The following is a 144,179-nucleotide window of genomic DNA, read 5'->3' on the forward strand; positions in this document are numbered from 1 at the left end:
CACACACACATTTAAAACTTAAATCTGACTCTAAATAATACTTCCACTTCTTTGTATAAATTTATGCAACTAAGATCAAAGGTCTCTTATGCTCTGCATACAGTAAAGTATTTACAAATCTGTGCCAAGCCAAGCCATTGGGTCATTGTGTTTTGGTTACTGCAATGTGGATTTTTATATCTATTGTCTTTTCTTTGGTATTTCATCCACCTTATGTAAAGCAGCAAGTACAGTTATATCAATATTCAAACACCACGTTCACTTATTCACTTAAATGCAATATTGTTTGAAAAATTAAACAATAAATAAGAGTTTATGACACCCTGTCGCACACTTAGCGCTGCTAATGTCACTGCCCCAGCATCACCCTTAGGCATGTAAATCCTGGCACTTTCCTAGGCTTCCAGCTGATTTTAGAAATGGTTACCATAAACAGTTTGAAACTAGTATTTGACAATAATTGCAGGCCCTTAAAACAGAAATGTCACCAAAAGTTAGATATAGTTAGCTATCAAGGTGTGTGTTATCTTTCACTCCCTTCGGTGTCAGCAAATAATACCAAGGAATTTCCAGCTTGAAGTAGTTTTTCCTGACTTAGAGAAGGTCTGTAATTAGGTACCTCACTTGGATTGGGATGTATCACATAGGAGCCTACATTCCTCTTCACTATGAAGAGCTCAACCTTAATTCTTCTTTAATTCCTTTAAGTTAACTTCACTGCTCCCATATGTTTCCTTGGCCCGAAATGTGATGAAATCAGTATTTTTCATCAATTAGTATCTGACTCTAGAGACTGCTTCTTTTTCTCTCTTGAGGAGAAAGTGCATGGATCTTTCTACAAAGAAAATATAAGTGCAGCTACCACAACCATGCAGCTACAGCTGTTAATGATGCACACCATAGTGAACGTAATTCATACAGTCATCTGGAATTTATTATCTACTGTGAAGGAGATTTGGACTTTTTTGGGTAAACAGAAAGAGAATATAAATTCCTTTGAAAAGAATTTTTTCCTGAAATGAAAAGCCTAATTTATCTTCCTATTATTATTCAAATTGAGTAAAGTTGTTTAAAGAACACCACAAAAGCTATTAAAACTTTGAGAGATGTTCTGGTGAAATGTGAAACTGTTTTTCTTACCTTCAGGAATAACACTATTTCATAATTGTGATAATTCTATGATCAGAAAAATTGAAAAATTAACTTTGATGGATTTTTTTTTCCCTAGAATGTTTCTTCCATAAGAAAACAGCACAAGACATCTGGCAGAATCAAGATTTGTCAAGAAATTAAATCATTCAGAAAGTGGAATTTTAATCCTTATAGGAGCTCTACTTAAAGTGTCATCTCACAGATGTGTTTTCATTTTGGGAATGGTCATGTTGGCTGTCTGCTCCCATGACAATAAAAATGTACATCTGTTCTCACAGTTTTCATAAAATAGAGGATAGTATAAATCACTCCAGATTATATAATTACTGCATAGTAAAAATACTGGGTTTATAGATATTATATCGTTTTCTATGTATTTTAATATGTATATTGTTCATGTGCTACATAAGCGGCTTTGTTTTCTCAAAATTTAATAAAGATCAGAAATCCTTAACATGTTCCTTATAATTTTCCTCGTTTTCATCATAAGAATACGTTTTGTTACAGAGAACTAAAAAAACATATGCACATGAAAGTCAAAGTTTGAAAAGTATATATATATATATACACATATATATATATATATATATATATATATGTGTAATTTTCCTGCTACACTATAAGCAGGATGGAAAAAGGTGAGTTTTCTGGCTCTCTTTGCTTTTCTGGGTCCTGGTAAAAGTATCTAGGTTTTTCAGGCTCCTTCCCTGTCTCAGCAAACTTGTTTAGAAACATGGAACTTGTTTTCTTATGATTGAGACAGTAAAGTCTCTGCTACTCAGTGGTGAGTGTAATTTTCCATTACAATATTTCACCTATAGATTCAGCAGATCCTTTTTCTCTCAAGATCTAAATTAATTTCAGGCTTTTATCCTGTTTAAAATTTCCTTTGTGATATGTTTTGCATGCTAGAGAGGAGGTTACAGGAGATGACTGCAGCCTGATCTGGCTGCAAGAACCCCTGAAAAGTTCAGAGCTGTTATCAGGGACAATCCTGTTCATGGGGGAATTGTAGGTGAAGTCATTTGACCCCAATGACCCTGAAGCTTGTGGTCCCATCTGCCTCAGGCTGTGGAGCCCTGAAGAATCTGGGTGACTTGTGCCTGGTGCCTTTCTCCACGAGGATGAAGCCCCAGCAGCACAAGAGCACCGCTACTGCTTTGAGGAGCACTTGTCCAAAGGACACTTGGGTTGCTCCTGCATCAGTGGGGTTAGTAGCTTTTTGGGGATTTAAAGCTTGTTTTTGTAAAGGAACAAACGAGAATGGATATGTGAAAGCTCTCCTGTTAGGCAGAATATTATAGACTCTGTGTTCAAAATGTATTTTAATTAAGGGTATCAAGAATAGAGTGTCATACAGACTGAATGCTAGGAATGATTTAACAAATACAAAGAATGACAAGTGAGAGCTCAGCAAACTAATACAGGCTTGGAAAACAAGATTTGATGACCTTTTAATCACTGACTTTCTCAGTATGTAGAGGAAGATCATTTATTTTCCCAATGCTTGTTTTTTTTCTGTATGGTGGGGATAATAAAACTTCTTGAAATAAACCTAGGGAGAAATAGGGAGAAATGTTAAATATTGGCAATTGCTTATAGCTTTGATCAAAGAATCATACTGGTTATTTACTCTGGGCAAGTAAATCTATGCATAGATACAGAATTTCAAAGTATAATAGGTCATGAAATCATGATATGGTAAGGCATTCCTCTCAGACTTGTGAACTAAAAAAGCCAACTGAACATGAAAGAGCCTTGGACAATCTTCAGAGGAAAGAACAAGTTAGCACCTTTAAATCTGAAATAACCGATAAATACATTTTCTTTCCTTAAACCCCCTGTAGTTCCAATTAGGGATTCTACTTCTCCCTTCCCTCCCCAAGCATGGCACAATGCTGTTATGCATTATTGAATATGCTGCTGTGCCTTACTTGACCCCAGAGGTGACTGCTTCTTGGCACTGGATGAAACGAGTCACACAGATTTCTTTGAGTACTTCACTGAGAGATTGTGACTAGTTTAATTAGAGAATGCTCAAGAAGTATTGTGAGATATTTGGATTTCACGCATTATGTAAGGCCAAATTAATTATGAGCATTAATACAAATTGATCTAAAGAGTAATTTGAATAAGGGATGAAATAATAACAAGATCCTTTTGAGTCCCATACAGCAAGCTTTGTGTGGGAATATAAAATATTTCCCACACAATTTAAAATATTTCTGTGGAGCAGAGCAGGACAGTGCCACTCAGAAGTGCCAGGCAAATGCACTGCCAGATGTGAACTCCACAAGTGCTGAACTGCAGCACTTGTTTGTTTGTTCACCTTTCAGGCACAAGACAACTCATTCCCTACACCAGAGTTGCCTGCTGGTGCCTTGATGGAACATGCTATGGGGAGCCTGCTAGATAAGGAAGGTTTGTTTGATTTTTTAGTTTTTCTGAACTTTGAGGAATAATCTTCATTTCCTGTGAACACCTAGGGTAACATGGGGCAACCATCCTTATCCTTGAGTGAAATCCTGGCATTTCTGAAGTCAAAGAAATCAAAGAAATCTTCCATTTTCTCATTCAGTGGAACCAGGATTTCCACCACATACATATTTCAGTGCCATGTTTTTTCAGGTAAGGAAACACTGCAGTGCTAGAAATTACATGAATTTATGTAGCCATGTAGTCAATTTCCCTACAAAAGTGGAATAATCAGACTGAGTGTAACTGACTGATGGCCAAATCTGTCTTGAAAGTTAGATGGTTAGCATGAATTTCCACTGCAGCTTTTTGCGTGGTAAGATTTATACATTTTGTGGATACCTACAAAGTTTGGTAGCAGGTTTACTTTGATGAAATCTGAACACAAGGAAATCAGATTTCTAAGTCTAAACTTTGCATATTTCTAGGCTACATTATTTTGATTAAATACACATATCCACAGTATATTTATGGCATCTCTTCTAGGATGAATTGAGTTACTCTCTAAATCTGCATTGACTCTTAGGAGTAACTGACTACAGTTAGCCACATGAATTTCATACTTTTATACTTATTCTTTGTAAGTGCTCTAGGGTTTTAATGAAATGGGTCTGGAATACTAAATTATTTAGTGTAACTGAGCTAGTCACCACAGAAACGTGAGCAGAGAATTATATTTTAACTTTAGAAGCAGTGTATCTGCAAAATTTTCACTTTGATTACTACCAAATGAAATATTTCAGTTGAATAACCATTTTCTTTTCAGGTATTGGACAAATATCTCTAACAACTACTTTTCACAGAAGCTCTACTTACAAGGCCAGCATTCCACATGCAGATTTCCTTTGAATGTAAAACTTGGGGGGACTGTCTAAAGCCAAGCATATAAATGGCATTCTGAACATTTAGTTCTAGTCCATTTATTTTTGTTTACTTCTGTGTTTCATTATAATGAGATACACGTTTTTGTGTATTGAGGACTATAATTACTCGTGTCCGTAGAGCAGCTCACCAGAGAGAATAATTATTGCTCACATGTCAGCTCAAGGCAAGAATTAGACTCAAAAGTCTGGCACGGTCATTACTCCTACATTTTAATTTGTTCACCTCATGGTAGCACCTAACAGATCACCTATGCCTGTCCTAATTTTTCAACACAAAGAGACTAAACTCCTGCCTCTCTATCATTTTTTTTTTTTTGTGAGGGAGATAGCCGTACCTGAGAATAAAGCTGGCCATACTCACAAGGACTTAGAGATGGTTCAGGGACAGGGCCACAGGGCAGCACAGGGCAGCTTGGCACGTGTGCAGCACTGCCAACATCACAGACATGTCTGAGGCTGCAGAGACATGACAGATGGTCCTGGGTGCACAGGAATGGAGGGTGTTCTCTTTCTTTGGAAAAATCAAACAAGGTCTTGGGGCAAGCTATGCATCTGCCACAGCTGGAGAGATTTATTCAGGCTGGAAATGACATTGCCATTGCTCACGAGCTATGTGTAGACCAAAAACTGTTTTGATGTGCCTACCAAAGACCCTTCAAGAGAGGGGCTACAGCAGGGATGACCAGAGAGCCTGCACTGTATGGTCTCTGTAGGTGCCACTCATGCCCATCTACCTCTGAGTGCAGCTTGCTCCAGAATTCAAAAGCACTTTTAGCACAGCAAGACACTAGACTGCCCCTTACTCACATGAGGAATTGGACAAAAAACTTCAAACATCCCTCCTTTGTCTATTACCAGTGAATCTGGGGTCTCTAAATAATTTAAAAATATCAGGCTTTTTTTGGTTGGCTTTCTCTGAGTTTGTTTGAAGACTTTCCTCCACAGCAGGGAGCCTCGACCATCTCAGTGCTATGTTGCAGGGCACATATGCATACACTGCATTATTTTGGGAATTACAGACAGAGCTACAATGCTACAGTTGGCCAAGATTCCTCCATAAGGCCCTGGTAAGGTATATGAGCCTACATAAAGATGACTACCCTGCTCTCCACCCTATGACTGAATGAATAAAGGAACCAGTTTTTCCTCTATAGTCTTACAACTAATTACATAACAATAAATTTTTTTTCAGAAAATTGTCTCCATTACAGAAATGTTGGAAGTGGTAGAGTGAGGGTGAATCAGTTGTGAACATTAAAAATTCTGTTTTAATATCTTTTCGTAATAAGTGTTCACAAACAAGCACAAGTTTTCTCTATATATTTTAAAATAATTTTTCCTCTTCAGTTTATAAGAGTCATGTCTCACTATATGATTTTAAGTGGTTTCACCATATTGCTTCAAAAGGAATGATTCTGTAGAGTTTGCATGTACTTGATATATATCTTTGAAATTATTTGTTCTTGTACATGTTTTTAGTTACAGAATGAAGACTGCTTAAGCTTTTATTGAGACAATTCAAGTAATTTCCTTATAACTAAATGAAAAGCACATCATTAAATGAAGATTTAATGGCAAGAAAAAAGCCTTTTATGACAGCACAACTCTTGAATAATTACTTCAGCTCTGGCAGTGAATTCTTCGTTATTTAATGAAATCTCAGTATGCAGTACTTTATCCCAAATGTGTCACGAGTTTTCAGTGAGAGAAAATGAACTTTGGTCCTAATGTGTACTCTGGGAATGAGAGGCACATGGCAAATATTATAGCAGGTCATTTTAAATGTTATTTGCTCAGGTATCTTAAAGGTATCTTGGGTGCTAATAACAGCAATTTCGAGTTCTCTCTCAGGCTGTGAAGGAAAAAATGCGTCACTGTCCCTTCCTCCCTCACCCACCAGTTATGGATCTCTCCTGCTGATACACAATCCGTGTCCCCAGCATCCCTCACTGACTCAGCTGCAGCTCCTCACCCACCTGTGGTGCTCACCCCGTGCCCGTTCCGTGCTCTGCGGTGCCGCCACGCCGCTGGCCGCACCTGCGCCCCAGAGTGCCGCAACGCGTCTGCACTGAGGCTGCAATTCCTCTCACCTGGCCTCAGCTTTCTGAAGGTTAGAAATAGAGATGCTACTCTATTTCCTTTCCAGCTGATGGAAGGAGACAGGAACAGCTGGCCAAGATTTCTCCGGGTGGACCTCACCACTCTCCAAAGGTGTCTGTCCTGCACCTACAGGGACATCAGCTGGCCAACACTAACTGCATGTGGCATTGCCAGGTCTCAGGAGCTTGCAGAGACAGTGCTTGACCTTAATGTGCACCAAAATGATTTTAGCATTAACAGAACCTTTTTTTGGCAATCGCGTTGCTCTACATAAGGAAAGATCTGCACATGGTCCTCGCAGTACTTGGACCTAATATTTTAAATGCTGCAGGTTTTAAGATGCAAGAGCAATACAGACAAAAAAGTTTTCCCAGTGACGAGGAAACATCATTACAAGCTATTGAAATAATTTCCTAAGCCATTTAAAACTATTTTGCCAATAGCTCAAGTGCAAGCTAACTCAAAAGGAAAACAAATACTGATTTTTGAAAATTAATAAAATAAATAAAACAAAACATTACCTAAGCAAAATTAAAGGTGGAACCAAGAAAAATAGGAGTATGCATATTTCTCAAAGACAATTGCTGGAAGTATATTTATGTCTCTAAATACAAAAGGGAAATTAAAAATCATATTATTTATACCTCAGCACATTTAAAGTAATATTACATAAGTAATTCCAATGAGTACAAGTTCAATTAAAAGCCATATAGCATAGAAGAACTGTGCTCTCATTATGAGAAATGCTTCCTAATAAATAAGTGAACCACTGAGCAAATTCTTGTTCATAACCTGCAGAAGAAGACAAGGGTAATCAGTGGGACAAAAAAATCTGTCAGTGTCCAATATGAAATTCTTGTTTAGTGCCAAATTAAACTTTCTCAGTTTTTGTCTGTCAGTATTCTTTGATTTTTTTATGCTAAATATATATTTGAATAGAAAGCCATTTCCAAATATGAAATAATCTAAAATTTGATTAAATACATTTATCAGGATGTGATTTTGAAGATCTTACAGTTTATTGAATGGATTTTAAGTTCTTTGGAGAAAAAAAGGTACTTGCTTTCTTTTTAGCACTACTTTTTTAGCATTACTTTTTTACAATAATGTACCTTATTTTTTCATGATGGAGCTGTTTTGACTGATGTCACAGTTTTAAAAGTCAGTGAAAAATCTGTTTCACTGAAGTGGAAGCCCTGATCAGGCATTGTTCTTTCTTCTTAAACCTGAAACAAGTATAAAAGTATGTCTCTTAGAAAATTTAGATCAACCTTTTTTTCCTGCTCATGAACAAAGAATTCAGGAGTGTAGGAAAAAGACAAAGGCTTCCTCTATCACAGGAGACAAAGGCAGGGGAAAAAACTAAGACAAAACAGTTAAAAAGCCCCATAATTTCTCCTTAAAATCCTTAGGAGACCAACTCTCCCTCTCACTTGGTGTTTTGTGGATGGAGAGCTTTGAGCCAATTGGTGACGGAGTTGGATTAGCACAGGGACCATTTATTGAAGTGAGGAAAGGCAGTTCTTCAGTCAAATACTTCCATATCTTTTGCTTTATCCAGTGGCTCCTTTGTACTGTTTTCTGAAACAACATGACTATGTTGATTACTGCTGCAAGAAGATTATTACTGTAAAAATGTTCAGCTGACAAAGGTTGCAGAGTGTATATTATCAATTTGTATGAGTCAGACCTCTGTTTGCAAAATCTCAATGGAATTGCAAAATACAGTTTTCCAGCTCGGCAGACTTGAACCAGACATGTACAGCTCTAAGCAGAATGCCAGTTCCATGCATCACAGTAAAGGTTTTCTACATGTTGCAAAACAAACAAACAAAACAAACAAAATTTGTGTTCATGTCAGAAGATGCAAAGCAACTGTCTGAATGTGAATGTGTATACACACACACACACACACTTATCCACACATGTGCTCTAACACATACATGCAACATCAGCCAGGCTCCTAGTATCTATACCCAAATTTACAAAGAGGGGCTGTTTGACACAAGACCATACAAATGCCCATGCTGAACTGACAAGGTGGGAATACATCTTTTAAACTGATCCTCTCACTGTCACCGCCGATATAACTGACAAAGCTCTCCTGTCTATCAGCAATTAATTTTTAATTGCTGTAGGTGAAAGCTGGATTTAAACAAAAGCCTTGGAGGCATGAAGCTTCATATAATACTTCAGTAAACAGCCAGCTACATCAGTTTAGATTTCATTTACTTGTGAGAAAAGTATCAAAGAATCTAGAGATTTTATTTGAGCTGTCTACAAAAATTTAGAGAACAATGGTAAAAATCAAGTTATAATAGTATTACTGATAGATTAAAAAAAATCAGAATTAATGAAAAAATTTAAATTAAAATATCCAAAACTTCCAAAATTTTTAGAAGACTGGTTTTCTTCTAAAAGCCTTTTCCCCCCCTCAATTTAGCAATGCTCAATAAAACTGAAAAACTATTAAGCTAAGTGAATAAACTATCAGAAGTGATCCACTTTTTTTTGGTCAATCAGCATATCTAGCTGTAACAGTCCTGGTGTCAGATTAGGAAAACTTGTCGGTCTAGATAAGATCTTAGAGGAGAAATCTCAATGTCAAAATAACAAATGGTTTCCATGTAGCTTTTAATTTTTATTTTACTTCCTTAAATTATATAAGGAGATGAAATTTTATTCTCTCATATACCGAGGAGAAACTAGGCAAATTTAGAAACAATATTCTGGATAGATGGTTACACAAAACATACTGAGTATTATGTGCAACAGGATGTGACAGGCATGCTGCACATGGCAAATGACATACATCATTAAATGTTTTAATGTTAAAGGCCCTTTAGTGATTTATGCAATTTACTGGTTGGTCCACATGTCAGTGTTTCAAGATTAATCTTGTACTGCTATGGGTTGTTGAACAATGTCAGTGGCCAGTTCCCTTCTTTTCCCACTGCCTTATTTTGTGGTTGTCATTAGTGATAATTGCTTAACGCTTTATTGAACCTCCATTTGCCTGTTTTCTCACTCTGTAGATATACTTCTGTTCTCTGTAGCCAAGTACCCACAGAACAATATAAATACTATTATCTTTAAAAAGCAGTGTCATTATGAATATTTGCTTAAGCACACAAAAATTGCTTGGGTTCAGAGGCCAGTAAATAAGTCAAGCCAATCTCTGGTGCTATTGTCAAAATCTTCTTATTTTACTATGTGGGTTTATACATACATGGAATCATATGATTGCATTGTTCAAAAGAATACTGGGATCACATTCATAATATCTGTTGGTTTTGTAACAGTATACACTCCACTTTATCCTCTTAGAAAATTAAGAAAGGAAAAGAGAATTGTGGGTTTTGTTCATCACTGTTCAGCATACAAAGTGTTACTCCAATCTATTTCAAGTTCAACCTGAAAATTTTAGCACTGAGTGATTACTGAAATACAAACAGAACAGAAAAGAGAATTCTGTGAACTCAATTAAAATGGAAACACAAATGTCAAACACAAAAATCCCACAAATTTTCAATTATTCCTTTAACATCATCCTGTTCTATAAGGCAGCTATGAAAGTAAATTACCTCCTTGTTGGAGGAAATACCAAACCAAATGCTATTACTGTACCCTCCAATTTTAAAAGAAAATGCACAATGTCAAAATGCTTTATTCCCAAAATGTATCTGACATTTTATTTTTCATCATTCCTGTTTGTGTTACATTTATTTTGATGAAATGAACCAAAAAAGAGGACAGTAGAAATTAAAAATTGAAATAAATTGAAATAAATTAAATAAATTATTTAAATCTAAAATTTAAATTTATTTAAATAAATAAAAAATAAAAATTGAAAAAAATTAGAAATAAAATAGTTTATTAAAAATAAACTATCTATAGGTCATAGTTATTATAGTATATCAGCATCTCTCTGTCAAAATACCAAATATCCCTGGCACTGGGATAGTCAGCTGCTTTGTGTGACAAAGGATATATGGGAGGCACTACCTCACCACAAACTGTATGGGCTTTTATTGGTGGTATCCAGTCTTCTCAGGTCCATGCAGCCCAAAGTCCACATGAAGAGAAGCTCCAGTTCCAGCTGCAGGTCCACACGTCTGTGTGCCCTGGCCTGGGCACTGTTGTCACATGAAATCTTCAAGGTTAGCATGAAGTAATTTTAATTTGTGCTTCTTTGGAGAGGCAGGACAGGAACAGCACTTCCTGCCTGGGGCTGGTGCCAAGCAGTGTTTGTCTCATTTTTTTATATCATTATTTCCTTTGGTCACCCACTGATTCAAAGAATGTAATTAGATAAATACTAAATTAGAAAGCACTTCATATTACATCTATGAGCAGTGTTATTGTAATGTAAATTTCTGCCAGTGAACAGAGGATGGATAAATAGAGATATTTTTCTCCTGTGTATTTGTCTTATTAATAATATCAATGAGCAATTTCAGTTGTCTTCTTAGGCAAGTTGGGGAACACAAGCAACTGTGGCTGTTCATTATCTCATTTACCCAGATAGTCTTTGTTAAATAGGCACATATTCTTGTATCCTCACTGCACAGACAAGATGGGTGGAGATTTAAAAAAAAAAAAACAAAAAAAACCAAAGACAAACCCAGTGGGGCCACAGGTATTTATTTAATCAAAAGACCATTTACCTGATTTTAAAAACGTATTTGCTCACTTGAATTCAAACCATTCATAATAAGGAATAAGGAATTCACTGAAATTTCAGAATTAAACATAAAAATAAGTCTTTTTTATCTGCTGAAGTAAACTGAAAAGAAAATTCCACAGTGTCTGGCACAGTCAAAGGTAGAAATCCTTCCTCCGTTACCCTCCCCCAGACAAGACACCTTGTCTCCAGGAATACATCACGTGAGAAAGAAACTTGTCAATTATCAAAACTTTTAACTCTAAGACTGTGATTAGAGAGAAAATAGAAATATACTTCAAAATTAATGCAGTAAAGAACTATGGCAGTAATAAAAGAAGCCTTATGCTTCATTTTAATATTTCCTCATTTAAGTTATTGGTTTGCAATATCAGCATCCCATTAGAGTCTAAGCTACAAAGACTTCAGGATAATAGATCTGCCTTTAGGCACCAGCATTTGAAGGGAAAAGGACAATTTAATATTCTAAAATCAGTGGAACTGTGGGCAGTAAGGAAGAGGGACTTATCTGTAGATTTACTGTGAAACAATTATGCTCCTGCAAGCTCTAAATCCCTCTCCTACTCACAATTAAAGGCATATAACTTCCTAATGTACAGCAGCTGACAGATCAGATGATGGAAAGCCAATATCTATCACTCTCTGTTTACTTTTTACTTTGTATGGAGAAAATCAGCCATATGCAGAATCCATTTGGGATAAAGAGCTTGGGTAGCAGTGCATAGTATGGAATGGTTACATCCATCAACTCTCTCCAGAAAGACAGGACTGGATGTTTCATTTGCAGGGCAAATGAGGAGATACCAAAGCAGGAAACAATCAGTTCAATAACAAAGGGAAAACTCAAGCAGAATTTCAAGCTGGTAAATGACTTCCTGAAAGGCTCTTGCACAGCTCCTTATTGGTTCTTTTGTTTGTCCTCAGAAAGGCAATTGCCAGAAACTTGATTTCAATTTGAAAGCTTTCATTTATAAAGAATGCAGTACCAAAGGAACTGGTGTGGGATATTAACCGGTACAGTGAATCAAATCTTGAAGACTGAAGACTCTCTTCAGAGTTTTTGTGTTTTATAGCCTATAAAAAACTCTAAGCCAGACCTGGCAGAATCTACAGCACTTCAGGAACCCCAGAATTTGGCCTAGTGAGTTTATCTGTGAAGCTCTTATCTCCAACTTTTAAACAGTTTGTACATCTAAATTCAGCTTATATCACTAGTAAAATTAATCCAATCCACCAACAAAGCTTATATTTAAGGCACATTACTGTTCTCTTTTGTCAGAGAAAGCTATGAAAGTGATCCTGCTGAAACCAAAGTGTCCCATGACTCTCCTAAAGCTCTTTGGAGGTAGAAAGGCTTGCCCACTGCAGGAGGAGGGATTTACTGCCTGAGAACTCAACATCTGTGATACTTGGATTGTCAGCTCAAGTATTTTAAAACTTTCTTCTGTGTCCTTATTTTTCCTATTAATCTCTTATCTTATGCAATATAAAAAGAAGAATGGTAAAACAAATTGTACAAGTAGGAATCCAAATGAGTAGTTTGGCTTGCCTCTGAAATATCAGTAAATATATCCCCACTGTCACATTACTTTTCCAATTTCTGTATTTTTCCTTCTCCTCTTCTCTTAATTTCACAGGAGATTCCTGGCTGATCCTTACTTGTCATAAATATTTTTCAAGGAATTTTTTAAGGGGAATTTTGTTAAGATGGCTAGTAGTAGCTCACTTTTGTTAACTCAAGCACAGCATCACAGCCAGGCAAGGGAGGGGATTGTCCTGCTCTGCTCTGAGCTGGGGCAGCCTCACCTCCAGTGCTGGGGGTAGTTTTGGGCACCGCAATGTAAGAAAGACATTAAACTATTAGAGAGTGTCCAAAGGAGAGCACAAAGATGGGGAAGGGCCTTGAGGGGAAGCCGTGTGAGGAGCAGCTGAGGGCACTTGGTCTGTTCAGCCTGGAGGAGACTGAGGGGAGACCTCACTGCAGGGACAACTTCATTGTGAGGGGAAGAGGAGGGGCAGGCACTGATCTCTGCTCTGGGGTGACAGCCACAGGACCCGAGGGAATGGCCTGAAGCTGTGTCAGGGGAGGGTTAGGCTGGATATCAGGAAAAAGTTCTTCTCCCAGAGGGTGTTTGGGCACTGGAACAGCTCCCCAGGGCAGTGGTCACAGCACCAGCCTGGCAGAGCTCAAGAAGTGTTTGCAGAATGCTCTCAGGCACAGGGTGTGACTCCTGGGGATGGCTCTGTGCAGAACATTGGAGGACTTGATCCTGGTGAGTCCTTTCCAACTGAGCATACTCTGTGATTCTGTCACTGAGGAGACCTACACCTTCCTCCATCTGCCAACACTTCTGGGTCAAAACCCTGATGTTTGAGATTTGGTGTATGTACAAATCTGCATTAAACAACTTGCACACAGTGTGCACTTCTCTGTCTTCTTGCCTGGCCCACCAACTACACAGAAGCCTGACAGATCCCAGCTAAGAGCTGGAAAGCATCAGGTCCTCTGTTGACCTCAGAAGGGAACATGCCAGTTTCCTGGGTGCTAACCCAAAGGCCCACTGCTCTCAGGGATATGTGAAAGGGCCTGAACCAAACCAATGAGAAATCTTTCTTGAAAAAAAGAGTCTATTCTGCTCAAATCCTGACAACATGATCAACACCATGACCTCCAAACCATTATCTAAGGGGACACATTATCTCAGAAAATTATTCAGAAAATGTAGGTACCTTTCACAGTGTTATATCTCAATGACTGAAATAAAGTCAAAACCACTGTGTCAATTACGCTTCTTCAGTATTACATTTCGGTCTCAGTGAGACTGATGTAAACAAGTAAAGATATCAACACCTTACCATGGCAGAAACAGTCAACAAGTTACTTCCTTTTTATTCACTGACCCATAGCTGAAGTGACTGGAAATCACCTTTCCAGAAAATGTTATCAAAACAGCAGGTTCAGCAGTTTTTCATCCAACTGTTTCTGTTTAAATCTTTGCAACAGTGTTTTTATTATTTGAAAGAAAGGATGCTTCCTTTGATCTTACAAATGTGTAATTTTTTTTTTCATCAGTTCAGCTATACCGAGTAGCATGTTTTTGTGCTTAAACATATTGTGTGGAAACTTGCATAAAAGAAAACAATAAAAGGAACTATAATAATTGTAACTATACTCATTTCCAGTTTCTATAGAAGCTGTTTCTACAGTTACTTCTATCTAGCTTCAGAGTCTTGGTACTAGTTTTGGTTGTTATTATTAGTGACAATTAAACAAGAAGACACTTCTTTATGAGGCTTTGGGGGTTTATTTTATTGTTAGACATCAGAAGACAATGACCTGTTTAAATACACTAGAAAACATACTTTACAATGAGATGCTACTGTATTGGGTGTGTCAGAGACAGGGTTAGTTTTCCCCATTGCAGCCCTCATAGTGCTGTGCATTGTAGGGGATCAAGAATGGTGTTGATAACACAGCATCAGTGCTGTCCCTCCAAGACTCCCCTACTGCACCCAGTAGACTGGGGGTGGGCAAGGTCCTGGGAGGGGACATATCAAGGGCAGCTGACCCAAAGTAACCAAAGTATGGATATCCATTCCATAGGACATCTGCTCAGCAATTAAGGCCAAGACAAGGGTTGAGGGGAGTTCATTAGTACAGCATTTGCCTTCTAAAGCAACTGCTACTCATACTAAAGCCCTATTTGTGAAGTAGTTGGATATCACCTGCTGATGGGACGTACAGAAGAAATCTTTTGGTTTTCCTTTGCTTCCATGTTGAACCTTTGTTTTTGCTTTATTAAAAGAGCCTTCACCTTGAATCATGAGCTTTTCTGCTTCTTGTTTTCTCCACCTGCATCCTGCCAAGGAGGGGAAAAAATAGGGTGTCTTGGAAGGCACCTAGCACCCAGGCCAGGTCAACCGTCAAAGCTATCAAATATTTTTAGCATCTTCCAGAATCAAAAATGCATTTACCCTTATAATTTTTGTCACATGTTTTTTTGGTATTTATAACTAGGACATTAAAGAACTCACTACCAAGACTGCTTACATTTTATTTCTCTTTGAAATAGTTAGCAGATTATTCAATGCGCTCGTCATCATGCGAGAAACTTTAGCTTCGAAGTGATGTCAGAAATTTAAAATGAAGCTAGAGGAAAATAATGAACAGGATGGGAAGATTTCCAATGCACAGATCTACCCTGTATGTTTTGTGTAGGCTCAAAATTATTTTATGGTCTTATTATTTATTTGTTTTATATTGAAAATACAAATCTGTGCTTTATCATTTTTTTCATTTTAGTTTGAACTGTTTTAGTCACCTAGCAGTACAATATTCATGATTTTCTGACATTAATAACTCAGTTTTTCTTTTAAATTTTCTTTCCTTTGAAATCTCATTGTCTAAGCCCTTATAAAAGTCCAATTTGAGTGGCACTTATGATTTTATAGTGAAGGACTTGTCAGTTGTTTAAATACAAAGTTTTATTTTCATTTATTTGCATAATCTTTTAATTTGTTCAGAGAAAACAGAATTATTTTTTTGAAGTTTCCTATATTTGACAGGATTTTGCAAGGTTTCTGTGAGCTACTTAGATATTTCAGAGGGGCTTTCTTAGCCTTGTGGTGCAAGCTAACTGCATTTAAGTAATGCAACTGTAATTTAAGCATAGAAAATCTTTATGGGATGACATTTGACGCAGTACTCAATAGCAACTCTTTCAGTTACAAATGGTGTAATATCCTGTGAGTTCTGTTAGAAAAATACAAATCTCCTGGAAACGTGCAAAGAATTTAGATTTGAGGAATAGTGGTCTGGACATATGTAAAAACCTACTCTATTTAATTTATTACTGATTTATCTAAGCACCCAGTTTTTCAAACCTGAATTAACATCTCAAAGCATATATATATATATATATGTATATATTTGGAAAATATAAATAGTTATGCTGTATATGGCTGCAGCCTGATTTACAGCTGTCATTTCACCAAAGAAGGAGGGAAAAAAATTGCATAATTTCAATCCATCAAAATAAGTCCTCTAGTAGAACAGTGAAGTAAGGCTCTGTAAAATTTAGTTGATGAGCTTTGAGGGTAATATAAATGGAAAGCAGGCACTTTGGAGAAAGGCAAATTAATGGAAACCAACTTCTCTTTGATGTCTCCAAATTCTTTGTTGCTTCAAGTTCTCTGTCAGCTTTATTGAAATCCTCCCTTTTGCTTTATTGAAGACAGTTTCATCTTGCTATCTTTCTTATTCTTACTATCTAAATTTAAAAGGGTTGGGTATTTTCTGCTAATGGAATGTCCATCGGCTATCAGGTGACTTATCTCCTGTGGATAATTAGCTGGAATCATCTTGACTATGATCAATGACACTTGGAAGGAGATACAGTTAAAAACCATTATATTAGTAAAGACTATATCTATAAATTGTATTTTGTCTTTGAACATAACAGACAATAAAACCTAGTGGATGATCTTGAAAACAAATAATACCACACTGAAGAAGGCTAAATAAATGAACATCAATGAAAGCAACTAGGTTAAAAAAAGTTGGCAAAATTGAAGTCCAAGTCAGTTGTTAATCAGTATTTTTCTTAATCACATGAGTCAAATAGGATAACTGATCCCATTAGATAGGATGCTAGTAGAGAAGCCAGAGACAAAATTTTAGTTCCCTCACTCTGTGGCTGATCTCCTGTCTCACTCTCTCCAGTAAAATTTAAGCAATGGCACATTCTTACCAAAAAGATATAAGCAAAACAGAAGGATCGTAGAATCACAAGATTATAGAATAGTTTGGGTTGGAAGGGACCTTAAAGATCATCTAGTTCCAATCCCCCTGCCGTGTACTGGGACACATGTCACTGGACCAGGTTGCTCAGAGCCCAATCCAACTTGACTTTTATGGGGCATCTTTAACTTCCCTGGGCCACTTGTTCCAGTGGCTCACCACCCTCACAGTAAAGAACTTCCTCCTGATATCTAATCTAAACCTACTCTGTCTGAGTTTGAATCCATTCCCCTTTGTCCAATTAACACAAGTGCATATAAAAAGTCCCTCTCTGTCTTTCTTGCAGGCTCCCTTTGGGTGCTGGTAGGCTGCAATTTGGTCACCTCAAAGTGTTCTCTTTTCCAGGCTTAATAAACCAAATTCTTTCAGCCTTTCCTCATAGAAGAGGTGCTCCATCCCTCTAATCATCTTTAGAGGTGGCGTCCTCTGCGCTTGCTTCTATAGGTCCATGTCTTTCTTATGCTGAGGACCCCAGAGCTGGATGCAGTACAGGAAAAAAATACTGGCTAGGAATGAAGGATGATCATTTACAGCAGTAATGAAGACCTCAACAGTGTCTACAAGCTGAAACAGCACACAGTGGAGAAAATATATGCCAGCAAGTAAACTCTAACAAACATTCTAACAGCCTTTCCCATTGCACTATGTGAGAGACAAAACTGGGCTAGTTAGACCCTTGGTCTCACTTACTGAGGTGTTCATTATGTTTCCAATGTGTGCTTCCCTCTTTAGTGTTACTTGCTACTCAACTTAGTAGTTAGAGAGACCCAGGTGAAACGTATTGATTGACAGTCTACGGAATGATCTGTGGGACACTGGGACCATCTCTTTGGCTCAGTATTGACTTTAAACTGAACTAACTCCCAGAGCATTCAGGCAATCTATTTGATCCGTTTTCCACAAATAACATGTAAGTAGCAAGGACAAGCTCATCTTCATGAATATTGGCAGAAAAACTTTTACGCCTGAAAACAAGGGCAGAAGTAATTCCTTATGAGGAACAGAGGGTTTCTTAGCATATGAAGAAATGTCAGTGGCAGCATAGGTTTCTTTAAATTTTGAGAGTATTTCAAAAACTTTGGACAATCTGAAGCATTTAAAAGCTAAAGCATTTTAAATGTCTGAAGACATTTAATAGCAAGGAATAGTGTTCTGAGGGCTATACAGATTAATATTTCAAATGAGGGAAAAAAATGGGAAAACATTTTTTTAATAGAACCTTGCAATGGCCACAATTCTGGTTGAAAAGGAATTCAGTTTCTAGTATGACATTTAGATGTTTAGGAACATGATCTGTTATGCTAATATTGTTCAAGTTTGTTCATTGTTTCTTCATTACGCAATTATAAATTATCAAAGTGTAGTAAAAATCCAGTCTATCTAGTTCTGAGGTATGGAATATAAGCAAACGTGTTTCTGAATACCTTGAAAAACATTTAGGTTGCCCTTTTACACTCCAAGTCATGTAGCTTTTATCTTGACATATACCTGCATTTGGCATGTTTGAAGAAATCTGGTTTTGAAATAATCAAGTCACGCATCTTAGTCACAAATGTGACTAAGTCCTGGTCACAAATGTGCCACTGTGCGTATTGACTGGCAGCCACATATTCTCTTGAGAGAATTATATTCATATGTGCATGGGCCTCAATGTATTCATGCACGTATCTGTGTGTCAGATATGGGAATAAAGCATAAATAAAATATTCGAGTTGAAGAAATGAAAATTATGAAAGCTACTGAAAAAAACTCCTCTCCAAATGCAAGATGCATGGGAATACAAAAGGATCATCTCCACAAACACATTTCTTCATCCAATTTCACCTTAGGTTCTCACCTAAGATCAGTGCAGAGCAAAACTTCTGATTAAACTTCAATGTATTTTTCCTACAAACCTTAAGGAAATTATATATAAAGCATATATATATAGAGTATCACATGTATTCAACAGAATTCATATTTCTTTATTCTCAGATATGAATTATCCAAGTAACCTACATAAGAATTTCACTCTGCTGAGTTGCTGCTTTCATTGTTTCCTAAATCCTTGAGACAAGCTACATAGTCAATCAAGCTTACAGTAGAGAGCAAATTAATGTCACAGTTGAAATGAAGAATTGTGAATTTATTTTACATAATGTAACAGAAAGATCAAACAGTGAATTATTTTTAAAAAAGTCTAGAATTTAGTCAGAACTAAACAGAACTTAGAAATTCTATGAACTATATTTACACAGTAGTTCCCACAGATTTAAATGAAGTGTCCTTCCCTTTAACAGGGGTTTTACGTTGTTGTAAGTCATGACAACTATGTCTAGAACAAAATTACACACGTAATAAAATTTAGGTTCACTTTTACTACAGCCAATTCCTTTTAATCACTTGTTTTCTTCATAATTACAGTGTTTGGCAATCTTGGTTTCATTTTGGTTTTTTTGGGGGAGGGGGGTGTTGTTTTGGGGTTTTTTTTACAGGACTTTTCTGATGTTTTCTACTCATTCAGCAGAAATATGATTAAAGACAACAAAGATATTTTGGCAGATGGGTGATTATCTCTTTAAACCTCCTATGGAATGGCTATTTGTAGCAACTTATGGGCACATGCAATTTTCTCCCCTTAAAATATACACAGCTGAATCTTTCTAGTTCTAATGTGCAACCTGAGTCCCACATATGGACTTTCAGATTTCTGGACAGCTGCATGAGGACATAACTTGTACAGACTGATTTGAATTTTAAATTCTATCACTTGAGTCACATCATGCAACTTTTAAATGGCATCTTCATTTGCACCTACTGGTGCTCACATTTGTGCATCACCACCATTTCATATCAGGCATGGGAACCATGGTAATGTGACCCTCTCATGCTGCAAGCAGATGCTCTTCTTGTCTGAAGCAACAGCCCAGCTGGTGGGAGAAAAGATTTGTATCAGTCCATGGCCCTTCCATGATGAGCACCTGGAGCCACAAGAAGCACAGGTTAGGAGTTTCGAAAGAGATACAATACTGATTACACCTACCTCAATCTGTTTGAAATATCTACAGCCCTTCAGCTGTAAAACTGAGTAACCACTGACCCAGGATATGTGAAGGGATTTTTCTGAGGGAAGGAAAGTTTCATATAAAGGAAATCTTAGGAAGCCAGTTGTTATAGTTGAAACATATTCATCAGAAAAATAAAAATACTTTCTCTGCCTCTTTACCACAACCTGGCCACTTTGTCACTTGTGTACCTATCTATCCATCTGTCTAAAAGCATGCATGTTTATATATATTTACATATGGAAACCTCTATAAATTACCTATTCATACAGCATTTGCAATAGAAAATTTCTTTTACTAGTCTAAAATATTTAAGTTCTTCTGAGGAGTGTTTTTTTTCTTCTCCAATCTTCTTTACACAGTTGCCAGGTACAAGGAATTCCGGGCTTCAAGAATCTGCATTTTTAGTATTCACCTGAAGCCTATATTTTGCACTAGGAAAAATGGATGAATTAATGGTTTAAGCTTGTTAAATTCAGTTGGACATATTTACAATTGGAGCAAAGTGACAAAACTTGCTTTAAGTGAATGAAATGGTGACAATTACATGGCTGAGCAGATGGCACTCCCTCTCCTCGCCTACAAGACCAGTACAGTATGGTCCTTTTGAGGAAAGGCATTAGCATAACTTTAAAGACAAAACTGGACTGCACAGTTTATAAGAACAGATTTATTATGCACTACTTATGTCTGCAACTAGCCTGACATGCCAGCACATGACCATGATAGTGCCACAATATAGCATAGGTCCACAAAACAGCTTCCATGTTGCTATGAAGTGCAAAGATTGTAGATTTTTTTATCACTACATTTCTTAGCACTACCACCAAGGATCCTGGGAGGGATGAAATTGGCAAAGGCAGGTGCCATGGGGGAGATTCTTACATTAACCAAAACTCTTACCTGTTTGTAAGACTGTCAGACCACATGCTATTTCCTCCAGTGTATATCAGAACACATATCTCCACATATAGCTTAACAACCTTCAAAACTCTCCTGTGATTTTGTGTGGAATACTAAAATTATCACAAAATATAGATAATGGCTATGCTAACCAGCTTCTGTCCAATAACTCAGTAGTCAGGGCTGGCACATACCAACTCTCATTCACTTGCGTGCCAGTGTTAAAGCCCACTTCTTTCACCTTGTAGGCTTCAACCAAATTACACCAGGTTACAGTCAATCTTCAGGTGGTGTGTGAGAATGTCAGAGCAGAATACTGAGTTTGGTTTGGTTTGGTTTGGTTTGGTTTGGTTTGGTTTGGTTTGGTTTGAAAGAACTTCTAAAAGGTGTTCAGTCAGTCTTATGTCCCACTTCAAGTAAGACTATCACCACAACAACACTGCTATTACAGCTCTTCCATCAAAGGAATGACTCTTTGGATGAGATAGCACAGGATCATAGAATCATTAGGAATCATTGCAAAAGACTTATAAGATTATTGAGTTCAACCATTCACCCAACACTGCCAAGTTCAACACTAAACCATATCTCAAAGAACCACATTTGCATGCCATGGGGTATCATACATAACCCCTCACATGAAAGCAATTTGATTTCTTATCTGAAAACAGGGCAAATTTCAGTTGTCTCAAAGAAAAATACATGGACCAGGGAATCAAAACTGGAACCCTCATCTTCCTGCCTGGTAATTAACTCTTTCACCATATTAAAGCTCCCTGTAGCCTAAAGACTATGTAATTTCACCCAAAGCACAGCATTTTTGGCAAAAGGTATTGAGACAGATCTCTTTCAGAACACCACTGTGATTGCTGGGTGCAATGCTCCTTTGGGAAACAAGGTGCAAGCTACCTCAAGAAAAAAAACTTACTCTGTCTCCTTTAAGTTCTGAGCTGGTTAGACCAGCAAGGTTCTAGAAGCAATAGCACAACCAGTGTGTCTCAAGTGGGCACCTGCCTTTCTAGTGTGTGAAGAGTGATTAAGTCAGTATGTTCCAAGAAATGACATTAATTTCATTGAAACTTATGCCTGACCCAGCTGAGTCAACAGAAAGAAATGGACATTGTAACCCATGATTCAGCTGATACCTCATGCTTGCACAGAGGAATGATAATCAAAATGTCTCAGGATTCAATCACAATAATGTGGATATTTTAATGCACTCAATTTTCTATATTTTGAGGCAGTTAGCAAGAACTGCTTTCGTGTTGCTTGGTTAAAGTCCTGTGTCTAGAAGTGTAACCTTTATTTTTTATATCCTAGGATAGCTGTATCATAGCAATTACCTGTTTACCTCTTAGCTTTTTTATGAACTTCATGAAGAAAACCTTGTGGAACTACAATAAGAAGCACTAAATTAAATGAAAACCCTTTATATGCTCTTACTCTAATTCTTCCTTCTTCTCAGATGTCTGTTGCTGTATACGAGGAAAGTCTCGCAGTATCAGTTTTGTTACTCATAGATAAATGATGAAATCTAAATGCAGAAAATTATCTGCTATATTGTCACATTATTTTCTAAGTATCATTCTGATTACTTGCTAACATGCTTTGATCATTTTTCTTATCTAGTGGAATGAGAATCTTTCAATACTGATTTCCTGACAATGAAATTCTCTGAAGGAAATATTTTATCTTTTCTTAGGACATACTGTATAGAAAGGAATGGAATAGGTTGTCATTAATTTTATGTAAGTGATGACAAAGCGCTATAAAGAATCCATTCGTAAGTGACGGTATGATGCCTATAAACGGTAGCAAGTTTTTTAGTTTCCTTCTTCTCCTCATATCATGTCTTTTTATATTGCTTTTATAGAACAAGGTTTTCATTGCATCAGCTACTGAAATGTGATCCTTTTTTTCCTGATGACAATGCTTTGTTTCTGAACAGAAAAAACAATGTCATTGCATAACTCACTAAACATCCTGGATCAGATGATTTGTTTAGAATTGCAGATTATGCTCAAAGGGACTGCTTGAGCCATATTGGTTCCAACAGAATCACATAGAAAATAGAGCCATCACAAACACATTATAATCAGTTTTGAAAACAGCTTGATGCTGAGTACTGAAAAATTACAATGCCATTTTTTAAAAATTAAATATAGCATTGAAACACATGAAAAAAAAGGCTCAAATGAGAAGATTTTGATGCTTCTGCTCATGATTTTCACATGCTTTTTAAAAAGAGTGTATCTCTTGCCCCACCTCAGCTAAACAAAATTGCATATGATAGCTGAGACGGCATGTTTCATGTGTTTTCAGACACTTCCAGTTCTCAGGTAAATATACATGCATTAAAATATAAAGATGTCTTTTAAATTCTGACAGACTGTAGTTCTCCAAATGAAAATATATTCTTCCATGCTCAAATCATAGCTGATACTGCAACATCCAGTAAGAGCAGGCTATGCCTGTTTGACAGTAATGTCATCCATTTACTTCGAATTACTTTGATTGAAGCCTGTGTTTTTTGGGTTTGTTCTTAGTTGACCACTCAGTTTGAAAGCATTCAGCATGTGGATTGGTTAAACACTGAGAACTCGTGTGATTAAACACCTCACTGCTTTTATGTTTAATTAATAGCAAAAGCAGCTAATTATTTTCTATGACCTTTTGCCAGAACGATATCCTTTGACTGTTCCTGAGATCAAAAGACATATTAATAAAAAGATCAAAAGAATCTATGTGCAGCTAGTAGAATCAGCTTCTTTCACAAATTACAAACTGCTTATTTCAAACTGAAGCTTCATTTCACTGTTGTCTCACTTGAGATTACATGCAGTGCTAATCACACTATGTTTGGATAACTTTTTTTAATCATCAGATATAACATGAATTTGCACCACACACCAATACATGTGGCACATACACATTGTTCCCTTATGAAAAAGTAATGTTAGATTATGCTGCTTGGACGTCACAAAGAAACCCTTCACTGAAAGGACGGTCAGGCATTGTAATGGGCTGCCTAGGGAGGTGGTGGAATCACCATCCCTGGAGGCGATCAAGAAATTAACTGCATGCAGCACTCAGTGCAATGGTCTAATTAAACAGGGTGCTGATCGGTCAAAGATTGGATTTGATGATCTTGGAGGTCTTTTCCAACCTTAATGATTCTATGTAATCACTGGGAATACTCACTGAATAAAGTTAATGTTAAGTTCTATACATTATTTTTGAAAAGTGGTCTTCAATACACACATCTCAGTGATTCTGCAGTTGATTGTGATCTGAGGTGATTTCAGATGAATAAAAAGGTTGTTAGAGATGCTCTGTTAATGGTGGGGGTGCACCAGCTTTTTTGCACCTTGAAAATATTTGGATGCTTCAACTTATTTCAAAAGAAAAACCAAAAACAGTAATAAGTTGTACTTTGGTTGGTCTTCTGAAAGTTGTGCACAGTAACTTTGCAAGTTTAAGAAACATTCCTTCTAACTACTGCTAGCTCCAAATTAAAAAAAAAAAAAAAAAGGAGAAGTGTGGATTTTTTAAAAACTTATATAAGTAGTTTAAGTCCAAAACAATAAAGTGAAAAACATCCCTCCAAGCAGCTGCTTAATAGTAGAAGGCCTCTCAGGGGTTTTAGGTGCATCTCAATAAACCTACAATTGCAAGCAGAATTGGTACTCTCAGAAAAGGCAAAGCCACTTTCTTTTCTAGAAGTAATAATGTTGCCCCTGTCTAATTCTACTTTTTAGATTCGGCTCTCTGTATACAGGTGACAAGTTTGTAGGTAAAATCACTGAATCTTTTATTTCAGTCTCAGCTGAAAAGATTATATTAAAACATTGATGTTCCAATCTACATAAATGAGTGTCCAGTTTGTAAAGCATCTGCATCACTTATATGTACAAAAGATGCACAGAAAATGATAGTGTAGCTGCTGATATGTAACTGCAACAGAAGACTAGAGAATGTGCTGTTATTTTTTTCCCTTGAGTTTCACTGCGAAATAAGTAGTGCTGTCAGAATAAAAATGCTCTCTAACTTATTCCCTCTAATTTATTTTTATCATTTGAAGTCTAAAATGAAAGTTCTAATGTGTTAACAGTTTTCTGTAGTTCGGAAGGTAAATCTTCCAAAATAGAAAGAAGAAAAGAAAATGCATACTAACTCGGAATTTTTCCACTATTCATAATCATAAAAAATACATTTTTTTGAGGAAAAGAACATCATAAAAATAATGCTCCTTAGATTATCCAAAAAATGGGCATGAGGGTTTTAGAAGTGTGTATTGTCACATCTGAATACTTCTGTGTTCAGAAAGTGACCTTCTCTACTTAAAAACTTGATATATTGTGATAAGCCTAACTGCACCTAATGCATCTGACTTCGTTACTCATTTCTTATCTCTTCTGTCCTCCCTCCTCAGCCTCCTCAACCAAATATAAGTAAGAATCTCTTTGGGCTGTCAAGCATTAGAACAGGCTCCCAGGGAAGTGGTGGAGTCACCATGCCAGAAAGTATTTAAAAGACATGGAGATGTGGCACTGAGGGACATGATTGAGTGGTGGACTTGGAAGTGCTGAGTTAATCGTTGGAACTGATGATCTTAAAGGTCTTATCCAGCCAAAACGATTCTGTGATTCTATGTCTCTGTAGACTCCATTTCTGGCAAAGAGCCTTATCACAGCCTTTTCAGCACAGTTTGTGTAGAGAACGTAATTTTTCATACAAAGGTAATTTTCTTTACTGGTGAGCTTGGCTCACAGCATTTCCACTAAAAGGCAGCTTCTATTTCCAATGCAGTGTTAAAGAAATACTGTTCAGAAACGTCATGATCCCATTTTCTCTTAAGATATTGTGTTGGGTTTTGGCTGGTATAGTTAATTTTCTGCACAGTGGCTAGCACGGGGCTGTGTTTTCGGTAAGCAAAGTTTGAACAGGCTAAGGTTGATCAGTAAACACTTTGGAAGACCTTAATGCGATTCATAGCTAAAATAAAGTGTAAAAACATGGGGGGTGGTTTCGGTGACCCGGGTGACTGGGAGCTCTGCCACCTGGACCACGAGCCAGAGAGCCCGGACTCCAGGGCTGGGACAGGCAGGCCACGCTCGCTAAATCCTGCCCACAGCTCCGCTCCCTTCCTTCCCTGGCGGAAGCGCCAGGGGCCTCCCGATGTCCCTGCGGGGTTCCGTGCCTTTCCCATTCCTGCACCTTCCCGACTGAGGCGGGCCCGTGCAGCCAGCCGGCCTCCGCGCTTCCCTCTCATCCCAGCCCCGGCAGCGGGAAGCGAGGCCCGCGGGCTCGGCCGACTCCCGCAGGGAACAGCCGCGTTCGGCCCGGATAAACACGAGCAGGAGCGAAGGGCCGGCACCCAGCAGCCGCTCCCACCGCGCCGCGGGGCAGGGGCTCTGCCTGACCCCAGCGGGGCCGGAGAGGTCGCGTTCCGGCCCCGGGCCATGGAGCTGGGGCACGGGCCCTGCGGAGCGGCCGCCGCTGCTGCGGGTGGGTCGGAGCGAGGCTGTCAGGGCTTCCGGGAGGGAGGGAGGCCGGCGGGGGGCTCCGACGGGGGAGCACCGGCCCGGGACGTGCCCCCACCCCTCATGGCAAGCCCCGTGTCCCGGGGTGCGGGTCTGGGACCGCCCTCTGGTTCTCCTGCTTCCCCTGGAACAACCACCTGCTTCCCCTGGGACACCTGCCCCGTCTCCGTGCGGGAGTCCTTAACGTGGGCAGCCTCCGGTGATCAAAGAGTGGTTTCCTGAGGAAAGGTTGAGTTTATTAGGGCGGAAGCGGGAATCTTCTCATCAAAGTTGCTCTGTTTTGGTTATTAATAATGAAGGATATCAGCTATTAATTGTTTGTATCTATTTTTATAAGTCACAGTTCTGAAGTTTTCTCCTGTCCATTTCAACTAAGTCACAAGAAAAAAAACATTTGTGAAGTTTTGTTGGATGGATGCTGGGTTTCAATTGCTGTTCAATTCAAATGTTGTTAGTGCTCCTGTTAGAAAAAAAAGTTGTGTGAACATGCAGATACTAGAATATCAAAGAATTATCAAAGTTAGCAATATTTTTACCTGATTATTTCTGATGTCAGTGAATTGAAATTATAATTTTTCATCACTCTGACCTTAGGAATTCACATATTTTAGGGCTTAGTCATTTGCATTTCTCTCATTGACTGATGGAAGAAAGTAATGATTAATTTTGTATTATCACAGAATGGCCTGGAGTTCTAGGTCCTTAAAGATCATCCAGTTCCAACCCTCCTGCCATGGGCAGGGACACCTTCCACTGGACCAGGTTGCTCAAAATCCCATCTGTCCTGGTCTTACACAGTTTCAGGGATGGAGTTTAACCCCAGCTGACACCTAAATACCACACAGCCTTTTGTTCAGTCCCCCCACCCCAGTGGGGATAGTTGTAAAGAAAAGGTAAACCTAATGGGTTGAGATAAGAATAATGTAATAATTGAAATAAAATAATAGTGATAGTAAGTATGCTAATAATATGATTAATAAGAAGAATTATAGTAAGGAAAGGAAGAGAGAGTAACAGAACCCAAGAGAAACAAGTGATGAACATGGTTGCCTGATTACCAATGCCCAGCCCGTTTCTGAACAGAGATCCCAATATTCCTTTGGCCAGTTTGTGTCACCTGTCCTGGCCCTGCTCACCTCCCAGCTTTCAGTGCAGCTCCTCAGTAGCAGAGCATGTAGACATTATAAAGTCCTTTACTCAGGGTAAACACTACATAGCATCAGCAAAAACATCAGGATGTTACCAACATCATTCTCAGGCTAAATCCAAAACCCACAGCTTTGTAACAGCTACTGAGGAAATGTCCCAGCTAAAATCAAGACTTGCACCCACAACTTCTCCAGGAAATCTGTTCCAATCTGTGCATGTTTCATCACCCACACAGTAAAGAATTTTTTCCTAATATCTAATGTAAATCTGCCCTCTTTCAGTTTAAAATAATTCCTTCTTGTCTTGCTCTTGTAAAAGTCCCCCTCCAGCTTTCTTGTTATACCTTCACATGCTGAAAGCCACCCTGGAGCACTCTGTTCTCCAGAGTTAGCAACCTCAACTCTCTCAACCTGTGTTCAGAGGAGATGTGCTCCAACCTTCTGATCATCTTAATGACTTAGATGTTGTCTTAACTTGAAGAAATGAGTAATTGAGCCAAATTAAAGTGTAGGAAAGTACTTATCTATGGACTTGGCTGTGAAACCTTGCAAAGTCTCTTCAGTGGTTTGCCGTCTTTTACAATTTTCAGTGCTTCATTAATATTTAAACACTACATATGTAAATATGGTTATAGTTATGTTAGTATGTATTGTATATGTAAGGACTCATTTTTTATTGCATGCTGTAAGCTTTTTATGAATACTGGATTTCTGGCAGTATTCCCTCTTTTCCTTATCCTCTATAACAAACATTTCCTTTCTTCTGAACAATCTCGTCTTTCTTTCTGTCTATTAAATTTCTGTAAGAAGCCCAAAATCAAGGTTTTTAAAATGCAGTTGATGCATTCTGGAAGGTTACCTGAATGAATCAGTATCACTGAAAGATACTGATCTTGTAGATTAAAAAACTTGTGGAAACTGAACTGTTCAGGTAAAAGCTGAAAGTGTGAAACTGAAAAGGAAATTATGGTGATATTTTAGTCACTGTATTTTAACATGGGAAGAGGAGATATGCAAAATAGTCTTCATATAATCCTCCAGACTCTTGATTGCCTTTTTTTTTTGAACTCTGGTTTAAAATTCTGCATTCAGAAGGTCGTTTCAGTAGGTAAAACTGGGGAGATGAAGGGTGTTTTCTTCTTTTAACTTGGCTGTGTATAAAGGCTGTGATCGTTTTCCACAGTCCCTAATACCAACGGTAAATTTACTCTTCACGTAATTATTATTAGCATGTATGAAACTTTGTAAAAGAATTAGGGTCTGAATTTCATGGTTTCATAAATTTCTCACAAAGCTATAATGAAAAGTATATCCTCAGTTCCCAAACCAAACGGATTTATACCCAGCTGATTAAGTGGGCACAGTTCTGTTTTGGTAGTGGAAGAAATCTGCACTAACCTAAGAATAGATAAATTTACACCACAGACTTATACTTTAATTTCTGAACAGCAGGTTTTTGAGAATAAATTCCCTACTCTGGAAACACATTCGTGTCTTTAGTAGTCAGTAGTAAAGAGAAACATGATAATGGTACTGTCTGCCAGATTCATTATATAGTATTGTGAGTGACACATAAAAGAGGCCTGTTGGAGGAGAAAAAGGAGTGCAAAAGGAAGAACTCTCAGCTTGTAGGGAGAATATATACACAGTCTTAAACTACCATAAAACTCAGGCTCAAATTATTATTTTCAAAATATCATGTTGAAGAGTGAGGCAAAGAAAGTTTGAGAAGCCAAACTGATTTTTTATGCTCATATGATTCTGAGCGTACTTGATGTTCTCATGTCTTTAATTTGCACCTGTCTGCTGTCTTGTGCACTGTAATATGCTCACAAGGTTGTTCTCAAAAACTTTTTTCCATAACTTTTTGGGTGGATTTTTTTTGTTGTTATTTTGTTTTGTTGTGTTTTGTTTTGTTTTTTCCCCCAGAGATACTGAAAAGATCAGAGTTACAAACTTCTTTTAAGGGGTGCTGTCGTCAGCCTTGCAAAATATCTCTTGTTAGCTAGGTACCTTAAATAGGTCTCTGAAGGTCTCAGCTTTAGCTGCCTGTGGTGCACCAGCTCATCTCAGTGCAGTTGGCTGTCCACAGTACATGTGTGTGTATCTGGTGTAGTCATCTTAACACTCTTTGTAGTCCATGGGGGGAAACAAATGTTTCTGGGTCATGACTTCACTACAAAATGTACAAATGACTTGGCTTATTTTTAACATTAGAAATCTCTGTTTCTGCCCATTGATAATAAAAGAAGTCTAGGCAGCTAGCTCAGCTGTAGCCATCTAAACTGTAGGTTTCTGTAGTTAAGAGGAGATAAATCCTACGTCATAAATGTTACTGAAACCCCAAAGGATTATGCTTGTTTCTGTTCTTAAATTCTCTGAAATGGTTATAATTGAAGAACATCAGTAAGTTCTAAAATGTTTTTTTTTCAACTCCTTCATGTTACTTGGATTTGGAAAATTTATAAGATTTGATTTTAGAAGCTAAAATTATTTAAAAGTTAGAGATTGAAGAAACAAATCATGCTACATTTAAGTTTCCTTGTGCTTTTGACATATAGTATTTTAAATATTTATTGTTTTCAGTATTGTTTTACCATTTTGAGTCAGTTTGAAAAAAATATGCTGGAGTTAGTGTTAGGTTTGTTGTAGGAGAAGCAAGTTCTTCCCTCCCTGACTATGTCCACATTACATATCTTTGTTTATTATGAGTGTAGGTTGTTTAAAGATGACACTGTGGAGTAGCCTTGGTTTAATATACATTTTTACAATAAAAGCTGTTTAATTGGAGCACAAGGCATACTTCAGTTCATCTTGATTATGTAGCTGTCCCATTATTATTGTTTATTTTGTACACAATAACATTTTGCTAGGCATACCAATTAAATCAAGTTTATTTTATTGTTGCTTAATGTTGTGGCCGTGTGTGTCTGAGCTCAGCCCAGTTTTGCTAGAGCAATTGCAGCATTTTGTGCTACATCATAATGAGTCAATATCTTGGTTTCTATTGTATAAAGCAGATGAGGTTACAAAGATGTGGGTAATTTTTTCACCTTTATTTGCACTGTGTAATTGACAGACTAGTTAAAGAAAAAATCATGGCAACAAACAGTTTTTCCTTGAATGTTTCTACCTTTAAGGTACTCTTAAATTTGGAAGGAAAAGCTTTTTTTATATATATTTAGGGCTGTCTGAAGATTCTTAGCTCTGTAGTAGTGGTGAATAGCAATTTGTTTCTGTTGTGACAAATCCAGTTATTTTCAAATTAAAATGTCTCATTTGGAGAAAACCAAGCCCTGGAATGGCCTGGAAGTTGTATGAATTATGGTCTATTCTGTATCTTATGCTATTAATTTTTAAAATTATTTTTAAAATTCATATGATAGTGGTCTGAATAACAAATTAGTGTCCTGATGTATTCAATAAGGTTTTGTCTATGACATTTGCAGCAGTTTCCTCCATTATTAGCCATAAATTTTGTGGGCAAACTTGGAAATTACACCTAAGGTCTGTAATTCTTTGACATTAATGAATGTTGTGTTGAATTATTCCAAGTGAGTTTAGTTTTGGGTTTTGTTTGAGGTATCCTATAATTTTAAATCATAGCATAACTTTGCTACTTTCTCCCCATTTCTCTGTAACTTACCTGCTTCCAAGGTCAGTGAGAAAACTGTATGCACCATCAGAAGAGTAAATTATGTAAAATTTGCCCGTGAACATCCCTGAAAGACTTCTTAAAATCTCTAGAGCTGAGGATTCACCTTCTGCAAATGGCCAATTCTTTGAGTCATTAACCCCTTAGCATTTCAATCTTTCCATATGAGCTGCTGCATCAAATGCAGCTGCAAAACAGGGCTGGTAGGTTGGTGGATTACAGTAGTGCTTATGAATCAGATTTATCCTGGTTCTTTCTGTTATCCTGTTTCCTGCTTATATCAAAGGTCTTCAATGGATCTTGCACCACATCTCAGTTCCCCTTGTTTATGTTACACAAAGCTGTATGGGACACTTCATCACTTCTTTTGTAATTATTTCAGCAGGTGGATAATTGCTCAGCAGTCTTCCATGGCTAGCATCTCAGCAGGTCGGTGTGTTCTCAGTACCTTTTCTCTGCGTGGGAGCTGGAAACATGGAGTGTCATTCTTGTGTTGGAAATCTGTAGATTTAGCCCTGTTCAACAGTGTTGTTAACCCATGGTGTCCTCTGAGTGCTCTTCCAGTATCAGTTTGTGGATTGAAGGGTTTGCACAGGGAACCAGTCACCAGCTGGTATCTGTTGTTAGGGTGCTGAGCCCTGCTTCCAGCAGAGTTTACAAGAGACTGCTGGTTCTTTCCTTAAAACTGAGCAATCACAGGAATGGAGCTTTGGATAAATGTTGAACATTGCTCTTTATGTCAGACATATTTTGGCATTAGTAGCTAAAATTAGACTGGTGACTCCTTTCTGCTCTTGGTCGGGTACTATTCTCAATCAAGGAAAGTTTTTGGTTTGGTTCTAAAACTTTTTTCTGCTCAACCAGTGGTGTAATTTCTGTGCTGATAGGAGCAAAAAAAAAAAATTATTGATAAAACTCTGTAGCTGCCAATATGCTTTCAGTGGAATATATTTGGTGGTTCAGCACTTCCTGAGAGCAACAGATTGCTGTTCAATTTTTGCTAATGCATAGTTGGCCAGCATCCCCATATTTCTAATAGCGTCATCCGGTGTGTTATTTTCTAGAAGACTTACATACTAGTTTCTGAGAGACCAGTTCCTTTAGGGGAATGGTGAAAAACCTCAATCAACTCTTAGAACTTCTGATTTTCATAAACATAAACTTCTCTTTTTCTAATCAGAAAAAGAAATTAAGAGAGATGGTGACAGTGTCAGTAACAGAAAGCAAGTGAAAGAGCTGTATATTCTCCATGAAGTCTTTGAGAAATCCATTCTTTCTGGAAATGCTTGCAGGAATATTGCAATTTGTATTTAATTATCTGTTTTTAAACAAGAGATTTTGTTATTCAAACAGAATGATTTCTCCAAAAACTGCACTGTGTCTTGTTGCTAATAAGAACCAGCTATATTCTGTGATCTCTCCTGCTGTTGGGGTGTTTTCTAACAGCATGTTTACAAGTATTTTTTTCCAGAAAAGGAGTGATTTTATTTCATCCAGAGTAAGAATATCTCCTTAAACTCATGTTCATCCCTACTGTAGAAGTGAGCCTGTGTAAGATGTTGAGGGGGAAAAGGCCTCCCTCAAACTCCAGATTGCATTAATTCATTAATTAACTCTATGTCTAAGTGTTAAGGTGGAATGCTATTTAAGGTTCTCAAAGCAGAATTAGGTGATGGTTTACATTGTTTATGTAACTTACTAGGGATACATCTACTTTAGAAAATAGCATTTTGGAATGTTGTGGTTTAAAGAGCCTTTTAGTTATCTCCATTGTACTGTTACCTTGTGCACTAAAGTTTTTGTTATGCTTAAAACACAGTAGTCACTTTGCAAACAAAATGAAAAAGTGAGTCTCTTTATTTTGGCAATGGGTGGTCGAAAAATGCTACCAAAGTAGCATTTCACACTAGTAGCATAGTGGTAATGTGTCAGTGGTCAGACAGTAAAGTTTGTATTTTCTTTGTATGTCCTGTAAGGAGGAATAGAATACGATGAATAAGGTTTTGGTGGTGACTCTGATGATAAAAGGTACCTGTGCATTCATGAAATGCTGGAATAAATACCATTCCCTGGCCCATACTGGAATGTTGGTCATTTTGCAACTTCTGTGAATGCAATTTAAAGGAAAATACTGATATTGAAAAAGCATTAAAGTAAAAGCATGAAAGTAAAAAAAAAAAAAGCAGAAAGTTAGTATGTGTTTGTCCTTAAAAGGAAGATGAATCAGAAAACTTTGGCAGAGTAGTCTCTGGAGGTACCAAAATGTTAAACAAGCAGTGTAAGGCATTTTTGTGCCTGTCCTAATTTATTGTTCTGCTCTGCACAGGGACTTAGAAGAATGGAGCTTGACAGACACTGTTTGAGTAATATCTGGATGAAATTTCTATTGATGAGATAGTCTGGGAAGCACCTTTCAGATTCAAAGCCACATATTTTGGATACCTTACTGTTAACTGTTTAATCTTCTTTCAGTGTAGTTCTACATATTTAATTTTATTCACAGCTTTGAAGGAAGTTCAATTACTTGTGTGCTTTTTGTATTTGCAAACATTTCCTTTGATGTATAAGTCTTACACCAGTTAGCTGTCCCACAGAGGAGCTAATTCTTTAAGACTGAATCAACTTCTGCTTTTCACTGAAATTCTAGATATGAATTGAAAAGTTGTGTGAAATAGGTTTGCGTTATCAGAATTTTGCAAAAGTACCCTTTAATGCATAACTGCTTTAAGTAAGGGATATATATAGTATAGTTCATTTTCTAAAGGTTACTATTTAATTAGCTTTAAGAATGCACTGGTGGCTTAGATTAGGTGATTTTGCCCTGACACATGACAAGAATGGAGTGGAGAAAAGTAGCTGAAATTATAGTTGTAGGTAAATAGATACCAAAGAATTTTTGCACTCTTGTCCTTTATGTTCTGTACTATGTAAACTGCCTGCTGTGTCTGTATGGGCAGTGTGCAAGGAGTGCACAGGGAGTGTTTGTGCATTTCAGAACTATTTGAAACATGACATAAATACTTAAAGTGGTGCCTTCTGTAAGTGTCCCTGATGGATAAATGAATATATTTTGATTTATGACTTACTATCCAAAGTCTAGTAGAACCAGAGGAAAAAATCAGGTTATTGATAGCAGATGGTCTGGTGAAAGGATGAATAAAATACTAAATACGGAAATATCTTTTTCAAACTTGTGCTGTGACTATTTCAGAGCTGCTCAACACAATTTATTAGTGCTTAACCTGCAGTTTTGACGTATAACAAGAAAAAAAACAGCATTGTGAAAAAATCATAGATGACAAGGTCAGAGCAAAATTGTAGGAAGTGATTTTGTTTTTCTTAAATTATTATTTTGGGAATGATATTTTTTCAGTGAAAGAATACAACAGACAATGGAATGAAAATGATGTGGAATTAGGAAAAAAGTAATCTTGCTAATTAAATAGGCTAGTTAATATTAGTTGGTTTTAATTTTATTTTTTCCTTCTCTGCTTCTAGGCCCTCTGCTGTTGCACATGATGTAATAATCTATTTAAATATTTTGTTCCTCTGACTCTTATAGTTCCTTTTGCCCTATCCTCACTGTTTTTATCAAAGCTTATAAAACTGTCTTCTGCACTTACCTTACTAACCACTTGCATCACTTTGAAGCTGTCTGCTTAGCTTTCTACTGGCTTGAGGCTTCATGTAGACTTAAAACTTCAAGCACATCAAAACCAGGTGTCCAAAACTAGAGACAACCTCAAAGTTTTATCTTTTGAGCATTGTGACCTTTTGGTACACTTTCAAGAAATTATATGTATTATATTTAAGTTTAAATAATCCCAAATGAATTCCTCTGTCATGGGTTTAGAATTCTTTTTGGGGGGAGGAGGCATCCGGGTGGTTTTTGTGAGGTTAGTATTTTTACTTTTTTCATCCTTGTTTTAGTGGAGATAACATTTGCAATGAAAATTTTGCTAGGATAATCCTATTTGCAGTGCTTACTATTTCTACAGTTATTCTCAAACACTGGCTGCATTTTATTTTTATAGCTGAGTGGAACTCATGCATTATCTGTTCCCACGTTGCACACAGATTCTTGTATTTCTGTTCTCCTTGATGATTTAGGAATGCACTAGAAATTAAAGAATTGGTCTCACTGTTGAACAGTTTTCAAAGCCAAGAAAATATTGTGCATAATTTCCTTAAAGGAGTCATAGTGAAGTAACCTTTTTGTTCTCTGTTTTTTTTAATGCAATAGAAATCAAAGGTGGAAGAGAAAATCACATTTGGTATTTGAAAATATCAAAACTAGCATTGGCTTTTGCAATTATCCACTCAAAACCACCAGGGAAGAGTTCCAAAGAATACACAGAGTACCTTGCCAAAACTGTATCCAAACAAGATTTTGGATGTAAATGGAAGGTGGAAGTGCTGGAAGCTGAAGTTCTTCGATTACGCCAGGAACTTCTTTTGAACAGGATCTCTCCAAGATTCTGCTTGGTAAATAGTAAGTTACTCAAATAATTTCTGGCTATGTTGCAATAGCAAGGAACCAAACAACTTTCATATTGCCTGTACCATCTTGTACCTATGTGAGAGTCTTCAGTGGACAGTTTTTTCTTTTTTCCTAAGTTCTGAGGTAGGGGAACACTTAATTAATTTGTAATGGGTTTGTGCTTGAGAATTTGATGCTTATGCAGAATTTATATGTTTAACCTTCAGAATCAATATGTATTATACAAAATTGCAGACAAAAATTGTTCAATATACAGTGTTACTGTCTAACCTTGAAAATACTGTTTTGTAAGAACTAGTTTGTTTTTGCATTTGGATCATGTCTTAAATTCATATTGCATATTTTTTAACCACCCTACAGATTTTAAAATCAGAATTTAAGCCTAAAGTGTTGGAAGCACTAGTCCCTAATATGTGTAACAGGAAGATAGGACAGACAAGGGACTGTATATCTGCTGTTTCTGAGAGTGTATTGAGACTGTGGACACTGTAAATGTTTTTACAGCATATGATAAATATATTGTGAGTCTGATATTATTAGATTCAAGAAAGCTTTTAGTCAAAGATTTTTTTAAAAAATGGTCTCAGACAGGACTGTTTATCTGACTTGTGCATGTGTAGTAAGTCATGCTCAGTTCAAGATACTTGGTGGCACTGTGTGAGCTTGGAAATCAGGCAGTGGAGGATTTCTGCAGGCTCTGGAGAGATACTTTGCTGGGAGATGAAGGTCAAAACACTCTGGGCTGACAGAGAGAGAAAGTTCTCTGTTGAGGGGATCTTCAAAATCAAGATGTATAGCTAATTGCTTTATGACTTGAGATTTTTAGAAGGTTCCCTGGTGGAAAACTTGATGAGGCTTTACCATGCTGCTTTTGTACTGAAACAGTAGCATCTTTATTGCTGTGCCTAAAGATTTCTTATTTGTAGCGTTGACTGATAGAGGGGTCATTAGACTTCAGCTAGAAGCTCTAATAGTTTATGTATTTAATTAGTATAATAGACCTGTCTCTCCAGAGAAGTGATTTAATGACTATTCTTACTTTGTTATTGTCTGTGTGTCTACTTTCTGCAACCTATTGCAAACATGACATTTAAAACTAAAAGTAACTTTTAAGATGTAATTTCCAGCAGGTGTCTTATGTTCTGAAGAACTGGCCGCATCTTATCAGGAGAAATTTATAAACATCTAATGTCTGGAGAGGATATTCTAATTGTGGGTTAAGCAGAATACAAAAAACACTACCAATTAGCAAAACATAGCAAACAAAATCAATTCACTTGCAACTTCTGTGTTCTAAGACTAATTTTTGAAAGATTCTCTAAACTTTAAATTTATTTGTGAGATAGGCAGAGAAAACTGTCCCTGGCAGATAACACCACTTGCAAAGGATGCTAATTTTTATTACCCTAGTCACACTGAAGTTTGTTTACAGTCTTAAAATGTGATAAATGTTTTCTAATTTTAGGTGTCTTACACCTACATTGTTTCTGCTGAGTGTGCATTCATGATTACGGTTCCATTGGAGACAAATGGGTCACTTGCTTTTGTTTAAAGAAAGATTGTGTCTGGTCCCTGATGGAGTATCTGTTGGTGAGATGTACACACTCCTTGGGATATCAAGTTGGTGATGTATATTAATAGTAGAACATCTGTGGCTGACATGTATGGGAAGATGTTTGTAGAAGCAAGGCCTACCTGAAACAGGGGCCACTACACCACTGACATGTTCTGCCCCAAGACAAAAAAACACCTTTCTTGTGTGTTGTGCCACTTTTGAGGTTTTTCAAGCCCGTGGAGAATAGAAGCTAAAGGGTGGCTCCTGATGAGATACAAAGGCACAAGGAGGTTGAATCTAAGTTAGGAGAAAAAGAGGTAATAAGTGGTGTTTCATCCTTTCAAGTGAAACTACTATAGATCGATCAAGCCATGTCATGGTTTCCCAGGTTTACCACCTAATATCACACCAGAGCTATGCCACTTAGGGCTGAGAATGATAACTAGGATTGCTCTTAGCACCAAGTAATCTGTAGGTATTATGGATCCATTTCCTCTTCCACTCATTTCTCCAGCCTCATTTCTGGAGTTGGTGTTCTGCTTAAAATAATGCAGCCTCTTAAACATATTTCAAACCCCTAGCATTTCTGTGGCTTTCTGCTGTTTTAATTAACAACTCTTTAGATACAGGAATATCCAGGTTTCACAAAATCCGCCACCAGAAAATCTCACGCAGTAAGGATAAAATCACGTTTGTTCCTGCTGGTGCATCTTGAGAACTGAAGAGTTTGATTCCTTCAGCCAAGCTTCACTTTGCAGCTGTATCTTCTCTGCTTTGCATCCTGAATGTGAGAGCTTTCTTCTCCTACCTGCTGTTTGCAATAATAGTAGTAGGTCTTTCAGAGACTTCAGGAATTATTTGAAAGTGCCCATGGAGTTTTATTTCTCTGATGTGAGAAATTTGTGAATTCTTTGAAGCTGTGGTACCTGTTTTCCCCCCTCTACATACAGTTGAACACAGTACAGATGTACAAATACATGAAGGATAAAGAACAGAGAATCCATTTTTAAAAGAAGTGGTACCTAAATTTCTTTGTCCCATCTGAATAGTTCTTTGTCCTCGGAGACACTAAAAAAGTTGTGGGTTCTTTGTTAGGGGGAGAAGCATGCTTTGCTGGAGGCAAACTGCTTGGTGCTATGAGTTCTTAGAGATTTATGTGTTTTTTATGAAAGTGCAGGGGTGAGTATTCACTGACTGTGCTGTGTCTGGAAGTTCCTTACTTGACTTACTGTTCAGTTGGCTTTCTGAATACAAGGACTCTATTCCTTGGTGATGCTTTTGGCTGTATGTCAATCACATGTGGAGGAGGAGAAGCAAATCTTTTTGCAATTATCTGTTGTTTTTCACCTTGACAGTATTGTCCTGACAACTAAGCCCATGGGTAGGAAAAAAGTCAAATTTCATGTTAAATCAAAGTTTCATGCCTTTCTTTGATTCAGATTAAAATTTCACAGAAAGGAGGTTAGAAACTTCTTGGTGTTATTCTAAGAATAAGATTTTATAGTATTTGAGCATTCTGTTGTCACTTGGCTTTGGAGCAACAAGAAAAGAGAAAGGGTCTTAACAAAGCATTGATGAATTGATAAGTTCATGGATTGAAGCACCTATCCTCTAAGACAAATTCCTTCATTCTTATCAGTTCATAAAATCAATGATCATATTGTTTCTTGGCAGGCTGTGTTAAAGAGCTCTGAAAAGCCTGCAGCTGTTACTCCAGCCCAAGAAGGCATAAATGCAGTATTCTATGCTTTTTTTGCCAAGCATGTATTTTAGGAATGACAATTTAGAGGATAGATGTTTATTACCTTGGTTGCTTCCAGCTGATACTCTTGAAGGTTCCAAATCGATTATCCAGGGTATATGTTTAGCAAAACTTGTTTCGAGTATGTGTTCCCTCTTCCTTAGCTTCTCCTTCAAACTTGGTTCAAGTTATTCCATTCTTTATGCAGTGTAGGAATTTACTGAACTGCTTGCTCCTCTAATTAAAATAAAAACCAGATTCTCTCCACCCTGTAGCTTCTTAGAATTAGGTTACTCTTCCTTTTGTAGATAATTTACAGTAGAACTTCTTCTGCCATGATGTGGAGGTCCCTTCTGTTTTTAGCCTCCACAGTAGCACATGTGGAGGCTACAGCATGTAGCCACCCTACCACAGTGTGTCTGTGTGTGTAGGGGAATGCTGACCTCTGAGTCACAATGTGATTAACCTGAATGTCTGATTTTTAACTGTATCCTGGAGCTGTGTTTCAACTTTCATGATACTGTCTCTTAAATTCTGTTCCCTTTGTCAAAGAAGCAACTTGTATCTCTTTTGGGAGTAACACCCAGAGAAAAAAAATTTTTTTTTTAATCTCCTGCTTCACTCCTTGACTTGGTGTGTTTCTTGAGGCATTTAGTTGTACAAATGGAAAAAGGGAACAACTTCATTTGTAGATTAATATGAGTGAAGACACTTCAGTCTCATTTCTTCTTACTGGAACCTTATAGAACTGGAACCAGCCATTTCAACAGCGAAAGTAAAACTGATAATAAGTATTACTTAGCTACAGTTTACCAGCAACTTTGCTTTAGGCCACAGAATTCAGCCTTCTCTTCCCTTTCCACTTCCCTCTAAGTCATGGCTTGGGAATTTCTTGTTCAGAAGGGAGAGGCAGAAACTCTGGGTGCTCATCTTATACCCCAGGATTTCCTTAGTAGGCAAAGACAGGATCAGATAAGTCCTGCTTTGATGATGGCAGATGGTCACTCAAAATATTTTCTGAATAATTGGATTTCTAACTTCTGAAAGGGCAAAGCTCTCCATCATGACTTAAATAATATAGCTTGTGATGTTTCCTCTGTCTCTTTACATTAAAAGGAGTGGTGAGAGAACATAATTGATAATAGATTTTTTTAAGCTCATTTTCAAAGAAAAAACAATCAGATTAATTCAGAAACGTCAGACCAAAACCTGAAAATTTCCTCAGTGGGTATGTTATCTGCAGCCTCATAAAGGAGTCTTCCTTGCTGGTGAGGATAACAGCAGTCCACATCTTACTGAATAATAATGATACAAACACATTCATCTATTAGGGGAAATTATCTCTCTCCCCAGAAGCTAGATGAAATAGTGTGAAATGTTTACATGTTGTAAACAGCACTTAGCAACAATTTTAGTTCCTATGACATGGTAGTAAGGTAGAGGACTACAGACCAAAATTTCCAAGTTATCATGGTATGTTTAAGGAAAAGCTGTTTTTTCAGGTTGGTGTGTTTAAATGAGCTGCTGTTACAGATTGCTGTGTCCTGTCATCACTTCCCCCCCACTTGTATTTGGAAGGAGTACAAAGGCACAACAACTGCAGAGGAACTGTCAGCCTCTGAGGGCCATCTTTTATTTCTTTCTTTTTCTATCTTCTTTTTTCTAAGGTCAGAGAATTCTCCACTGGGCAGCAGTCAACTCTTAATTTGATGTTGCCATGGAAAACAGTTCTGATTTTTTTCAGGTGCTTAGGGATGTGATGTTTCTGCATAAAGACATTCTACCTCCTTACCTCCTGCCTCCCTATCCTCCCAAATAAAAATAGGTGTCTTTCTCTCCATACAGATCCATAAGGGCAACCCAGTGTGTCATCTCAGCATTTTTTTCTCTAAGGCATAGGGGTGCCAGACAAACAGTAATTTGGAAATGTCATTTGACATCTTAAGTGTACTGGTGTACTCCCATGCATCTACCAGTGGTAATAATGCAAGTAGACAGCATGGCAAGGAATGTCTCACAACCTAAGAAGTATTTTATGTTTTTATGAGGACAACAGAGAAATGAGAGCAGATCTGTGAGATGGCAAAAATGAAGTTAAATTGTGTTTAGCACAGATTTACAGGAATATGGCTCTTGGAATATGATGATGAGATAAATCTGTTCTGCATAATTGTATTGACACAATGGGGAACTTTATGAAAGCTGAGGCCTTTTCAGGATAATTAAATAAGTTAATTTGCAATCTGTAAAAAGCACCAGCTGGAGTGTAATGATTTATTGAAATCTCAGAATACTGCTCCTTCCATGGATAACAGGTCTGTTTTGGTTGTGGAAACTTTCTCCCTTTGAAAGCAGGTGCAGCCAGTCTTATCCGATGGCATTGCTACAGCTGTTCTGTGCACATGCTTGGGGCAAAGGACCCAAGAAGTATCCTTTTCTTTCCAGATTTCTGTGTGAAGAACCCATTCAGAGAGAAAACCATCCCAAATTTCCCAGCAAGAGAAAGGGCTTATTATTTTATTGATTTGTTTTAAGATGTATAGTGATTATTAGGAATAAGGTTTATAAAAGCAAGTGGGATTCATAATTTAGTGTAGAGTAATTTCTTTTCTTCTGACTAACAGAATGATAGTTTTGGGGAAAACTGAATGTATATGGTAAACACAGGTTACCAAGCATGGCCATGGCAATTAGGATCCTCTTGCCTGTAAGTCTGCTGTGGGAAGCTAAGGATCAGTCAGTTTTTTCCCTGGAAATATAGAATCACAGAATGGTTGAGGTTGTTATACCTGGAAGGGCTGATCTGGAACAGAGACTAGACAGATCCAAAGGAATAAAGTAGGTATTTAGTAAAAGGATACACTTTGGGCAGTGCAAGAGCCCAGCTGGGGCTACACCCAAATCAAATCCAAGATGGATCCAGTTATGAGTCTTTACACTTTTATAAGTTTTGGTTCATCTACATGTTGGGGTCAATTATCCAACCACAGCCCCAGGCTATGAAGTCTCAGCCGCCCTGGTTTGCCCCCTTTCCCTCAGCATTGTTTAAGCCTTTTGGATACCAGTTGTCCTTGATTCTCTAGCTAGAAAGGAATCATTTTGTCTAAAGAGAACTCGCTGTGAAGAGAACTCACTAACACCTAATACGAAGTTTCAGAGTTACACACTAAGCAGCAGAGATTCTTAGAAATACAAAAGCTAAAATGCAAGGCAACTGGAAACAAATGTGACCATGGGAATTAGGATCCTTTTAAGTCAGGCTGTAAGTGTGCTGTGGGAAGCTAATAATCAGTCAGTATTTCCCTGGAAATACAGAATCACAGAATGGTGAAGGTTGGAAGGGAGTACTGAAGATATCTTGTCCAAGCCTCTAAGTCGAGCATGGTCATTTAGACCAGTTGTGCAGGACCATGTCCAGACATTTTTTTAAGTATGTCTGATGATGGAGATCTCACAACCCTTTTGGGCAACATTAATCCAACACAAACTTAGAATCTTGTTCCTCAAGCAGATCTTTCTTTGCATGCTTCTGGATATATAAAGACAGAAAAGCCAAGCATTTATATCATGTTGTATTCAAGAAAAGTGATGTTTTTAGGAAGGCATACTTTAACCAACTTCTTAAGGAGTCCCCCTTGTTCTAGCCTTCATCTCACTAAGTTGCATCCAGATCATTGCAAGTCTTCATTTGCTAGTATTTCCTGTCTCTTGGCAAAGCTCAGCTCGTTTCACAATGCAGAGCATTTTTAATAAGACATAATGCTTACAGTTTTGTACTACCAGTTAAGTCAGGTCGTCTTTAGAGATAACATTGATCCATTTAGTATTTTGAGATATCTCCTGTCTGGCTTAGAATTCAAATTTCAGTCATGTCATTGAGATGGTCAGTATTGCAAAGCTTGTCAGATCTTTTGTTGTCAGAGCTGCTTGATGAGCATTAACTGACCCAAATCTGTATGTTTGTCACCTGATTATTTATCCTTTCATATCTCTACGGCAAGTTTGCTTTATTTGACTCAAGCTACAGAAGATTTGTGCTGTTATCTACAGAGATCCCTTAAAAATGAATGTTTATATCCTCAAAATCCTTCTCAGTTCTTACTGAATTCTAAACATTTAGGTGCTTTAAGCAAAATCCCTAACAAATTGAAGTATATGCTTCTAAGCTTTTAGAGAATTTAAATCCTAACATTGAACGACTTGAGAATTTGACATACTCAGTCCTATATTAATTTCTGTGAAATTATCCCTAAATGGGATAAAATGTCAGAATGCACCTTTAGCATTAAAAAGCATGAAAAAGCACCTTGCATTTAAACAAAGGACCTTTCTTTTCCAAGCCAGTTATGAAAAATCCCCCATGGAGATGCAGAAGCAAAGTGTGGGATACAAGGCTTCTAAGACTTCTTATTTAGAGAATTCTAATAATATTCTATAATACTATTTTGGACTTATTATTATGGAATAATGAAAATAGAAGTTTGGCTTAGTTCCAGGTCAGGATAATAATGGGGTGCTAAACACATAAGAATTCATGAAGAGGGAAGAGTTGTTTTTTCCTCAACCAGTCGGCTTGGTTAGTAGTGAAAATAGCAGAATAGACACAGAGTTATGCATTAAAAAAAAAGGCAAAGAAAATGTATGGGTTTTTAAATAAGAGAATAAAGTTGATTCATTGTTCATGGGAAGTGCACTTCAAACAAACTGATCAATGAAAATTAAATGAAGAATAACAGAGCCCTGAAAAATGTAGATGTGGACATAATTTCATTTATGTTTTCATTTCCTTTTAGAGGTTATTGACTGAACAACTGCTTGGAAAGCAGAATGCCATATCATCAAAGAGGTTTCTATGAATGTCTCATTTTTGGTTGTCTCTTGTTTTTTCTATTAGAAGTAGAACTGAGAGTATCAGTTGGTACTGAGTTTTAAGAGAACTTTGCATGTCTGATGTCAGTGGTTTTGATTTTCAAGTGATAATCTGTGTCTACTCATGAAATGAGAGAATATAAGCAATGTCTAATCCTTGAAACAGAAGTCATTTTTTCTTTGCAGAATTCAGATAATGTCTTCACTTTGCTTCTCACCTCTGCCACCTTAAAGTCTGTTTTCTGTTCTGCAGTCCCTGTTGGTGGTGGAACTGCAGAACTTCAGGTTAAGTTTTTTAAAAGACTTGAAAATCATTTTACCATTTCACAGTAATTTCATCAGTTGAGGACCCTTCTTCCAGTGTTTAAATTTAGAACTACATGTAGCATTTGGCGTTTCTCATTCAAATGTTCTCAGGTCTAAGACAGCCACCAGCAGAAGAAAGCATCTTCCACAACCCCAGCTCCTACTACATGCATGTCATACAAGCTGTCTCTTTTACCCTGCATTGGGTAGTGAGAGAATGAATGTGGGAGATGGGATTGACTTTGATGGTTTTTAGAGCTCTGTTTCCTTAGGACTAGATGAAGACTCCCTATTCTCTAATCATGGGGCTGGTTGGCATCTCACTGCCCTGATGAAAGCCTCTCATTTTTCTTTACTGGCTACAGCAGTATGCACATCTGAGTTCTAGTGCCTGCACACCTTGCTGACACACTGTTCAGTTTGTAAGTCACTCCCTCATCCCTTGAGTGACTTCTGAGTTTTAGGCCATACTCTTTCTGCAATACTGGATGTGAGTAGAGTGATGTGAGTTCTTCAGCCTTTGCTCCCCAAGGCTCTTTGTGGGACCACATCTTGCTTTGTCTGGGGCTCAGGATCTTGCATTGGTTTTCAGCTCAGGATCTAAATTTAGTAAGGAGCTAAAGTCCTAAATAGGAATGAAGAATTTAAATATTTCCTAAATTTGATGTGAAAAATTTAAGGAGACTGTAAAATTGTTCATGACCAGATATTTCATTACTTATGGTGTTGTAAAATTTATCATAACTTTATCACACACACTAAATTTTCGTATTTCTTGTTCCAATACACTTGTAGTCAAATATTCTCAAAATTAGTATTTAAAGTTTTTTGTTAGTATGAGGCAGGCTTGATGCCATTGCTTTTATTTTTCTTTTTTTTTTTGTACTTGATAACTACATGGTGTGAACATCAAGGCTGTTTTCTCATTTGAATAGTAGGTAAGTACAAAGTGCTGAGTTTAGCTTCTTTCAACAAATAAATTATAAGCTATTTCTAGACATTTAGAGGGAAATAATGAGTATTCCTGGTGCATTGCTATTTTTTTTTTTTTTACCACATAACTGTGACCTACTCCTCAAATTACTGGAACATGTAAACGGCTTAACAGTTTTAAGCATTTTGTATTACTCATTTAGCTGGAAATACATTTATATTGGGCACTTACTGTAACAGGGTTTTCTAGAAGCTCATCAAGGAGCCGGTGTTTGATATTGCAGTGGATAGGAACCTAACCATAAATGCAACACTGTCTCCTAGTAGAAGGAGTGTTTCATTGAATACCCTACCTGTTTCATTTGGGAACATCTTAAGTTTGGTTTCTGTGGATATTATACTGCGGTACTATTCTTCCCTTTTTCTTCTCTTTTCTTCTTTATTTCCCTTTTTTTTTTTTTTTTTACTTTCAGAAGAGAGTGAGCAAACGTATATATGGGTTTTTTGCACATAGTTCTTGCTTTTCTTCTTCTTCTGACTTCTGAAACATGAAGTCCTCATGAGCAATTTTCATGTTGTCCCATGGGATTAAGAATAGGAACAAAATAACCACATAGTGGAACTCACAGTAGATTGATTCCCTGGGAGGGCTTACTTTCCTTAAATGCCACCAAAAACAGCTTTCAATTTTTTTCTTCTGAAATGTGTTTTGCTCAAAACCCTAGGGAGAGAAGTCATGAAAGATGGATGCCTGTTCTTGTTTGTCAGACCATGAGAAGTGTGCTTTGTTTCTTTGCTTGCTTTCTACGTGTGGGTATGCAGGGCATTTGGAAACTGTTAATCTATAAAATGCTAGGCTCACCTTAAATGTCCAGCTTTTCCTACCTCCTGGAAATGGCAGTTGATTTCCTCACAGTTAGCCCTTTCATTTTGAATCCATTGGTACCAGTACTGTGAAATTTTAAATGTGTCTGGATGTTAAAGACGTGAAACTCAACAATTAATAAATAAACTATGCTTCCAGTTTTGATCTCAGTAATAGTTCTTTCATTGGTACTGGTATGTTTTCAGAGACTGAATTAATGGTCAGAATTTAGTTTGAAATGGTGAATTTAATGAAGTCCTTATTAAAATTTTTGAGTAGTGTTTTATTAACGTACAGAATACTTACTGTAGGTTGCTGCTCAGGGATAGTTTCTGTGTCAAAAATGCTTTTTTAAACTTGCTATGAAATCTAACATTTATTTCCTGTGATGCCAAACCATCTATAATTTGTTTTAATTAATTTAGGAATACAAAGGCAGAGGAGTATGGTACTTCATTGGATCCCTGTGGAAAAAATGAGAGGTATAGGCAGATTTTCCAAGAGTGAGAGCAGAAGCAGTTTGTGACTCTGCCCCAGTAAGCTGGGCTGAGCCAGGTGTTGGTTAGATGGGGTTCCAGCCTTGCCTCATGGCACTGAGATGTTTATGTGTGTTGGTCTTCCACTTCACTTCTCTGGCTTGTTTTGACTCTGATCTTTCAGCATAGGTAGCATGTAGAACAGGTGTCTTTTGTCACCTAGAGCTGAGTTTATGTCGAGAGGCATTGCCTTAAATGTGTGAAATGGGGTGAAAGAGATTCTACAGTAGCACATGAAAGTAATTTATTGGTGTGAATGTACTGCATACCTCTTGTAATGTAGTTTGTGTGTCTTTGAAGGATATGGTATGAGATAGGTGATGACTGAAGAAGCTTTTGATTTTTAATGTTTCTCTTTGTTAAATAATGAAAAAATCAAACCTAATGTTCTGTTCAACTTTGACTGCTGTTAGAATTTCTTACCTGACTGGGGAGAGAGAGAGTGCACATAAAGAAGAATATTTTATTTGATGCAGTTATAGTAACAGACTTTCACTGCCTTTTAAAATTCGTCTGAGATTTTGAGAATAAAAGCAGTGAAAATGTTTGGAGGAACAGAAATTTCCATGCATTTTCTTCCCTGGAAATTAATGGGAATATAGATATTCATATAAATTATTTGTTTTATATCTACTTATATATGGGAAAACTTAAAATTTCTGACAGTTAAACTCAAAATTACTGTTCATGTTGCTGTGAGCATAAAACATCTTGTTTACAAGACATTAACTTCTGAAATTGTTGACTTTAAATGCATCTTCTTCCACAGCTAAATTCTAGTAATGGGAAGTTCTTGGGAGCCAACATGTATTACATGGTTTTTGCATGGAAGCAGAAAGGAGAAAGTATATATGGCACAACAAGTATGTATTTAAGCATTGCACAAATACAATTTTCATGTTTGCATTTCAGGAAAACAGGATGCCTCTGCTGAAACTCTTCTGGGTCAGGAATCTGTAAACCCTACAAATTACTCAAGCCAGCTAGAAGATTCTGGATATGATGTCTGTAATGACTCTGCATTTGATTCTTTAGGCATAGCTTCAGATTTTCACCAATCTGAGCATAATGTCAACACTTCTAAACATTGGTTAGAAAGAGTTCCCCCACTGAATCTTTTCCATACTAGCAAGGAGCAATCTCTGACTGCTCCAGTGCATTTTTTGCAATGTTTGCTTGAAATAAGAAAACTGTCAGAAGGAGGAATTCTTCAAGCAGACTTCTCAGAGCTTGACAATGATTCTTTCACCATATGCAATTCAGTGTCTCAGTTGCTTGATGGACTGACTGTTTTTTACAACAGTCCTGAATTTCCATATCCAAGTTTCCTCACTGAAGGAGTTTGTGTTTTGATCAGTTTAATAACTGACACTAAATTATCTGATTATGTTTTGAAGAAGTGTTTCAAGAAGATGGAAGAATTTAAGAAAAATCTAATTCAAATTGTTTTAAGAAATAGGAGTGTCAATAGGGTAAGTTTAAAGCATTTTTCTTTTTTCATATCCCACTTCCATATACTGTAATACTCTCCTGACTTTATGTGCTTTTAAAATACCAGTATGTCATATATTTTGAAGAGTACTACTCAAGAGATTTTTCTGGTTGTTCTTTTCTGCAATATGGATAATAAATGCTCTGAAGCACTTGAAAAAATTCTTGCTCATGCATGCAAGAAGTTCTAGCCTATTCCCAGGTACAGGAGTTTTAAATAACTGATAAAATGCAGTTTAAAGCAACTTGATAGAAAATATGAGGGAAAAACACATTATTTTACTTGCTATATGGAGATATACTCTAGATATTCATTCATATTTAATGAATTTTTATTCTTTCTTGAGCATCTAAATAAAATGTTTTGTTTCAGATATCCATAATTCTCTAGCTACCTGCAAATTTGTATTTTAAAAATACATAATCAAATGAGTGAAGAGTTTAAAAATTATGTCCCCATCACAAACAACAAATAGGACTGAATTGCATTTTGTATTCATCAGTGTGTCTTGTACCATGTATCATCTTGTAAATTTCCTCATTTAACTGAAATATCCCTCGTCTGTCTTCACAAGATGCCCTAAAGGGAATTAATTTTATGGCCTGTCTTAGGATTTTTGGTTTTCATTCTGGCCTTTAGAGTTTAGAGACAGGATGGTGGTATTTTTTGACACTTAGATGTACCAATTTAGTGTCCCCATGTAGGGTAACTATGCTACTATTGGAGCAAATGAAATGAAATTGTTATTCCTGTAATCCTTGGAGCCTAAAGAATGCTTACTGGGTAACTACATCCCTATTTTAGAATAAATTCTAAAGTTGCCTCACTCAAAATGAGAGCCTGGACATCTGGTATGCCTGTGGATGGATGTACCTATTTGTCTTAATTTAAAATTAATCCAACTCACTGTGTATTGAGTGTTTACCCCAGAACATGAACATCAAACAAGTATTATTACCAAATTAATAGGGCATTGGGTAAAAAGGATGTGCCTGTATTTTTTTTTTTGGTTTGGAAGCATTCAGACTGAAGTCACTCCAGGACTAGAATCTTGTGTTTCTAATACCAGAAACATTTACACTTTAGCATGGTGCAAGACTTGGTTTTTAATTAGAGGTGTCTCTTGGTTTTGAAAGGATGTGACCATACCTTCCATTTGTATGGCATCAGGAATGGAGTTGTACAGGTGTGACTCCTTTTATGTGTACGTGTGTGATCACTGCATACAAAGAAGTATGAACATTCCTTCATTAAGGACTCCTTTATAATTGATGATGTCTAGTGTTTCCACTGTTTCCCATCCTCTTCCTGAATGGGAATTCAGTAAATAATTGAAGTGTGGAAGAGCAATCCAGAGATTATCTGGAGATGGGTTTTCTGTTGACTGGAGGAATCTCGCAAAAGAGGTGTCACATCTTAAGTGGGAGAAAGTACTCCAATGGGTCTGGGATGTTTCAGGTCTGCAAAGTATTTTTATGAATCATTCAGGAGAGGTGGAGTACATCCACATAATTTGAAAGTGGCATATTTTGTCTAAATAACTTCACTAAAACAGATGGCTTTTTATGAGATGTGTTGCATCTTGCTTCCACTAAAATATTGACTTAAGAGTCATTACTACTGGCAGCCATTACTTCAATTGAACAAATTAGAAAAGTTTAAAAATTGTATAAATTACTAAGGGATAATCTTGGAGGTTTCCAGATTACAGATTTGGTTTTCTTTAAGCTAAATTGAAAATAGAAATAAACATGTAGCATTCAGAATTAGTAGTGTAAATAGTATAACTAATTCTTCATGTGTTGTGTACCACACATAAAGTGCTCCCAGTGTATAAAGCGTTGTCAGGAACACTTTATACAGGTGGTGATTCAAATATCAAGATAAAGTTTTAAATAAAAATTACCATTACTTACAAGGCTATCTTCTGGAAAGAGTCACAAACTGTATGAATTTCAGTTGCAGGAAAATGCTTAAATCCCTCCAGCATAAAAATATTAAGAATTTTGTTGTATCTAACCTTATTGTGAAAAAGCATTTGTATGGACAGCCATGCAGCAATGTAGTATTTGACAAAGGTTTTCCCTTTACCATCCTCATAGTTAAAACTGTCAGGAATTTTCAAGAAGGACAAAGAGCTGTGAGAAACACCTTCAAAAAGCTCACAGAGAGATGTGGCTGTGGATTACACTTAATTAACTAATTACATCTTCAAAAGTAATCTCAGTGTTTTTCAGAGAAAGTTAAATAACTTTAAATAATCTTTGAGAATTGGAGAAAGAATCATTATCTCTAGCTTAGATGTAAAGAAAGAAAAACAGCAGCAGAATTACTTGCTGTAATTGTAGAGTCCTATTGTTTGAAATGTTTCTAATTATAAAGCATTGGAAGTGGTAAGAACTAGCAAAGTTGTGTACTCAGAATTTTTTTCCTGGATTCAGCTGCCTAAAGTTGTTTGCTTTGGATACAGTCTGACCTGAAGCTCCAAATTGACATAGGTTTCAAAAGGAAAAAAAAAATAAGTCTGTCAATGTGACAGAAAATAAAAGGTAATTTTTAATAAAAAATTATTTATCAAAAAGATAAAAATAGCCTCTTGAATTTTCCTTTTTAAAATTTTCTCCTTTCCCTTCATGTTTGGAGAGCAGCTCAGAAATATGCACATAGTTGTTAGGCACACAATCTTTTGGAATAAACCTTCTGGAAAGTCACATCTGCTTAGGGTGAAGTGTGAATGTTCAGAGGTTCAACCATGTGTGCAAGGCCTGACTTTGCGCCTTCTGCTGGAATGGTTTTGCATCTCTCTATGGCTGCCACAGAAAAGCTTGTGTGGATCCTGTGTCTAACTGCGATAGATGAGTTGTTGCTTTCATGCAGCAAAATCTGTGACAGTCACTGCTGATCTGTGGAGCAAGCACTTTGTTCATCACCAATTTTTGAGTCCTCAGCACTGAGACCTTTGGTTTGTAGGGGTGTGTATTGCCTTTCAGTTTGCAAATTACTCATTTGTGTTGAGTCACTCCACTGACGTACTCTGCTATGTCAGCAGAACCACTGTATTTATGTAGGTTCCTTGCAAGTTCTGCTTTCAAGCAGACCAACGTATACTATAAAACTCTGTGAGATTATATTCAGTTGGCAAAGCCACTGGCTCTGGCTTTCAAATGGACTCTACTACCTGACAAAACATGGGGAAACATTTCACATGGAAAACTCTGGTAGGAGTTATGGTTTGTAATTACAGCCCCGGTGGAGTAGAAACTTCGTAAAGGAAGCACTGGAACACTGCTTTTTGCTTAATCTACCTGTTTGATTTGACAAGGTCTGTCTTCATCCACCTCCACAGAGACACAGCAAATGTACGTTTCTACTGCTCCTAGTTGCCTCAGTCAGTGGCACTGGGATGTGCCTATTCTTTGACATTTGTGTCTATTGTCCAGAATGTATTTGAACAGGGGGTCATTTCTCCTATATCAGAAAAATACAACAGTTGGAGGCACTGGCGATTCCCAACGCCCTGTGCTGTTCAGGGTAGTGTATGTGTTTTGCATTTCTGGTGAATGTTTTGGACAGCTCATGGGCTCATGTCAGTAGAGCACTTCAGAGAAGACATACTGGAGCTTGCCTGGAAGCCTCCTGTGGTGAATCTGGCTGGCTCTAGGTTCATAATATATGGAGTTAGCTTTAAAAGTCAAATCTGTCTAACAGAAATTAAGATGCTTTATATGTGTCATATTTGTATCTCTTGTCTATACAGCTGTGTGAAACTGTGTGAAAAGCGTTACTGTGAGGGAGTCCAGAGTCTCATTTATTACTTTGGAGACAGAAGAAAAATAGGTTTATCCTTAGCCTCTTTCAGTGCCGTTCAGTTGTGTTCAAAGCTGTCATGGCCAAGGACATCACAGGGTGCTGCATTACATGGGATTTCTGTGGTGTGATCCTTAGTGGTGTCACACCAGTTTGTTAGCACTGTGGACAGTTCAGTTCACTGGCTGTACTTCTTTTAGGTGTTGTTGATACTGTAATTCAGAGTCTGGCTAACATATCCATAGCGGGCCAAAAGATCCTGGACTTCACCCTGGCTGTTTTAGAGATTTGTTGCTGTTTCTTGGACCTCATGTTTTAAAGAGTTAACCAAAACACAAAGACACTACTTTTGGAATTCAAACACTGAGCTGTGTTGGACTCCTGTTCAACAAATACCTCATGTCTCTGGCCCCTCTTGCTCATAGTCTCTTTCAAACAAGACCTAGAAAGAAGAGAGATATATTTCAGTGGTCTGTTGTTGTTTGCTTCTTCTCATGCTGTGTTTAAAACATCAATACTGACTTTGAAGATGGTGATAAGTTATGAATTACCACTCCAGTCAAACCACAAGCACACACACAAAAAAAAAAGTTATGTGATTACTTCATTTTTGTTAACCTTTCTCTTTTTCTGAAATTGGCTACCTTTAGGGTATGTTGTTTTGATGTTACTAGCATTAACAGCATCTGGAGGGACACTGAGACATTAACATAGTTTTAGGAACTTCTCTTGCCTGTTTGGGAGTCTACTGCCCATTTTAATTTTCCTCTCGTGTTTAATCTGAAAGCCCTTATGTAAAATTTTTGCCAGAGCTCAAACTACTTCCATTGATAATATTTAAGAGAAAAGCAAATGCAGGAATTCTGAGTATTAGTTTAATGCCTTTACTGGGTATTTATGTGAGAAAGAATTCACAATTCTTCATGAAAATACCAAGTTGAAAAATAATATATTGAAAAGCAGAAAGTGAAATGCTTAAATCTCAGTGGCAATTGTATAATGAGATGTATATGTGTGCTTGTGCAGTTAAAACAGCACACATTCATGAGAATCGTGGTTTTGGAACTTTTCTTCTCTAGGATACAATTTGTATGATTCATTAATAACTGAATTTTCCTGGAAGGGAGTAATCATAAACTTACTCTGATACTTGAATACATGCTACAGTATGCATTTAATACATACTGCAGCTAGTTGTGGGTGACAATAAATTTCCCCAAGTGTGTATAGGTTTGCAGTATCTTTTGTCAGCCACAGCCAAGACAGGACTTAACTCATCAGTTTGCAAGAGTCTTTCCTGCTTAGGGACAAATAAGATTTAAAAATAGTTATTCATGTGGTTTTCAAGTGAAAAACAACCAGGCTTCAGTTTTCCTAATTAATTGAGTCCTAAGGGAAGTACTATGGGTACATTTTCATCAGCCAAAAGATTTTGCTTTTATAGGAGAAGAACACTTCATTTGTATGAATATTAAAACATGTTGCCTGGATTTTGAGGTCTAGTAGGAGTCAATGTTTGAATCTCTTGATTATTGAATTAAATTTTCTTAGCAATCTGTTGTCCTTATGTAGAGAGTTAAGTCAAATGGTAATCAAAATCCGTTGTCTTGAAAATTACTACTGGCTAAAGCAATCACCAAACTGACTGACCTTCATTTACTTCAGTAAAGTGGATCATAGAAGTAACTAGACAAGAATGAATAAAAGAAAATGTTGTTCATCTTCCCCTCTCAGCCAGCCTCAGCTAATGCAGATCATACACTAAAGCTACAATTATGGAAGAACTACAGAATAAAGTTAGCTTGTCCAGCAGATGCTGGGTGAGCTGAAGCTCCCCATCAGGACAAGAGTCTGTGAGCTCAATGCCTCAGGCAAAAAGACTTAGTCAATAGGCTCCTCTTGATCAGGGCCTGTAGTAGACCTCAGTCCCAAGTTGCCTCAGTCTCTGATTCCTCCCTACAGGCTTTCACGCTTCTCATGGTTGTTCTTCCAAGACGACTCTCCACACTCAATCCAGCTCTTGATGCAGAGGGCAACCCCTCCACTTCTTCCTCCCCTGTCTACTCTGAACACTCTTTAGCCTTCAATAATCATTCTCTAGTCATGGGATTTGTCCCACTGAGCTTCAGTAATGGCAACAAGGTTGTAGCTTTCTAGCATCAGAGTGGCTCCCAGCTCGTCCAGCTTTTGCCCATGCTGTGCACATTGGTGTAAAGGAACCTCAGCTGAGTTGTCAGCCATGTCACCTTCCTGGAGGAACACCTGTTCATTCCTTTGAGACATTTTCCTCCCCAGAGTTTCCCTGTTGGCTTCTGTTACCTCAGGATTCCCTGGCTCATGTCCCTAAGACTGCAAGCGTGCTTCAGTATGGCTAGCACATTTCATAATCAGCAGCAGAGGATCCTCACTAGCACCCTAGGCTCTAATCTTTGCATATGACCCCGTACCTTTCCAGGGACAAGCCTGACACTGACAGCCTGTAGCAGTGAAGCCAGCTGATGGTTCTAGTGGAGAACATTAGGTTAAGAGTAGAGAAAAGCATGAACAGGATGATTAAAGAGGGGAAATTTAGCCCAGGTATTAAGAAATTCTCTAGTGTGAGGCCAGTAAATACTGGAACAGGTTGCCCTGAGAAGTTATGGGTGTGCCATGCTTGGCAGCGTTCAAGGTCAGGCTGGATGAAGCCTTGAGCAACCTGGTCTAATGGAGATCTTTCTGCCCATGGCAGAGAGGGTTGGGAGTAAATGCTCTTTAAAGTCCCTTCCAACCTTTTCACTCCATGATTGTATGATTCTGTGAAGGGGTAAGGGCAGAGTGAGGGCTTCAGATGTGGCCTACAGAGTTGAAATAATACGTATCAATTCTTGAGACTGATAGAAGAAATATTGGCATGTAAACAGGAAGAAAGAGATACATGAGAACCATCAATTAACAAAGGAAGCAATGTGAAGATAAGAAAAGGGATCCTAATGTTCTCTGTATGAAAGCGAGCTTTTCGACTGGCATTGATGATTGGGAGTGGAAGTCAGGTTGGACTAAATGGGCAAGGGTAATGTGAAATCAAAGATGAAAATAGTTGTTTGTAGCACCTCACAATTTAAGGACACCTGCAATAATTATTTGCCAAATATGTCAGTTTATTGGGAAAGAGAGCTGTTACTTGGGACAAAAACCATAAATTAACAAAACAGAAAGTAAGGTACAGTTATCATAGTTGCATGGTGTAGTGAATCATGCAACTTCATGAAGGAATTAAACTCATAAATTTTAGATATCCACTATTAAATAAAAACTAACATGCTGATAAATGAGTTCTAAAAACTAATTTGTAATTTTTTTATGGTGTTTCCTGGGAAACAGGGCTTACAAGAGTGTGCCGTCTGCTTTAGTTATCAGTCATTTCCTCTGCGAGTAACTTTTGATAGCTAGCTTGAAATCACTTGGAAAGAAGTGAAAGGTCATTAATACCATCAAGTAGGCTTTAAAATCTGTAGCTGGGTGAAGGAGAGACCAAGTTAGTATGCCTGAGATAAGTTGAACATTGACATTATATATTCATTTTGGCAACAGCCAGGTCGACAATCCACACATCCTTCCCAGCTGCTGTCACAGCATTGCCCTCTCTTGCTCCGCATCCTGAATAACATGGGAAGGCAGAACCTGGGGTGTGGGAGGAGGACTAGGGAGAGGTGATGCAGGACCTGAACAGTGAACCAGGCTCCATTATTTCCTGTTTCTAATGGTATATTTTTTTTACAATCTAATTTTCTGACAGCTTTTACCTGAGGATTCGAGAAATGCATTGGTTTAATTTCATCTACAACATTAAACAAACCCAAGGGATTAAAAGATTTCTATTTCTTTTTAACATTGGATAGATTTGAGAGTTGAACATAAGCTTTTATCTTCAACAAAACTATGTACTATTAGATTTATTTTTTTTTTAGTTTGAATATTTCCAGAGTATAATTAGCAATACATGAGCATTGCTATACAAAAAAGTCTTGCTTTAATTTGCTATTTGCAGATGTATTGGTTATATGCTATAAATTTGTTCTGCTTGCATTTAATGCATACAACCTATGAGCATTATTTTAACCTTCTTTGTTGTCTCTTATTTTCTTAAAATATTCTTATAGGAATGTAAGAGATCCACCAAGATACAATGTAAAACAAATGTTTTTAATAAATCATCATGACTTTAAAAATCAGGATTAATATTTATTAAATATAATTATAATACATTTTCTATAATATGTTACTGTGAAATATTTTAATTATTAGGATATGTTTAATAAGAATATTTATTAGATATTAATAAATTCACTAGTGGGATTTTTTGATGCCATCAATACCCATATCTCAAGTACCATAAGTGGCAACATGACAAAATAGAAAATACCTGTTTTCTTCTCTTAGTAGAGGCTGAGGCTTTAAATTTCAAGGTCCCCTCTTATCTGGTCCTCTAAAATTCCACATAGAAAATGACAACTCTTGCCAAACCATAAAAGGTTCAGAAATTTTGTGAAAGAACCTCTTTTAGTTAAATCTCAGCTTCTAGCATTAATAATTGCACAAAAAATTTCATTGCTTCATAACCTGTCAAAAAAATTTATAAGCAAATAGAAGAGAGATTAAACAATAAAACAACAATAGTCATGTTTTACTGTGATCTTTGGAAAGGTTACCCTGAAAAACTGCTCTGGATTGCCTAGTTTGCCTGCTCACCAAAGGCAAATTAGCAAGTGTAGTCAATGTTATGCTCTGAAAATATAGAACTGTAAAATTTTTATCCCTCCTTAATTTATTAAAAGAAATAAAATACAACTCTACTGAAAAATGTGGTATTTTTAAACCCTTTTTTAAACCTTGAGTTGAAGCAGTTGTACCCTTGGGAACACTTGTACTGTCAAGTCAGAACTATCCAGGTGTTACAAGCTTGTTTCTTGTAGATACTGTGGAAGACATTTTAAAAATTGTAATTCCTAATTTATTTTAGAAAGAGGAATCATTGTTTTGTTTGAAAGAGTATGTATTTGCTGCATATGGAAAGTCTCATTTTAATTCATACAGCCTCAAAGCACAGGTAGGTGCATGCATTACATTATCCCTTCATACAATTTTAATTGTTCAGAAAACTATTTTTATCACATTTTCATTCACTTTCATATTTATTGACTCTTAGGTGTATATGTTGATGAATTATTTTAATTACACAGGTTTGCAAAGCTGTATGTGTACAATTTATTAGTTCTTTTTAATAGAATGAGTTTACTTTTTATCTCTGTCTGCATGCAGATTTGATTCTGAACTTGAGACTTGTGTGTTTTTTGTAGATGTCTTTTGATACTTGTTTTGGGATTGCATGCAGTAATGAGATGATTGAGGACAAAGTTTTATTGACGTTGGCTTGTTCTGACTGTCCATCGAGGTCTCATGTTGGGCAGATGATAACCAAGCTGATCCAGCTCTTCAGCTGGAAGAGGCTGGTAAATAGGCATTGCATCATCTACTGATCAGGCAGTCAAGCAAGAACTGTAAATGCAAAGCTACCTAATTAATGGGTTTTACAGCACAAGATTTCAGTCCACCTTGCTGTCCACTTACCTAACCCAAAATTTGGTCAGTGATAATTTTACAAGAGACAGTGTTAAATACTGTGGTAAAGTTGAGGTGAATGTTTCTCCTAAATAAAATCATACTGAGTGCTCCTGGAACACCATCCTGCCTTTTGTGTGTTTGGAAAAGTTTTCCAGCAGGGTTCATCCAGTGCAAACTTGTAAATGGCAGACAGCTATTTTTATTCAAATTTGTGTGTGTGTGTGTTTGTGTATATATATATACATATATATATATGTATATGTCTGTATGTGTATAAACGTGAGTTGGCTGGAGGTATAATCTAGATTGTTAATAGCATGCGGTGATCTGTTTTGAGTGGTTAAGACATCATACTTATTCTTAGGCATGCAAATTTGTATAAGAATATCCCTTTATCAGTCAAAAATATTCATTTACAAATAGTTACTGAATACTAATGTTATAGGCTATATGCATTTATATAAAAATACAAGTTATTGTAATTGTATTTAATGTCTTACTTCTTTTTCCTTTGAAATAAGTCCAGTATATTTATATGTAGAAAAATCTTGTGTACTTTGTAGAGCAGTATGCTTCATTACATAATAGTTATTTATTTCAATTTCAGAGAACAAAGAAAACAGTTTATTTTTTTTTTAGTAGAAGAAACTGTGGCAAAAAAATTACTAGCATAATTCTCATGTAAGTCTACATCACTCCTCTTGTGGTTCAGGAGAAATGCTTTGTTAAAGAACAATATGAAAGTGAGTTGTTTGAATTTGAAAGTACATATAGATACGTAGTGCATCTCCTAGCAGTTAGCATTTAATCAAGTTTTTTTCCTGGTAACTATATTGATAGAGCACCCTAGTACAGCTCTCAGCTTACCTGTTTGAATTTCAAAGAAATTGTTCATTCATTTGTCTAGCTGTGAAAGCAGAAGAACTGTGTGTGCAGGGTAGTCACCAATTTGCTATGTGAGGAGATGGGTATGATGACATGCTGAAAAGCTGTGTCCTGGGGAATTCACACTTTTGAAGGAGTTTGTTCATGTGACAGTTTCTTGTAGTTTTAATCTTGTGAGGATGGATGTCAATTCCTCATAGATCTGTAATGTCTGTAATCAATAGAATTTAAAACTGTAAAATTTTGAATTGGTCTTTCTTTAACATTTTATTATGTAAATCCTGTTTCTGCTTAAAGTAATGGTTTGGGATAAAAAAGATTGAGATTAATTTTGAAAGACTAAACTTACTGTTATTTCTCTTTAGTTTCAGGCACTGAATTCTGTATCAGAAATGCTGGGTTTGCTAGGAAGGAACAACATACTAAGAAATTCTTTAATATTGCTTCTCCTAGCAGAAGTCCGTCAGTTTGCTGAGCAGTTATTGCAGGCTTATCAGGTATTGTCATCTTTTCTTTTTGAGAAAGACCAAAGAGTAGTGTTGGGGAGTGTTTTGGCTGTATTTATTTGTTCCTTAAAATGTAAAAAAGAAAAATTTTAAAAAAATCATTCTATAGAATATTCAGATTTAAGGACCCAGAAAATGCTAGGAGCTACCTTAAACAGCAAATTCAAAAAGAGAGACATAAATAAGAGAAAATTCCATATGGGAAGGTAAAATTATGGGACTGGATAATAAGTAGACTGTATAGGTTTTTAGATCATACTATATAATTTGCAAAATACTTGAAATAAAGAGTTAGAAGAGTTAGTGTAATGTATAAATTGTTGACTGTGCAGGCAATACATCTTTTGGTATTCAGATAAACACACAATACAACTTTGGTATTCTCTCTCTAGCTTATGTAAAACTGGAAAGTCAACTGCTTTATTTTATTTCAGAAATAGATTTCATGTTTCACATTATTATTATTTCAAATTATTAATTTTCATGATGCAAAAGTTATCCAGCACGCACTATTGTATTTAGTTTGTTACAATGAGTAGGAGTAAAGAGCAAAATAGAACTTTTTGGTAAAATTTATTATTAATTTTTTTCAGTAAACTGTAGAGGAAAGAGAGAGAGAGAGAGAGAGAGAGAATGGATGTTCCTTTAACATTTGAGAAACATATATGGAATTAATATGGGTTTCATAGATTTTACATTTATTTGTATGTGTTGGTATGTATTTTATGCTAAATGTTCAGCTTAATTTGGGATTACAGCTTGACTTTACACTATCCTAAAAACTGTTTATTTGCTGGAAAATAAATTTATTGATACATATCAAAAACGTTCACCATAGATTTATTTTGCAATGATCTAATTTAACAGAAGGGTTAAATATTGCTCAAGCAACACTTAACTTTCTTCTTTTTCTCTCTAGGATATGATGTATTTATAGGCTTGAACTGTTGGAGAGGGAGTATGTAATTGCCAACCCACATTTCTAGTATGTTTGAATCATATTCTGAAAATGACAGTTTTAAAAGAATTAGACAGTGAGCTGTGTTTTATTTTAGGTCACTGTTAGCATATAAGATTTATTGATGGCTACCAGAAGTCAACAGACCTTTAACAATTGTTAGGATAGGGAAGTGTGTAATTAAAAACATTTTTTTTTTTTTAAAGTTTAGAGCAGTTGTTCATTTTTAACATTATTAAATCTCACCTGTTTAACAGAATTAGTCATCTTTCTTTTCAGCGTTTTGCCAGTGGCAACACAGACGTGCTCACAGGGATGTTAAGCTCATACTGAGCATTGTGCTTTGCAGAGTTAGTTACTATGGAACTGCTTGACCTTGCCATACTGTAATTATTTTTATTGCTTTCATATTTGGTGAAGCCTCAGGAGCTGGGCATCTGTCAATCTGTAGCTGATACTCTGTAGGACTTTGAAAAGCTGCAGTACATGTAGGGAAAGTAACTAAAATACTGGTTTGCTTAGCTTGTGGTGAAGTCAGTGTTTTTAAAGTTCATGCATTCTTGCATTTAGTCCAAATAGATGTACTGTGTACATTTACAAAACTTCATATATTCCATATGTGATACTATTCTGGAAATATATCACAATAGGACTCTAATTCTGATTTACAGACCTGCTTCCAAATGTTTCTGAATTTGGGTAGCATGACTTCTGGTAGGTACAATTCTAAAAAGGGTAAAATATTTTTTCTTGTTTTATAATCAAATCTAATGGTACAATATCAGTTTGAAATGAACAGAACAGCAGCTTTAAAAAGAACTCTTCATAAATACTTAAATTAGAGTTTGAAGAAAGATAATACTTCATATAATCAAACTTCATTAGCTGACAAGCATCCTAATTGTGTTTTGTTACTTATGCAAAACAACTGTTAATTGCGAAGAATATCTCCCACTTAAAACAATCAAATTAGAGATTCTGAATTATGAATAGAGGTGTGGAAATATGTGAGGTTTGTTTTGCTCCGTATTTTGTTAGTTTTATTATTGCTGGCAGATGGGAGAAATAAATAATTATCTAGGGCACATATCCAGGTTAGTTTGCAATTAACTTTTGAACATTTGATGGAAAACAGAAATTGAAAATAATAGCTTATTCATCCAAGCAAATTTCTCTTTTATTTTTTATAGTAATATTTTTTTAATTGAAGATGTTTTTCAACACTGACTTGGATTGAAAACAACATTCCTTTTAATTTTTCTAAATGAATCATCTAGATAGCTCAACATTTCTGTTTTAACTTCCTCATTAAGACTTGAGCTAAGTTCCAAATAGTTTGTCAAATGCATGAATTCAAGAATATGCATCTCTGTATTCCATCATGTCTTCAGTAGGAAATGTGCTCAGCTCAACTCTGTGCAGGTATACATCTTTGATAAATATTGAAAATATTTTACTTTATAATTCTGACTGATTTTTTAGAGAGTTAGTAAGTTTGTCTTCTTGGAAGAAGCTTATCAGTCTATGACCCAAAGTTCTAAAGCATTGGAGAGTATTTCTAATAAACTACAACAGAAAAGTAGAGAGATTACTCTGAATATTGTTCTATTGTTGTCTAATTGGTTAAATCCTTTAATCTTACAATATGGCAAATAAATATCAAATACATGAATCATGTATATTATATACATATATATATATTGTATACAGTATTTCCAAATATGAATATGGAAATTAATTAAAAACTATTAAGGAGCATGTAAAACAGTATAGTTATCCTGATTTTCCACACAGTTGAGTTTTATGTTACTAAACTCTCAAGTAAGTTGGTAGTTTGCTTTAATTCATTTAAGTACTTCATCATGGGCTCAAAGTAAAGCTCCTACTTATGTGCTTTCCTGCCACTAGCATGCTGAATTCTAGGCAAAAGCATATTAATATAAACTCAATTGGATCTCTTTATTTTTACAGATGTTGTATATGGGCTTTTGAGTTTTATCTATAATAGGAACCTTTCATGCTTCATAAATACGATTTATAAGAATACTGTAATTGAACCTTAACTTACTATGAAATAGAAATTCTCTGATCCACAATTGGATTCCTACTGCAGAACAGATAGAAACAGTAAGATACTAAGATTTCAGAATGGAAGATTTCAGATACTGTGGAAGATAGATTATTTTTCAAATGTTGAGCTCTTCTCATGATAGCAGATCTTCCTTTATGACAACTTTCAAAGGCAGAGGGCCAGAAATGAAAAGCACTTAGTGGTTTACTGTGTTTACTGCTCATTTTCAATGCCCCTGGTATTAATTCCAAGAATTCTGAAAAAGTAAATTAGAAACCAGAAAACAGATTTTGAAATAGGAAAGAAAGACATACTGTGAGGTTTTGGAAATCTCTGTTATTCAGTAATTGCTGATGCATAGCTTGGGTAGCGTTACCCAAATTTTATATCACATTATTTTCTATATAGCATTTTTACTTTTTAAAAATAGTTTTATCACAAAATCTGTACACTGAATAGCTGTTTGTTTGGGGTTTTGTAATAAAAACACCAAGTTATATGTAATTCTCAGTGTTATACGTAAGCATTATGTCCAAATTCAGACATGTGGGTGCTGACTCACTTGAAGTGAATGACACAGGATATAAAGGGTGAGATTTATCCTTTTTAGTTTAGGTGTGTGTAGTAGACTTTGCTGTGTGCTTCTTTTAAGTCAACCAAGCCGCTAAGGATAAGTAAAAATGTGCCAACATGAAGATAGATAGTCAGGCTAAGATTTGCTGAATGTTACATAAATTCTTGAGAATCGGGGTCATTACAGCAAAACAGCTTTGACTCAAAAGAGTCAAAGGAGTTAGACATAAGGTGGTATTTGTCTCACTTGAATTCATATTTCTATTATGTTTCTGTCTCACTTTCCTACTTTAACTTTCCATTGTAGTCAAGGGAAGGGAAAGTAATTTCTTGTCCAACCTATGTTTTTGTGCATAATTATGATAATTGGCGCTAGAGTTGTTTGCTTTTTTCTTTGGGCTATGACAATGGACATTTAAATTGATAACATGAAATGCAGATATTTATGTTGTAAAATTCCAAAGTTAAGGGATGAAAATCCCATGTGTCTACAAAAATGTCTTTTTGGATGATCTGGGCAAGAGATGTTATTTGAGGGAAGACCTGATGCTGCAGAACATTGTAATAGGTAGACCTGCAATGCATACTTCTATCTTTACACTGACTAACTTAGGTAAGTAACATTATCAGCTGTTTGGAACAAGTTAGATTTTAGTTACTGTAATTAACAAGTTAACTTAGTTACCAGGTACTCAAATTCTGTTAGTGTCCACAAGAGGCTGGTGATGGATGATGATGGATTGTACAGGCTGTGTGGATTGGAGCCTCTTGTAAGATGCATTCAGCTACAGTGTGTCTGATGCACGTGCCTCTAAACAGGAAGACCCCTAAAACCTGTGGTCTATGCAGACAGTGTATTGACGCAGGAAAAGAGCAAAGATGAGCATGGAAGTGCTATGATTTTGAGTATTGGCTGAGATTTTCATTGCTATTCAGCACTGTGTAACTAACAGTCGTGTCAATGGAATGTCAAACTGCATAAGAACAGCTCTATATGGAAACAAATGAAGGGCTGAAATGTTCCTGTGGCTGGAGAGCCGTTTTTCCTTTCTAGCTGGCCTGCAAATTAGAGATACTGTGAGTGTCAAGTTGGACTAGCTCAGTTGGTAATCAGTTCATCAGGGAAAACGGAGTTTTCCTGTAGCTGGGTTCAGCTAGATGATCAAAAGGTTTAAAGTGCTGAGAGCTGAGCTATTAATGTCAGATCTTGTCTTCATAAGCCTTTCTCCATGTATTCATTCTGTGTCCAATGGTTGCTGTGGGCATGTGTGGTACAAACCACGTGCTTTATTCCAAAGGCAAGTGTGTCTGATGTGATGTAGAGAATTCTTCAGAAAAGCTCCTCTTTCCAAGAAGTTTACTTCATTTATGCAGTATGTCTTATCTCTTCAAACATACGTTTATATACATTGTAATAAAGGTTTCTTTTGTTTTTTAAAAAATGGTTATACTATTTTTTTCCCAACTATGGTAAGAAAATGGCTAAAATAGTTCAGAAGAAAAAAACCACTGAAAATATTATGCAGTACTAAAATGGCTATAAAGTATATTTGGCTTTTTGTAATTTCTGCTGTTGACTTTTGGTCATGCAAAAGATCAGATTAATAATACTTCACTGAGGTAAGAAAAAAGACATTGGTGTTATGTAGACCTTATGAGTATAATTTAACTTGCATCTGGACATCTGTTCATCCTTTTTAAGATGTCATTCCTGTCCGTGATACGCTTGTAAGCAGAGATTATAGCGTATTTCAAATTGTGAATTGTTGAAGATGCTACAAAATAGTGCTCTGAGTAAATGTAATGTAATTTTTATTCCATGCAACTGCTGATGCTGCTGATAACAAAGGAAATAATGGGTGGATAGAATAATTAGTGGATCTGCATTTTTTCCTTCTATACCTCGTGTGGAGTTATGGATTTGGGAATACGTAAATCTCTTCCCTGAAAGGCGGGAATGAAAGAATCAGTCAAGACTTGGTATATGCTAAAAGGGTGCTATACACCTTTGAAGTGTATACCTGCTTTTGCTGCATACATCATCCCCTATTACAGATTAGGTTTTAAGATGCTTACGTGTCAGACAGATCTGGAAAATGACAAATGGTTCATGCGGTTTTCTCTTCCCTCTCATAATATCTTGAAATGATAGCATAAAGGAGAAAGGAGTTCAGAAGTGTTCCTAAAGAACTAAAAGGTAGAAGGGCTTTGACTACACTTTGGTGCTTGGCAAAATTGAGGGTGACATGTAATCAGAAAACCTCAGGTGTGTTTGGGAACAGAAGCAGTAAATATTGATTACATGAGGAGAACTCTGTTGGCTAGAGTATTATTACTCAATATTGGTGAATCATGTCATTCATGGAAACATAATACTGGAAAATGAAAGTGCTTAATTAAAGATACCAAAATACATTATATCTCAAAAAGTTACTAAGTAATATTTCTGGTAATCTTATTGTTTCAAACTGTGCACAAAATTCAGGCTTAAAAAAAAAAAAAAGAAGCCAAAAACCCCAAAAATAACGTAACTATAAATTAAATGAAATTACCTATTTGAATTTCTGATGCAGTTAAGCTTTCATTGCACCTTCTTTTTAAAATGTTGGTTGATGCTGCTTTTGCTTCCTTATTCTCAGTGTTAATACTATTCTTTTTCTATTGCTTTCTTAACAGGTCGTTTAGTTCTGTTGCATGCCTGAAAGCATAACATGAATAAGGGCAAAGCATCAGATTCTTGTGCCATGTGTGGTATACTTCCTAGTCTGGAAGACCATTTGATTTTTACTTAAACCTGTGTCTTCAAATAGATAGTTTTAATGTTTCTGTTAAGTTCCCTTCCTCATTGAGCATTCCTGCTTACAGACAATGATTGGCAAAATGCAATGATGTTACAGAAAATTGAGCCTGCTTCCTTAATGCTTTTTGGGTATTGCAGCTGTCTATGTGAATAGCATATATACCATATATTCTCTTAAAAGTTCAATTTCCAGGAAAGGTAACAGATTTTGTTACAGATTTACCTTTGGCTTTTGATTTTGGAGAATTGTTTAACGTCTTCGTTATGCATGCTTTTAACACAGTTTTACTAAATGCTTTTTTGGAATACATTATAAATGCACAGTTCCTGTTTCAGTGGCTTTTGCAGTCTATTTGCTGCTTTAGTATTCCACATCTTCATAAAATGGAAAAGCAAAGAGTTGTAGTCCTAGAATTTCTAATTGAGAATTGCTGGTAAAATGATGTTTTTGTTTAAAGAGTAACTACAGCTTATAATTAAAACTCTCTTCAAGACCTTAGATAAATATAGTAAAATGTAAATGGAAATTATGGAATTATAGAGGATACATCTTTATTTCAAAACATTCTTTTCATTTTACAGAACACATCAATATCTTGGATTTGTCAGCTTTGCACACACTTGAATCTCTAAATATGTGTGGCAGATCTAAACATAGTGACTTAGGACATCAGCTTGCCCCGTTGGAACCTCCTTTGTTGGTTTCATTTGGTTTTGCTAAAAATACAAGTAAAGCTGTGTTTATCTACCTATAGAGCTTATGCATAACCATCAGTATTTTAAAGACCAGGAAGATTAACTAATGTTTGTTTGGTACTTTCTAAAATGTTCAGTTGCTGCTGCCACAGTCAGAAGGAGCTGCAGTCCCAAGTTTGGCTCTGAAACAAGCAGAATTTGTCTCTCATGGATTTAACTAATGCAGAAGTTATTAACAGAGTGGGTTTATATCTGGGATGAAAGGTATTAGCTGCAGAGAGTTTGCTTTGTAGCTAAGATTGGAATAATGGTTTGCATGGCTGAGACATGGAAGATGAAATCTGTTTCCATAGCATATTTTAAACTTAGTATATATTTTGGGTGACAGCACTCTCCCTGGCTGGTTAAGGCTTGATCTGTCAGGACAGCAAACCACTATTAATTCTGTGCCCAGAGAGAAAAGTGGGTTTTACAACTGGTGTCAGCAGCAACTCCTATTCATTGCTACACTGACAGCATTTCTGGTGTAGATTTAATTTAGGGAGATAGGCTGGGATGAGCTAAAGCAGAACATCTTTATAGACAGTATCAGAGATAAATTTAAAATTGTTGTGCTGAGGACTTAGGGATCTGGGGTTCAGTTTTAGGTAGGCACTGATGATACAGCCTCAGTGCACACCTGATTCGGTGTGGCTGATGTACTGGTGGGCCTGAGTAAGTGTCAGAGTGAGTTTAGTGGGACTCATAGGGGCTTTGGAGATATGGGAGTGGGATACTGGACTAGGTTTGTGGTGGGGCAGAAAGAGACCAGCACCTAAGTGTGTTAATCTGTGTGTTAATTATATGAGTTGCTGGATTGGTGTAAGGTTGGATGTCCAGGATTTGCACAGCAGAGTAATGTTTTGCTGAAGCTGGAGATGTTTCTGAAAGAAGCTGAAGTATTCTCAGGCAGGATATATTATTTCTATGGCTTAATTAGATTAAGGATTAAGACATTGCTGGTTGCAGTCTTGAACTTTTATGAAATGCAGGTAACCAGATACCTCTGCTGAGTTGAACCACAATTGTCAATGAACATTTGCACACATACACTATACAGAAGAATTCATGGCAACACGATTTGTACTGCCTATCTTGTAGAAATATTTATTTTCTGCTGACGTATACATTTGAAATACATGTAGCATCAACATTACAGAATTAAAAGCAATTTTAAAAAATAACCTTATTGAATCCACTCCAGTTTAGCTTCCTGGTATATAAGAATGGGGATTATTTTCACTTGATTCCAATAGCAATTCACATTGGGAGAAGTCAAATGCATAGAGCAGAAAAATGAGAAAAGTAGAAGATAAGTATATGTTTGTTTCTCCTTTCTCATAGACAATGACATCCCAGGTTGCATGATTATAGTGAAGACTTTGAAGATGTAGCTTGTAAATTTTGAATTTCTTGGCATCTGTCATTCCTGGAATTGAGTTGGCAAAGCCCAATTAAACCTCTGGGTGTATTGTCTTGAAACAAGATCGTTTGGGCTCTGTTTCATCTTTATAATTAATTCTTTCATTAAAGGTTAGTACTAGCGCCTCTTGAGTTTTCAGATTATTAAACTTCTAGCTGAACTTGCAGTTTTCAAGAAGTCTTTGTGGAGTCTTATCATTTAATCAAAACTCTTCTACTAAGCCTATCTACAGTTTTAATACAGAATACTATAGCAGATTGTGTACGATAAATATGAGACAGTGGAATAATAGAGTTAAAAATTTAACTTTTTAACTATTGGAATAAGTTATAAAAAAACTTAGAGTAACTGAATGAGTTAACCATTTTGAGTTCTCCCTACACAATTTGATTATTTTAACTGTAATTCTGTCCTGTTGATTAACTTAAACAAGTGAATTCACTGAATGATCATCAAAGTATAGAATGGAAAAGGTTAGAAATAACATTTGGAAATTATCAAAACCTGCTGAAAGCATTTTTTGCACTTCCATTTGCAGCAACTCAGGTTTCCTTTTGGCCAGTTTCTCCGGCCTTTTGAGATCATTCAGAATGGTAGCACAACCCTCTGGTGTGTCCATTGCTTCTGCTGTTGTATTATCTCTAAACCTGCTGCATTTGATAAATTTTCTAGAAGTGAGGTTATAGTTGCAAATTAGTTGATTTCCTAAAAGAAAAGAAGATGTTAAGTCATACAGAGACAGGCATTTTTTCCTACCTATAAAGGAGTAATACTGTTCAGGAAAGCTTATAGGAGCTTCAGTAACACTCTAGGAGTTACAAACTAGTGAAGATAATAATTACCAGTTTATGGAAACATAAGGTGAATATTGAGACATGCTCTGAAATGCCTTATTTTTCTTGAAGATCCTGTAGAAAATCTTTCAGATATTTAAGAAACCTGGAGGATAGCACATAACCCACTAAATTAGCCCTTAGCTTTTCAGGGCTGAAAGATATTTCAGAGGGACCTTGAATAACAGCTAGAAATAATTATATTTAAGTATGTTCCATATCTTTTCACTTGTTATTCTTAAATTATTTTTAATGAGGGCAGCAGTTTCAAGTAAAGCAACACATTAGCTTCTTTATCTGTTTAATTTAGAGCTTGCCTGATTTCAAGAAGGGTCTTGAATAACTTCAGTAAGTTAGCAAAATTATTTATCTAGAAACTGTAGTACTTGGATATTTTAGGAGTTGTTTTGTTTTTCATCTGGATGTTTAGTTTAGTTGGGAAGCATGCAGCTTCTATGATAAGCTTGATGAACCTTTCCTTGTGACCTGTCATGTAAAAGAACATACATTATTTTGCTTCTGGGGGAGGTAAAGTGCTGCTGTTTAGGCCATGCAGAGGGAACAGGTAAATGACCAAGGATTACTGAGAACTCAAATTACATCTAGAGCAGTGCTTGCCAGGAGCAGGAGTCATCAACATGGTGATCCTTACTGTGATTAACCTCCCTTCTGTATCCATCTCAATATTTTCACTGTCTGCTACTACTGTGTTACTGCTAGGTCCTTGATGTTATCACACCTCCCTTTCAGCCACCTAAGCCCCAGCACAATTACCTTCCTTTTACTTCTCCGACCCGATTACATACCAAACCTTTGTACATCTTTCAGACTCTTAGCTTCAGAGTAGCCAGGAGAAGTAACACCAGAAGTCTGGGGCTGAAGAGGGCAAGCCACTTTTAAGCTTGAAAACTCTTTCTTGCTGAAAATAAGAAGTAATTCTAGATAATTGGTATGTTTTTCTCAAAAGTAAATGGTGTATAATTCCAGTTGATATTTCCAGTATTGATAGCAAAATTAGGCTAGTGGGTTGTGCTTCTGTCAGATAAATGCTGTATTGTTGAAAGACATTATTGTACCATCTGCTGAAAACAGAATAAATTTTCAGGTGTAATGTGAAAAGAATGCTTTTCTCTCTCAGAAGCAAGGCAAAAGAATCAATTCTCACACAATAAAATTCGCCCACACTGTAGATCAGGTAAATGATAGTGTTTTCTATCATAAGAGCCTTTTTTCGGTTTGTAAATTTTGGAAGATGTTTACCATTCAGACTGAAACTTTTTTTTCCTGTAGATTTCTTTCTCAGGCCATTTTTGTATGTGGAGAGGAAGACATAATTGTACACAGTTTTCACAGAGGCCAGCCTGGGCTTTGCTTTGAATTTTTGCATTTCTATGTAATAGCAGGCATTGTAAAATCATGTCCTAGAGAGCCAAGAATGGATAAGCAGCTACATTGAAAAGATTCTTTCTTAAAAGTAGGAAAGCATTACCTCACTCTAAAAAAATTTATGAAGTTAAAATAATATTTGTGGTGTGTGTGGGATTATAGCAATGATTGTCATAAAGAAAAGTATTAATTCTGTGCTCAGAGCAGAGTCTGAATACGACACATTTCATGCCCATGCATATAACAAGAACAGAAAAAATACTGAATAATATTTCTTCTAATTGAGTATCATCCATTCTCTATAGTAACGGAAGCAAGAGCCCTGACAAACCAAAAAAAACCCAAATCACAGCCAAACACCTGTAGGCATAAAAGAAACAAATTAGTCTTGTAGTGTCATTATATGGATTTAAAATTGCCATTCCCAATAAAAGCAGAGAGTTTTTAGTACATTAAGAAACTATATAAAATAAAAAAGATCACTGTTTGCCATATTAAAGAACATAGTCTGAATCATAGATCTTAATGTCTTCAATGTTTCATGATTCTGCTAGTGAATGCTCTGGCCAACCTTTGGAATGTGTCACACTAGTTTATTTGCATGGTGGTTGCTCAAGAACTGCTCAACTCTACTTAGCGTGGAAGAAGAATCTACTTAAATTCAAGTGTCTGAATTTAATTAATTAAAAGTTTGTACCTATGTAAGGTACAAAAGTAGGAGCTGATTCCAGTCTGTGGGTTATTTAATATTCAGTTTTCCATGGTCATGGGTTCTTAAGAATTAATTATCATGCAAAAGACAGCTCTCTCTAAACTGTACCCATCTGTTTCTCTAGAGTGGAGGTACCACTGTAGAAAAAGTAGAGGAAATTAACTTTCAGGGAAATAAGCTGCTGAAATTCTCCTTATACATGACTTTGAGAGTCACATGGGAATTAAACTGCTCACAGAATTATCTTTTTTATGGAATAATATTTTGGTATTTGCTGTACAGCATTACTAATCACCTTTAAAGTGTAACTTTTGAAATAATGGAAGAAATATTAATATATTTCTCAAAATACATCTGTGTTGTATAGATAGTGTTGGTAAATAGGCCAAGCAGTAACAGGTGCTTTGTGGTGAGGACTGTGAAGTCTTGCCCAATATTCATTATAACTGTAATGTAATGTTCATTACAATTGTGCTAATATATAACTAGGCAACATACAATATTTGAGAAAGAGTTGATCAAAGTGTCAAAAATAAATTATGATTACTAAAAAAATATTGGTTAGATTGTGGTTTGGGTTTGTTTTTAAAGTTTGCATCTATTTAAAAATATGATAAATCATAGATTAGGGCATTTCCATCTTTTATAAGTAATCTTCATGAGATTCTTTGTGTGCATGCTTGATGCGTTTAGAGATATTGACAAAATATCAGTTTCCATAAGACAATCTGGAAAAATAGGGTACTGAGGGGGAAGAGAAGTTGCAATTGTCTTCCAGAACATGAAAAGTTGTTATTCAGGAGTAATCATTTTGTGTACTGGAGTACACAAGAAGAAACACACTTGGTGATTATGGTTAGCTGTCAAACTTACTGAAATACTGAAATACATTCATGATGAGCATCTTTTGAAGGTGACATAAGTATATTTGAACCTATCTCAGGGTCAGGGGTGGGATTACACATTTCAGCCCCCTTTCACCCATATATCTGAACTCTTAAACTCCTATTTATGTATTATATTAACATTAATAATTATGGTCAAAATTTTCACAAAGGGGGACAGGAGGCAAAGCTACACTGCAGATTTCCCATGCTTCTGGGTTCTAGAAGAAATTGAAATTGAATTATTCCAACTAAGAGTGTGACTGCTAGTTTTGGGGAGATTGGTATAATAAGGGTACAATAATTAATGCTAGTAGGTGAGGAAATTTACAAAATTTGACTCATTATAAAAAACTACTAACACATCCTACACTCAGGATTTCAAATTGCAGGAGGTTAAAACTCTTTTCTTCAGGCAGTAATAAAAATTCAGGATGTAGATTAGATGTGTCCTGGCAGGCATGTTAAACAGGTAATTTCTGTGCAGAAGTGACTGGTTTGCATCACACAAAGCCTTTTGGAGATTTCATATTTGGAGTCCTGTGAATTCTTTGTTTCTCAGACAGATTACTTTGGATGTCCCTGCTTATATTCAGTATTCACTGTAACACCTGTGTATAATATAATTTATCTCTAAAGATGGAGGAAATGGTAAACTTAAGAGAGAGCTTGGAAACCGAGGGGAAAAGTAGCTGAAGACTGCACGACTGATTGAGACTTTGGAGAGTTGTGCACAGTTACACTTAAGGATCTGAGTATATGAGTAGATTACAGCTGTGTTCACTTGAATAGCATTTCAAAAGAATTAACTGTTCTGGGTTGTTTTTTGCTAATGACAAAATTAATAATACTCAAGAGCCTTTTTTCTCATTTTTTAATATGTCTATTTATTATAAGAGCTGTTATTCAAAATGTATATTAGCATACATTTCAATATCAGAACCTACTTTTTAACTTCCTTGCAAAATATTTGAAATTCATTTGAAAGTTAAATTTTATTTTTGATTAATGGATTCTGAGGTCAGAGGGAGTCATTTAGTACAAACACCTTTCTACACAGGCCATAGATTTTTCCAGATGCTGAATTTAAGAATGTGTTATTAATACATCAAATCTGAAAGCTGTTATTGATTTTGTTCATTGTTTACAATTATTATTCTTATTATTGATAAGATCTTGTGAGTTTTGGCTTTTTCTATCTAATTTTATTGCCAAAAATTAAGTAACCGTTAATAAAAAAACAAAACAAAGCAAAACCCAACAAAAATCCATGATCAAGATTGATAGAATATGTTGAAATAGTATAGACAGCTGCTATATATATATATAAAAAAATTAATATAGTAAGTTAGAGGAATTATTAAGGAAGTGTAGGCAATTGTTCAACCAGATTTATGTTGAATTAACACAAATCATTAATATTGACTAAATACTGTCCTGTTTTGTTGTGTATTATCTATTTGTTAAAATATTTATTTGAGGAAGAAATCCATCTGTGGAAAACTAAATTTTTCCTAGAGCTCATGGTCTAATAGTAATTCTGAATACTACTAAATTCAAAATTTAAAGACTAGATCCAGAGCCTCTTGCAATCACTAGAGGACTCCTTTTTTTTGGTCAAATTATATTAAATGTTTGGATTTATACTATGATAGCATTATATAGTTGCTGAGTTTGGGTACTCTTGAAATAACAGAATTAAGAATTAATTATAATTAATAGAATTAATTATAATACTTAGAATTAGTAATATTTAAGACAAGAATTAAGAATTTGTTCATGTAAGTACAATTGAGTTTCCTTTTCTTCTATTTAGAATCTATATGGAATCCTTCTATATAGAAGGATTCTATAAATCCTTCCTAGTGATTTATAATTCTTGCTGCTTTTTCTTTTTCTTTTTCTTCTTCTTTTTCTTTTTCTTTTTCTTTTTCTTTTTCTTTTTCTTTTTCTTTTTCTTTTTCTTTTTCTTTTTCTTTTTCTTTTTCTTTTTCTTTTTTTTTCTTCTCCTCCTTCTCCTCCTTCTCCTTCTTTCCTCTTCTTTCTTTTTCTTCTTATAGCCCTTTATTTTTATCACTAATTTTTATCATGGGTCTATGTAAGTCATGCTTTCATAATTTTTTTGTTTATGAAACAAACTCTTACCTAATGCTACCTGTACTTATCAGTGATGTCTGGCCTGGTTGTCTCTTCTACCTGATGCTCTAAACCATGATTCTCTCCTTTGTCTCCTCATTCATGAACTGTACCACATTTAGCAAACCTGAAGTATTCTGTTTGCATTTTCAAACTTTGTATAATCCACTTCTGTTATGATTCCTGTAAGAAAGCATCAGTTACTGTAATATGTATTCAGTATCAAACACAAATGTCTGGTTTAAAGAGAAAATAAATCTTAATAGTGTAAGATATCTATACTACTTTATGATTGTTTTCATGCCATCCACATTTTTCTTGTCTTACTGCTCTTGTTTGAACAGTTTTAAACTGCAGTGTAATATATTCAAAGAAGAAATTAAGTAGAGATTTTGAGGGCTTATCAGACACAAAGAAAAGGGTATTTGAGATTGCTCCAGGAATTCAGTCTTATTGATTCTTAACACTGTTGGAATGGGGAAGAAGTTTTTTTTTGTTTTAACCCAATCCCCAGAAAGCTATATTCAAAATAAGATGTACTAAACATAGAAGATGTCATAGCACAGTTGCCATGGCAAAGCTATTCTTTCTGTGTCGGGGAAGTAAATGGGAGGCCTCCTGCTTTTCCATGTGATGCTGGTAACCCATCAGTCTCCAGTGCTGAGGGACAGCACCCCGGAGAGCTGCTGCCCAGCCAGAGAGCAGCAGTTCTCCCTTTCAGGCCAAAGGATCATTTGCTGACTTGGCACCCTGGCACATGTTTCATCATCCTGAGCTGCTTCCTTATTGATTCTCCTGCCTGAAGAGTGAAGGCAGAGGAACCAGTGCAGGGCATTTTAAATATCTTTGCTAGCAGCTTTAAAGACTCTTTACTGTGATCGTTGCAGGTATGAGAAATTCTGTCAGAATAGCAGCATGCAACAGTTCTTTTAACTCTGCATACAGTACCACAACCTCTCTAGCCAAAAGATCTCAAATTTTTTCTGGTTGTCTTTAAAGATGCATTTCTCATGACCACTTATTCTTCAAGTAAGAAGTTCAGTGTTAGGAAAGAGTGTGCCTTTATTCTTCCACAATAATTAGTATCTATTTGCTGATTTCAATTCTGTGTGAGCAACTGAGTGCAGTTAATGTGTGCAGAAGTGATTGCTCCCAATGAATTTCTGCACATACAGGAACTGGAATAAAATAAACACAGCAAATTTTGTTGTAATCTGTGCACAAGGTGCTGTTTTGGGGTTTTTTTGTTGTTTTTTTTTAATTGCAATTGACTCAGCAGGAGACAGACTTCAGAAATTTCACTGACAAAGATAACATGCCTGTAGCCATTGGATCAGTAATATCTTACTTGTAAATTTCCTCCCTCTGCAAAGTTCCAAATTCCAAAGAAAACTTTGAAAAAGTAATAAAAGTATCTAAAGCCAAGTCTAAAATACCAACTTATTCCTAAGGTTGCTCCAATGGGAATTTAAAAGACACCGGATTTTCAGTCAAATGCATCATATGAAATACAAAGACTTTCAGAAATCTTGTAGCTATCAGTATAGTTATGAAACTAAGTTGACAGTGCAGCCTGTGGATTTTTTATGGATTTAATTATGTAGAAATTGAGGCATATTGATTTAATTGCCCTTATGGTATACTGAGGGTCTGGTGGAGCAGTAATGGACAATTCTTTTATCCAATCATAATTGTTTCTGTCATTGACAAAAGATTTTTTTCTCCCAAGGTCTGAATAGTTAAATGTAAAAGCATTAGCATGTAAAAAACAAACTCAGAAGCAGAACTCCAGTTTCAGTTGACATATTTCTAACAAGACCTTCAGGGCTTTGTTTCTATAGGGAAATATTAGCAATTAATGTGAAATTCAGTAAGTGCACATCTGTCTGCTAAGCTAATAAATAAAACATAGATGGGTTATATTAGTTGCCAGTTGTATCCAGGAGCATAAGCAGTGAACTGTGATACTTGATACTTAAAATAAATTTGCATCTTACAAATACTGTTTGAGAAATAATTATGGTCCCTGAAATGATTGACCATAATAATAATATTAAATTTTATTTTCCCATTTCTTCATGATATTTTAAAATTAATTAACTATGTAGAAGTAAAATAAAATATCTGTTAGTGTCAAGAACTTTCTGGGTGGAAAAAAGGTCTGCTTCTTTTGATATGCTTTATTTGCAGTCCAAGACATTAAATACTATGTTTGTATTGAACATAACACTTTCTACACTGGAAAATTTGTATTTTCATAACATTCAGTGTGAACATGGGAGCCAGAATTGTGTTCTAATCAATTCATAACTGCACTACAGTATAGGAAATTCCCTAGCAGATAGGCCATTTTACCTTTCTGGCAAATGCATTATTCTGTTGAAATAGATCTTCCAAGCAGTGATCTAGGATTAATATACAAGTTTGATGTTCTAATATGGGTTTTGACATATATTCATTGTGAGAAGTACTGCAAAGGTGCTCTGGGAGGAATCTGAAAGCATCTCTTAATGAAGTCTTGGGTTGTTGCAGATGATTTTTCATATCTCCAGTTTTTAGTTCCATTCACACTATCATATAGAATAGAAATATCCTTTTCTTCCACTTCAGGATGGGAGCAGAAACCATTCTGGACTACTTCTGGTTTGGGTTTTATTCATAACTACTTATTTTCTTACTTACGTTTAGTAGGGTATCTTTCTTTTTATCTGTGGCTTTACTTTTATTCTTAACATCTTTTAAATTTCTTTCTTTTGGTTTGGTTTTCCTGGTTTGTGGTTGTTTTGTTTGGTTGTTCATATGGGCAGGGTTTTTTTACTTTGGCACTTAATGATATCCTAATGTCCTTTTAGCTTCTTTCAATAATTACTGGCATGACAATATTTACCTTCCCTTCACTGCCACATGTTCTATTTCCTACATATATATTATTTAGCATTTTACTGGTGCTTTCACATTTTATTTTAATAGATTCACTTGAGCATACTTTTCCACTTCAGTGTTCGTACTTGGAAAATTCAGCTGTTGTACCAGCAACTTACACGGAAAAACAGCAACTTCTGTAGTTTGTCATCTTTAAGATAAAGTTATTTATATTTCTGAAAGACAATTATATTCACTTTCTGGGAACTATCAGATCAAGCAGTATGGTCTTTGTGGTCCTTTCTTGACTTAAAAGTCAGACTATGTAAGAACGTTGTAATATATTATTTAATATTTTCAGACACTTTCAGATTCTTTCTTTCATTACGAACCTGGAATTATTTTTTTATTGAGGCAGAATTACTTTTCTGGTTTGTTTTTGTGTTTCTTTGCTATAAGAACTTTACAATATTTGTTCAGAAAAACCTGAATTTGTTAATTTACCTCCTCTTTCCAGCCCTTCAAAGGCAGTTTTGCTGTAGAAACACCAATGAATGGGTATTAATTTCAAACTAAGAAGGTTATGTCTTATAAGATATGAGTACAGCAAAAAGAAAGCCTTTGAGAACTGATTTCTAAGTAATCAAGGATTTTTTTATTTACCTTTTTCTTATCCATGGATTGTGTAAAATTTCAGCCTTCTGCAGTCTTGATACACACAAAAATAGAAACAATAATGCAAGTCACAAACATAAGGAAATGCTACACATAATACACAACCAAGTTCTGTCTGCTGTAAATTCTAAAAGTAACTGATTTCTTACCACCTTACTGTTTCTGGTGCTTGATTTGTGTGCCTGCTTGTACACAATACTGGAGACTGAGCAGTAGATGTGTTTTCCTAGTTAGGGTGCACTGCTCAAAGCGGGCTTGTGAGTCGCCGTTATTGTTTGCTTTTTTGCTGTCATTTTCAATTTTTTTTTGCAACTCTGTCACCTTTGGATTATTAATAATGTTACCTTACTATTTCACTATACAGTTTGTTTTAGGACTGTTGATTTTTCTAGTTTTAGGACTTCATACTCTTGTTTGACTACTTTTGGAAGGTAAACTCCTATTCATCTATTTTTTAGCAAGTATTCATATTTGTGTCTTGATTAAAAAAACCCAACAGGTATTCTTTGTACTGTTAATTAAAGAAAAGGGTGCATCTTAGATTTTGTTCTTCTGTGCATCTCACCTGCAGTAAAACCCTAAATGGTTTCCATAGTAAAACACCTAAACCATTTATTTCAAGTTGGAAATGGGAAGGAGGCTTGTATATGTCCTTTTAAATGAAGTCAGTACATAAAAGTGCTCCTTATGTCTCATTTTCTTACAAAGAATTACTTTTTTTGCCAAGAGATAGATTTGTACAGCCTGCTTGCTGACTTAGACTAACAGATTGTTCTTCACAGCTTACTGTATTCTTTACCATACCACTTAACATACCACTTACATAGTACACAGATTTGATAAATATGAAAAGTCAAACCAGTCTGGGAATAAACAGAAAAACACTCATGTCATCTTCCATAGCACTTGGACAACAAGAAAAGGTTAGCAGCACAGGATATCTCCTGTTAGACACATTACATTTTCTCAGTGTCCTGATCCCAGCCACAACAGGATTAATTTTTGCAGTAGCCAGGAGGGGACATGGACAGGAGCAGGAGGTTATTCTATACCACCTCATGTCATTGCCAGGGGCAAGAGGAATACATCTCCTCCTTCTTCTGAGGAGAAAGGGGTTCCTTCCATATCACCATGGTGTGAGGATGGAGCAGTCAGGTGTTGGTGTTTCTGTGTGAATCATTCCCCTCTTTCTTGTACACTCTCCTTAGTATTGTTGCTGTTCATTTCTTATCTCCTTCCTATTTCCAGTAAATTGTTCTTATCTCAATCTATGATCTTTAGCTTTTGTGCTTCCAGTTCTCCTCTCCAGCTCTCCAAAGGAGAGGGGTAGAGGGGAGCAAGCAAGTGGCAGCATGGTTTCAGTGGGAGCACTGCATTGGAGAAACCATTCCTAAACCTGGACACCCAATCTTGCTATCTCATGGTTTCTCACCAAAACTATCCTTAAGTCTTATGTTATGTTAATTTTATTATAGATAATTTGTATTTAATTTCCTCCTCTTTCATTTGTCTTCAAACCATGTAAAGTTCATTCTTAAAAGAGATTATAAATTTGCATTAGTCTCTTAATCATCTGTATCGGTATGCTCTAATCATGTTACTATCGTGCTGTATCTTTCTAAAACAATTTTGAGCTTGATTGTCTCTGCAGTGAATACTGCAGTTACTGGAGTAATCCCTGTATATGAATTAGTTAACTTTTTTTAAAAAACAAATACCAAGACATGCATAAAGTCAAAATAAATCTAAAAAATGTTCCTGTGTTCCTGCAAAATTATTCCCACCACTCAATGACTGTCTTCTCAAATGCTTTTAATATAAATGCAAGGAGAGCATTTCAAAACATGAGTATTATAAAAGCAGTAGAATGGCAATTACAGTCTGTGGAGAATACTAATGTGCTACTTAGTGTGAAGTAGGCCTGTGTTACAAGTTCAATTTATAGGTGAGCCAATGTAGATTGTTTTCAATATGAAATATGACAGACAGTGATATTAATAAAATCTTGTTGCACATATTGCCATCACTTAATATGCAATTAAGCGCAGTTTTAATTCTAAGATAAATCATAGTGCATGTAAGAGCAGCAAATTAAAAACCATTCCAAGTATTTTATCATTATTCTTTCATCAATTAAGGTAGCAAGGTGGTGCTAGCTATTGTAAATTTAAATTTTGAAGATTGTGGTTATTGTAATTTTTATTCATTAATGTAATGAATGATTATTTTGTTTAAGCCTCAAGAGTTAGTTCTATAATGTCATTAACCACATACAGAAAATAGGGTTTTAGTTATTGTTTTCATGAAGAGCAACTGTTCTAAAATATTTATTATGATGGTAAGAGAAACAAGAAAAGATATAAATGATGAGTGGCAGAATCCTTGATTTTGAGAGAACAAAAGATTATGACTTAAAGAACAAACAAACAAGAGTTACAGCAGAAGTATATAAATCAGTGTATGATATAAAGAGGAGAAACTGAGTATTTTTTCCTGCCTTTTATCATTGTGCAAGAACCAAATTGAAATTTGAAGGTAAGAAAAATCCTTCCATCTGAGAGACACCTTTGTTCAATGATAATATCTAGTATATTTTCTTTCCTGATCTTCAGATCCTGCACAAGAATATTCTAGCTACATTCTCTGTGTGAATATTCCATAAAAATTCTTGTCATATGAGCTAATTCTCTGTAATGTTCCTTCCTTCTCTGATTCACCTTTTATCTTTGGGCTGTTGATATCACTGCAGATAAGCTTCTCTCTAAGGCAGAATTTTCAGCCAATACTTTGTGTTTCTCTGAGGATCCACATCTAATCAATCCTAAAGGGTGAGTAAGAAGAGTAAATTCTGGAAGTACTGAGATTCTAACGTATATCTTGTTCTCAGAAACTGTCAGAGGATGCTGCAGTTTAAAAAAGGAGTCCTAAATGTACTAAAGAATTAAAAAAACTGGATTTTTTTTTTTAACCCTCACTTGGTGTTTCTGAATGTTTCCAAAATTGTTTTGGTTTTTCAGGAGAATGGGGTACCCATTGGCAAGGATGGGATGATCAGATAATTTCCATCATCACAATAGTCTCCCACCTTTGGATGTTGATTGCTTTTAAAAGCAATGCATGTGGATTGCCCACCTGATCTGTTAAGCCTTTTTTCTCTGGTACAAATGTGGTGAGAAAACATTGGTTTAAGAAGAATATTCTACTGATTGTCTGATCTCCCAATTTTTACAGTCCTGCTAATCACCAAATATAGTTTACCTTTTTTGCTGTTAGGCACTTTTGCTTGACAAAAAGGCAGTGTCTTAAGTCAGGCAGTATGAACGTAATGTTTAAACCAAGCTGTGAAAGAAATGATGTTTGTCCCAAACAGTGATGATTTCCAACTGATGAGTGAAGGCAGAAAGCTGACTTTTCAGGCTCTACTACCTTTTTTCAGTGTTAAGGGAAAAAAAAACCCAAAGCTTTGCATGATTTTGCTGTTAGTAGCAACTTTGTTATTCACCTCCAATGAAGCCAAAGAAAGGCAGCAAAAGGCATTGACTTTATCTAGAAGAAAGTCTTCAGTCTCATTAACACCAGCAGCAGATGCATACACTGTGTCTGACATCACTTTCATTATTACTGTTTAAAGATTGTGGTATATCAGAACTACCTTTGGAATTGCCTGAACTCTTTCAGACAACCTCAGGCTAGACCAGCTGGCTTGGGGATTTCAAAGCTACTACCTCTTCAGACTTGTTATGCTCTTTGTGGTGACACAACTGACTTGCTTTTGTGAGTTCTGACTTTCCACAAGCATGGGATTCTGCCTCCTTCCTTTTTCAGTTGTTTACTAAGTGGGAGTATAGGAGAAGCAATACAAATCCTTCTGGAAAACTAGTTTTCATCCTCATGAAAGTCATGAGGTGGTATTGTACTGTTCAGACCATGTATACTCTGTATGCTTCTGGGATGAACCTACATGTTTTTTCCCAGGTTGATCCCTGAGGTCTTTCAGCTTGCCGTTTGTTATGGTTTGATCAAACCATCAACAGATCACTTTACGTCCATGTCTAGAATGCTTCCTTTGTCACCAGATGTTGGCCAAAATATCTCTCTGTTAACAAGACTAATTTGAAATATGGCAAAGTCATTAAAATGAGTTCACAGTTTCAACCTGTGTAATTAATAGATAAATTAAACTAAAACAAAGCCAAACCAACAAAAAAACCAACAAAAAATACCAAAGCAACAGCCAAAACAAAAAAAAATCAACATAGGTTGATTTACTTTTCATTTCATTTGGGTGAAGGAGGTTTGTTGACACTTCTGTGGCTGCATGGGAACAAGTGGAATATAGATGTGAATAAAAGCTAAGTTCTAGGCATAAGAACACAAGCGTGACATTGGAATTGGGAAGAAGTTGCACTGATTTGCATCATCAGTTTCTCTAGCTAGTTATTAAGGTATTTATGCAAATTTAAAGTTCTGCCTAAGTGTTTTTGTTAAGTCTTCAAGAGTTTTTCTTCCAAGGTTTATTCATTCATCATATGGATATTATAGGCAGCAGTGGTTGTGTTGATATTCCCTGTCAAGAAAGGTGCTGAACAGTTTTCATAAGGAGTACCTTCAAGTTTGAGTCTCTGTGCTTACCTAGAATAATGCCTTTCCCCATGGTCATCTACTTGGAGGTAACTTCTTTCTTTCAAATGATGGAGTAGATGAGATGTTTCTTTTCACTGAAGACCTTAGAACTATATTAAGATCCTAAAAATATATTAAGATCCCTTGCCAGTTCTGTGGATCATACTTAGTGGGGCTATACTTCTTCATTATTCCACACATGCAGCCAGAGTTGAGTCCACTGAAATAATGGTGTTAGCATCACCCACACAATAGCCTAATCTGAGAAAAAATTTATAAGATACATACTCTCACATTGTTGGAGACTCAACTGGCCTAAGATATTCCTCTTACTATTTATTACTTTTTCCAATTTTGACTATAATCCCTTATTTTAAGAACTGTGTTTACTCTGTATCTTTGTGTGTACATTTGTATTATCACAGCCAGAAGTGGTTCCATTTAGTTTTCCATATTGTCACCTAGAACTGCTGTTAACTTTGCCCCGTTCAAGGAATGATGCTCATGAAGATCTTTCACAACAGGTGAAAGTTTTCTTCTGATCCTAAAACAAGTGCAAGTTCCTATAAATGGAAAGAAGGTTTTTCAGCTAAGATTTTTGCCTTTTTTTTTTTTTCTAAAAGACAGTGGAATTAAAATTAAGATACTAAGTTCCTTCATCTGCACGTGAGTATTTGAGTTGATAACTCTGGTACAATCTCAAACATTCAAAAATTGGGTTGGGAAAAAAAAACCCAAAATGGGTTTCCTTCTTGTTGCTAAATCCCATGTCACTTGAGGACAGAAGTATTTGGAACAAATGAGAGGTCATATTTTATTCTGGAAAGAGATTTTAGTGGTCAAGAAAGTTTCATGGGAAAGTAAAGTAGCAGACAGAGTAGTAATGATTCAATGTTGACCTTGCTGAACACTAGACTAAGATACCAATGAGGGATCAGTAGGTGGAAGGAGCCCAATTAACCCTTTAGGTTGAAGAAAGTCAAAGTCCTTAAATTCCTATTGTTTGGAAGATTGAGAACCAAAAAGAACATTTAATGAGCCATAGTTCTGTCTGGTGATAATCCTATCTCCTTCCTCTCCAGTAGGGAATATAAAATACAGAGTATTAAGGAAGAGAGATGGAACTGGAACAAAACCAAATGCGAATTTTTTGCATTTCGTATTGGAAGGCTTAAAAGCTTTACTAAATAAATGACCATGTGCCCATATGGCATAGAAGAACCTAAATTCAATTTAAATGAGTTAAAGTCAGTAGCAGAAACAGTCAGAGCATAAGTTCCCTACTGGCTAATTCGCTGTCATTGGGAAATCTTGAAGGAATGTATTGCATGGCTACCTTAGAGCCACAAAAATGTAGCAATATTCTCTTTCTTATTTGTTCACTCTGCAAATTGCTGTATTATCCCAGAAGTTTTCCCTGTGCATACATATTCTCCACAAAAGCATAAGCATAAGAATTGTGACTTTTTTAATAAAACAAGGTTGAGCATTAAAATAGGAGGATTTCTTTATCCTGCAGCTTATGTCTTTCAGTCATTTGTAATGTTACAATTGCTATGCCAGATATTCCAGACCTTGTAAAAACTAGAAATTTTCTAGGAGTCAGTTACAGCATGCCAAAGATGATCTATGTACCTCAATTCCAATAGGATTTGATTTTGTTTCTTCTCTTCTCTTTCAATGAGTCAGTCTCTAGTGATTTTCTGTCTTGTTTTTGTTAATGTATTCCTGTAGTCATATGAAATAATTTTGAAGAACTAGGTTGCCTGTGCATTTAGTATGATTTGGTAATATGATCTTTTAATATCTTTCACAGTGATTTAAATCTTGCTTGATAAATTAAGCAATTATGTTAAATTGCATTAAATTTACTGCAAAGAGGAAAGAATTGTGTTCCTAAAGGCACTTAAAAAGCTGTGCTAAATTCTTGTATGTATTGCCTACGGGTAATTATTACCTGATTGTAAATAATGTGATACATAAAATAACTTGGAGGTATTTTGAATTCTTACATGTGGTCCACAGTTAGGAACACACTTCATTTCTTGTTCTAGCTCATTTATTAAAAAAAAAAAAAACAACAACCAAAAAAACAAACAAACAACAAAAAAAAAACCACAAAAAAAAACCTGTCCCAAACTGAAGCTTAGCTGGTCATCCTCTGAAGTGTGAATTTTTCCCTAAACTTTTCAGGCCAATTTTTTAATAAATACCATGCCATATACTCTGCTATATATCATGCTATATACTGCTATGTAGGTTTTCTTAATTGTGGTAGGATGATGCTATTTGTTGTTTTACACAAAAAGTCATGTGCTGTCTTAATGGTGGTGAGGATTTGGGACTGTTTTCTGTAACTTTCTTGAAACTCAATTATGCCTTGAAACTATTCAGGTAAATACCATATCCTAATTGCATTTTTAAACTCTGTTTTCCATAGAAGCAGCTTGCAGAGTAACATAGTGCTAGTTATTCTGCTAGTACACTCCCCTTCAAAACATCCCTGTTTTTTTAATGAATATAAAGAGATTTCTATCATTTTTTTCAGTTTGAAGATTTGTTCATTTTTCACTCCTCTATTTTTTCCACCAGTACCAAGCTTTTGTGGGAAGTTCACATTTTTAAAAGACTGTATTTTGTCCAGATTTCAAAATCAGAGACATGGGCCAGGCTCATGGTCATGCCAGTGGGATATTTGTCTTCTATTTTCTAGAGATGGGAGAAGGGAAAAACAGAGAAATGCCAAAAGGGTGGTGATGAGAGTACAGCATGGAAAGGAGTGGCAGAGCAGTTTGTAACTAAGGAAGACAGGAGAGGTTTTCAAATCCAGTTCATGTAATATTATCATTGGTTCAGGCTATCGGAGGAAATCACAGCCTTAGTTGAAAGGTGGATTTAAACTCATTTTTTTACAAAAAAAAAAGAACTAGATTATCTTTAAGGTCCCTTCCAACCTTAGCCATTCTAAAATTCAGTTCCAACAAGTGCAAGTATGTCCTTGACTTCCTGCGGCATTCCTGACATGCCACTTTCTTTTGCTGCCATTGTTTATGTTATTCGCTGGTGTTACTCTGTTTTTTTTTTCACTGCTATGACATTTCTTTTATGCAGCTGTCATACCACATTCACATGAATGACAGTGTGTTTCTGGGAATTTTAGCTTACCAACTGTTATCAGGGTCCTATATGGGCCACTACTGGTACATTTATGCCAGCTTTCTGTAACAGATCCACCAGGCACCTCAGTCATTTAAAAACACTATCTTCTAGATTTCTCGAGTGTTGTTTCACTGGGCTTAGTTCAGATCATTTTGACTTTGAATGTACTTTGATCTTCAATTGGGTTGATTTTTTTTCTCTGGTTGTGATTTTTTTTTCAGAATTAATGCTTCTGATACAAATTTAATTGCTTTAAACTTCTATAGTGTCTCTCTTGTTTGGTTGTAATAGCCTCTTTTGGGTGATTCAGTCCAAAAGAGTGCACTTCTGCTCATTTTTAGCTTTTTTTCCCCTAAATATTTGTCTTAGCAAAGCCATTTGATAAGATCATCTGTATTTTTGCTAGGGTATTCAGCTCTAATGTATCCAATTCTATCTCAGAACATTATCCTTCAAACAGGTTCTGTGAAGAATAAAAAAGTCTGTAATTCCCCACTACTTTTCAGTTTCAAAAAGTAGTTTTAGTGAGCTGTGTTGAAGCTTTGGAATAAAAAAATTATACCAGAGCGAAAAACTGCATGCTTCTCTTGCCATATGTAAATGTTCCTGAATTTTCTTTAGGTTTCCTCTAGGTCATTTCAAACCCTTGCACTCCCAGATTCTTTTCTTGATAGCATCCTTCTAGCACAAGGAATGAGGTCTGCTATAAACAACTCTGTGCTCACTGAAAATAATGGTGTTGAAGATCCACATTGTGGCTTGTCTCTGCTCTCTTGAAGACATTTTACTTCAGTTAAGGCCAGTTGTAACCTTGTCAGCTTACATGTTTGAGATTTGCAGAATCACCCAGGTTCCATGTAGAAACTGATGTGCATAGCAGACAACTTTCCCCAAACTACTTCAAATGGGAGTTAGACTATTCTGGCTTTATGAGAAGGAAGCCCTTGGACATGGTATGACCTAGTAATTTCACTATAAAGTAGTACTCAGATCACAGAACTTTCTTCAATATTTTTTTCATTATTGGTTTCACCTGATATAATAAATTTTAGAATTATAAGCATTTTCCTGTACATAATCTCTCCTGTATATTTCTTATATTTTCTCTTTCAAAGCTAGTAAAACTAGTTGGCTTCCAACGGTCAATTTAGAATTTAATCCCTTTCAAATTTACTCTGCTTTTTTTGTGTTCTGTCAGGATGCTGCAATTTTTCACTCAAGTTACAGATTTTCATTTTCAAAAGGGTCTTCCTAAGTGTAACTATCTTTAGGGTTACTGCTGGCATGCTGAACTTTAGAGGGCCAATCTTGAAATGCATATCACTGCTTTCCAGCACCATGACACTCACACATTCTGAACTGCTGCTCTGGAGCTCTTAAAAGTCTTTTTACTCTACTGTGCTGCTGAAGCAGTTGAAACAAACAAACAAAAAAACAAACACACAAACAAACTTTAAAAAGTGACGTTTTCTGGACAACTTCTTGTTTGGGGTCTTTCCAGAAGAGTCTACCAGATAATGAATGGAAAAGTGAAATTTATAAGCAAAACCGTATTTGCTTATAGTCATACCCATCTGGTTTCTGTAAAGCCTAGAAGGATTGTAGGTAGCAATCTGTTCCATTTTCTGCTTTATGTTTTTAGTCAAAAGGTCTAATTCCTTCCAAAATTAAGTTTTGATACATGTATGCGAACTTCTAGATACATTGTGGTGTTCTCATGATTTCATGACATTTTTAATCTGAATAAGCAATATTTTCATGCTGTTAAATTTGATTAACCCACTCAAGATTAATTCTACATACATATTCCACATAGCTTTAAATGTAATAAATGAGAAAAATAGCACTGCTTGTCAAATTTTTATGAAATTTTATCTTTTGTGTCTTCCATGTCTCCCATGTCTCCCATGCCTCTTGAGTTTTACAGTTAAAGTTTGGAAGACTCTCATGGTGTTCTTTGAAACTTGAGAGGTTGTTATGGGATTTGGTTACATAATTGTAGTGGAAAGTGGGTGTTTAAGACAGTTGATAGAATCACTGAAAAAGCATTGTTGTCTTGTTTCAGTTATATCTAAGGGAAGCATTAATCCATTTTAGGGAACTAGTTTGGGAAAACATTATGTATATATGTGAAATATGAATACTTTCCAAAAGACTTTTTATCTATACAATAAATACAAGGTTCTTTTTTAACAAGAGGAAAGCTAAATAGATAGCAAAACATAGCAAAACATTTTTCCTAAATCAAAAGTTGGTTTAATATTGTTAAATATTGTCTTGAACAGTTATAGAATATTAAGCCTCTAATTATGGTAGAAGAAAAATAACTTCATAATTGGAAGGAAACCTGTCTTCTTTAGCAGTATCATTTTTTTCTCTATTAGTAAAGTATACAGGGACTTTGATTCCTTGGATGAAACGGATTCAGAAAGCAGATGTCCACTTCTTTTTCTTACAAACATTACGCTTGTGTTCCAAGCAGACTTGTCCTTTTCCTCACACAGGGCACTGCCTAGAATCACTCCTCTGGCTCCTTCTTAAGTGTTTTGTTTTGTCTTGTTTTTTTCCTGGATTTTCTGTTTTCTTTTGTAGCAGATAAATGCAAGCATCAAGCACACATTTGTTCTCAGTTAGTCCAAAACCACCTAGGTTTGCTTATGTTTGGGCTGTTTTTCTTTGTGATTTTGAACCTGGAGTGGTGGATTCTGTCTCTGGCATTGGAGCAAGGACTGATATCATTGAAAATGAAGGGGTATGCATGTAGAGCCACTCTGGCTGTAAGCTACCAGAACTGCAAACTAAAAAAGGGAAGATTTTCTTCTCTGAAATAATTTACCATTGGTAGAGGGGTGGGGCAGTAAATTAAATTGGGAGATAGAAAAATGTGGAAATGGCTATTCTGCCTCTGACAGTGCTTACAGTAAACGTTCAGAAGAGGTTGGAGATGTTTTCAAGAACAGACTCCCAGTATCCATCTATTTGTGCTATTCGAGGTGAAGAGTGATTGTTTCTTTTTACATGTGTATCCATGGATTTCACTGTCATACCACTGTATACTTTTCTTTCACCCTGTACAAGCTTCCAGCTTTCACAATGTCCTGTGGCAAGCAGCTTAAGGGCATGTTCTGTGACAGCTCTCTGCTTTGGTTTGTTCTTGGACCAGACATCTGCCACTTGCTAGGTTCAGTTAATTCTTTCCATCCCTAGCATTGGAAGAGATAATTTTAGCAGGTCAAGCTCTATGGAAGGCAAAGTTATCGTGCATTTAGGGGGAAAAAACCGACCATGTGAGATGAAAAGCATGTTGAAAAGCTTCTTTTCAAAAATTAATTAATTATGATTCAGTACAAATAAACATGTACCTTGCAGTACTATCAGGAATGCCTGCCCAGTGCTAGAGTCACTAAAGCAAAGTGATTGCTATTTATTTTCAGAGCTTCTTGTGCATTTTCTAAAATGGGTAAACTATCAAATCCCTTGAAACAAATGCAGCTGTATTTTTCAGCAATCCATTGTTTTCCGATAATATTTAAATTAATGGAGGAATTTGTGTTATTACTATTATTCAAAACTTAATCTTATTACCTTAGTATCCATTTACCTATAAAAATGTTAGATATGTGATGTTTATTTTCAATACTTGCTTAGATCACTAGCCTTGCTGTACTTATGATACTTCTCGCAGGACCAGAACTTAATTTCTTATGTCAACAAACAGCATCTATTATTTTAATTATATGCTAATTACATGTAGTATTAGACTTGTAAGTAGGCAGGTCCTCCAAAAACACAAACCAAAAAAGAGCCCTTTCTCTAATCCTGAAATATTCATAACTGAGAAATTTTATTAGATTGTTTTGTTGATTGCTTTCTCCTGATAGAGACTTTGCATGGGATTGTCTGATCTATGACTTCATCTTCAAGTTAGATATATTCTTAAGTAGCTCATTTGATTTGGAAGGACCCACACTATAATAGATATATTTACAATCTTTATTTCAGGTTCTTTTCTGACAAAAAAAATAAAAAAACAAAATCAAACCAACATATTTCACATGCTTCAACTTGTAAAGAAATAATTTTTATCATTTTAGAATAAATTTCCATAATAACATAGATGTGAGAAGTCAGATTTGAAGTATATGCATTGTAGATTGGAATAAAATGTGATTATAAATTCCCATTATCCTAAGAAGATTTGCAGATTGATACTTTTTGGCTGTTGTCTCCAAATGACATAGCTTTGTGACTTATATTTTAGCTTTTCTTAATAGGATAAAAGGGATTAGAATTTGGGTATTAAAGCTTTCTGTATCTTTGTTATGTTACTTGCAAGGCAATTGTTATGATTCTTACTCCAAAATGGAAATGTCAGTGCTCTGCTGCTGATATATTTAATTTTTCAAAATATATTGTGGAAATTGTGTTACTAGATAAGAATAGTATTGCTTAAGATGTCTTGGGAATTTCTTGTAATTCAGCATGTCACACTAAGGACTAGTAACAAGTGACCCTGCTAAGTGATATGTGGAGGAAGCACAATGCATAAATGCCTCAGGGATAAGTATCTTCCTCTTGGGAGATAGCAAAGAGAACAAACACTTTAAATTATATCAAAAGTATTTTCCAGGGTATGCCAAATAATTACATTTGGACAGATAATATTTTTGCAAAATTCTTACTGGTGCTTCTGAAATCTCTCTAGCATGAGGCTGTCTGGGACTACTAAAGTGTTGCTGGCACTGTCTTACTCAGGACTAGTCACTGCACATGCTGTACATTAAATTATTCCAAGAGTTTAGCTGGTGGTCTCTTCTCTGGAATTTAACTGTTAAAAATGTTGGTAGTTCCTTGACCCTTTCTGCAGTCACATTTGATCTTGATCTGCAAGAAAAATGGTTGAAACTTGGGGATCTACTTCAGTATAAAGTTATACTCTACATGAATAAAGAAAAAAAATCAGCATTTTAGAACCCATTGAATAAATGATGGAAATATTTTGAAAATTTGGGCTATGAGAGTATAAATTTAAATGAGGAATTGTACATTATGTGAATTTTGCTTGAGATACTGAAAGAGTTCATATATCAGTTTGAACTTACTTGGCAGGTGAATAATTGACCAGGTTATGAGGATTATTATTATTATTGGAGGGTTGTTCAGGAAAGAGGCGTTTCAAATCACAAAACAAAAAGCTGCTAAAGAGACATGCTAATCAGCTAAAAACTGAACCCTGCATCAACAACATTAGAAACAGAACAAAAAGATTTCTAGTAAAGGCTTTCATTCATGCCTGCCTTAAATATTTTGGTGATGCATATCTGCATGTTATTTAAACACTAAACAACAATTATAGATAATCTTTCATCCTACTGTGATTTCATATACTGGGGATATTGTTGGTTTTGTAACTTTTAATGATCTAACAGAGGTTATTTATATATCTGCAGCATATCTACTTAAGAAGACTTCTGTCTTGTTTGGAAATAAAAAGCATACTATCCAAATGCTCTTAACTGCACCCTGAAAAATGTTTCTTACAAAATGTTGTATTTAGCACTTGAACACAGCAATAAGTGATTTGGATCGGGATTTCTCAAATGAAAATGGAAGGGTCAAGAGCAGAATTCCCTGTGAGAATTAATCTTCATTATTCGTAGAATGAGAATGTATTGACTTGAGGAAACAATTCAGCGATTATTGAAACTTATTTCCATTAACCTCTGACCTAGACTGGATGAGTAGAGTAAGACAGTGTTGATTCTACTGAAAACTTAGGTTTTAAGCATTTCCTTTGTAAACATGAAATTTACCAAATGTTGACTGTTGATAGACTTTCCAGTCCAGTCAGTTTTTTCTTGTTTTTCATGATGCTGATTTAGAACCATTTTTCTTAAAAGGTGATGCTGTCAAATATTGCTCCATTTAGGAACTTGTAGTTATAATTACATACTCATTAGAAATGGAGTGTTAAAATGCAGAAAACCATTTCAGTCTCTCTCCTATATGCAGGCACAATGAGCACAGAATTTTTTTTTTCATTTATGTGAGCATCAGTAACTACATTTAGTACGTCACTTCATTTTTTTAGTCTCAGTCACCGTCTTCTTAGATCTAGATGGAGCATGCCCTCTTGCCACCAGAAAGCCAAGGCAGCAAATAAAATGAACAAACAAACAAAAAAAAATTGGGGGTAATTGTCTATTAAACAGCCCACCCAGGATTGTGTGTTTCGTAAAACAAGCTCAGACATTTTCTAACAGGCTTGCTCCTCTTCAGACATTATCCAGTAGTTTGGGTAAGTCCTGTGTTCCTGTGGAGCATCAGCTTCCATTTGCTCTGTGGCATCCTGGCCCATGAATTTTAATTTTCTTGCCCAGTATTCAAGTCTGCATGTGTACTTGCCTGTAGTAGCTACCTGCAAGGGGGCACTGGGATTGTTTGCTGAGATGGTGTTTGTTAGTATAGCCCATGTCGAGAGAAATGTATGCTCTTTGGTTTTTACCCTCTCTGGAAAATTTCTGAGGGCTTTGGCTGCATTTTCTTGCCAGAGGAGGGGAAAAAGAAGCCATGGGGAATTTTTCCTGGAAATAGCTACGTGGCAGATTTGGTTCTGATCTCTCCTTCAAGTTCCTTAACTAAGTAGTCGCAGCACAGCAGCTGATGCTGCTGAAATTCCTGCTGCTTGTGCTTCCATTGGAAGGCAAAACTAGCCAAGCTGTAACAGTTCTTGTTGTTGTTCTTATTTTGGTCTACCCTTTATGCTTCTCTGAAAAATAGGCATGTAAAAGAGGAGAAGCACTACCTTTTAACACTTAATATGTCAGTGAAATTCAACTTAGAATTTATTGAAACATAGAAAAGACACTTTGCTAGCATGAAAACCTATGTCCCTGCTGAATAGTAAAGATTTGCCAAGAAATAGAAGAGGCAAAACTTGCAAGAAAAAAAGTACAACAAGCAAAGCTGTAAGGACATGATGGATTGGGGAGCTCTGGGCAGAATACTTTTCTGCTAAAATAACTATCTAGAAGTGTCAATTTTATGACTTTCTGAATAAACACTCATCTTTCCAGTTTGATAAAAGTTTGTATTGGTATGTCAGTGCTTTATGTAGCATTTTGTTTTGTAGAATTACTTGTTAAAACAAGATATTTAAATTTGGTATTGCCATGGGACTTAAAAAGCCTAAACAGATGTTAGCTAAATTATAGATAGAAAAGGACGGAAGCTTTTTGTCTCTAATCAAACATAATGGTGCCGAGAAATTAATTCTAATTGTTTTCATTTTGTCAGAAGTTTCAGCTTTTAAATCTTCTATTCTAAATCCAAAAAAAAACCGTTTTCCCAAGTGAGTGCCATTCTTCTAATATTTCAGAGAATATACACGTGTTGCTGACACTTCTACATAAGCATCTGAGCTGCATGGAAGTAGCTGCCATGAACATACTCTCTTTCATCTTATTTGTGTTTGCACTGGTGAAGTATTGTCTCTGTTCTGTACATCCTTTGAGATGTAAAAGGAATAAAACTTAACTTTCCTCTACTCAGGAAGTGTCATCAGCCTTCTGCATGTGAAAATTCCAGGCCCAACAGACTGAAAATATGACTTGTGGCTTATGACATGGCTTAAGAATTGTAGAGAATGCCTTCAATTTCTTTTCTTGTTTTATATTGCTGTTACTCATGGCATTTGAATAAATTATATAAATGCACATAAACCATTAGGACAAAAAAACCAAAAATATTCTAAGTACAATTAGGAATCTGTTTCCTAACCTGTTTGCCAAGACTCCTAATCTGTCCAGTAAAACAGCAGCAGCTTGGAATTTGATCTGGGGCCACCTCATCTGTTGTTTTGTAAAGAGGAAGTATAATAAGGGGCCAGGGACCTGGAACACAGCAGTCTCTTTTAACATACTAGTATTGACTCCGATAGCATTATATTGAAGACAATTAAGAGAACTTCTTCCCTGCTTTCAAATTATGTAGTAAATATGTGTCCATTTCTAGGTGGTCACCATGTAACACAGAAGAAGCTTAAAGAATTAGTTTCAACCAAACATTTTGACACTTCCTGCATTCTGGTGATGTAAATACAACTAATTCTGATTAGCAGATCATCAGATCTAGCTAGGAGATCCATGCAACCCTTGTTTCCATCTGACCTAAAGCTCAATTTTATATAAATAATTTTTAAATTATTAAACTCAAAAATGTTTATTTGTATTGAGAAATCATAATAAGAAAATAGTTTCAGAAGTTAAAAAATTAATAATTAAGGTACATGAAAAGTGCCTATTACTGCTACAAAACACATTTCCAAGTATTTGGTGAGGCAAAACTTTTGAGGACTGATCTCATAAAGTACAGTATCCAAAATTCATATTGCTTGCCTGTCTGATTTGTAAGAGTGATTATCTTAAAATTGATTCTGAAAAACAGAGTTATTGTTAAAGTTACTTAAAGTTGGTAGTAATGTGTTCTGCAATAGCAGCATGCATATATATATATATATATATATTTATATGAGGCTTGCTTTATAGACAAACCCTCTGACCTTTCTGGTGTGTATACATACATGCACAGCTACCCCACTCACACACACTGGGGGGCAAGATGAATAGTCCTATTATCTGATTCTGCATCATTAGGGAACAATAAAGGCACCCCTTTACCAATTACGCACATAAATTTGTATTGGTTGCAGTTGCATCAATCAGTGCTACAGAACACATCTAACAAAAGAAACAGACACGTTTTGTTCAGATTATTAAATGGATTGGAAAGGTTAATAATTAGCCTTGAGCCATAAAATGTTCTAGACTGATTTCCCCCCCCCCTTGGTTATATAATGCAATATTTCAAACTGCATTTGTCTCCAGAAAAGCAATTATCTCAAAACACACTTCCTCCTTGCCATCATACTTATCCTTTCTCTTCAATGTCAGTTCTGTGTGATTAAAGTAATTTTCCTTTAATGCAGTGGTATTTGTAGAGGAAGCTAATTAGTTAACTTGTGGATTCTATTATCCATAATCAGATCGTTTACTAAGCTGCAATTAGTTGCACCTTTTAAGACCCACTGAAAGTAACACAATTGCTTAACTGCTTGGAAGACCCTGAGGTTATGGCAGTAAATGAAGTGGCATAATTTGCCGTTCTAAAACATTTTTATATTTTAAAAAGGAGTGAATTTTCAGGGCCAACACTTGAGAGTCAAACAAAGATTTCTTTTTTTTTTATTGCTTGTAATGTTGTACATCTAATTTCCAAATTACAGGAGCTAAGAGCATAGAACTTCCATTTATGTTTCTACATAGTCATTTTTTTTTCTGGGTACAGTCACACTTTATCACTGTAAAGAGCTCCAGGACATGGTGTATCTGTGGTTCTAGTTTGGTGTGGGATGAATTACATACTGAAAGGACGGGCAACTACTGGGAACCTGGGAACTACTCAGCTGCAAAACCTCAGACATCTAATAGCACAACTAAGGTACTCCTGGCTTACAGCTGCTAACCTGGAGCATGTGAAATGGCAATAGACAACTACATTCAGACAACAGTATACCACCCCTTGCTTCCCTCCTATCAGCTAAAGCAGCATCTCGGGATAGCTATCTCAGCTTGTTGATGTCTGTGTCTAGTCAGATGGCCCCTACCCTGAAAGTCTTAGGAGCAGACTTTTTAGGGCTTTAGAATCATTAATAACACTTACTTTTTCAACTTTGAAAGCTGTAAGTTGCCTAATTTTGCCTAATAAGCAAAGTAAATGTACTTACCTCCCCACTATTAGTTAACAGTCAAAACAATCAGTGTGTAGGGATGATTGTACTAGAGTTGGATGTTTGATATTTGAAGAAACAGGCTGTCTTATAACCTCTGATTTGGAAGGTGATTTTCCAAAATTAGGCAGTTTGATTTAACTGAACTTGAGAAATACACAAATACTTAAAATACTTTTATTAAATAATGTAATACTTTTTCATTTTTTGCTATCCATTCTGATAAGAATGTCAATGCTGAATTTTTGGTAGCAGTTTCTGAACTGTACATTTTTCTTTCCAGGTTCCAGAGAGACAGAATAGGAGTATGCAAGGCTAGGGATAATAGGTCTTAGTAACAAACCTAATTTTTAAGATTTCTAGAAAACTCAGAAAAATTCTTTTGCTACATTGAGGCTTTGCAATAAGATGTCTGTGATGTCTTAACTTTGTCTCTGAGGTGGGAGGCTACCTGAAAACCATTATACAGAGTGCTTCAACACAGATTTTAGGTTTAATAACTGCTATCTCAGAAAGCAAAGGGAGAAATTGGTGAGTCAATATCTTCCTCAGTTTTAGCTGGTGAAGGTAAAGTGCTGTCTTTTGCTTGGATTCTAGTGGAATCAAAAATAACATACATTTTTTGTAAAACCAATGATTGTATTATAGATTTCACACTTTGGGAAGTCTTACCATATGTAATCTAGACTGAATAAAATTATTTGATGCATTTTCAGTGACCCATGTTGAAGCCTTGACCCATCTGCCTTTGTGTCACAGGTGTAAACAGTTTTTTAGATTTGATAGAGCTATTGGTCCATTTTCTAAAATATATAATTAATTTTCCAGCAGTTATGATTTTACCTTTCAGTTCTGAACATCTGCATACTATAATTGAAGCCTTTTTCAGAACAAGGTCATCTCATATTATTGGTAGATTTTGCCATTAAGGACACAAAATTTCATTCCAGAGAGACAATTCTCCAAGGTTTAAGTTTGCATCTTACCAATTATTTTCTGTGCAGAAAGCTCCTGTGTGAAATTCTAGTTTCTAATACAGATAAATTTATATTGGATAAAGCTGTAAGACTTCTAAAAAATTTATAGTTTGGTCAGTATCCATGTTCCAGCTTATTTGACAAAGTGAGTATTCCGCTTTAAGTGGCTCAGAACTGGCTTGTGCATTTTCTATTGAGACTGAGAATTTGGACGCTTAATTTGCTTTCTGGAGCTGTCACTTGAATAAGTGAGTGTCTATATTTATGAGTAAAAAATTCTTTTTTGCTTGTTATTTTAATTCTCAGAAAACAGAAACCCACCAATCCTAATTATATGCCCAAAACAAACAAAGCTGTTATTGTAGTTTTTCTGTACATCACTATGGTAAGTCATAGCCTATGGATAATTAGGTAAAGCAAACTCTCTCATGAAGAGGAGGTTATGTTGACTTTTTCTTTCGTAATGTGATGCAGTGTTAGTTGTTTGACTGTTACCACAAAAAGAAAAACATTTTTATAGAAGTAATCATACTGAATGTATAGGTGTCCTGATTAAATAAATAATACTGCAGATTTTAACAGTATTCCTTAAACTGTCATCTGAGATGTTAGTCTGCAGAAATGTCTTCACACTCTTCTTATGTACTGGGTTTTTTTTTATTCCCAGGTCCAGTCTGTGTATGACATCACCCAGTATGAGAATATGTTTCTTTTGTGCATGATTCTGGAGCAACTTCTTCAAAATGAGACAGAAGAAAGTAACCATTCAAACTCAGACTATGGAGGAGAAGAAAGAATCAAATTTCTGAAGAACCTTGATCAAATTATTCTTCATCTCTCAGATGAATTCCCTTTGTTTTCTTTATATTTGTGGAGAGTGAGTGTTCTTTTGAACTCAGGTCAAATGCAAATTGATTAAAACAAGCAGTCTACTTTTTAACCATGCATTTGTTGTGGGATTGCATTGGAAAATTTTCAAGACAGACAGGGATATTTTCCTTATTGGGAAACATTTACTTTAAACTACTATTCTATGCAGCAGTTTCAGAGATAATGCAATTTATTTCCAATTTTGAATGTAGAAAAATATAATAATCCAGGTGCCATCTTCAATAAATGCTGTTTCTTATAATAGAAGACTGTGTGTTGGTGTCTGTGAGCACAGTGAAAATTGAACAAAGTTGCTGTTTAAAAAGACACTAAGAATTTTAAAGTACAGTCGTAATATGTATGTAGAGCTTCCATGTTAGGAGACTAATGCCTGTACTTTAAGAGTTGTGTAGCTTTTCTATGATTTAGAGAAAATGTTTGGTTGGCTGAAATGGAAATGTTTATTTTAAACTTGGTAACTTATCAGTACAAGGTCTTACAGGTAAGACTTTGTTACTGATAATCAAATTAGTCATTACTTGAGCAAAATAAAATCTGGTGCTCAGTGTCACAACTTTCTTACATTCATTGTATACTGCTTAGCTTTACTTGTGTATTCCCAAGTTTACCTAAACTTTACCTAAACTATTGGGTACAATAGGCCTAATTCACTCTGAGCTGAGTAATGATTTCAGAGATCTAATCTGAAGAAATGTAACTCATTTCATAGTTACTTTAAACCATTTTGTTCAAAATTAATGAATATTGATAAAATCCCCTTTGGCTTTTGTGTTTTAATTTTTTTTTTCTGTAATAGTATTATATTCATAGTAATAATTAAAGTAGCATATTATAACAAATTATCTCAATAGGTCTTTAAAGTGTGTGCTCAACAATATCTTAACTGAACCATAGTCTCTGATAAATCTAAAGGATGATTATTTTGATGAATTGCTTGTTTTTCTATTAGATAATCAACAGTTTAGTTTTATTATGTCTCCTAGAAGTGTATATTCACTCTAAATGTGAAAAACTTCTGAGCATTAGTCTTTGTCCTTCCCCTTGAACTTGTCAGATCAATTTTTATGTCGGGAAAATTCTTTGAAACACCACTGTTTTGTTAATTTGAATGCATTTTTTTAAATAATCCTTTGTTTTATATGTATGTAAAATACATTGGTACATAGAAAGTGGGTTTCTTTGATGGTGAATTGGCTCCCCAGAGAGTGTTTCTTAGGTAAGGCACTGGCCCCTGTTCTGATCTTAAACTTCCTATTTGATATGTCATATGGTAACATTTGTTCAATGCTTTCTTCTAGCTAACTTTCTTTCAACATAAATATTTGATTTGCAAAACAAGTGTTCCTGACTAGTCATATGAGAAAATCAGATAAGCTTAGCCAAACCAAAGAAAATAAATCAGTGTGTAAGTTTGGTAGTCACTCAGGAACTACTGTGTCCTTTTTGTTGCTGTTTTACTTGTTTGTTTGTTTGTTTCATTCTGGTAGAGGATCAGTTCCAGCACTGAAAGCATGATTGTGAAAACAGAAAGGAAAGGAATAAACAAAATTAACAATTATCTAATTGATATTTTAATTTTAATTTTTTTCAAAAAATCTTTATTCAAATGAAGCATCTAGGCAAAAAGACAAAGTGCAGAAGGATACTGGCATCTTTATAATGGCAAAATGTGTATTGTTTCAAGCCTGTTGCTCGAAAGAAAAGTTTCAACCCTTGATTGCACACCATAATTGCTCATCGATTACAAAAAGTATTTTTGTTGTTAGTAAAGCAACTTAGGCAAAAAAACACATTTTCTTCTTTGCAAATAATAGCACTTTCTCACCATTGAGTTCTCTAGGCCACTGGAAATCTATAGATATGTTGGGAAATATATTCATCCTTGGTGAATTTTGAAGTAACTTCTTACTTGGGACATGATTTTTTGAAATGTTTTTTTTTCACAGCATACAGAAAGACAAGGTTTTGTATCCAGAGATGGCACAACTGCATGGCACTTAAGCTCTGACAGGGGTTTGGAACAGGTGAAAGTGTTGAGGCAGAGTGAGAGTTCCCCTTGCAATGCCATTGCAGCAATCTAGGCACACACTTGCCTCTCTGCAAAAGTGCAGTTAACTGGTCAGCTGGGCTCTTAGTGCAGAATTAAATAGGGCAGTGAACCACATTAATGAACACCTCAGCTTTGGTGGGGGCAATAACCCAATGCATTCAGAATACTTATTAAATTGTTGTCTCTTGTTTCTTGGAGATTTTTCACTAAGAGGCGACTTGTCTCAAGATGAAAATATGTAAACGTAGATGACTCCATGTGGTTGAAATATCTATCTATGAAACACTTGCAACGTAACCAGGTGTTTTGGTCTGGGTATCTAACTGCTGCCCCAAAAGACTGCAGATCTTCTCTAAGTCTTGTGTCACATTTTCTCCTCTGGAACCCTGAAGCATCTTTAGTGGCACTGTCACTTAAATGTGTCTGCTTAAACAACCAAACAGTGGTGATAGCATGAGCTAATTAGATATGTAACTCACCACCACAAATGTGCATTTAGGTGTCTTAAGCTGAAAACTAAATCCCACATTTTTAATACCTTATATGTTTTAGAGTAGGAAATCCTAGGTTTAAATCCCTGCTCTTCAGATAATTTCTACTCTTATCCAATGACTATTACATGTAATTTGAGTAAACACCACTGTCTTTAGTTTGGAAATTACCAGGATGACTGAGATAGTCCCTGGAGAATTTGCAACCAGGTTACAAGAACCCTGCCTGCACTTTTAAACTAAGCATTCAAGAACTTGCTAGCTAGGTATGACCATGTCCAAGTTTTACCTTGGACAGAGAGGAATACCAAATCCAGAGAAAGTGCTCTTCGCTGAGTGTAGGCTATTGGATGTCTCAAAAGAACAATCTCAAGGTCCAATGTGCTGAGCTTAACATCTTATAGACTTAAATAAGAAACACTGAAAATAATTTGGTTTTATCTGTAATTGTTCTCTGGAGTGTTTTGTATGATTTACCCTTACAGTTTTAAAATTAACAGTTCAAGGATAATTTTTGTCTTGCACATCTCCTGTTTTGTAAATACATGTACTTAAGATGTTGGCAAAATGCTATTGTTCTGCAAATGCAAATTGTTCAGCCTTATAAAAGCAAATGTATATATAAGCACACACAGTTAAATTATATATTTATTTGGTTGAATTAGCAATGCTTATTTATTGCTAGCCTAATAGCAGTTTATGATTTTATAATTTGTTGTTCTGCCACATTTGTAGCTTTCTGGGTGACTGACTTTCATGCCTGTCTCTATCTGTTTTAAAAATAATGTTGTGGTACAGTGTCTCATTTTATAAAAACAGAAAAATTATGACACAAAGAAAATAAATTTTTATTCTAGTGCTGCTCCATTGACTGTTCTGTTCCCTGAAGAGTTTTTCATGCTTACTAAAGGGCAGCAGTGGGTGGGATTTTGAAGTGGACTATCTTAGAATGTTTTTGTAAACTTAGTTTGGAATCTTTTCATAATCTGTTTATAATTTATTATTTTTACAAGTTGTTGCTTATATAGATTGGTTACAGTGAAAATGAAGTTGTACCTTATTTTAATCCTGTAATATTTTTTTTTCATTCGGTTATCTATGCATTACTGTCTGATACAGTTTGTAGTTTACTGTGATGCAAGATTAGTTGATGTTCACAGGATCATAGGAAAATTTGGTTTGGAAGAAACTTCAAGGTCTCTAGTCCAACTTCCTGCTTCAATTATCGTTAGCTGTGGGATCAAATCAATGTTGGTTAAATCAATATAGTCTGTTGCTATTTCAGTATTCAGTCAGATACTGAAAACTCTCCAGGATGGAACCTGGATCTGCACTTTTTCTTGACTATCTTCATGGTGAAAAAAATGTTTCCTTGTATACAGTCTGAACTGGTATATAGTTACTTCATTTATCATCAGTGTCTTAAGTCTTTCTGCCACCCAGAGCCTGGATCTATCCCCTCGATATCTTTCCCATTGGCACTGGAGGCTGCTATTAGGTCCCCCTGCAACCATCTCTTTCCCAGGCTGATCAGACCCAGCTCCCTTAACCCCCTGGAGGCAGAGATGCTCGAGCCCCAGGCATTTCAGTAGTTCTGTGCTGAATACACTTCAGGTCTTTTTGCTGGGGGCCCAAAATGGGCAGTAGTATAGCTGCAGGTTAATGGATGCTGATTAGAGGGAGGTAATCCCTTCCCTTAAGTTGTGCTCCTGCTGGCACGGAATGTCCTTGGCCCTCACCACTGCAGGCTCACAGTCAGCTCACTGCCCACCAGGGCCCCAAGGGCTTTGCCTGCAGAACTCTCTCCAGCCAGGCACTCCCAACCTGCATCACTGCACAGGAGACTTCCTTCCCAGGCTGGACGCTTTGCACTGGTCCTTCCTGAATTGAAAGTCTCTGTGATCAACTTGGAGAGAGAAGTAGTAGTTAAAAACTGTAGTAGTTAAAAACTACAGTCAGATAAAATCAGAGGACTACTTTAACATTAGCATCTTACTCTATTTCAGTTTAATAATGAAAAGAAGGGCAAATTTTAAAGTATTTTTAACTATTCATAATGCTAAGCACAAATACAGGAAAAGCAAAGGATATTTCTTGTGTTTGTTTTCATTCCCTGAGCAGCTGTCCATATATGTATGTTTCCCTTTAGAACTCAAAGAACTTTTACTGATTTTTTTGCATCTATAGCTATATACTTCTAGCTTTCCTGGATTGTGCTTTTTTGATCTGTCACATGCCAGTAAGAGTTTTTTTCTGTTCTGCAGTTCTTAATTGCTGTGATTTGCAACAATATCTGCAACTTCATCCAGATGGTCTGCTTCACTTAGGCTTTTATTAAATCAGCTCCCCCTTATGTAAATTGTTTCACCTTCTTTATCTTTTAGTTTTTCCTATTTTGCATATAAGTAAATTCACTTAGTCTGCACCTGCTTCTTTAATTGAACACACAAAGTCAGTTTACAGCCGTGCTTTAATTAAGCCATTCTTTCAGTATGGTTTCTTCTAAACTTGCTGATTTCAAATTATCTTGAATTCTTAGGGGTTATGCCCACCCTTAAAATGGTTATACTAAAGGGAGCCTCATCCTTGAGAAGAGCACTGTTTGCATATCACCTGCTTACCAGGCTTGAGTTCATGTTTGAGACAATCTTTCAAATTATACTTAAGGAAACATTCTCTGCAAACCAGTAACATCCCCCAGCGAATAGAAATATTTCCAAGACAAGATTTTTTGGGGGGTTGTTTAAAAGGGATTTTGTTTAAAAGGAGGTTTGGGTTGTTTAAAAGGATTTTTCTTTACTTATATATGCCAGCGATTCATGTGACTTAGGGCAATTCTGGCTCCTTACAGAATTCAGCTCTTCAGTACATACAGCTTAAAAAGCAGCACACATGCATTCAGTAACAATTTCTCCAGCACATATAGGAGAAACTGTACACTGCAGATTTTAGCAATGATGCTGGTTACTCCTGCAAGACATCTCAGTGATTTCTTGCTTTCTTCTGTTAGCTGCTGTTTTCTAGTTTTCTTTTGTCAAAGCATAGGGATGGTTTTTTTCCAGTTATAATTACTGAATTTAGTTATATTCTTTGAAGACTTTCTCTCCAGCCTGTGGAGACTGAGATTCGTTTCTGTCCTCCAGAGTAGCTGAGCTCTCCTGACCCCAGCATAACACCTCTATACTTCATAAGTGTACTCTGTATTTCAGCTGAGTTTGTACAGTCAGAGGAATATTATGAAGTAAAACCTCTGGAGAAAACAACAGAAATTTAAACTCCTGTAAATGACTACTGTGTACTGAAAGAAGACAAAATACTGAAAGCAAAGGTACTATTACCAGGGAAATACAGAGCTTAATCTGTTTTCATGTAACATAAATGATCTCCATTGCTTTAGTGAAGTATTTGCTTTATGTTTCTGCTGAATGAAAGAAAAAAATTGTGTTCACATACTTTTTTATTATATTTTTGACATAAAGAATTAACAAGAAGGGTTTACAAACATAGAAGGCTGTGTGCACACTTAGTAAACCTTTTTTATCTGATGAAGATATCAGGTCATTTCTGACCTTCACAGCTCTTAATCTGTTTCCTCTGGAAAGTAGTTACTTTTGGCCATAGTGTGTTCTGAGCTTTGTCTTTTGGACCAGAGATTAGGAAATACATCTTGAGACAGAAAAATAAAAAATTGAAGGTTAGTCTTGTAGCTTACTATTTTTCTTAGTGACTGACTCTTTTTCTTTTGGGGGAATGGGATGGTGGTGGAAAGAAGATGGCTAACTATCCACAGGGGAATTCTCAATACCTGTTTTCAGGACATTTACAGGATATCAGAATACTGGTACTCCTTTTTCATGTGGTAATGAGTCCTATCAAGATCAAGGTTCTTCAGGCTAAAGACAACTGAATGTTTTTCAGCTAATCTTTCAATTTAATTTAGTAGCTATCCACACAAGTGGTTCTAAGAGCTGAGATAATTCCACACTGACTTTACTCTAAGGCTGTCTTATCCTCACATTACATAGAAAAGAGACAGATGAGAAAAAGAAACAAAAAGATAAACTTCGATGAGACCTCCCAGAAAGTGCAAACTCCAGTGAAATTTTGTAAAGTCCTTCAGCAGTGTGTCATCCTTCTAAGGGCCCAAGCAGCATGAACAAACAATGCCTTTCAGGGTCCTTGCCATTAGGCTGGAGTGAGTATGGTCAGTAGGAAAAATGTTCCCCCCAGCTCGTACAGTGCCCTTAGCACTGTTTAGTCAAAAAAAAAAAAAAAAAAAAAGTCAAGGAACCCGCATAACTAGGCAATATAAATTGCTAATTTCCCATTGGATATTCTTTTTTCTGTTAGTTATCACATTTTAAGGGAAACAAGCTAACTATTTCAAAGGAGACTGGTTATTTTCTCTTTGTTTTTTATAAAAAATGCTCTTGTGTGTAGAGAGAATTTATAAGAAACTATGCAACACTTTAAATGTTAGGCCACCACCATTAGAATGTATTTTGGTAGGTTTTTAGTGCAGCAATTTGTTCTACTACTCAGAAAACAGATTGTACTGTTTGAGCTGTCAGAAGTCTGCTCATATATTAGAAAGTAATAGAAGCACAAAGGAAGCCTGTTCCACATGGATACTACTGCAAATTCCTTTTTGCACTAAGGTATGGTTGCAAACACTTCTGTGTGACATTAATGTATACTCTTGAGCAACATACTCAACTTCACTTTTTTCTTCCTAATGATTACATAAACTAAAATTGACATCCCGAGTTGTAAGAAGTAAACAGACTAAAACTTTAGGATTCTGTTAGGCATTTCTAGTTTTTGCTTCAAATGAGAAAGAACATCTACTTAGCATTGTTTATACTGTAGTATTACAACCACTTAAATGATGAAGGGAAGCAAATAAGTTAAAGAAATATGTGCCAGTCCTGTATCTCATCAGAATTATTTTTGACACCTCCTGCTTTTTCCACTCATTAGTTTTTAGCAAAGTTGAAAAAGGTACTGGAGGCAGGTTGTACTCAAATAATTTCACTGCTAAGTTAATGATCCTGTTCCACACAAAGTTCCCTCATGGCTATTTTGAAATAAACTAAGGGTTTTCATTTTTAACAAGGGAAAATGTTGATGGCTGAAAGGCTTTCTTGTGTTCTGTGTCTAGACTGCACACCAATACCTCATTGACCCTTATTGTTAACACCTTCCCTCATGTCTTCAGCCTTGGTTAGGCAGCCCATGCAGTGAGAGCTGACTGTACCTGTTTGGCAGTTAATGAGAAGGAAGAAATTCTGAAATTGTGTGATCACCTCTAAAATGAAACAATCACAAGGTCCTCTTACTTTTTTTTTTTTTTTTTTTTTTTTTTTGCAAGATCTTTCACCTCTGTTTTGGTGGCTGTAGGTTCATAGATGTAACTAAGGGTTAGATTCTATATACTGTACTCAGGGTAAATTAGAGTGGGTTTTTTTGTTCCTGTTCCTTGTTTATTAATTTTAACTTCAGGAAGCACCCATGATGCAGGAATTATAGAAAAGCAGAAGCATGAATCCTAAGATCCCATAGCACTCATGTCCCAAAGAGCAGAAAAGACAAAAACCTTATAGACTACACTGATGAAGAAGCCTGTGTAGTTTTTAAGGGGGCTTTATGTCTTTCTCCTGGATGGATTCTTTTCAAAAGCATTTTGAAGAAAAGGGCTTATCATAACCAAACTATCAAATCCACTTTCAAGCTCAGTGACTGAATTCATATCAGCGGCACTTTAAAGGAAGATGAGAAACTTTAAGTGAAAAAAAAATCTTACCATTTCCAGCCGATAAACATCAGAACATTTTACATGTTGTCTTGGTAATGTGCTATGAAATGTTGATAAACAAGAATACATCCATTTAATATTCCATGTCTCTGTCAGATCTTATATTCTTCAGTGGCTTTCATTTAACTCTCTGTGCTCTCTCCTATGATCCAGTCTTTCCAGGAAGCATTATTTGTGTTGATATCCTGAGCTAATATTTGATAATTACTTTCTGATAACATTATTCTGCTTGGAGAGCAGTAATTCTAGCTGAAACTGTACTTGGTCTGCCTTGTATATTTGCAATATTCCTTGAGCATGTTGCAGCTGCCTGTACAAAAACACCGTACTTTGTGCTAGATACATTAGACACTTACATCCACTAACACTACTGGACAGGTTTGTTTATTAAATTGTTTTTCAGTGGAAGTAGTGGCTAAACTCTTCTAACCAGTCTTTGATCACACTGGTATAGGTGTTTGGTTAGGATGGCTCAGTCTGGCACAAATGTGCTCTTCATTTCAACTGGGATGGTTTTGATATGTGAAGAAGAGCAGTTCTGTAGGCTGTCATTATCCCAGTCCGGAATTACTTCTGCAGAAGTAATTCTGGGAAGCAACCTTTTCAGTCAGTTCAGATGCAGTCAGAAAAAAGCGTGTCTGCAATTTTACTGTTTCCTGGGGTCTACTTTCCCCCTTTGTGTGCTTAACAGTTTTCTCTTTCCTCCTTCCTCCTGTTAATTCTCTTTTTGTGATAGATCATGTACTACTTGCCTCAGCCACCACACAGATTTATCGAAGAATTATCTTAAGCCAACATGACCTGCAGGGCTTCTCACAAAATGAGTTTGTGGTTTCCTGGTTCACATGGTGGCCCCAGAAGGCAGTAGTAAGGATATTTGTTTGTTCTTCTTATGCAGTAGGGTCACCCATCCAAGTGTGGAAAATCAGTGATCCCTGCTCAGTCTGACATTTCAGCAATAGGTGATTTGACCTCTCTGTACTAGCACTCTCTAATTCACCAGTACAGACGAAGTCCTTGGGTTTCAAAGATCATGCAGACTGAAATAGGTTTTTGCACAGACGTGACTTTGCCAGAAATTCGTGTAGATGCGTTATGCTTTGCCTAATATTTACTTATGTGTGTTTACAAATTCCATTGCAGGATTTGTGCCCTTTGCTTTAAATGTCACCCTACACCAAAGAAAATGTCACCATAGTTCTCAGGTCTGCAGAGGGTGTCAGGAAAAGTTCTAAGGAAGCAGGGAAGCAGAGCATTAGATGGGCAACAAGCCATGGGGCCTGAACTTCCAGGAAGGAGAACAAAGGGAAGTCAGAGTAGAATGATTCCTGAAGAGTAGAGCTAGTGCTTGTGCTTCCAAAGGAAATGGCATGTGAGAGCTAGATCACAAATGAGCAGCTGGAGACAAGATACTGTCATGGGCTGAAATCTCTAGTATATACAAGATCATTTTCTTCCTGGAGACATTATTTTTTCTGTTAATTGAAATTTTCCATGTTTTATTTATTCCTCTGATTAATTTTGTCTGTAGATTTCTGCCACATTCGTGATTTGCAACGTCTCTCCTTATGCCCTCCCTGTGTTTGAGAGTGTCACTAATACAATCTCTACTCCTTCTTGCAGATCAATTTTGACAGTATCAAATACTGTCAGTCTTATCACTGTCCTCTGTGAATACACTCCAAGATAGCTCTCTGCAGTCATTCACCAACATTTAGCATCACTTTTTGATAATGCTGCTTCTGTCAGTTTTTTGTTTTCTCAAGTAGTAGCATGTAGGAGCCATGGGCAAACTTCCAAGGGGAAATTTAAATTTCCACATAAGGTCCCCAACGTAGAGGATAACAAGCCAGGCTTAAAGGGGGGTGATCATCAATGCTAAGAGATTCAGATTCCATCTCCAGCACCTGTTTAAATCTTTCATAGCACCACTGATCTTACCCATTTATCAACTCTGGTGTTTATCATCCTGAAGGAAATAGTAAGTGTGAGGGGGAGCAGTTGACAGTAGAGAAATTAAGACTCAGGGGAGGGTAAATCACTCACAAAAAAAGTATCTTGGTTTGACCTTCAAAAGGACAGCTTTAGTGGGAATAGAGTCTCAAAGTATATGGTGGAAAAAATAAGCTTTTATAAAAATCTGTAACAATTCAGAAAGTTACAATAGGAGGTACATGCTTTTCAGTAAAAGTTATCTCCTGAAATAGCTGCAGCTGAATTATTGCAGAAGAGAGAAGCCGAAAGTGAAGATAGAGTCAGTAGTGTGAAAGAAATTAAGAAGGTAAATTAACAATGAAAAATAAAAAGTATATTAGTGCAAGTAATACCGAGTTCTTCATCTTTAATAAATTCATTTGGAATCATGAGAAAATTGTAATTGTGATTGTTGTGAATTTATGTTAGTGTAGATTCTGTTCACAGCGCTTTCAGGATTAACCTTTACAGTACTGATATCATGAAATCAAGAGGGGCAAGTTTTCATTTACAGATGTTGAGATTAAGGTAGGTACCTGAGAGTTAGTAGTGTATATTTATTGTAATGAAACTATTGTATTCTGGACTTTTATTAGAATGATCAAGCATTCAGTTTCTATTTTTATCTGGTTTTACAGATTTTTTTCAAAACCCGTTAGTTTCATAAGAGTAATGCATGGAAGTAAGCAGGTTTTGAAAATTTCATTTAAATTTCTAAAAATTTACACCCAGTAATAACTTTCACCTATTGAAGTCTTCAGATTGCTGAAAATTTTAAAGATAATCCTCCTCTAGCACAGAAACTCTGTGAGTTACAAAGACCAAAAGTGTGAACACACTAACTTGTGGATGATTTCAAAGAAAAAAAGTCAAGCATAAGATGTATCTGGAATGAATTGAAAGTGCTGATATAAAAATTTGCTTTAGAGTTGTAAACTTGAGTGCAGTGTCCAGTTCTGGGCCCCTCAGTTTAGGAAGGATGTTGAGACGCTGGAGCACATCCAGAGCAGGCAACAAGGCTGGTGAGGGGCTTGGAACACAGACCCTGTGAGGAACGACTGAGGGAGCTGGGGTTGTTTAGCCTGGAGAAAAGGAGACTCAGGGGTGACCTTATCACTCTCTACAACTCCCTGAAAGGTGGATGTGGCCAGGTAGGAATTGGTCTCTTTCTCCAGGCAGCAGCTGACAGAACAAGAGGACAGGGTCTCAAGCTGCAGCAAGGGAAATATAGGTTGGACATTTGGAAGAAGTTTTTTTACAGAAGAAGTGATAAAGTACTGGAATTGTCTGTCTGGGCAGGTGGTGGAGTCACGATCCCTGGATATGTTTAAAAAAAGACTGGATGTGGCACTCCATGCCATGGTTTAGTTGAGGTGTTGGGGCATGGGTTGGACTCACTGATCTTAAAGGTCTCTTCCAACCTTGTGATTCTGTGATTCTATGAATTACAAAATTTTGATAGTACTTACTTTGCATGAAATATAATTTCTGCAACTCCCCAGTTTTTTGTTTGTTTGGTTGGTTGGTTGTTGTTGTTGTTTTGGGGTTTTTTCAGTATTGGAATCTTATTTTAAAATTCACATTTTAATTATAGACTGGGTTTACCTCTCTTTTTAAATGTATATGCATATAAATTTATACTTTATATATATCTAATCTGTACATTTAATTTTATTTAGGACTTATTTCTTTCATGTGCTGTAATTTTGTAATAAATTATGCAAACATATTAATGGCTATTGATATGCCATAGCAGCTGAAACTTCAGTGATTTGAATTGTTGCTTCATCTTTGGTTTAAATCCTATAAGCATCAGTTGCTCAGTTCTTGAAATATGTTTGTCATTTGTCTTTGGTGCCTCCAGTTTGAAACTTGAGGTGTTTCTGCAGTCATTGGCTCCTAAGACAGGTCTGGGGCACAGAAGAAAAGTATCTAAATTTGATTTTTTTTTTTGAGTAGCACTTGCTAGAGATCTGCTATCCATATGTCTTTGTTCTCATGTATAGTTTATGCTCACAAAGTTTGCACATCTTACTTGGATTTCTAGATTGCCTGTTACCTATTACCTTTCAGGCTTGTTTTGTTTTAGCATTTGCATATAATTTCAGCTTAAACTCTCTGTAGGTGTTTCACATCACAGTTGATTTGTCTCATTCAGAAAATAATTATACCCAGCTTAAGTATACGTCAAGGTTGTTCCAGTACTTTGTGTTTCAAAAAGGCTTTAGACTGAAAGTGGCTCAATAAAGTGCTAATAATTAAGGATTTCATTCAGCAGATCTGATTGCAAAAATTCAGCTCAAAGTTGTTTAGACATGTCAACAATTAATTCTATAGAAACAAATATTTTTCATTCATGAGCTGGAACGCATTAATATATACCTCTTTGAAAATAAAAGCTGCAGTTATAGCAGAATGTGGTATTCTGATGGAACAGTTACAAAGTTTATCTCTTTCTAAAAGTTTCCTAATGCCTTACTGATTTCTATTTCCTACTTGTTAAATTATGGCCTAATTAGTGTAGAGCTTTGTTGTAGAGAAACAGTTTTCATTTTCTAAACTGTTGATCTTTTTATAGTTCTACTTTCAGCAGCACTTTCTGTCTAAAAATCATGCAGCTCTGCATCAAAGTTGCCACTTAATTTACTGTTATAAAATGCTGAGGTGATAAGAACTGTGGAAATTGCTGTAATTATGCAAGTATTTGTGTTTGCTTATTGTCTCACAGCTGCCTAAGTGTTATTTGAAGATAGGGCTCATCAGCAAACAAATACTTGATTTACTGAATTATTTTGTCTTTCACATTAAATTCCTTCCAGTACAGTAGAAAAGACAAATCTTCAACCAAGAGAGATCCCTCACCTAGACCCAATTTCGAATTTTTTTCTCTTCCGCAGTCTGGTTAAATAAAGATCTTGAATCTGTTTCTATCATTTTGTCTGCCTTGACTTACAAATTGTCTGTCCCTCTGTCTCTCACAACATGGGTAGTCTTGGTGTGATTAAAGTCTCATTTACCTGGTATTTATATCTGATTTAAAATTCCACCTACATTTAAGAAAACTTATTCAGCAAAATTTATTTTTTATTAAAACTGCCCTGAAAAAAATAGGTTTGTCAGGCAAGATTTTTTTTCTACCAAAAAAAAAAAAAAGTTTTCTTGAAAGTTTTCAGTCAGCTCTATTTAACTGCTGAAAGAGGGAATGTTTTGCTACTATAAATCATGCACAGCACTTAAAGATAATTTGTGGAGCAATAAAAGTATCTACTAAGGTTTTATGGTGTGCAATTATGTTTCTTCCATCAGAACATCATTAGGAGAATACTTGTTTGCCCTTGCAAGTGAGCTTGTTAAATGTAAAGAAAAATGCAACTGGCAAGGAATAAAGGGCAGATTAAGGGACAAATAAGATGTCCAATGAGTTCTTTATGAGTGGGGTTTTTTTTTTGTTTCTTTGCTCAGCTTTTGTTTTTCTAGCTTCCCTGGAACAAAAATTAGAACTCAGAAAACCAATTTAATTCCATATAGCTGGCTGACAGTTTAAATGCAACTTCATGCATCAGTGGTAAATATACTGGGTTGTAGTTAAGCAAAAAAGCAGTACCTGCTAAACTTGTGAACATCAAAACACAGCATTGAATACACCTGTTTTTATTCAGAGTTTTAGTGACTCTCCAAAAGGTAGGCTTGTGATTTTTAGGACTGCAGGAAGATTCGGGTTGGAAAGGACCTCAGAATATCTAGTCCTGCCTCCTGTTCAAAGCAGCACCAGAAGGACAAACCAGATTGCTTAGTGATTTATCCAGTTGAGTTTTGAAAAATTCCAAGGATGCTCAGTTGGAAGCATGACCAGTTCATAGGCTGCACGACCAGTCAGCACATTCTGCTATTTTTTTGGCCTCATGGTGAGAATGTTTCTCCTTACTCCTTTCTCCTCTCTCCTATGTCCTTTATTTCCACTTATCCTTGTTATCTCTCTTCTCTTCAGGCATCACTGTGAAAAGCTTGGCTTTGGCTCTTGATAATCTCTCTGTGGGCAGAGAATTGATGGTGGGGTTGTTGTTTTTTTAAATTTCTTCATGATTAAACATCTACCATGATGTTTGTGGGAACACTGGAAAACTAGAATTGTTTAGCCAAATAAAGAGAAGACTTAGGGGAGCAATTAATAGAAGCTTTCAAGTACATAAAAAGAGTATTTAAATATTACATCTGGTTCTGAATTTCTGATTCATATGTACACTGGAGCTTATAAAGATACTTGCAGGAATCAGCATGGCAGAACAGGGCTGTCAGATAGAGCATACTCTAGCTAAAATGCCATCTTAAAGAGGATTGGTTTAAAACACAGACAGAACTAAGTCACACTTTACTCTGTCAGAAACTAGATCTTTCAGCTGAAATAAGAAAAAGAAGAAAGAAGAAAGTAGTTGGAAGTATTTGTTCTGTTTAATCCATAGTTTTAAAAGATATTCAAATAGAGTGAGAAAAAGGACTGTTCACAGAAAATATCCAAACTTTTGGCATCCTCGTGTTTTAGGGAGAAAGTGAAGGCAGGAAGAGGAGACCTCTCTATCTCCTGGATAGGCTATTCAAGAGGGGTAGCATTTGTGTAATTTTTTTTCTTGCTGCACTCCTGAGAGAAACAGAAGTAATTAATCTCTGTAGGAGTATACTTGATTCCCAGGTGTCCAGGTTGAAGGTGTATTTAATTTCTCATTTCAGACTTCAACTGAGTAGTCTAATATTTTGGCTGACACAATTTTCTTTTAGGAGTGAAAAAACCACCACTCCTTCTTTTAACCACTGCAGCTAGAATAGAAGTAAAATAGGAAAAAGCCCAGGTCAGCAGACTTGGGTAATAGATTTCTACACATTCTTCACTCAGAATTTCCATTTCTTCTTCCCAATTGTATGACCATCTCTTACTACACTGCATTACAAGTTAACATTGAATTTAGAGAATAATAAAAATATAATAGTAATTATAATAATAAAAATATAGGTTTCTGCCATCAGCAATTCTGTATTTAAATTAAATGTAACACAGCAATAAGCCAAAGATAGAAAACCAGTTACAGCAGCAGATGACATAAAAAAGTGGGGTTTTTTTCAGATTTTTAGATTTTAAAATTGTTTGAATTTGGGAATTGACATCCAGAGGGAAGATATTATGTACTAGTGCATGTTCAGAATTTTAAAAATCCAGTTTTGCAATATTAAAATTATTTAAGGTGACATTTTAAATTCTGCATGGTGGACCTTCTACTCTTGTTAAATTTCTGGATAATGCATAAGCCAAACCATGTCTGACTGAGGACTGTTCACTTATGTGATATTTTAGGTTATTTCTCAAATGTTCCTTTCTCTAATTCTCTTTGCAAGACTGCCTTTCAAAAACTGTGTGGTGATTCTCATTTCCTTTTGTTAGCAGTGGCTCAAGACAGATGTACATTTCCTATGTAGCATTTTGGTTCTTGGCAATATAGTTTCTGTTTCATCACTTACTGGTTTGCCTTGGCCATGAAAGTTTCACTTTCTTTATTATCTTTTATTATCTTTTTTTTTTTAATGACTTTTCATCAGGACCCCCTTCAGTTTGTCTGAGTAACTCTTTAGCCAGAGCTTTTTCAACATAGTCCCATGAATTCACAAATCCCACAGCCTGAGGATGTATTATCTATATTGTTCTTTTGCTGTCTGACAGCCTTCCCCTTTCTGGGGACTATTTCAAGACATAGGGGACACTGAGACCCCATTTTTCCATCCCTTGGCAAGGTTAACATTGCACCTGATTTTTAAGTGTCTCTGTATTTTTGGCAGTATCATCAGGAAGGGAGGTTTGAGTTCTGCTGTTCATCCTCTATCTGCAAATATATGGGTTCCCTGCAGTTTCTGAGATTTATCTAATTCAGAGGGCTAATCTACCTGTATTCTCTCTGGAACTTCTTATCCCAAAATAGATTCATTCTTCAGCACGTCTTTGGTCAAAAGCACATTGCTTTTCACCACAGAAATCAGTGCCCCAGATTGTTTCTGATGGTAACCGGGAAAATTAAATGTAGGATTATCTTCTGCTAGAGGTTCTTAAACTAGATAAATAAGTTATGTCAAGGTCCAGTATGAGACTAGCAGGATGAGGGACTCCCTCATTGACTGGAATTCAATAAAAGCTCTGTTTCCTTTAAGAGATAGCCATGGGTAGCTGTGGTACAGGAGGTGTATTACTAACACATACCAAGATGCTGGTTCCACCCAAGTGCAGTTTATCAAGCACTATAATCCCTCAGGACCCTGGCTGACCTACTTTGTACCTTCTTTTGGTTGGACTCTGAGCCTTACACACCAGGGAAGAGTTGCCTACAAGCAATGACTCCAAGGTACAACAGAAAGGAAAGCTGGCACGTTCATGCTCACATACCCTTCTGTGCTTTTCCTTACAGAATTTTAAAAAACTGAATTGTGCTTGGGTGAGTATTAGAGCACTCACAGTGGGGCCACAGTCATGTGTGTCTCTATGGACTGCTTCACTAGTAATATATTTCTCAAATCTGATTTAAGGGAGCAACAATTCTGATAGACTGTTAGAAGGCAGTCTGAGTGAGGTTATATTTTGCAGTGCAAATTCCTAAACAATTAATTGCACTAAATTTCCTATCCACATCTATTAAGCTGTCTGATGCTTTTTTAGACAGTGTGTCTCTAGGTTCTGTTCTATTAATCATGCCTGGGTTTTGGCCCACGCTCTTTCCCAGTAGAATTTAGACTGGTAAAAAATTGGCCAATCTTCATCTCAGACTCTGGATCATCTCTTTTCTTAGTCTTTAGGCATAAGCCTAAAGACTCTTTAGGCTTATGCCTCTTTTCTCACTGTCTTGGCCTAGGCTCATGCTTGACCATGCATCTCCTGTGTTCTTTGTCTCTTCTGGCTCCACTCTAATCTTGGCCTCAAGGTCTTCCTCCTGTTTGTACCCAGCAACTCCCATGAAGAACAACACGGTTCAAGCAGGATCTCAGATCTTAAACTTCTACTTGTCCTGTTCTTTTACTGGTTTGGGTTTTTTTATAATTTCATGTTGGCTATTATCTAAATTCATGTAGTCAAGGTGAAAGAATTATGCTGGAGTTGTTAGTTTTTCAGTAGTTGCCTCTATTTTTAAGACTTCTGTTAATTTCTGTGAAGGAAGCAGGAGGAAAAACTCATTTTAGCTGTAGTGAGATTTTAGCATTTGAATGAAGGGAAAGTACTGAAACTCATTATTTCTCTGCAATTAGCTGCCCTTTTGGATGAACTCCCTGAGTCAAAGAGCTACATTAAGAATGAATATCCAAGTTTTTCAGCTGTTAAGTCAAGGCCATAGTGGCAGACAGGGCATTACTTATTGGGCAGGAAGAAGATGGATGGACGAGTTTTTGGCTTCTATGTTTTCTGAAACAAAGGATGTAATACATGTTCCAGCAGTATCTCTATGCACGAATAGTTGGGGTATTTAAAAAGACATTTTTTTCCTTTTGTCAGCTTCATGATTTATTCTCTGTATTAATTCAGTGACTTGATAATTTCAAAATTCAAGAGCAAATTATTATTGACTCATTGGTTGATTCACTCTGTCTTTGATTTGATATATTCATTGTTTATTTTTAATTAGCTGAACAATTTACAGTAATTTAGCCCCAGTCATTGTTATTGTTATTCACTTCTTCCTTTAATCATAATCTTTACACAGAGAAGAGAATTGATTTTTCAAATTGCATCGTTAACTCCAAGTGTGTCAATAAGTTAGCAAATAACTTCAGTTACTTAAGCTAATTTTTTTCTAAATTCATACTTCTGTCTCCCCCCAGGTGAACTATAAAGTCAGTAATTAAAAGCAAATAAGGAACATTCACGAGTTTTGAGAGACAAATATGCCATAGGTGAATACAAAGCCAAGAGACCATGGCTCTGTGTCAGTCAGGGTTTGTTGGTGCCTGCTGAGTCGTGTGAGGTGTCTTGAGGAAGCTGTGGGAGTAAGTTACTCCACATTTGGGCTGTCCTTCAAATCAAGGCATTGTGAATTAATGTTTGGGGCTCCTCTGTGGTTTCCAGCTGGTTTACCTGCATTTTAGCACATTATTCCCAAGTGTAAGGCTGCCTCTGTTCCTCTCATTTTGGTACATTCTGTTGTGACAATGCTTCCCAATACTGCGTTCATTGTCAACTTATTTCACCTTTCATTATCTATGAAAAATGCTTATATTCTTAAATAATCAGAGAATAATTTGGGTTGAAAGGGACTTTTAACAAATCCTTTAACATCTAGTCTAACCCTCTAGCAAGATTTGTCCAGGAAGCAACTTTTTGAGGAAATCCTCATCAGTCCTATCAGTCCAACTGCAAGGATTTTCTTGTATCCAGTTTATTTGGATTGCACACACCTGTACTTGTTTTACTACATGTGATTCAAAAAAGATAACATTGTTCCTAATTCCCATTTTGCAACAGTGATAATTAGGGAAGAGCAATGGTCACTAGATGTGGCTTTACTTTAAAGAAATACCGTGTGAACCCAATTTGATTAATACATTAACTACTTTTTACTGTTACCATGCAAGGACATTCACTTGCTGATGATTTCTGAAAAATGCTGAATTGCTTTTTTTTCTTTCCCTCTGAGAAAATAAATAAATCTGGAGATCTGGCCTGACTCAAAATTGAGCCCTGGAACAATTCTATGATGTTCTCTAGGCATATTATTCCTGACTTTATATGACAAGTTTATTGGAAACATTCAGGTAAAATGTTTTGACTTATGGTCTTTCCATGGTAGACTTACTGAATGCATAAAAATTCAGTGAAATTGAATAGGATTTTCATTATATTATGCATGCAAAAGCACTTTGGTATGACTAAGAGATCACAATTTTAATTTTATTTCAATGTGTGCTTTTATTCTTTACTGTTGTATCAATTGTACAGTCTTTTTCACCCCAATATTGTCTTGATATTATTTCAATCATGCTTCGATGTGTTTGAGAAAATATGGGAATTTTAAGCACTGGGATTTTTTGTGTTACATTTGGTGGATTGTAAACCTGTTATAGGAGGTATGCACCTAAAAGTAACAATATATTTCATGTTCTGTGTGAAATAAGAAATGAGAAGTACATCTTGTCTCCTTTTAACATCATCTGGTGATGAGGTATTTTAAGCAAAGCTCTGATCATTGATGTTAAGAAGGGCCAAACCTGTCCTTCTCATTACCAGTCAGCAGGATGTGCCTACAGAGAAAATGAGACAATGCAACTCCTCAAGGGCCTTAAAAAATTTAAAAAAAAAAAAAAAAACACAAAAAAACTGAAAAAAATACACACCAAAAAAGCCCATATGATTGGAGAAAAAGATCTCCAAAAGGCTGAAATCAAAAATCTTACCTTGAGAATGGAAAGGATGCTCTGGTGCAGGGTGTTCTATAAGGATAGGTGTGGTTATTTACTTGGAGGGAATAAGTAAATGTTTCCTGGATACACAGTGAGAGATAAATTTCTCTAATAGTGGGATGGTTGAGGGTTTTGGAATAAATTTTACATAATCATACACTAGTGTTTCAAAAGCTTGCAATAGATTATATGGTTTAAACTGTATTTAAATAGCATAAATTTGCTCCTACTAGGCTAGGTTTTAAAAAAAACTTTATATGGTTAAACTCATGTAACAGAGATAACTTTAAGTTTTGGGAAAAACTAGCATCTGAATTTAAAAAACTGTATCTAAATTTAAGCTTTAATGATTTTTGGTTTAGAAGTGGTAATAAAACCATGTGTTCATTTATAGATTTTAATTCCTCTGGGCATTGCTGGGAAACCATAATTAAGCAGTGGTTTTCTTTTTTTCTTGATAATATTGAAATAGGTTCTTGATAAAATTGAAATAGGTTACTCCTGTCCGAAGTAAGAAAATGTTTCTTTCTCTCAAAAACTTTCTTTCTTTCCAGTCTTAGAAAAATACACCTGTCAATATCAACTTATTTCTTAATCTTTTGTGTGGCAAACCTAGGGAAAATCGTAATCTTCAAAAGGTTTGGATAATTTTTGGTTCCAAGTATTTCCAGCATGTTTCACCTGGGACATGTTGTGATTATTGGAGCAAAACTCATTTGTGTTGGAACGCTGACATATTTTATTTAGCAGACTTTGATAGGAGCAATTTTAATGTCAGAAATCACAAAAGCTTAACCAATTTCCCCTTCTTTCTGCAGTAAAAAGGTTTTGCAGTAGAACAAATAGGCTTTTCTGAGTGTTCTATACAATGTTATGCATGAAGTGCTTTGGAATGGTTGCCAAACTGGTGTTAGTATTTCACAGGGAAGCCGCTCTGTTTGTGAAAGGCATTGAATTAAGAGACAAAAAGAACAAAACACTTAAATTAGGCTTCATGTAAATGTGCACATTAGGAAACATTGCAAAACAAAGCTATTGTTATTTGTGTCCCTTGCCAGAGCCACATGGATGTTGTGACTGATGTCAGAAACTGCAGTGACACAGGAGTTCAAAACTGGATAGACTCATCTCTGATGAGTAGCATAATAAGCTCTATTACTTCAGAAATTAATTCACAATTAATGATACAACTATATGAACTCTTGTAGGAAATGGTATCTAGTATGCCTGTCACCTCGAAAACTGTCTTGTTGTTGAGTGAATAGGTTGAATATCATGGGAAGAGGGGAAAAAAACTCCAAATAAACACAACTCCCAAACCTTTCTGTATAATGCAGAATTCCAACATATAACTCTGCCTTTGTTACATTCCAACAGTATATATATAAGCGTACATTATATATATATATAAAATGTATATTTTGAAAAAAACCACCATGTTCTCAATTATTTCCACTAAGTTAATGATGGGATTTTCAATAGGGAAACTACTTTACTGATTTTTTTTCATGTACCCTTTCTTCCTCATCCAGGAAACTGCACAATTTTGTCTTTTTCGTGTAAGATGAAACATGATCATCCTTACAAAGGAAAGCAAATAAACATTTGGATAGTATTTTTACTATACCTTGTATAGTATTTTTTTTACATACCTTGGATAGTATTTTTTCTTCTTTTTATTCTAATCCTGTCTCCACGGAAGCCAATCTATACGTAAGTGACACTTATTTTGTTTCCTGAATCGTAAAAGGTCATAGTTTTGTAACAGAAATACTGTTTTATGTGGCAGTGGAAACTGAGAGTCAATATGAAGCATGCATGAAAATTACAGTGAACTGTGCATGCAAGAACTTACCGAGTTATGTTTGAGAGTCGCTGCCAAATTTTTTAGGTAAAAAATCAATGTTCTTTAAAAGACCCACTTTATGTTTATTGCATGTCCCAAACTCTCACTAAAACTCTCAATAAAGGGGCAAATTGGTTAAGAAATGTCTGTCAGACCCCAGGGACTTTTGCACTTGCTCTCTGGTGAGTTTTAAAATAACATTGGGTACACCATGTAGTGTATCATGGAAGTCTAATAAGGTAAAGAGAGCTTGCATTTCTGTAAAATTGAAGATCTGGTACAGAGAAACACATTCTCCTGAGCTTGAAATAGTAGTGCCTTTTTTTGTTTTGTTTTGCTTTGTTTCATTTGGATTGGGTATTTTTGTTTGGTTTTGTCTGCAGAAGTATGTAGAATTCATACAGGTTTTCCATGTAAATGTCCCTTGTTCCAGCACAATTATTTGTTCATATCATTCTGGTAGCCACAGTGAGGGGATTTACTATCCCATGCTGTGATTTTTCACTCTGGTTAATGAGGAACAGAAAATCAGGCAAATTTATCTGAGCAATGAGAAGAAAGTGTGTGTTGTGATAGGGACACGTTACCCTTGTGTTGTACATGTACAGCAACATACATTAGTGTGCATTAGGAGCCCTGTGCCAGCAGAAAGGTTCTGTCAGAATAGGGACACAGCAAGGAGCAGAACAGTAGGATGGAATTTAACAGCTTCTGAGTCAGTGGTGGAAACTTTCAGGGATGAGCTAGTGAGAGTGGACTTGCATGATGAGAAACAAAAGGGAAAGTAAAGTGTGTTTCAGTGTCAAAGGCTAAATTGTAAAGAAGGTTTATAATATAAAACAGAGGTTCAGATAAGAAGAAAAATCTTTGGATATACAGGAGGGTGCAAATAGAGAAGAGGGAGTGGAGGGCAAGATCAGAGGTGTAGAATAAGCATGGAGGAGAGTGTAAAAGAGAGGTCAGAAAGTCTACTGGAGATTCTTAAGAGAAGGAGGAAAAGTTTTAATTTGATTTAAAAATACCACAGAGGCTAAGGAAAGTGACTGATAAGGTGCAGCCTCTGGAATACACAATATACACCACCTGGCATGAGGGGTGTACTTAATGGAAAGACTTAGAGAGATGAAGAGCAGAGTCAAGACAAGAGGCCTTTTAAGTCTGAAAGTGTTCCAGAAGATGGTTAAAGCAGAAAATGGGAATGCAGGAAAGAATTTTGGTAAGGTTTCAAGGATGAGGATAGGCTTTCTCATAGCAAAAAGTACATGAAGGAAAAGCATATGTTAGCTATGAAAGCCTCTCAAGGTTTTGCTAATAATTGGGCTCTAAGAAGAAAGTCAGAGCCTGAAATTCAGTGCCTAATCAAGGTGTCCAGCAAAGAAGTCAAAATAATATCCTGTGACTGACAAGCCCTCTAGTTTATCTGGTTGAAATGCATAAACAAGAACAAAGTTTATTTGGGAAGGAGATACAACAGAGTAAAGCAGCCTATAGAAGATAAAATTAAAGCTCTTTTGTTTCTGTAAGTTCCTGCCACTCAAAATAGACCAAGATGCAGGGCAAGGGGAACATAGATTTAAAATTGAAGCAGGTGAGGTATGGAGTTACCAAGAGTTGGAGGAAAGCACAGCTGAATAAAATAGGGAAATGGTGTTAATAAAAATCTGGAAGCCCAGTGCTGCTGACCCATTCATCACCTCAGGATATATGGCTTGAACACTGTCTTGATCCTATTTGCCCTTTTTTCAAAGAACTGAGGAGGGGTCCCTCAGATGCATGACAGCTATTCTATACCAAGGCAAACTTCAAACTTTTTCTATGCTAGATAATTCTGTGTCAAGTGTGAAATGTGAGGTCTCCTTTTTCCTTTAAGTTTCATGCAGAGTAATTGGAACAGAACAAGAATTCAGATTTTCCCACAGGATGTTTAATTTGTCCAGCCCCTTTTACTATCTCTCCCCAGAGTTCTAGTTGCTAAGAGTTTTTTCAGTCTCAGCAGCACGAGTAATTTGTATTATCTTTCGCCTTGCATGTCGAAGAGAGTCTTTTTTCCATGTGTCTGGAGTAGGTGCTAAAGGCAAAGGCACGCAGCTATCACAGCTGTTTCTGCATTCACCATCTGAAATTAGATGACAAAAGGGTCTAGGAATTATACAGTTATTTAAGAAAATTTTAGAGATTACTGGGATAAAATGGAACAGCTGCTGTCTGTGGAAGCCATTAGCACTATGGCAGAAGTAGAATCAGGTTCTTTTAAGCCAGGTATCTCTAAATTAGGAACAGATGAAATAAAATATTTAAATATTGATGTGCTATATGAAGACGCTCTAATCCCTTAGTTTGGATTTTGTTTCTGACAAAGCAACCCAAAGCTCACTTCAGTACACAGTCATAGTAATCTTCATGTGGGGATCATCAGGCATGTCAGAACGAGATCCAATTGGGTAAAACACTGGATAAGTTGTTGTTTGAAGCTGGATATCCAGGAAGGTTAGGAAGGAGGCTAAATCTAGTTTGAAGACCCACATTGATATTCCAGGACAGACATCTTAGAAATACCTACATGGAAGCCCTTTTTCTGGTCTGATCACCAGATCTGTAGCCTTCTACTCAGAACATGTCTATGATTATTCATTAATAGTGGGCAAGGCTTAGCCTTTTTTTAAAAAAGGATAGATATTTGGTGGTACTGCTTACTTCTTATATATATATTTGAAAAGTTTGATATTCAAAGAAAGAAGTCTTGGGTTCAAAATTCTCGTTAGCCCCTGTATTCCTGGCTGTAATCCTGAAGATTATTTTAACCACCAATTTAGAGGTTACAGTAGACAGGGTAGAGAGGTACTTCTTTAAAACTGAAAGGATTAGAAAATTAATTGTCAGACACCACAATGGTTGTCATGGTTGCCAAGGTCACCCTTTTCTGGGAGAAGCTCCATTCTGCAAGGTCCATTGGGTGCAAATGCAGCAGAGCAGCTCTGCTGACTCAAACTCACTTTGCTGAGAGTGTATAATATTAAAAATGTAAGCCACAATGGTGAATAGAGATTGAAAATAACAAGGTAATTTATGAGATGTTAGTTGGCATAAGTTGTACATCAAGAAAGAGGATTACAAAATAAGTGGAATACCAGTTTTGTGGTTAATACTGATGATACCAAGCAAACAGCAGCTGAGCATGTAACAGCCACAGCTGGGTAACTCCAAAGGAGCACCTGCACTGAGCTGATACAAGGAGTCCAGGCAAATGAAATGCAGTCCATGTTTGCTGGAATGAGTGTAATCTGTTGTCACTATTCAGTCACATAACCCATTATTCTGGTTACTGTTATTCACATAACATCTCTACTAATTCACAGTAGTAGAAATGTTACATTCTTTGGACAACACCATTTCTCTATAAAAGAAGATCGTCTAACAGGCAAGTAAGTACTTGTATGGCAAGAATGGAGACTAACAAGAAGACTAAGTCACTTGAGGAATTCAGAATTATTGGGTTGTGAATACTGGTATAAGTGCTACATAATGCCAATGAAAAATACAGATGTTTCATTGTTTTGGGAAATAAATCTTACTTTTGAACTGGAATAGCCACCTGCTTGATTAAAGTGATCACACACCAGCTATAAACTGTCTCTGACAGTTCAATTTAACATACAAGTCAGGATTTTCAGGCAACACATTCTAATCAAGTTAGAAAAATATAAAGAGTTTAAAATCTTTTGAAAGACAAATGAAAGAATATTTAATATAAAGAGCTGTGGTTAGAAGTAAGGACTTCTGGGAAGCAGAGCTATAATTTTTAGGTTTTTTTTTTAGCCTAAAATCTCTTTTTCCCCTGTAACTTACCACAGTTATTATCAAGTGAAAAAAGCAAATAAAATACCAGCAAGGAATGGGTTTAATATTGAATGTCATCCTTTGTCATAGATACATATAAAAGAATTAGAAGTGATTTCTTCTTGTTAGGGTTTTCAGGTGGAGGCACCCAATGAAAAAGAATGCAGCTTGTTGAAAATAGTACATGAAAAAGTTATTTTTGTGAACTTTATATGCACACATGCAGTGTTTGCTTATTCTGTTGAGGAGATTGGTGCATTATGTTCTGGGGCTTGCTAGCCATGGGCCAGATGGTACTGTCACTTCCACCAGGTGAGGAGCCAGTTCAGGATCCCTCTCAATGAAGCAATCCATGGGTTGAAGTGCATTGTTTGGTAGTGTTTGTAATCTAAATTTATCAGAGGAGCTGTGGTACAAAGTACAGATAGTTCTGCCTGTCTGTTTTTACCAAAGAAGACGAACATATATTGCATAGCAGCACGGAGACTCCATTTCCCTCTAGTGCTGGTGTTATCACGACTGCTAAAATTTTCTTGTACACAGAATTTATACAGACTACAAAGGATTCTGCAAACCAAAAATCATCTAATAAGTTTGGAAAATCTTGAAGCCCATGTAACTATTTCTCTGATGAAGAGGACTAAAGTAATGATTACAGAGATGGAAGGAAAATATGCCTTACACATGGCAGAAAACATTCAAGAGGGTCTCAATCAGACCAGCTAGTGTTGCTGTGAAGGATTGTCATGGAGATATGTTTCCACTTTGCCTCCCTCATAATCTTTTTCTGTCAGCTTTTTTAGCTTATTTCTTATTTTATTAATGATTTTCAGTTACTCATTCTGATCTCAATTTTCTAATCTAAGAACTTAGTGTAAGACTTTTTTATTCTGATCTTGATTGTAGGGACAATCTATGGACACTTGAAGTCCCTGTCAACTGATTGTTGTACTATTTTAATTATTGAACTATTTGAACTATTGTTCATTTGGCACAAGCAAGAGGAAATAAATGGCAATACAGAGGTATTTTCATGTTCCAAATTGTGCTCAAATATTGCAAGGTATCATTGAAGGCCTCACACAGGGGGTGTATCTTTTCTGTCTGTAATCTAAACAAGGTTGTTCATGTTTGTTTCCAGATAAGTGATTGCATCAGCTTTAATGTTCATCAAGAAGCTGTAAAGAAAATTTTAAAAATCATGACCCAAAACTTGTGATTCTGATCATCTTAGCTTGCAGAAGATTCACAAGACATGCTGTGTCTCCACTGAGAGACAGCCAGTGTGTCATTTTTTTCCCTCCAGTAGGAAAGCAAACATCAAAAACAACTGTAATCAGGATTTTTGGTTTCAGTTATCTACTGTCCAAGATCAAAGCTCTGACTCCTGAACAAGGAGAAGGTGCCCAAATGTTAATTCATAAGTCATCTAATTAAAAATTGCATGATAGATGTGATCAGAAAATCACAGACCAGAAGGTGTGGGTTGTACGGGAGTTTTGACTGAAGACCTGAGATGAGGCTGAAAAGGTCTGGCAGGGATCCAGGGAAGTGAACTAAGGTACTCTGAGTCCTTCTTGGAGGGATGAATCCACAAATGTGTGTGAATTAAAGCACAACTGAATAGAAATCTAGTATGGCAAGCTGTGTACATTTAGATGACAAAGGTTTTAGGAGCTTCCTAGAATATCAGTAGGGTTTGTTCCCCCTCTTATTTTCTGACGCATTTATGGAATTTTTCACTGTTTCAATCATTCTACTCCTGCTGTTAGAAAAAGAAAAACAGTTTTATTAATTCAAGTATTTTCCTGTGGTGTTAGTCCAATTATTTTCTCTTTCTTTTTTTTATAAACCATGTTTCTTGGTTTCCTTCTCTTGTATTCTGGCCTGCATTGCTAGAATATATTCTTACTGATTAGAGTCATCTTACTACATCCTTTGTGAGGGCTAGAAGAATTTCTTATGATGTGCCAAATTTTTAAATACATTCATAAAGAGATGAAGTGTCAAAAAGATTCCCCAAAGTCATCTCATCCCACTTGTGCAAGATCAGCAGATATTTTATGATAACTATTTCTCTAACCTGTTCCTAAAAATTTTCTGAGATTTGCTATGTGAACCAATTCTTTCAACAATAAATAAATAAATAAATAAATACCACACTGTGCTAAAGAAGCTGCATTGAATTGATGAGAATTTTTCACTATCAATTTTTTACTAGATATTTCAGCTTCAAAAGCATGTTTAAGCCCCTTCACTTTAGTATTATTAGATAAAAATTGTATTCTGTCAGCTTTGTTCACCATTAACATGTGCTTTACTTCTATGTAATGAATTAATAAATCAAATTGATCAAATCCCTGGAGAAAGAAAGGAATTTTTAGCAGATATTTAGGAAATTACTTGATCTCCTCAACAATGAATGACTTCCAAGATGACAGCAGCTACTTCAAGCTGAAAAACTGACAGCTATTCTCTATCCTTGAAAGGAAATACAAATCATTGCTTGCTCACAATTGCAAAAAGCTTATCTCAAAGCTTATCTATTTTGTGCTGGGGTTACTTCACTGCACAGCAGCCAAGCTTAACAGCCCCATTTTAGTGTGTGTAACAGCTGAACCCACTGAGACTGTGTCTGTACCCCTGAGCCTCAGGTCTGCATGGCCCTTTGGGTGCACAGGTGCCCCAGGATAAATTCTGTTTACAGGGACCTCACGAGCACAGCTTGAGGTAGGACGTGTGATGGTCTGCTTGGTTGGAGAGAAATTGCCTGATATTTCCTGAAATTGCATTACATTGCAGTTGCTGGGATTGATAATAATCTCTACATGGAGCTGAGCTCCTACATCAAAGTTGTGTTAAAATGGCCAATGTAATTTGTGTGCTGGAGCGGAACTGTAGCAGTTTGGTATTCTTATTATTCAAAATGGTTTACTGTTTTGTTTTAGATTTTGGATTGTGATCTAAGTAATCATTGCCTGTAGAAACCAGGGAAAATCCTTTCCCACGGCTTTTGAGGCATCACCAGTGGATTTTTTCACATTTAGTTAAAATATCTAAGTAACAATCTGGAAACCCTCAATATTTTTAATAGGAAGCAAAGGATTAGTAGAAAATGTGATTTCTGCAAAACAGAGTGAAACAATCAAGCCTTATAACTTCTGGTGAAAACTTAAACTTTTGGACATTTTTTTCTCTTCTTAATACCACCTAAAGCATTCACTCTAAAGCAAGTGTAATAAATATCTTGCTGCTGTCTCTCACAGGATCATTCTGGAAAAAATGTCCAGCCCATGATAAACACATCATGAGATGGGTGAGCAACTGGCTTACAGGTCAGGCACAAAGGGTTACAGTGAATGGGGTGACATCAGACTGGTGACCTGTCACTTGTGGGGTTCCACAGGGCTCCATCCTGGTCCTGTGCTCTTCTACATCTTCATAAGTGATTTGGAGGCAGGACCGGAAGAGATACTGAGCAAGTTCGCAGATGATACAAAACAGGGAGGAGCTGCTGACTCCCTCCAGGGCAGGGAGCCCTGAAGAGACCTTGATAAATCAGAGGGCTGGGCAAGCACCAACCACATGAAGTTCAACAAGGGAAAGTGCTGGATTCTGCACCTGGGATGGGAAACTCTGGACGTAGGGACAGGCTGGGGAATGGGATGCTGGAAAGCAGTGCCATGGAAATGGGACCTAGGAGTCCTGGTCAGTGGAAAGCTGAACATGAGCCAGCAGTGCCCTGGCAGCCAGGATGGACAACCATTTACAGGGGACATCAGGCACAGCATCACCAGCCAGGCAAGGGAGGGGATTGTCCTGCTCTGCTCTGAGCTGGGGCAGCCTCACCTCCAGTGCTGGGGGCAGTTTTGGGCACCGCAATGTAAGAAAGACATTAAACTATTAGAGAGTGTCCAAAGGAGAGCACAAAGATGGGGAAGGGCCTTGAGGGGAAGCCGTGTGAGGAGCAGCTGAGGGCACTTGGTCTGTTCAGCCTGGAGGAGACTGAGGGGAGACCTCACTGCAGGGACAACTTCATTGTGAGGGGAAGAGGAGGGGCAGGCACTGATCTCTGCTCTGGGGTGACAGCCACAGGACCCGAGGGAATGGCCTGAAGCTGTGTCAGGGGAGGGTTAGGCTGGATATCAGGAAAAAGTTCTTCTCCCAGAGGGTGTTTGGGCACTGGAACAGCTCCCCAGGGCAGTGGTCACAGCACCAGCCTGGCAGAGCTCAAGAAATGTTTGCAGAATGCTCTCAGGTAGAGGGTATGGCTCTTGGGCTTGGTGCTGTGCAGACCACTGATGGATTCAGTGATCCTTGAGGGTCCCTTCCAACTCAGCTTATTCTGTGACTCTGTGATTCTGTGCCATCTAGATATAGAATTGGCAATTTTTCACATTCAAAATTTAATAGCAAGGTCTGTTCTTGTAAAATTATTGTGTATAAAGCTTAAGGATTTATTTCGAGGCTTTGAAAAAATATTTTCTTATCCTTTCTCTACAAATTTTGTATCTTAGTTGCCATAAAAACCATACAAATAAACAGACTATAAATGAGTTTGCTATCTTTTTCCTGGGGTAATTTATTTAATTTGAATGTAATTTGGTCAATGTGAAATCCCAGCTTTTAAGTGGTAATCTTGTAATAAATTAATATGCCTAATAGCAAAAGAGTTTGGATTTGGATTCTTTGGGGGTTTTTTTGGTATGATATCGCTAGTTTTGTTTCTAAATTACAGCCCACTGATCAGTGAAATGATCCTTCATCTCTGTAGTTACACTCTTTTCAAGCAGCACTAATCTTGTTACTGCTTCTCACCAGCCTGCAGAGGGAAATAATGGCTGGGGCAAGCTGGGAAAGAGGAGAGGCAGGAGGAGAATGCAAATCTTAGGAAGTGAGCATTGCAATAGCAGCTGCTGGTACTGCTCTACAACCAGAGGATTGCTTGGGTAGTGTTTCTAAAGGTATCCCTGGAACTGAGACTTTTGTGTGTTGGTCCTGGGGATGATATACAGCTGTCAATGAGTTCTGAACATGGAGTTAAATGTAAAAAATTGTTCGTGATTCCAAGTGTTAAAGATACAGTGGAGACCAGTCTGTGTCTCCCCATGGGACAGTAAATACCTCTCATTCCAGGCTCAGCCTTGCTCCTAAATGCCAGCCCTCATCAGCCTGGAGGGCTCTGAAAGACCACAGATTTCAGAGTCTGGCTTATTTCAGAGGATGAGCTTGCTAATTCTCTTGCTCCTTTGCAAAGAGGAATAAGATAGTTTTTAAAATGTCTTCTCTCCAATGACAGAAGTGAGTAGTGTCCCCTCCACATTTCTGATGGGGCTCAGACTGGCCACGGTGCTGTCCAGGAGGGGTGGCTGCCATCTCTCCATGTGAGTGGTGCTGGGACTTTCAGCTTCTCTGCCTCTGCTCTGTGTCATAAAGGCAGTTCTATGAGTGATGTCCCTTGCCTTTTGTCACAAATTAACTTTTTTAGGGAACACTTTTTAGAATGTGTTTATTGACAATCACATACAAAAAGCAGACTGTGGGCAACAGAATGTACCTGCCTCAGTGCAACAATGAAGACCCATTGTTTTTCATTCAACTCCAAAAAAATAACTTATCACTGAGTGCTGCTAGCTCCAGTACAGATCTCTGAATATCTGAAATAATAATTTCCACTGCAGTCTCACACATCCTCCAGGATCCTAACCATGGAAGGATGTTGAAATTTCCTTCCCTTTACAGTACAGCTCTCACAAATACAAAGATGTGCAACAGATAGACAGAATATATATATTCTGGTCAGCCTGAGTTTTCTAAATGACTAGGTAATGAGTATATCTACAGGGAAGTTTGTCTGGTGTGTTTTACACGTGTTTTTACTTGTTATTTCTTTCTACTGATTGCAAAGGATGGAACTGCTGGCAGTCTTATGTAACTACTAATTTGAATGTCTAAGTTAGGAAAAATGGGCTCCACCTGAGATATATGTCTAGTTTCTGTCACTTGTAAAGGGTTTATGCCTGTTTGGAAGCTTCTGGCACATTGCAATGGCCCTGTGAATACTGAACATTCTCATAAAAATTTGAGATGGCAAGATTCACTATTAGTATTTCAGAACTGTAATTCTTGCAAATAAAATTTTATGGTAGGTTTGTTCATGTCAAAATAACTTGTGTGTATGAGTTCTTAATTCACTAACAAAAAATGTCAGATTTCTATTTGAAAACAGATTCTAAAAGAGCAATGAAGAGAGATAAGTGGAAAAAAACATCTATTTGCTTGGACATGGAAGACAGAAGAAAGTCAAGATTAGTCAAACTGCCAAACAATCACCCGAAAGTACTGAAGGCTGTCAAAGTTCTCATGCTGGAACAGTAGTGGACTCCTAAAATTTTTTTCCTAAGTAGGGAAAATCGGAGCAGTTCCTTTGGCACATAGCATTTTGGTTTTATGCCATTGCAAATCTTCATTCCAATACTTTACCTTGTTTAGTGTTCAGGCTTTTTCACCACCCAAAATTTGTGTGTGTTACCTAACTACCACCTGCCCTATGCTCTTGCTGTATGGTGAATCCTCCTCTGCAACTGCTGTGTCAATGCTGACAGACACTCATGTGTCTCTGGGTCCTCCCACTTCCCAAATCAGTTCTTTCCCTGCTCTCCATGTGCTCTCATGTGGTTTCCTGAGCCCCAGACCCTGCCCTGCCTGCTTCCAGCTGCTGTATTAGACCTGAGAAGAGCTGAAGAAAGAGTGACTGAGAGCAAAGGACAGGCTGTAAATGGAGGAATGTAAGCACAAGACCTGTGGCTGAAACTGCACTTCCTCACATCCTCTTCCATGAATGGTGCTGGGTTTCTGAGAAGGAATAGGGAATTACACATCCTCCATGCTGTAAGGTCCTCTGTGGGCTTTTGCCATAGGGACACCACTCTAGAACACTCTAGGACACTCTAGGACTGGATTCAATCAGGCTGGGCATAGAAAGAACTCTGTGGCCCTATCTATTACTGAACATCTTAAAGATTCATCCTTCAAGAATTTGAGGAATTTCTATTTTTTCCTACAAATCATTTGAAACTGATGTAACTTAACAGGTTTACAGGCTAAGAAGGAAGCCCAAGTCTCGTTAGTGTTCCTGTTCTCCTCTCCCATGGTGCTTCTACAAGGTGTTTGGAAAGGCAGTAGTTATAATGTTATGTCTAGAACTAAATACTCACAAAAGCTAGGGGTGACAGCAGCTGGGATGAATCTTACTGAGCATCCATCTACTAAGCAGCTTTATGAACCAGGGTTCCTACAACTGAGTTAATGAAGTCATAAGATTGGGTAGTTTCTCAGGAAAAATGCAAAAGAAGGTAGGTAAGGCAATACCCACCAACACTAAAGCTGTGAGTGAACAGGATCTGGTTGGAGAGAAGGAAAGAATATAACTAGTGAAAGAATTTGTTTTTATTTTAAAGAATATTTACTTATGAAGTGCATATGGGTGAGGAACAGGAGAGTGGACTGCTTACCATTGGCATTTACAAGAGGAAATTCGGATTTTGCCATGTAGAGTTACGCCTTATTTTCCATAAGCTGATGCTGAGTTTTCATGCAGGTTCACAGTTTACAGAAATGTAAATCTGAAAACATTGCACCTAGGTCTATTGTACCTAGGTACCTAGGTGCATGTTTTGTACCATGTATTGTACCAAGGTAACTAGGGAAGGCTTTAGATTCTCCAGAAATTTTAAGTTGAGATTGCAGCTGATGTTTCTTTATTTTGCAGGGTCTTGATTTTCCTCATAGAAGCTGTAGGTGTTTTTAGGGTTTTCCATATGATCTAAAGGTAAACAGCAGTACTTGTGTCTTCACCATGTTGTAAAGAGCAGCAGATTTGATGGGATAGGTCTTCAGGGATTTCTAGCAAGCTTGGTTATTAAAACAGTAGGAACATAAAATTTTGTAAGAGGACCTTTCCTTATGTCTTGTTAGTTCCTATAATAAATTCTCTGGAATAACCTTGTCAGATGTAGAGAATCCCAATAAATCACACCTGCTGGATCACCTTTATCTACACACTCATTGATATCCTACACAGGCACCAGCTTGTTATTGCAGCAGGTACAGACACCACATTGTCACCTTCCCAGCAGTCCATCTCGATCCATCTCCTTCTTGTTCTTCATTACAGGCTCTATTGTCTCATCAGAGCTGGAAGTCAGTCTCCAGAGTCTGTGGTGCCTTGGCTCCCCTACAGAGACCTTTACACTGTTGTGAGGTTGTATCATCAGTCCTCTGGCATAATTGTTGTTTGTGTGACAGGTTACTCCTAAAGGGGAAGGGAAGGGGAGGAAATATTGGTCTGACTGCTCTGGTTGCTGAGGAGCTGATGATTCTTGTGCTCAGGAGAGAAAAAAAGAGACCTGGGTGCTATTTATTGGCAAATACCATGTTAAATAATAGCGAAATGTTTTATTGAAGTTGTCAATTATTAGAAACAAGATTAATAATTCATAAGCTTCTAAGTGTCTTAGCCATTATATTAATAAACAACAAAAAAAGAAATTATCAGAGGAAGGATTTCCCTGCATGCCCCAGGCCTTGGGTTCACGTACACACATGCATGCACAGTCCTGCAGCCTGACATAATTCTCACTGAATGTCCTAAAACTGTCATTCCTCTGACTTTTGCCCATCCTCATTTATTTAGCCCACTCCTACTTTCCTTCCCTTTCTAACAGTGTGGCTTTGATTGCAAACTGGATATAAATACATTTGGAAAGTTTTAAAGGTGAACATGTCTGAGGCATCATTAACAATAAAAAAATATTTGGAATTCTTCATCAAGGCCTTTGCTACTGCCTACAGAAGCATCACAGCTATAACAAATGTGTTTCTTCACCACTTATGGAAATACTGACGGTGAAGCAGTACCCCCTCAAATCTGGCATTTATCAGAACTTGTGACAATTATTCTGTGGTTTTATATAGACTTGATTGGAATTTAGGTTAGGGAATGAGGAGCCAGGAACAGATATAGATGGGAAAGGATGAAGAGAATGAGAAAACAGGTTATTTTGCATATTATTGTATCAAAATAGCTGCTTGTCTGCAACTTTCTTCTAGAACTGTGCAGCACTGTCATCATGGGAGCACAACAGAAGTCTTGAAAATTTTGGAACAGTACATATCATAAAAGTATAATAATAAGTCTGATTCATTTTATCTTTCAAATTATACTTTTTAAACAGCCACAGCTGAACCATTTAGGAGGAAAAGAAGAGTGATGGTGTGTATTAGTTGATCCTGCAACACCTTTCCCTTGAGCAAAAGTTTCAGATATTCTGTGTAGGCACCGCAAAGACTACAAAGATGGGTCAGAACTTTGCAACCTCTCCTTCCTTTTCATTTACTTGCAGAATTTTCTTTACCCTGAGTGGACCTAGATCTGGAATGGCTTTGCTATCTGTCTCATTTATCTCCCCAAACCCCTATGACTTGCCTTTATATCTGGTCTTACATGGGAGGCTCTGTACAAAGGCCAAATGTTGGGTGATGGGAGTGAAGGAAGAAGAATACCGTTCTGGGTGCTTTTGCTTTTGTGTCATTAAACTTCTGTGCTCTTTCCTGAGGTCACTGGTATGATGTTAGTTATCATTATGTTGTTCATAATAAAATGCCCTCAGATAATCAATGTTCCCTTTTTAGTTTAAAAAGCTCACCCTTGCATACCTTGAAAGCCTGTGTGATTTTGCTGAGTTAATAAGAGATAAAACTGTTTTCTGGGAGGTTTATGTATAACATTCAGTCAAGTGCTGCATTGCTTGCTCATCTCCTTAAAGGTTATTTAACAGAAAATCTCTATTGATTTGAAACATAAAGCCATGAGATAAATTAATAGCTGACACAGGAATAAAGTATTTAATCAGCATCCAAAGCTATTGGGTGCTACATTATAAAACAAATTTTGTTATAGTGTAGCAAGTCATAAAAAGAGAAGAAATGTCCTTTTGGTGGTGACATCAACGTGCTAAGGTGATGTGTTTTGAGCTCTCTGTTCTGTGACTCAGTTGTTCATTGCCTGCTGTGTTTCTTTTACCCATGTTTTCCAGACACTCTGGAATCAAGTCAGAGCTGTAAGTATGAAAGTCCTATCAGAGGCAGAAAACTTTGACATCTGTTAACCCTGGGTTTGCTTAGCCCAATGATGTATTTGTCCTTCCACCATGATGAACTGAGTGGGGTTTTTTTGGGTTTCCCTCCCATCAAGGCCATCTGGGCTTCCCTGCCATCAATCTCATTCTGTTTTCTAACTGATAAATTATTATTTCCAAAATAGCTGAATTCCTCTTCTGATTTACAAAAAGTTTAAGAACTGACTTATTTAGACTGTGCTGGCATCATCCTGCTTCAAGAGAAAAGGGAATATGGATGACTAAAGGTCAGCTTGTGCTGCTGGGTGAGGATCCTTGGCTAACACAGAACAGAAAGTCTGAGGTTGTTCTTCAGCACCCAGTTGCTGCCTCTCCAGACCCAATGCCTGAGCAGAGGTTGTGTCTCTTTGTGTGTTAAGTCAGTTTCCTAAGACAGCCTCTTCTCAAGCTTTTTCTAGGGAAGTTTCTATGATCTGACAACAATCTTGCTGGCTTGTGCATGAGAATGGAGAGGCCTTTTGTTGACCTGCAACACTGTGGTGTATTTGGAAAATCCCATCACAAATGGGGAGAATTTCTCCTCAGCTAACAAGAGGTCCTCCATAACTTTTCCACTGTCCTCTTGAGAAACTGAATTCTTGCTGTATGCAGTGAGGAATACAGATGGCTAACTTCTTAGTTCTTAAGTTATGGCCTATGTCAATGTTAAATTGTTCTCCAGGTTACTCCCTTTCATTTAAAAAAAAGGGAAAAAAGCTCACAGATATGCAAAAAAAAAAAAAAAAAAAAAGAACTAACAAAAACACAAAAATACCCCACAAAAAAAAACAACAAGCAAACAAACAAAACCACCACCACAAAGAAATTTCATAGTAAAGTTGTCTAAACACAGGAACACATTGCTTAGGGACATTGGAGTTCCTCCACTCCTAGGAATTTTCTAAACTTGAAAAGGCCTTGAAGAGGCTGATCTAACACTGAAGTTAGCCTTGCTATCAGCTGGGGGTAACACTGGATTTCTCTGAGGGCCCTTCCCAGCCTGAAATATTTTATGATTATTTTCATCATTTTCCCAAAAGTAGCTCTCAGATGTCTATCTAGCTGAGAACTGTCAGGATTCAAAATATTCCTGCTATGCATTTATCAACAATGCAGCTTTGCCACACCATTTTTCTTCAATGGAACTGTCTGTGACCAGGATTTCCTCTTCTGGAAAGTAAGGCAAATGTCCAGACCACCCCTGGAGACCTGTTGCTTAACATAAAGTGATGTGGGAACAGGGATGTCTCTGTGTGTCTGTTGTAGCTGCAGTTTGAAACAGAGGTGTTAGACCTTGCAAGCTCCTCTTCTCCTGTGATGTCAGCAGATGTGACCGGGAGAACTAAAGCTGAGGGGTACCATTAACCTTCTTCAGAAAACAAGTAACTGCATAAGTCAGTAAGATTCATTTCTTCTGTAGGAAAAAAACAATTAAAACCTTGGGCAGAGGTGGATGAGTGATTTTTAAATTTTAACATTTCTCAGCAGTGGGAAATGAAGTATGTTTTGAAGTCCATCCATCTGCTGTGCCTTCTTGTAAAGGTCTTTGTCTTTCCCAACATTCTATCTTTAGCAGTTCCTGTGGTGTTTTTTTCCCCATCACGTGAAGGTACTCAGCAGAATTGGCAGAGAGATTTTTTGAATGACAGCCTCAATTCTTACCATTCCAAGTATTTCCTTGTGGGTGTGTATTGAAAGATTTCTGCTGGAGCTGGAACTCATAAAAAATTCTCTGTAGCTGAACTGTGTGTAAGCTTGCATTCTTGTTGCATTCTCTAAAATTTCTGCCTTGTGGAAAAAAAGGAAAACTTACAGCTACAGTTTTTCTAGATGTTTTTATGTCTGAACAGCACGTCTGCTTTTGGTCTTCCTTGGCTTTCTAGAAAGGGCATGCCACCTTTTCCACTCCTTTGAAATTCCTCAAGTTTTGTGTATCCTGTTAATTTGGTGGCTTAGGGGAATATTCACATCAGTACACATTTCCAGCTCGCTCGCAATCACTGCCATGCTGAATACTGTCCACGTGTTCCTGCTGTGTTTCCTGGTTTCTATAATTTCCCATCTCATCCCATTACCACATGGAATACCTCTCCTGGAGGCTCTGCTGTGGAGGTCCCAGCCTGTGGCTCTAGCTCCAGTCATCCAGTTATCTTGGGCATAAAGAGATCCATCTTCACCCACATGAGAACATCACAGCGCTCAGATGATTTTCCTGCAGCAGCATCCCATGGCACGAGCAGCAGTCAGGCTCAGTGTCTGCCTTCTGCAGCCCCTGGCTGAAACCCTGGTTTACTCAGTTCAGAGCTCAGCATACTGGTGAGCCTAATAAAAAAATAAGTTTGTATTATTTGTGTTTGGATAAATAACCCTTATATTTTTTTCTTCTTGTTTTTCTTCCTCTAAAGCAGTCTTCTCTTTACTCCCAGTGTGCAATACTGTATGGTTTATCTGAAGATAAGGACATTTTTCTGTTACAAATATGTGTTAGCAGCAGCAGAAGAATGTTGCTCTTCCAATTCCAGCCTACAGAATCCTGTCACCTTACAGCAGAATCTCTACAAGTGTTTGGCCCTTCTCCAATCCTCCAGAAAAGGGGGCAAACCCCCTAGTTTTGTCACATAAAGGACCAGGCTGCTCTTCAAATGATGGCTTTGAGGGCACTGCTGTAAGCAAATCAAGTAGCTGTTCTGCAATGTCCCTGTCCTCATTCAATCTTCCAGAGGGAATAAGTATGGGCTAGGCTGGGAAATGAGTGGTACTGAGATGAAAGGTTTGATAAAAGCTGTAAAGAAAAATTGGGTGTGTAAATACCAAGGATATTATTATTAACACAAAGTGACACAAATACATCTCTCAAAGAAGTGTCTGCTCTGCCTTTCCTGTTGGCCACCTAACCTGAAACTTACTGGGACAAAAGCATCTTACAGCTCACAGCAGCTGCACACTGTTAGTATCACTGTAGCAGAATGTGAACTGTAGTTGTGGAGACATGTCTTAGACAAATCACGCTTTATTGTGATTTTGCTGAGTAGGAGCAAAATTAACATCTCTGTAATTAATGCTAACAGCAGCAGCTAGGGCAAACCTGAACTGACTGCAGAAGTACCCCAAGCAGGCTAGTGAACACCTAAATAAAGAAAAATGTTAATCTCCTTTTGTAGGTCCTTGATTTTGTTGAAGATGTATCTCTTTGAACTGTGGTTTATAGCCACCATTACCATTTTCTATTGTACCAACCCCCCCAACTGTGTCAATTGCTTTAACATGACCCAAATAGCTAAAAAACAATTCACATTTTCTTTTTATTGGCAGTATTTATCCTCATTTTCTCAGAGGAGACTAGCTAGATTCAATATAGTAACTTCAGCCAACAGTCCATCTCGGCACAGCTCAGTTTTGTACCAGTAATGAAATTTCACACAGGTTTTGTTTCATTTAGGGCTTTTAAAACCATTTCATGTAACTGGAATTGTCTCTACATTGAAAAGCAAAGCTCCAAAAAGCTTTTGTCTGGAAAAGGTAAGATGGAAGACTATGATGACACATTTCCAGGAATTTAAGGAAGAGGGTGTTGGCCCCTACAGAGCAATGCTCAAACTCTAAGTGCTGTGTAATTTGACATGCTTGCTCTTTGGAGATTACTGTGAAGATCTACTGAGTTTTAGAAATTATAGAACCATGCCCAACCAAAATCTGAAAGCTGGGAGATGAAATTTGAAACTATATACTGATACTTTTCCTTGGCAGAGTTTCTCATAGGTACTCCTTTGTAGATGAATAGCTGGGAGTTTGTATCAGTGCTTTACTGTCATCAAGCTGAGAAGTTTGAACCTGTGCTCTCAGTAAAAAAGAGTCCTCAAAAATTAATGTTGACCTAATTGCAAACAAACAACTCATTAGCTTGTATGTCTCTGCCTTATCACCTAATCACAGATCTAAAGACGGTAGCCAAAAGTGAATGCATTACTTTCTGAACTGGTAGGTATTTTCAATTGAATGTAAAATGGCTTTTCATTCATACCAAGACAAAAAAAGAGGAAACAATAATACTTCTTATCAGGATTCACCAGCTTTATAGTATCAGTAGTGTATACAATGTTTTCTTTCCAAGTACAACATCCTATCTAATATTACAAAGATAAAGAAGTGATTACTTAGTACCAAAGGGTATATTACTAGCTGATTTCTTTGATCTAAGATAAATTAGTGGATCCAAAAATATGATTTCAAAACACGTGTACTGCCCTTAAGCTGTAGAAAAGCATCGTGTATCTTTCAAGTTAAAGCACTATCCTATTAGACTTCAATAACTGGCAGCTGCTTCCCTGAAAAAAACAATCCTTCAAGGAACTTGATAATCCTGGTACTCAGTTGGAAAAACTTCCTATTGCAAATGCAGAGGCTAAAGGTTGCCTCTTAGTCTTGCATTTCCATTACAGGAGTCCTTTTCAGTCTTCCCATATGTGGTGCTGGAACAAGTGTAGTGCAATGCCAATATTTTATATAACAAATGGCTGGAGTCTGCACTATGGAGAAAGTTGGAGTCCATTTGGTATGACATTTTTCATTCACAGGCAATTCCCTTTTTTCCAGTACCATGACTGTACCTTGAGCAGCACCAGTTCTTTTGTGAGAGCACCTGTCTTGCTGAAGTCAGGACGAGGATGAGTGCAGGATTCACTCTGAGTATGTGTGTGTGTGTGTGTGTGCATGTGCGTGTAAAAGAGAGAGAGAAGAGAAGCAAGGAAACAGCAGCACGTACAACTGCAGTGCAGTGCTGTAGGTATTCAGCACAGCGGTGGGGACATTCCCATGGCTGCAGCTCCCTGGACCCTTTGTGGTTTTTAGCCAGTGACTCTTGTAAAGTGACTCTTTAGAAGCCTTAGTTTAAATGTTATTAAGGATGCAGGCACTGCTTACTCTTGTTTGTGCATATTCAGCATCTTAAGGGCACATTCTGGTTGTGCCTTTGGGTCAGTTCTTGTCATAGAGAAGGCAGAGAAGGTAAAATATCTAAAGTGGCTAAACACATGCTAAAGTGGCCCATGTACTTTTGTGCCAAGGCATAGTTTACATCAATTTTCCTTCTCTGTCTTCACTGTCCAACAAATGCCTTTTAAACTATCTGTTCCTCATGATTTGTTTATAAGCTGAAGGCAAGGACTGTTTTCCTGCCCTAGAGCACAGCATGTTCTGTATTAGTCCAAGGACAAAAAAACAATAGTCAACTCAAAGTGTTTTCAACTTGCAACATGGTGCCAATATTCCAATATTGCCAGTACTGAATTTCTCTCAGTTGGGTTTGCAGGTAAAGCAGATGATAAGTGGCTTTATGTATTTACTTAAATGATTCTTCACTTTTCCTGTCACTGTCACGCCACTGCCTGTGTTGCCTTTCTGCAAACCATGTGCAGAAGGTTCTTCCAGCAGAACCTCTGTAAACGTGAAACTTCTCACTGCAGTCCTTGTGAGACATGCATTTTCAATTCAGTTTCTGTGAGCACTGGCACCTGCACATTAAGCGCATCCTTCAACCTAGGCCTCATCAACAAAACACTTAAGGATTTGATTGAGTGCTCTCCTCAACTGGGGCCCTCAGCTCCAATTCTGAGCTCCCTGCAATTGGTGTAAGCTTTGATGGGAGCTGCAAGTTGAGCAGTCTCAGCCTTCCAGCTTCAGTGGATATGTGAAGTGCCCTAAAAGTTTTTATTCTGTTTTTTAACCTTGACTGTTAATACCTCCTCCTACTGCAACGCTCCTTAAAATGCTGTCCTTTTTCATGCCTTATTTTTTTATTTTTTTTGCCTCTTGATTAAGTGGAGGACTAATGTGGCATTGTGGGAGAGCATTTTGGTTGCTTTCTGGGGACGCTATTTGTTTGGTAGATGATTTCTCTCCAGATGGAAGCAGAGATCTTACAGGTTCCTCAGCAGAGCACTGCAGTCCTCACACACAATATTTGCAGCAATTTTTCTATCACACCTCACATAATAAGGAACCATTCTCTCTTTCTCTCTTCTCCTCCACTGTCTTACACTGTTTTCTCCAATTACTGCAAACTTTAATTGCACAAAATCTTCAGAGAAAAATTTAAGTGTTTATATAGCTACAGACTGTTTTCTCTATTTTAAAAAAAATTGAAATAGTTTCTTCTAGAGTTCTTTTATTATTGAAGACTGAGGGTGACTCATGAAAGGAAGTAAACACAGATCTGACCTGGACCAAAACACTTAACGCTTACTGATTTAAATGAGAATTGAGCATGTATTCAAATGCCTTTATGAATAAAGACTAAAATAATGCCCCAGCACTGAAACTTATCCTCCAGACCTTCAAACGAGGATTTTTGCAAAAATTAGGGAAGGAGGGTTGCATGGACTCCAATATTAAGGATAACAGCACTTTCAACTTGCATATTTCTAAAAGCGCATTTTCATTTAATTCTGGGAATGTTAGTTCTTTCAAAAATAAGACTTTGAAAAGCCACTACTCTTTGAATTAATTGTCTACTGTGTATTTTTAATATGTGAGTCAGATCAAGTGCAAATTGCCTTTTAGAAGTTGCCAGATCAAAAACTTGTTTTATCTAGGGCTGACTTTTTCCTTCAGGTTTAATATCTTTCCACTCATCAAAAGGTGTCAAAGTTCCCCTTTTCCAGTACATGTATAGCAAGAAAAAACATCATTTTGTCTTTCTTGTGCTCATTGCCACTGAAACAGTATCTACACAGCAGTATTTTCAGCGCTGAATATAATTAACAATGATTTACATAGCATTTAATAACGTTTTAAGAAGATGAAATTTCATTACCGTTATTGAATTATTCCCTCTCTTTCAAGTTCTGTATCACAACTGAAGTGATTTTTTTTTTAATATGCAAGTTGCATCCTCAGCAACATATTTCAGTCAATTTATATTGATATTCTGAGGGTACTCTCATTCTACATCTCTCTGCTTTTATTCCAATTTAGAAGCAGCAAGAGGTTAACCAGGATTTAAAGGAAATACAATTGACAATAATTCATTCTATTGCATGCCTCAACCATTTGCAATTATGAATGGTATTGAATTTTTGTAAACTGAATTTCTAATTGAATTTCAGGAAACGTTTGCCATCATCATGTTTTATATAGGAAAAGAAATGTAGCAGAAGGTTCAGGTGTTTTTAATTAACTATTAAGCAAGGTAGGCAGTGTTACCTTTCAATCATTAATAGAAGAGGCAGCAAGAAAGAGAGATTAGCAAAGTTAATACCAGCAATAAACCCTCTGTCTCAGAGGTAAATAAGATATTTAGACAGATAAGGTGCTTGTAGACCTGATGAACTTCACTCTTTGACAGAAAAAGCACTTGCTAAAAAGATGTGGGAGCCAGCAGCAACCAGCTCTGGGGGGTCACAAAGGGAATGGATGAAGAATCATACATTGACATACATTTTTGCTTTCCCCCCTCTTTTTTTAGAAGGAACAAGAGTGAAGAGAAGCAAGGGAGCTTCATTGCACTCAGCATAACTTTAAGACCCAGAAAAACTCTGGAACAGATCATTCAGCAACACATTCATAAGTAACTGTAAAATTATGAGAGGAGTTGCATCAACTCTCTTCTTGTCTGACTTGTAGCATGTAACTTGTTCTTCACAGATCCAAGTAACTCTTTTTACAGTGGCATAATGGCATTGGTGGGTAGAATGGGAGTGTGAAATTTTTATACCTGGTTCTTAGTAAGGCTTTTCACAATGTTTAACATCATATTCACAAGTCAGCTACAGGATCATAGTTTAGATGAAAGAACCCTAACCTGCAAGCAAAATTGAGCTCGATAAATACTTTTCAGCACTTTCTTGACAAAAGGGGAAGATATATGTATGCAGCTCTGCAGGATTTTGCTGTCTAATTTGCTTTCACCAGTGGTCTTGGTGAAGGACCAGATAGGGTGCTTATACTAAAAAAAATAAAAAAAGCAAACAGAAGAATTATAGTTATGCTGCAAGGCAGAAATAAGAAAATGGGGAAATAATCTGAAAAAAATTGTACATTCAGTAGGAACAACTGGAACGTGCTACACACACACACATATATTTTTATATATATATTTATATATATATATTTTTATATATATATACATATGTATCTGCTAACCAGTTATAGTCTAGTGAACTACTAGGGAATGGACAGCACATGACTCCAGCCTCCAATCTAGATAGATTGGAGCATCTATTGGGCAATCATTAATGGCATGATAGTTAACAAGTCCAAATATTGGATTCTGCACCTGGGATGAAGCAACGCTGGGCACAAGTACGAATAGGGAGAAATGGCTGGAGAGCAGCCCTGCAGGAGGGAATCTGGGGATGCTGTTTGGCAGCAGTCTCTGCACAAAATAACAGTGTGTCCTGGAAGCCCAGAGGGCAACCCATGTCCAGGGGTGCATCAAGCACAGCATCACCAACCAGATTATTCTGTTCTTCAGAGCCATTCTCCAGGGAATATCCTGACAACATCATGTATTTTGAGCTGCATGTGGGTCTGAAAAAAAGGGAAGTACCATTCTGGGATGTAGAAACTACAAGTGCAACCATCACATACCACAATCCTTTAACTCTTGTTAGTAATGCCAAGACCCCTGTTGTAATCCTCAGTTAGGTTTTCAGCAGCATTTCCAGGAAACAGAGAAAATGTTTCTGAACAGACTGGGAAAGCCTCCAGAGCAACTGTAGGGCACACAGATGCACATTTGAGAACCTATCCAGCAATACTTCTCCAGGTTTTTCTGATCAAAACCAAAGCACAGGAGATGATACAACATATTCCCAGTTTTAGTTTTGTTTGTGTTTGTGTTGTTGCTGTAAAATTTAACTTGCCATTCAGTTTGACCCATATCCTGATGAAGTTCAGATGTTAATGAAATACAGGGAAGAAAACATTTTTTCCCTTGTTCTTTCATTTTTGTGGATGAGGCTTTTCCAGATGGTGCTTGTGGACAACAAAATTAAATATATATATTTATGCATATTGGATACACTCACTGTTATTTATGCTTCAGTTTTGTTGTTGTTGTGATAGTTTCTTCAACAAATACAGGTTTATTCTTAATAACATACTGCCATCAATTTGAGGGGTCAAAACAGAGAATTCTGGATTCTAAAAAATTTGAGGATAATCCTCTTTCTTATAAGACTCCCTTTGGCTGTGAGACAGCAAATTACTGTTTTCTTTTGTTTACAAAGTTTTACTGTGAAAATTTCTCTTGGATCTTTTATACTAATCTACTTTCTTGGAAAGAAAACTCCTATTGCACATACTGGGTTCATCAAAAATATTTTGGTTTAACTGGAACCAATTTCTATTTCCAATCCCAATTAAATTAAATTCCAGACTAATTTTAGATCACTGGCAATATCTGAAGGGAATATGCATTTATTTTGTCCACACATAGAATTTGTGTATAACTTTTTCTCAGGTAAATGTCAATGGGTCCCATTTCTGCAGAATGCTCAGATTAGTATCTTTTAGCATGAAAAATATATACTTCATTTCTATCTAGTTTGAGATCATGCAGAAAATTCTATTTCTTAGGTGTCAAATTTTTTATGTCGCTTAGTCACATATTTATGCTACTTTTCTCTTCTGAAATGAGACATGGTATTTAGAATACTGCAGATGGAAGCAATCTCTAAATCAGTCATGCAAACCACTAGCTAGTTTTATCATATAGGACATAGATGTGAGACCTTTTCAAATCCTCTTTTACATGTTAACAAAGAAATTGGCCTTTAAAAAAGTGATAAGGAAATGGAGTTCAAAAATATCTGCAAAATATCAACTGGATGGTGTCATTTTAGCAGGATTCCTGGATTCTTCTATGGTGTGGGATGTTTGAAATCTTAACATAGATTTTATTTATCTGGAGCCTTACTCACTCTTCCGTCAGCATCGACGCTGCTTCAGCAATCACCACCTGGCTTTCTGCAATGGGGGAAGAACTGGTTGGCCCCCATGCTTTGCCAAGTCTCTCATGCTAGGAATTAGAGCACCAGAGGGGTTGCAGCAGGTGTTTAGGACCAACTGAACCAGCTGAGCATTTGCTTGTGCCACTTCGGGAATGCAGAAGAGAATGTGAAGCTGAAGTGGCACTTAATAGTTAAGTTTTTTTTTTTTTTTTTTTTTTTTTTACATTGAACAACACACTGGAGAACAAATGTTGTTGAAATTAAGGAAGTGAAGCCATCTTCTCTTTTTTCCCCATGTCCATGGTGGCAATTAGCGTGATGACTCTCTAGGCTCAGTGGGCCATTACTTGTGCCCAGAATGGACTGCAAAGTGAACTGTCAGTGTGGCAGATTGTCTCTACCAAGAAGCAAAGGATAAGAGCTCCCCTAAAAAGAGGAAAGGGGATTTGGAGCCCAGGATTGGAAGGTGGTTAGGAACCTGAGGATGTAAGGGAACACTTGGTGGTTTACCTATGGCATCTGGGTCATTATTTCATTGTCTGATAGCCCAACCTGAGCCCTAGAATTCAAAACTGAATGTGGATGGGATGTTGGCATGTCCCACACAGCTCACAGGGAAATTAACTTGGGAACACCCCTTACTGCATAGCTATTCTTACTGGATATCCAGGGAACTCATCTTGATGTGTTGTATTGTCAGTGTGAAGCTTCCTTGTTGTTGCCATAAGCCCCACTTGGGACCATGTTGCCCAAGCTCTCCTCCCTATCTTAGTTCTTGGCAAAGCATTCAGCTTCTCAGGAAGAGGCATGCGGGTGAAGAAGAGGGTAGATTGATATTGTGGGAATGCAGCAATGAGTAGCATGGTATTAAACAGTTGTAGCTGCGCAGCTCACATCAGTCCAGGCAAAAGCTTCGACAGAAATGCCTGGGTCTCTCTCTGTATGGCTCTTTGAAGATGGGCTTACATTCTGTAATTCCTTCCAGCAGAATTAAGTCTCCTACCCAAACCAGTCCCTCTCCAAGGCCTGTGTTACTGACATCAATTACTAGAAATAGTCGTCACCGGAAGAGTAAGACCATGATTCAGATCTTTTACTCATTAGTTGAGGATCTTGTTGCCAACTGTTGAGAAGCTCATAAACTTTCTTTCTCACTCATGCAGCCCACTTGTGTCAAAATGAAGGTTTTATTAGGTATTTTGCATTAAAATAGAGATAAAAGGAGTGTGTTTTCTTGGAGCAGAGCAAGACAGAATAAGCCAGATCTTCAGCTGATATACATTTGTCAGAGCTCTAAAAAGATAATGAAGCGATACTAATTTGCATTAGTTAAGCCGCTGAGCTTCTGTCTCTCATAGCGACTCCACTGTGGATCTCCTGGTGATGGCAATGTATTGTTTCTGGCTCAGATAGAGTTAATTTTCCTCACTGCAGCCCTCACAGTGCTGTGAGTTGTATCTAGAAAGGTGGTAACACATCAGTGGTTTGGCTACCACTGTACCAAGGCTATCTCCACAACTTTCTCCTCTCACGGGGGGAGGGGCAAGATATTGAAAGAGGACCTAGCCAGGACAGCTGGCCCAAACTAAACAAAGGGAGGTTCTGTACTGTATGAAATGTGTGCAACAAAATAAGCTAGAGGAAAGGACGAGGAGGGGCGCATTTGTTATTATGATATTTGTCTTCCAGAGCGCTTTCTGAAAGCTTACCTTCTGGGAAGTAGTTGGACATCATCAGCTGCTGGGAAGTAGAGAAAAAATATTTTCATTTTCCTTTGCTTCTGTACTCAGCCTTTGCTTTTGCTTTAATAAACTGACTTTATCTTGACACATGAGGTTTTTTCCTATCTTATTTTCTCCCTGTCCTGTCCTGCTGAGGGGAATAATAGAGAAGCTTGGTGGACACCTAGCATCCTGCCAAAGGCAACCCACCACAGACAGGCAACCCTGGCAGCTTGTAGCCCATGCCTCACATAGGTCAGAAATAGTCTGAGTCGTGTATCTGCTGAAGGTGACTGATAGGCAGGATTTAGTTGCAAGTAATGGTGGAATTCTTACTCTTTTTCCCCCTAACAGTCTTTTGGTATTATTAGGCAGAACTATTATGCTTTACCTTTGCCTTTAGGGCAAGGGATTTGCATTTTTTCAT

At 36.6% G+C, this 144,179-nt stretch overlaps 1 protein-coding gene and 1 long non-coding RNA gene across 2 annotated transcripts in view; both read left to right on the forward strand.

Moving 5' to 3' along the window:
- LOC134042487 (uncharacterized) overlaps positions 1 to 1,268 on the forward strand; it is a 7,748-nt gene extending 6,480 nt beyond the window's left edge. The window contains exon 3 of the long non-coding RNA XR_009933053.1: positions 1,229 to 1,268. This is a non-coding gene — a long non-coding RNA (uncharacterized LOC134042487). The remainder of the gene's footprint in view (positions 1 to 1,228) is intronic.
- A 25,236-nt stretch (positions 1,269 to 26,504) lies between these two features.
- MEI4 (meiotic double-stranded break formation protein 4) lies at positions 26,505 to 96,498 on the forward strand. The gene is made up of 5 exons (XM_062488599.1): positions 26,505 to 26,550; positions 35,632 to 35,880; positions 47,607 to 48,166; positions 58,845 to 58,976; positions 96,247 to 96,498. Exons 1-5 carry the CDS (start codon positions 26,505 to 26,507, stop codon positions 96,496 to 96,498), a joined length of 1,239 nt encoding a protein of 412 aa, XP_062344583.1.
- Positions 96,499 to 144,179: the final 47,681 nt, after the last annotated feature.

Source organism: Cinclus cinclus, chromosome 3 (genome assembly GCF_963662255.1).
Source record: "Cinclus cinclus chromosome 3, bCinCin1.1, whole genome shotgun sequence".
Taxonomy (NCBI): domain Eukaryota; kingdom Metazoa; phylum Chordata; class Aves; order Passeriformes; family Cinclidae; genus Cinclus; species Cinclus cinclus.

Bases quoted from the DNA above. Each gene is read 5' to 3' on its own strand.
- MEI4 (XM_062488599.1), top strand. From the start codon at position 26,505: ATGGAGCTGGGGCACGGGCCCTGCGGAGCGGCCGCCGCTGCTGCGG. The intron at 26,551-35,631 runs GTGGGTCGGAGC...TTAATGCAATAG, and splicing joins AGCGGCCGCCGCTGCTGCGG to AAATCAAAGGTGGAAGAGAA. The intron at 35,881-47,606 runs GTAAGTTACTCA...TTTGCATTTCAG, and splicing joins AAGATTCTGCTTGGTAAATA to GAAAACAGGATGCCTCTGCT.